The sequence below is a fragment of the Neovison vison genome, chromosome 1, assembly GCF_020171115.1.
Source record: "Neovison vison isolate M4711 chromosome 1, ASM_NN_V1, whole genome shotgun sequence".
Classification (NCBI taxonomy): Eukaryota; Metazoa; Chordata; class Mammalia; order Carnivora; family Mustelidae; genus Neogale; species Neogale vison.
This window is the reverse complement of record NC_058091.1, coordinates 193,781,982-193,926,160: the sequence shown is the minus strand read 5'-3', so window position 1 is coordinate 193,926,160 and position 144,179 is coordinate 193,781,982.

Below are 144,179 nucleotides of genomic sequence, written 5' to 3'. Positions count from 1 at the left end.
TACTTAGGAAATGTGTGCTTTCCACCTCTGTAACTCTGGGCTCCTCCATTACAGTGGTCCACGGTCTTATAGGAAAAATACTTCCACCAGGTAATTAGAGCAGTATTACCATTAAACCTCCACAGTAACCTCCCAATCACAGGGTATTTCTCATGATTAGAGACCAGCAGGCTAGCACAACTGTCAGTCCTGACAAATTGGCCCTGATCAGGAGGAGGCTAGGCTTTCCCTGCTTAATGGGGAGGGTAGAGAAGAGTAAGTTGGAATACCAGGATATTCACTTTATTGTCCTTTAGCATTCCCTGGACTAATTTTGACTGTGACTAGAAAAACACAATAATCCCACCCAAGAAGGATAAAATTCCCTGCTAGTTAAATATATAGAGAATCTAGAAAGTATGGGAGAGGAGATGGTGATGATACATAGTTATACCAGCAAGAGGAGCTACAGAGTCAGGGATTAGTCTTGACCAAACTAGCCTTCCTCTTACAACTTTATCCTAAGAAATGGGGTCCAACAGAATCTGAAGAAGCAATCTTCATAACATTATGTTAAATTGAGTACCTCTGAATGCCCTAAGAGATGGGCTATAGTAGATTTCATGGTGAGCAACCCAGATAACCACTTCAGCACAGAAGCACTTGTGACCTTGGTTGCTGGGAATTTTGGTGGTTTATGGCTCTTAGCTAAAGCCTTTCCTGGTACTTACCTTATCTGTAAAAAGCTGCTTCACCAATGTTTATTCCTTCTTGAGGGGAACTTGTATCTCTTATTTAGTCAGTGTTGGGTATAAAAAGTCTACCTCCCTGCCTAAATGAGGAATAATTTTGAATGGTCCATCTTAACTCTAAAGCTCTTGCTGGAAGAGGTAATTTGAGTGATTAAAGTTCAGTCTTGATGCAGTTTCTCTTCTAAGCCCATTTTCTCATCAATTTCCTCCCTCTACAAAGTTACATATAACATTTCTACTCTGATAGCTCAGGACTCTATATCCAGACTAAAAGTATCTCTTGTATTTTTATTTCTATATTTATCTATTTTTTATCACCACCTAGAGATCAAGTAGATATCTCAAACATAATAGGTCTATAAATGAATTCTTGATTTCTTCCCATAAATCAGCCCCCTTTCCAGCATTTCCTATCTCATGATAGCTCTATTCTACCTGTTGTATAGAGTTCCTATAGATTTCTCTATTGTATCATAGTCTAAACGTAATCCATTAGTATGCCTTATCATCTGTATCTTGGAAAGATCCAACATCTCAACTTCTCACTACTTGTGCTACTTTTACCCAAGTCCAAGACACCATCACATCTATCTGAATGACTACAGTCACACACACTTGTTTTCTTCCTTCCACTCTTTTCTCTCTTCAGTCTTTTCCTTACAGAGTAGCCAGTGTGACCTTTTTAAAATAATGGATGCATTCTGTTTTTTCTCTTTTCAAACTTACAGTAGCATTCTGCTACCAATATGATAATATTTAAATTTTTCTACAGACTTTACCTACAAGATCAAGACATCTAGTCCCTCTTCTCTGACCTCATCTATATCTTCTTTCAATATATAAAAATAATCTGCCTAACTTAACATCTGAAGGTTTATAAACTAGGTGATTCCTAAGGATATTTCTAGTCCTTATATTTTAATCAAAAAAAAAAAGAAAGAAAGAAAGGAAAAAAAGGAAAAGGAAAGAAAAAGAGGGAGAGAGATAACTGGGAGTAATTTAAGAAGTATAGCCAAGGCTCAAAATACTCACTACTACTCATAAAGGCAATTCCCATGCCTGAAAAAAACAGGTAGTCAATTGTGGGCAGTCACAGAGGAAATGGACAACCTGGAGGCAAGTGTTCTATCAGTCCCTTCCTACTGATAAGCAGTGCCTGTAACAATAGTTAACCCAATTGAAAAGAAAAATATTTTGACAAATGTACTTCTCTAAATATCATGTGGTAAGTTTGAGACATGTTTAAAATGTTACCTATATAGGTAATCGTAGTACTGATAGTATTTGTTAATACTGCTTTTCTTACTCTTCTGACTTTTTTAATCTTAAGAAATTATTAATTAACTTTCACTCCTCTTATAATTACAACAACATGGAGAACTGGGTGTTATATACAAATAGTGAATCATGGAACACTACATCAAAAACTAATGATGTACTACTGTATGGTGACTAGCATGACACAGTAAAAAATTTTAAAAAGATGCCCTGATGGTACATTAACAATAAAAATCACAAATTACTGTAACAGAAATGAAATTAAATTATAAAGGAGATAATATCCATAATGTAGATAAATGACTAACATTTTATGTGTATCAGTTATTTTTATATTTTATATTGGACTATCAGACATGTGCATATTTGAAATGTATCATATTGCATCCTAAAAAGTGTTTTGTGTCTTGTCTTTGGCAATAAGGTAATAGCTTACAGTTGGAAAAAAATTCACTTGTCTTTTACTTTACATAATTTGTGAAAATGGATAAGGCCAAGCTCTTTTATTTTCCTCTATCAAGTCTTATGGGAGACTTTTCTTTCCAGTTTTAATATTAATGTAATTACTATAAATTGCTATTTTCTCTTAAACATTGATAAGAATTCCTTCTTCTACTTTCCTCTCTAGGTGGGTATGAGCCTTTTGTTAAATTGCAGCATCTGCCTAGAATGCTGCTACTCTTAGCCACTTCACTCCTGGTGCTAGAAGAGCACAGCTTTCCATTTTTCTAGTCCATAATTTGATGGTAAAATTGACTAATCAGATGTGTGCTGCAATATACATACATGTTATCTTCGAGGACAGCACCAGAATCTGCAGTTTCAAAACCATTCTCAAATACAAAATTTTGGATTTAAATATATTTATTTAAGAGCTTTAAAAACTTCCAAAGGCATCTGTGGATTCAACAAAATTTCTGTCACACTTCCAATGGTATTCATCACAAAAAGAGAAAAAACCTCCTGGAATCTGTATGGAACTACAAAAGACCCAAATAACCTAAGAAATCCTGAAGAAGAAAAACAAAGCCAGAGGCATCACACTTCCTGATTTCAAACTATATTACAAGTCTATAGTAATAAAAAGAATATCATACTAACATAATAATAGATCCACAGGGCAATGGAAGAGAATATAGAGCCCAGAATTAAAACTCTCACTTATATAATCAACTAATATTTGACAAGTTACAGGAATTAACTTGAAATAGATTAAGGAATTAAACATAAGACTAGATGCCATAAAACTCCTAGAAGAAAATGTAGAGAAACTTCTTGACATTACTTTTGGAAATAAATTTTTGGTTAAGAGGCTAAAAGCACAAAGAAAAACAAAAATCAGCAAATGAGATTCCATCAAACTTAAAATATTCTGCACAGCAAAATAAATAACAAAGTAAAACTGCAGTATGAAAAAATGGGATGCTATTTTTATAAACTGTGTATCCAATAAAGGGCTAATATCCAAAATATATAAAGAACTCAAACAACTCAATAACAGAGGAATAAACAACCTGATAGCAGAAGAACTGAACACACTTTCTTTTTCCCCCAAAGAAAACATAAATGGACAATAGGTACATTAAAAGATGCTCAGTATCACTAATCATTAGGGAATTGCAAATCAAAACCACAAGGAGATATGACCTCATATCTGTTAGAATGACTATCATCAAGGAGATTTGAGGTAACAAGCTGGTGACGATGTGGGGGAAAAGAAACTTTATACACTATCGGTGAGACCGTGAATTGGTTCAGCCACTATGGAAAACAATAGGGAGAGTCCTCAAAGAATTAAAAATAGAACTGCCGTATGATTCAGCAGTTCCACATCTAGGTATATAGCCAAAGGAAATGAAAATAGGATATCAAAGAGGTATATCCACTGTCATGTTTATTGTAGCATTAATACGGAAACTCAAGTGTCCATCAGGGGATGAATGGATAAGATGATGTGGAATATTGTTCAGACATCAGAAAGAAAGACGTCTTGACATTTACCACAACATGGATGGACTTTCAGAACATTATATGGTAAACGAGATATGACAGATTAAGATGATTATCAAATGGTTTTTTTTCTATGTGGAATTTTAAAAAGACAAAAAAAAAAGAGAATAAAATAGTGGTTACAAGGAGAGGGAAGAGGTGGTGGATAGTCCTGATGTTGTTTAAGGGTACAGATTTTCTAAGAGTAGTAAATAAGCCTTAGAAATCTAATGCACAGAATAATCAACATAGATAATGCTGTATCAAAATCATCAAACTTGCTATGTGACTGGAACTTAATTAGACCATCCACTAAAAAGAGATGATAATTATATAAGGTGACAGAGGTGCTAATTATTGCTACAATAGCAATCATATTACAATAAATAACTATCAAATTAACATGTTGTACACCTTGAATTTATAGCGTTGTATGTCAAATATATTTCAATAAAAAAAATTTCCTCCTTCCTTTGTGAACTGACTTGGAGCCACACTTTTTTTATGGAATACTTTTGTTTTTCTGGTGGTGGTATTTGTTTTTTTGTTTGTTTGTTTTATAAAGTGAGAGGGAGAGAGAAGTATGGAGGGGAGGGGCTGCAGGAAAGGTAGACAGAGAACCCCAGGCAGACTCCACTTCCAGCGCCCCCCCACTCAAGTGCCAGCAATCAGACACCCAGGGGCTCCTGTGAAATACCTTTCTTAAGTTATGCCATAGAGGGGTGCCGGGGTGGCTCAGTGGGTTAGTGCCCTTGGCTCAGGTCATGATCTCAGGGTCCTGGGTTCAAGCCCTGCATCGGGCTCTCTGCTCACCAGGGATCCTGCTTCCCTGACCCTCTCTGCCTGCCTCTTGGTCTACTTGTGATATCTCTGTCAAATAAATAAATAAATAAAAAATCTTTAAGTTATGCCATAGCGCCTCTATCTATGACCACAGGTCTTGTCTCATTTTCTGTAATATTTGACACAGATGGGTTCATCTGACTGACAACTGCCAATAATTTTTTTTCTTTTCTTGATTCTATACTTTCAATTCTACTTATTTAGCAAGGACTGACTTCATTTTATTACTTTTTAATCTATGAATCTTCTACTTTTTTAATCCTTATCTATATATCTTTTATTCCTATTGATTAGGAAGTTTAAACTTTTCTTTGAACCAGAAGATACATTTTGCTGCTGAATATATTCCTTTTCTCTTTGTCTTTTCCTGGGATGTTATGCTAGAACTATTTATTTGATCCTTTTGTAGAATTATATTTTCTATATATAGTAGTTTTCATTGGTTGAATAAGATGAGACTTTTTTATAGGATGTGAGATATCTAGGAAAAAGAGGGTTAATCTTTATTATTTACATATGGTTTGTTTATATTGCTGTCAAAGACAGAAGCATGCATAAGTTCAGAACTATAGTTTGAGGTTTTCTTTTCCTTTTTAACTTTGTTTTTTGGTGTTTGGTACAAAGTGATTTTTTTATACTTTTTTCTTTGAAAGATGGTGGCTTTCATTGATTTTAGCTTGATTAAATCAAAATTAGTTAAGCTAAGCTTTATTTTATGAGAAAAAAATGGATTGTTACATTATATTAATTAAATAAGATTTCAATATCAAAAATAATAACATTTCAGTATCAGATCTATAATTAATTAGCAGACTTGCAATTGTAGACTAATTTAGACCGTACAGCCCAGACACTGAAAAGGCAAGTAATTTAACTGCTCCATATTTCAAGTTACTTTTCTGTAAAATAGAAATAATGTAAACTATTCACCCAGTTATTAAATTACTATAATTATTTTGTAGCTCTAGGAAAACCTCACACACATACCAAAAATTTGTTTGGGATGTTGAGACTCAACATACACACACCAAGAGAGTATGAAAAAGTTTATCACTCATATAATGATATTTCCTGTGGAAAACCAACCAGATCCCAAGCAAGTTTAAAACAGGCATGAGAGAATAAAGGAAAGAGTATGGCTTGGTGTTTTCATTTGGAATGGGTCTGGGTTGAAGGTTCCTACACATGGTTTAAACTTCCTGGCAGTGACAAAGGAAGGAGAACCCTGGCTTTCTTACCAACTTGTCCAAATGTGGGGTATTTTAGATAGAGATTGTATGAGCCTGGGGTTGTGGGGAGTGTGGGAAGAGCAGATTCGAAAGGAGAGAGAATCTCAAGTAGACTCCTTACTAAGCATGAGTCTGACATGGGGATCCAGCTCACAGCCCTGAGATCACAACTCGAGCCAAACCAAGAGTGGGTTTCTTAACCAACTGTGCCAACTACTCACCCCCCAATTTTCCTTTCTACCTACCATACTGGTTTGAATTAATGAGGAAGGTAAGTGAACTACATACATCATAGTTTTAATAATTATATAGGTGTTCCATTTTTCTATCCCTGTTTTCTAGAGACATGTAGCAATCTAGGGTTAGCAGTAATTCTAAAATTGATTATTGCTTGCCTTTCATATCTCAGAGATTCCATTGATATATTTTTCACTTCATTTTTCAGGGGAGAGCCAAGATGATTACTACAACATAACAGGTGTATTTTCAATAACTGGTTTTTAATCTCCCATCCTCACCCCAGACTAATCCAATCAGATGTATTCCCTTCTCTGCCCTGATAGTGCTCTGTTCTGACACTCTCACTTTCCATATTGCTAAATGTACAATGGTCCCTTGACCATCCTCATAGTACTCTACCAGTTAGCATTATGAAAAATACTGACAATCCCATTACTGGGTGGGAGTGGAGGGCACATATTTTTTTCTCCAGCCGAATTTTCTTTTACCATTCAGTATCCTTATGTCGTTATCTATCCCACCAATAAATGAAAACTGTATCATCTGTCCTAGACCTTCTTTGCCCCTCTACTTGTTCTCTGAAGCAATTTCATTCATTCCATTATTTAAATGTCATCTATCTGCCAAGGTCTTTCAAATATCAAAACTCGGGTCATCAATTTACAGTGATAAAAATACTTTTACATAAATATTCTCTTAGATTCATCATATTTATTTGTGAATATTTAGTTGTGAATGCTGAATTTTAAATGAGTAGGTTAGTATGATTATGACTATTGACAGATTAATTTTAATTATAAAGTAAGTTTTTTCTTAACCTACATACTATGAGAATAATTCATTTCCATAATTTTAGCATATCTTTGGTTTTGGAGAGGTGTCCAGTAACAAATTCTTTTACAGCTGTTTACAGCAATCCTAAATTTATTCATTTATTTATTTATTTAAAAATTTTATTTATTGTGGCTCCTGGGTGGCTCAGTGGGTTAAAGCCTCTGCCTTTGGCTCAAGTCGTGATCTCAGGGTTTTGGGATCAAGCCCCACATCGGGCTCTCTGCTCAGTTTGGAGCCTGCTTCCTCCTCCTGTCTCTCTCTCTATCTCTGTCTGCCTCTCTGCCTACTTGTGATCTGTCTAATAAAAAAAAAAATAAATAAATTTTAAAGATATTTTATTTATTTATTTGACAGGCACACAATGAGAGAGGGAACATAAGCAGGCAGTGTGAGAGAGGGAGAAGCAGGCTTCCTGATGAACAGGGAGACTGATGTAGGGGTTGATCCCAAGACCCTGGGATGATGACCCGAGCCAAAGGCAGACACTCAATGCCTGAGCCACCCGGGCACTTGAGCAATCCTGAATTTATTAAAAGGATAAATATTTCATGACATAATCAGCAGAAAATAGTATTTTCACCCATTAATAAAGGATTTAAATATTTTTTAAAAATCTCTTATCTTTTTTTTTTTTTTCTTTTTAGTGCTACTTCAAATTCTCAGGCAATCTGCAAAGGCTTTAGGAGTGCTTTGGCATCGTGAAATTTATGCCATATTAAAGTGTAGCTTGATTAGTACAATTGAATAAAATAGGATTATTAATTACAGATGGAATTTTGTCTTACAAATTTCATTAAAAAAAATCAAGCAGTATCTTCCAGTTATTATTACTGTGTTTGCTTATCACATGTCATTAGGTCTTTAGGTAGGAATTTTAATTTTGTTACTAATGATCTAATGAGATCTCTCATGCAAATTAGAATATGTGGTTTTCATTCCTTTATCTTTCACCAACATTCAGAAGAGTTTTTATAACATTTGACATTTCAATGAACTTTAGCAAGTTAAGAGATATTTAGAATTACTAAAACCAGTATTTTCTTTATCATAGGCAATCAGAAATACTTTTTATTTTTATTCTAGTTAAAATTAATATTTTTGGAGGAGGGGCATCATGGCAGAAAAGGAGACCCTATTAAGTGGTCCCCTGAATTGAACTAAATATCTACCAGAACACTCTGAACACCCATGAAATCAGCCTGAGATGTAAGATCATACACTGTTGGATCTTTACAGAGACAGAAGATGATCAGCGGAGAGGTCAGCAGAGTGAAAGTGCTCAAAGTAATATCGGAGGATAAACAGAAGGGGAAGGAAGCCACCAGAAGTGACCCACTGGAAACTCACACAGGAATACGAAAGTACCCTATGCTTGGGGACCATCATTAACTTGGAGTCTGGTTAAAGCACTCAAAAAGAGCAAAGGATCTTAAAGGGCAATTGGTGGAACTGGGGGAGCCACAGGCACAGACCTAAGCCCACAGTCCCAGGGTGGTCCCAGCTGGGGGCAGGATAATACAGCTCAAGACTGAAAAATAATGTGGCAGGCCCCTCTCCCAGAAGACAAGCCAAAAGAACAAGAGGATAATAAACACAGGGTCCCCATAAAACTATAAAACCCCAACATCAGGAGAAAATAATATATTAAGCTCCCAGTATTGTCCCAAAATCTGTATATGTCATAGAATCAACTTTCTTTTTTTTTTTTTTTAATTCATTCTCAGGATTCTTCTTTTATTTTTTTAACCTACTTACAATTACAACTAGATGTTTAATACAACATATTAATACAATATATTAAATAACTTTTTAACTTGAAATTTTTCATACATACGCCTGTGTTGCATATATATATATATAATTCAAGGTAATCCTTTTCCGTATTCAATACTACCCCTCTATATAAACCAGTTTTAATTACTCTGTATCTCTGGAAGGTTGAGTCCTTTAACAAAGATAACTAGATACAACCAGGAAGAAATAAAATAACCTTCTTCACCACAATGAAGGTTTAAACCACCTTCCCATCTTATTCTTCTATCAGTGATTCTGTGTATTTTTGTTTTTGTTCTATATAAATCTTATTCTTGGGGTTCATTTTGGCTATATTTTTCCCTTTTTTTTCTTTTACTTTTATCAGTCTTTTTGTTTGTTTTTGTTTACGTACCTTATAAATCTTACTTTGGGGGCTCATTTTTGCCTAGGTTTGTTTTTTATTTTTTTTTTTCTCTTTTTCTCTTTTTTCTTTTTCCTTTCTTTTTGATGGTGACTTCCAATTGCTCTGAAACCTTTCAAGGTGCACCTTGACTGGATCGTGCTTGATATATTCGGCTATACATCCCCTCAACCACCTCTCACCAGAATGACTAGGAAGAGGAACACCCAAAAGAGGAAAAATTCAGAGACTGTGACCTTTGCCACAGAACTATTGCATATGGATATAAATAATATATCAGAAATGGAATTCAGGGTAACAATTATTCCAGCAATGGCTCGGTTGGAGAAGACCATTAGTGGCAAAATAGAATCTCTAAGGACAGATGTGAGAACTGATCTGGCAGAACTTAAAAATGCTATCAATGAGATCCAGTCTAATCTAAATACTCTAACAGCTAGGGTAAACGGGGCAAAAGATTTAATTAGTGATCTAGAAGACAAACTGATAGAAAAGAATAATCAGGAAGAGGCCTGGAATAGCTTAGAAGCCATGAACACAGAATTAGGGAAATAACACCATGAAACATCCAATGTCAGAATTATTGGGATCCCTGGGGAGGTAGAGAGAGAGAGAGAGAAGACTAGAAAATATAGTTGAACAAATACTAGATGAAAATTTCCCTAATCTGGGGAATGGAACAAGAGTTCATGTTCTAGAGACAGAGAGGACACAAGATCAACGTGCCTAGAAGGACCTCCAGGCAAATAATGGTAAAATTAACAAATCATAAATTCAGAGAGAATGTCTTAAGGGCAGCTAGGGGGAAGAGATTCCTTACATACAGAGAAAGGATCATAACAAAACAGCAGATCTGTCCACAAAAACCTAAAAAGCCATCAAGGGCTGGCAAGACATATTCAGGGCACTAAATGAGAAGAACATGCAGCCAAAAATACTTTATCCAGCAAGGCTGACATTCAGAACAGATGGAAAGATAAAGAGTTTCCAAGACTGACAAGTTTTAAAAGATTATGTGGCCACCAAGCCGGCACCACAAGAAATATTAAGGGGGAGTTCTATAAAAGAAGAAAGAACCCAACAGTGACATAGAATAGAAATTAACAGTGACAATCTATAGAAACAAGGACTTCACAAGTAACACAATGTCAATAAAAACACATCTTTCAATAATCACTCTCAAAGTGAAAAACCTAAATGCTCCCATAAAACAGCACAGGGTTGAAGACTGGATAAAATGACATGACTCACCCATATGCTGTCTACAAGAGACCCATTTGGAACCTAAAGTTACATCCAGACTGAAAGTAAAGTAATAGCCATCTTTCATGCCAATGGGCCTCAAAAGAAAGCTGGGGTAGCGATTCTCATATCAGATAAATTAGATTTTAAGCTAAAGACGGTAGTCAGAGATAAAGAAGGACACTACATCATTATTAAAGAGCCTATCCATCAAGAATATCTAAAAATTGTAAATATTTATGCCCCAATATGGGAGAAGCCAAATATAGAAGCCAACTGTTAATCAAAATAAACAGTCATATTGATACAAATACATTAATAGTAAGAGATCTTAACACACTACTCTCAGTAATAGGCATCATCCAAGCAGAAATCAATGAAGAAACAAGAGCATCTAATGACACATTGGACCAGGTGAACCTCATAGATGTATAGTCATTCCACCCTAAAATAACAGAATACTCATTCTTCGCAAGCACACATGGAATATTCTCCAGAATAGGCAACATACTGGGTCACAAATCAGGGCTCAACCGATACCAAAAGACTGAGATTATTCCCTGCATATTCTCAGACCACAATACCTTGAAACTGCAACTCAACCAAAAGAAAAACTTATAAGGAATTCAAACACTTGGAAGCTAAAGACCACTCTACTTAAGAATGTTTGGATCAACCAGGAAATCAAAGAAGAATTTATACAATTCATGAAAACCAATGAAGATGAAGACACATCAGTCCAAAACCTATGGGATACAGCAAAAGAGGTCCTAAGGGGGAAATACATACCTATCCAAGACTCACTCAAAAAAGTAGAAAAACCCAGAATACACCAGCTCTCTTTACACCTTAAAGAAATAGAAAATCAACAACAAATTAAGCCAAATCCATGCACAAGAAGGGAAATAATCAAGATTAGGGCAGAGATCAATGACATAGAAACTAGAGATATAGTAGAACACATCAACGAAACCAGAAGCTGGTTTCTTGAAAGAATCAATAAGATTGATAAACCACTGGCCAAACTAATCCAAAAGAAAAAAGAGAGAACCCAAATTAATTAAATTATGAAAGAAAAGGGAGAGATTATGACTAACAGCAAGGATATAGAAAGAATCATCAGAAATTATTATCAATAGTTATATGCCAATAAGTTAAGCAACCTAGATGAAATGGATGCATTCCTGGAAAACTATAACCTTGCAAGACTGAATCAGGAAGAAATTAACAACCTGAATAGACCAATATCTAGTAATGAGATTGAAGCAGTGATCAAAACCTCCCAAAAAACAAGAGCCCAGGACCTGACAGATTCCCTAGAGAATGCTACCAAATGTTCAAAGAAGAAATGATACCAATTCTCCTGAAGCTGTTTCAAATACTAAAAGCAGAAGGAAAACTTCCAGACTCATTTTATGAAGCCAAAATTACCCTGATCCCCAAACCAGGCAAAGACCCCACCGAAAAGGAGAATTTCAGACCAATGTCCCTGATGAATCTGGATGCCAAGATTCTCAACAAGACCCTAGCTAATAGGATCCAATAGTACATTAAAAAGATTATTCACCATGACTAGATGGGATTTATTCCTGAGATACAAGGGTGGTTCAACATTTGCATATCAACCAATGTGACAGAACATATCAATAAGAGAAGAGAGAAGAACCACATGGTCCTCTCAATTGATGGAGAAAAAGCATTTGACAAAATACAGCATTCACTCCTCATTAAAACTCTTCAAAGTATAGGGGTGGGGAAACATTCCTCAACTTCATAAAATCTAGCAATGAAAAAACTAACAACAAATATCATCCTCAATGGGGAAAACCTGACAGCCTTCCCACTGAGATCAGAAACACGACAAGGATGTCCACTCATGCCACTCTTGTTCAACATGGTACTAAAAATCCTAGCAATAGCCATCAGACAACAGAAAGTAACAAAATGTATTCAAACTGGCAAAGAAGAAGTCAGACTCTCTCTTTGCAAATGACATGATACTTTATATGGAAAACCCATAAGATTCCACCCCCTGAAATACTAGAACCCATACAACAATTCAATAATGTAGCAGGATACAAAATCAATGCACAGAAATCAGATGCTTTCTTATACACTAACAATGAAAAGATTGGGAAATTAGAGAATCGTTTCCATTTACTATAGCACCAAGAACCATAAGATACCTGGGAATAAACCTAACCAAAGAGATAAAGGATCTCTATGCAAGGAAACTACAGAACACTCATGAAAGAAATTGAAGAGGACACACAAAGATGGAAAAGCATTCCATGCTCATGGATCAGAAGAATAAACATTGTTAAAATGTCTATGTTGCCCAGAGAGATCTAAACTTTCAATGCCATCCTGATCAAAATTCCACCATCATTTTTTAAGGAGTTGGAACAAACAATCCTAAACTTTGTAGGGAATTGAAAGAGATCTCTAATAGCTAAGGAAATGTTGAGAAAAAAACAATGTTGAGGGCATCATGTTGCCTGATTTCAAGCTTTAATACAAAGCTGTGATCAGCATGGTACTGGCACAAAACAGATACACAGACCAGTGGAACAGAGTAGGACCCTCAACTCTAGGGTCAACTAATCTTTGAAAAAGCAGGAAAAAATTTCCAGTGGAAAAAAGACAGTCTCTTCAACGCATGGTGTTGGGGAAATTGGACAGCTATGTATAGAAAAATGAAACTCAACCATTCTCTTACACCATACACAAAGATAAACTTAAAATGGATGAAAGACCTCAACCTGAGGCAGGAATCTATCAAAATCCTAGAGGAGAACATTGGCAGTAACGTCTTCAACATCGGCCATACCAACGTCTTTCAAGGCATATCTCCAAAGGCAAAGGAAACAAAAGCGAAAATGAACTTTTGGGACTTCATCAAGATCAAAAGCTTCTGCATAGCCAAGGAAATAGTCAACAAAACAAAGAGGCAACCCACGGAATGGGAGAAGATATTTGCAAATGACAGTACAGACAAAAGACTGATATCCAGGATATATAAAGAACTTCTCAAACTCAACACACATAAAACAGATAATCATGTCAAAAAATGGGCAGAAGACACGAACAGACACTTCTCCAATGAAGACATACAAATGGCTATTAGATATATGAAAAAATGTTCATCATCATTAGCCATCAATTGAGATACCATCTTACACCAGGTAGAATGTCCAAAATAAACAGGACAGGAAACAACATGTGTTGGAGAGGATGTGGAGAAAGGGGAACCCTCTTCCACTGTTGGTTGGAATGCAAGTTGGTGCAGCCACTTTGGAAAACAGCATGGAGATTCCTTAAAAAATCAAAAATAGAGCTACCTTATGACCCTGCAATTGCACTACTGGGTATTTACCCCAAGGATACTGATGTAGTAAAAAGAAGGGCCATCTGTACCCCAATGTTCATAGCAGCAACAGCCACAGTCACTAAGAGCCAAGATGCCCTTCAACAGATGAATGGATAAAGAAGATATGGTCCATAAATAGAATGGAATATGATACAGCCATTGGAAAGGATGAATACCCAACTTTTGTTATCAACATGGACAGGACTGGAGGAGATTATGCTGAGTGAAATAAGTAAAGAAAGTCAATTATCATATGGTTTCACTTACTTCTGGAGCATAAGAAATAACATGGAGGACATTTGGAGAAGGAAAGGAAAAGTGAATAGGCGGATATCAGAAGGGGAGAGGAATCATGAGAGACTGTAGACTCAGAGAAACAAACTGAGGGTTTTGGAGGGGAGAAGGGTGGGTAGATGGGTGAGCCTGGTGGTGGGTATTAAGTAGGGCAGCTGTTGCATGGAGCACTGGGTGTGGGGCATAATCAATGAATCTTGGAACACTGAAAAAATAAAATTAAATTAAAAAATATTTTCATCCTTGATACAATAAATAAAATGGAGAATTTCCAGGTGGTTTAAAGACTATATGAAACTGTAAAGTGGTCTATTTATTTTATTAGATTCTCATTTCCTAATTGCTTAGTTCCTTTTTCTATTTGCTACTTTTATTTCTCTTACCCTTGGTAAGGTTGTTTTTTTCACCCCCTCAATAACAGGGAAAAAATTATGCTTACCAATGAAATCCAAATTAAATAAATTACATGCCTACCAATGAAATCCAAATCAAAAGGAATCCCTTTATGTAAAACACTTCTGGAGAACACTGTGCATCAAAGATGCTTACTATAGGAATGAAAGGGAGGTAGGTGTTCTAAATGTTGATTTCAACAACCTACTCTAGGTTGGAGGTCTTTAGTGTCTGTTTTCTCTTACATGTTTGCTAAAATACCATTCATAATCAGAAGGGTTTATTTCTCCCCCAAACAATTAAGAAAAAAAGTAACTCTAACTAGAAGAAGTCAAGTTGCCCAATTTGGGAACATTTTACCACAGTCCTTTTTAAAAAGGTGTATACATCTTTAATATATATTATTACTATTTAGGACTAAATTCTTAAAGTATTGGCTGACTTTTATGTTGCTGCCTTTAACAGCTTCTTTCTGCCAGGTTCTCAGGCTGGTCAAGGTTGTTCTGTGGAATTGTTCACCTGTACTTTACATAATTGAAAGATGCTATTGTTTTCTCTTTGTCTTGCCTATGGGTTTAGACAGCTGTTTCTCCAACAGGCAGTAAATTGGTAAACAAAAAAAAAAAAAAAAACAGCACTTTCTGGACAACTGCATAATAGCACAAAAAAGAATTTATTAAGCTTTTACTGTCAATATGATAATTGCTTAGTCTATTTTTTGCATAAATTCTGTTCAGCAGCATTTCTGTGGATAATCATTTCATTTATTTGCTCCAATAAAATACTTGAATCTACATGATCATAATGATGAATATATAACACTTATCTTTCCTTTTTGGTCATACCTTCATTTATCTAATTTGATGATGCTGAAATAACTAGAGGAAGCAGGTGTAACTAAATAGGAATGTAGGCAATAATATTGGATTTTCACTCTATGCTGATCTGAGCTTTTCAAAAAGGTCTTTAAAAATGCCCATGTGCTCCTACCATTTGTTTTGCAAAACCTGGCACTGATAACAATTAGACATAATCACCAAATCAACAAAAATGAGTGGCAAATAACAGAATGTCATGTAAATTTTTACTTAAATAATAATAAGTAAGCCAGGCCTTTCTCTGATCGCTCCAAAGTAACACCTTGTTATCCCATAGAATTATCTGAGTCTAAAGAAGGCAGGTTAGAATGCTGTTTCTGCTTACACAATAGCTACAAGGATAATTTTTCAAATCGTATTCAACTTGGTTCAAATTCCAACTTCTATGTCTAGCTGTTCCACTTCAGCAACGTCACCTAAATACAGGCACACTTTGCCTCCCCGCCCTTCACTTTGTTACACTTTGCAGATATTGTGTCTTTACAAATGGAAGCATTTTGGCAATCCCTATTCAGCAAGGCTATTGGCACCATTTTTCCAATAGCATTTGTTCACTTCCTGTTAACCTCTCTGTTATATTTTAGCAACTCTAACAATATTTCACACTGTTTCATTATTATTATTGTATTTGTTATCAAGATCCATGATCTGTGATTTCAACTTGCTGAAAGCTCAGACAATAGCATTTAAAAAGAAAAATGAAGTATTTTTTTCTGTTAGTAAACATGTTTGTTTTTTTTTTTTAATTCCATACAGTCCTATATTAATGCCAGGTGTACAATATAGGCAATGAAGTATTTTTAATTAAAGTATGTACTTTTTTTTAGACAAAATGCTATTATACACTCTAGACTATAATATAGGGTAAATGGAACTTGTATACATCCTGGAAAATAAAAATAAAATCATCTGACTTGCTTTATTGTGATGGTCACTTTAATGCATTTGTCTGGAAATGAACCATAATATCTCTGAGGTTGGCCTGTATCTGAGTCTGGAGTTCTTTGTTTGTAAAAACTGAGATGAATACCAGGTACCGCAAAAGATATTTGTTTACACTAAATGAGATGCTACATATAATTAGCATAACATACAGAGAAGTTGAATCATTGTATCATATACCTGAAGCCAAAGTAACATTGGCTCAACTACACTCAAACTTTTAAAAAATATTTATGAGATGTTGATGCTGCATGTAATATCTTTTAACATACACTGGGCTTGTAATTTGTTCAATTAATGGTGTATATAAAAAGAAGTTCCCTGAAACACACTGAATCTGTGTCACCATTATTTTGGGGTGTACATGTTCTACATGTATGATTGCCACACTGACATGGGAATATGGCTTTTTTATTTTTAGTATATCTGCCTTTCTCCTTGTTTCCTGTAATAGAGATAACTTGTCCTTGTCAAATGGAACTCTACTTCTAATTATTTCTAAATTTTTTAGATTCATAATGTACCAAATCTTTGTTTTTCTAATAGATTTTTTGATCCTCTGGATCAGCATGAAGTTACTTAATTTCTTCTACATAATATCTATTTCTTTCCATATTAGCTTTTTTTCATTTTATCTCTTTTACTAAATAATAAGGAATTAAAGACAAATCATGTGTTTCTTCCATATAAGCACTGTTATCACAGGACTGTGTACTGTCTAAACATATTACAAGAATAAGTATACATTCATCAAGTTGCTGAGTCATTGAACTCTGAGAACTTATTTCAGATGCTCAAATAAAAAATGTTTTAATCTTTTCGGACAAAGAAGAGTTATACTTAAAATTACAAAATTGATGGCTTACTACTTTAATAATCAATGTGATTTTGATTTAGTAACATCTAAAAATGTACATATAGTATGCATAACAATTTGTAAGTAAAGTAAATTTATATTTATTTTTAAAAATACAGCTATAGAAGAACATAGATTCAAAAAGATTAGACAACATATTCTAAACAACAATTAACTGATATTCATTCCACAAAGTGTGGAATCCTCTACAAAACAACACACAATTTGCAGAAAATTACCACACAACAGGCAATAATCCAGGGACATTAATGTCTAATTTGGTATAAATCTGAGTCTAATGCCTTCTAGAGATTTCTGTGGCTGGAATTCATGTTTAGCCATGACATTATTTAAATACCTTAAGTGCTTTTAAAAGAAAAATGCTTGTCCATGGGACCACATTTTTCACCTGTCCTATTGTCATAAGCCAAGTGACTGTATACATTCTGGCTATGTGTCTAAATCTGGAAATTAGAAGGTAAGTGACTTCATAAATACAGTAGTCCCTTCTTATCTGTGAGGGGTAGGTTTCAAAATCTCCAGTGAATGCCTGAAACCATGGACAGTATATAACTACATTTTTTCCTATACATATAATATGTATTACAGAATTTAACCTCAGTAACTAATAAAGTAGGACAAATCTATTCTATTATAAAAGCTACGTGAATGTGGTCCTCCTTTCTCTCATAATATCTTATTGTACTGTATGCACCCTTCTAATGATTGTAGATGATAAGTAGCTCTGTGATGAGATTAAAGTGAGGTGAATGATACAGGTTGCGAGGTAGTATTAGCCTACTACTGACCTCCTGACACTGTCAGAAGGAACTATCTGCTTCTGGACCATAGTTAACTGTAGCTAACTGAAACCATAAAGAGCAAAGCTGCAGACTAGAGGTGTGGGGGTGGACTACCACAGAATATAATAGTTGGGTATATAAAATAATTCAAATTTCTGATACCTCAAATTACGTCACAAATAAATGAGATTAAGGAAAGATTAAGAGCTATAGATAATAATTTGTTATACCATTACCTGAAAGAACTATAAAACTTTAAAACAATTTTTAGAAAATACACAAATTAGATTATATCAGACAATTACTGATTTTTTAAATGCTTTCCTCTGCCAAGTAATTTATTGTGTTGCTTTCCTTACTTTTACAAAACCCAAAGAAAAAGATACGTAAAACTGATTAGTGGCAAAATCTATGAAAAGAAAAAACTATCAGAGTAGATAGACTTAACAAATAAATACAGAACAAATAAATACAGAATATTCCATCCAACCACAACAAAACAAGCATTCATCTCAAGTGTTCATGGAATGTTCTCCAGGGCAGGTCATACGCTAGACCACAAAATAAGTCTTAATAAATTAAAAAAAAAAACATACCAAGTATCTTTTTCAACCACAATAGTATTAAACTATAAATCACAGAAGAAAACTGTAACCTTGTAACCATTAATTCTCCTTAGTTAAGAGTCTATTTCTTGGTTTGGCTCTATTTTTTTCCCTTTGCTCATTTGTTTCGTTTCTTAAATTCCACATATGAGTGAAGTTATTATAGTATTTGTCTCTGACTGGCTTATTTTGCTAAACATAATACTGTTTAGCTCCATCCATGTCACTGCAATTGGCAAGAGTTCATTCTTTTTCATGGCTGAGCAATATTCCATTGTAGATGTATATATTTATATCACTCTTCATTCATCAGTCAATAGACACTTGGGACAATTTCATAATTTGACTATTCTAGATAATAATGCTGCTGTACACATGAGGGTGCATGTAGCCTTCTGATTTAGCATTTTTCTATCCTTTGGGTAAATACATAGTAATGCAATTACTAGATCATAAGGTATTTCCATTTTTAACTTTCTGAGGAAACCTCATACTGTTTTCCAGAGTAGGTGCACCAGTTTGCATTCCCACAAATAATGCAAGAGAGTTCCCCTTTCTCCACAGTCTCACCAACCCCTGTTGTTTCTTGTGGTGTTGATGTTAGCCATTCTAACAGGTGTGAAGTGATACCTCATTATAGTTTTGATTTGCATTTCCCTTATGGTAAGTGATACTAAGTATCTTTTCATTTGTTTGTTGGCCATCTGTATGTCTTATTTGGAAAAAAATGTCTATTCATGTCTTCTCATTTTTAAATTGGATTATTCATTTTTGTGGTATTGAGTTTTTAAGTTCTTCATAGATTTTGGAAACTAAAGCTTTATCAGATATGTAATTTGCAGATATCTTCTCCCATTCTGCAGGTTGCCTTTTAGTTTTGTTGATTGTTTCCTTCACTTTACAGAATCTTTTTATTTTGATGTAGTCCCAATAGTTTTTGTTTTCCTTGCCTCAGGAGACATACCTGATAAGAAGTTTTGCTACAGCTAATATCAGACATTAGTTACTGCTTGAGTTCTCCTCTAGGATTTTGCTGTTTTCCCATCTCATCATTTTGAATTTATTTTGGTGTATGGTGTAAGAAAATGATTGTTTCATTCTTTTGCATGTTGCTATTTTTCCCAACACCATTTGTCAGACTGTCTTTTTCCCATTGGATATTCTTTCCTGCTTGGTCAAGATAAATTGATCCTATAGTTGTGGATTCATTTCTTGGTTTTTCCATTCTGTTCCACCAAAACAGACACATGGATTAATGGAATAAATAGAAAACCCAAAAAGAGAAATATTTAAAATGCCTCCAGACAAATGAAAATGGAAATACAACATGCCAAAACTTACGGGAGGTCACAAAAGCAGTTCTAAGAGGGAATTTTTATAGCAATAAATGGCTATATCATAAAACATTAAAATTTCAAATAAGCAACCTAAACTTACATCTCAAGGATCTAGATTATGAAGAACAGATGGAGTCCAAAGTTAGTAGAAGGAAAAAATTAAAAAATCAGAAGAGAAATGATTGATATAGAGACTAAAAAATAGAGAGGATCAATGCTACAAAGAGCTGGTGCTTTGAAAAGATGAAATGGACAAATTTTATCAAGAAAAAAGAGAGGTGATCACAGCTTTGTAATAAAGCTTGAAATCAGGTAAGGTGATGCCGCCAACTTTATTTTTGTTTTTCAACATTTCCTTAGTGATTCGGGGTCTCTTCTGATTCCATACAAATTTTAGGATTATTTGCTCCAGCTCTTTGAAGAATGCCGGTGGAATTTTGATCGGAATGGCATTAAAAGCATGGAGGACAAGGGGCGTTAGAGAGGAGTAGGAATTTGGGTAAATTGGAAGGGGAGGTGAACCATGAGAGACTATGGACTCTGAAAAACAGTCTGAGGGGTTTGAAGTGGCGGGGGGGTGGGAGGTTGGGGTACCAGGTGGTGGGTATTATAGAGGGCACAGCTTGCATGGAGCACTGGGTGTGGTGAAAAAATAATGAATACTGTTTTTCTGAAAATAAATAAATTGGGGAAAAAAAAAAAAGAAAAAAGAGAGGGCTCAGATAAATAAAATCAAAAATGAAAGAGGAGACATTACAATGGATACCAGAAATATAAAGGATCATAAGCGACTACTAGGGGCGCCTCGATGGCTCAGTGAGTTAAGCCTCTGCCTTCAGCTCAGGTCATGATCCCAAGGTCCTGGGATCTGAGCTCTGCATCAGGCTCTCTGCTCAACAGGGAGTATTCTTCCTCCTCTCTTCTGCCTGCCTTTCTGCCTACTTGTGATCTCTGTCAAATAAATAAATAAAATCCTTTAAAAAATAAAAAAAAATAAGAGACTACTATGCAAAGCTATACACCAACAAATTAAATAATCTAAAAGGAATGGATACATTTTTAGAAACATACAACTTATCAAGAGTGAATCATGAAAAATAGAAAACCGGAACGGGGCAGCTGGCTGGCTCAGTCAGTTAAGTGACTGGCTCTTGATTTCAGTTTGGGTCATGATGTCAGGGTCATGAGATCTAGCCCTGAGTTGGGTTCTATGCTCAGCATAGTGTCTGCTTGTACCTCTCCCTTCCTCTATTCCCCTCCCCCCCCAACACTTGTATTCACACAGGTACACTCTTTCTCTCAAATAAATACATAATATCATTAAAAAGAAATCTGAACAGACTAATTACTAGTAAGGAAATTTAATCAGTAAAAAAAAACTTCCCACCAAATAAAAACCCAGGACCAGGACCAGAATTCACTGGTAAATTCTACTAAATACTTGAAAAAGAAAAATGAATACCTATCTTTCTCAAGATCTTCCAAAAAGTAACAAAGGTGAGAACACTTCCACACTAATTTTATGAGGTATTACTCTGAGACCAAAGACAGACAAGGATGCCTCAAGAAAAAAAAAAATTACAAGCCAATATCCCTGATGAACATAGCTGCAAAAGAGCTCAACAAAATATAAGCAAAGTTAATTCAATACATTAAAAGGGTTACACAACACAATCAATTGGGGTTTATTATGAGGATGAAAAATGGCTCAACATCAACAAATCTATCAATGCTATAGACACATTAACAAAAAAAGAATAAATATTTTGTTATCATCTCAATAGAAGAAAAGTTTTTGACAAAACTCAACACCCATTTATAATAAAAACTCTCAACATAGTGGACATGGAGGAAACATACCTCAACAAAATGAGAAGTCCACAGCTAATATCATACTCAATGGTAAAAACTGAAAGCTTTCTAAGATCAGGCAGAAGACAGGGATGCCTAATCTCTCTACTTTTATTCAACACAGTATTAGCAGTGCTCCACAGAGGAACTGGCAGGAAAGAAGAAACAAAAGGCACCCCAGTCAGGAAGGAAGAACTAAAATGGTCGTTATTTGTGGATGACACGGTATTGTAGGTAGAAAATCCTAATATCTCCATTGAAACACTATAGAACTAACAAATTCAGTAATGGCACAGGATATAAAATTGATTTTTAAACATAGTTTCATTTTTATACATTCATTACAAACTATCAGAAAGAGAAATTAAGGAAACAATCCCATTTGTAATTGCATTGAAGAGAATAAAATATCTAGAAATAAATTTATCCAAGAACATAGAAGACTTATACAATGAAGACAATAAAACACTGATGAAAGAAACTGAAGACACAAATAGAAAGATATTCCATGGTTATGGACTAGAAGAATTACTATTATGAAAATGTCCACACTACACAAAGCAATCTTTAGAGTCAATGCAATCCCTACCAATATTCTAATACCATTTTTCAAAGAAATAGAACAAAGAATCTGCATGGAACAACAGAAGATCCTAAATAACCAAAGCACTCTTATGATCAAAGGTAGAGGCATCATGTTTCCTGATTTCAAACTATATTGCAGAGCTGTAGCAATCAAAACAGTATGGTAATGTCATAAAAACACATACATAGACCAATGGCACAGAACGGTGAGCTCAGGAATAAACCCACACATATATGGTCAATTAATTTATGACACAGAAACCAAGAATATGTAATGGGAAAAGGACAGTCTCTTCATAAATAGTACTGGGAAAACTGGACAGTCAGATGTTAAAAAATGAAGCTGGACTACTCTCTAAAACCATACACAAAAACTAACTCAACATGGATTAAAGACTTGAATATAAGACCGAAAACCATTTTGGTTTTGTTTGTTTGTTTGGTTGGTTTTTGAAAAGAAATACAGTTGGCAAGCTCTTTGACCCTAGTCTTGTCAATGACTTTTTGGGTTTGACACCAAAAGCCAAAGCAAGAAAAGCAAAAATAACACGCTTGTTGTACAGCAAAAAATAATAATTCAACACAACAAAAAGGCACCTACTGAATGAGTCAAGATATTTGCAAATTATGTATCTGAGAAGAGATGAATATCCAGAATGTATAACGAACTCCTACAACTCAAAAGCAAAAAACAAGCAAAAAATCCAATTTAAAAATGCACAGGGAGGGCACCTGGGTGGCTCAGTGGGTTAAGCCGCTGCCTTCGGCTCAGGTCATGATCTCAGGGTCCTGGGATCGAGTCCCGCATTGGGCTCTCTGCTCAGCAGGGAGCCTGCTTCCCTCTCTCTCTCTGTCTGCCTCTCCATCCACTTGTGATTTCTCTCTGTCAAATAAATAAATAAAATCTTTAAAAAAAAAAAAGAAATTCCAAGCTAAGAGGTAAAGAAAGCTCTAAAAAAAAATGCACAGGGAAATAATAGACATATTAAAAATTTTTTTTAATTTTTTTCATAAACATATAATGTATTATTAACCCCAGGGGTACAGGTCTGTGAATCGCCAGGTTTAGACACTTCACAGCACTCACCATAGCACATACCCTCTCCAATGTCCATAATTCCACCACCTGCTCCCTACCCTCCTCCCTCCAGTTTGTTTTGTGAGATTAAGAGTCTCTTATGATTGTCTCCCTCCCAATCCCATCTTATTTCATTTTTCTCTTCCTATCCACCAAACACCCCACGTTGCATCTCCACTTCCTCATATCAGGGAGATCATATGATAGTTGTCTTTCTCTGACTGACTTATTTCACTAAGCATAATACCCTCTAGCTCCATCCACGTCATTGTAAATGGCAAGATTTTATTTCTTTTGATGGCTACATAGTATTCCATTGTATGTATGTATATGTGTGTGTGTGTGTGTGTATATATATATATCTATATATATATGTGTATGCATATATCTATATATATATATAGATATCCATATATCTATGGATATATGTGTGTGTGTGTGTGTGTATATATATCCATATATATATGGATATAGATATATCCATATATATATGGATATATATATATATATATATATATATATATATCACCTCTTCTTTATCCATTCATCTGTTGATGGATATCTAGGTTCTTTCCATAGTCTGGCTATTGTGGACATTGCTGCTATAAACATTCAGGTGCACATGCCCGCTCGGATCACTACATTTATATCTTTAGGGTAAATACTCAGTAGTGCAATTGCTGGGTCATAGGGTAGTTCTATTTTCAACATTTTGAGGAACCTCCATGCTGTTTTCCAGAGTGGTTGCACCAGCTTGCATTCCCACCATCAGTGTAGGAGGGTTCCCCTTTCTCTGCATCCTCGCCAACATCTGTCATTTCCTGACTTGTGAATTTTAGTCATTCTGACTGCTATGAGGTGGTATCTCATTGTGGTTTTGATATGTATTTCCCTGATGCCAAGTGATGTGGAGTACTTTTTCATGTGTCTGTTGGCCATCTGGATGTCTTCTTTGCAGAAATGTCTGTTCATGTCCTCTGCCTATTTCTTGATTGGATTATTTGTTCTTTGGGTGTTGAGTTTGACAAGCTCTTTATAGATTTTGGATACTAGCCCTTTATCTGATAAGACACATTTTTTCTGAATAACAGAATGCATATGGATAGCCAGGTTAAAAGGTGATCAACATCACTGATCATTAGGGACAGGCAAATCAAACCCCTAATGAAGTATCACCTCATAACCTGTTAGAATAGCTAATTATCAAAAAGACTAGAGAAAAGAAGTGCTGGCAAAGATGTAGAAAGAAAAAGAACCCTTATACACTGTTGGGATTATAAAGGAGGGTAGCCACTATGGAAAACAGTATGGGTATTCCTCAAAAAATTAAAAATAGAATTACCAGGTGTACCTGGGTGGCTCAGTTGGTTAAGCAGCTGCCTTGAGCTCAGGTCATGATCTCACAGTCCTGGGTCCTTGCTCAGTGGGAGCTTGCTTCTCCCTCCACCCCACTCATGTTCTCACTTGTTATCTCTGTCGCTATCTCTGTCATTCTGTCTCTCTCTCTCTCTCAAATAAATAAATAAAACCTTAAAAAAAATAGAACTACCATTTTAGCCAGCAATTACACTTTGGAAATTTATCTGAAGAATACTAAGACACTAGCTCAAAGAGATATACACACTCCCATATTCATTAGAACATTGTTCATAGTAGTCGGGACATGAAATTATATCTAATTTTATATATAAAATATAAGTACTTATATATTTAATAATTGTAATTTTATATAATTTATACACATTAAACATATTAAATATATGAATATATGTGTATAAAATATATATTTACATATTAAATATAAATATTATCATATAATATAAATATTATTCAGCCATAAAAAAGAACAAAATCCTACCATTTCTAACAACATGGTTGGACACTTGAGGGCATTATGCTAAGTGAAACAGGTCAGGCAGAAAAAGAAAAGCACCATATGACCTCACATATATGTGCAATCTTAAAAAAACAATACAAAGCAAAATAAAAAAGAGCAATAGATATGAAGAATATACTGGTATTTGCCAGAGTCAAGGGTTAGGTGCTGGTAAAGTGGCTTAAGGGGGGGGTCAAAAGTTACAAACATCCATGAATAAAATAAATAAGTCATGGGAATATAATGTACAGCAAGGTGACTATGTTAATAATATTGTATTGCATATTTGAAAATTGCTAAGAAAGTAGACCTTAAATTTTTTTTTTTAAGATTTTATTTATTTATTTGAAAGAGAGAGAGAAAGAGAGAGCATGAGAGGGGAGAATGTCAGAGGGAGAAACAGACTCCCTGCAGAGCTGGAAGCTCAACATAGGACTCAATCACAGGACTTTGGGATCACAGTCTGAGCCAAACGCAGTGGCCCAACCAACTGAGCCATCCAGGCACCCCAATCTTAAAAAATTTTACCCTAAAAAGAAAACTTTTTTTTTTAAAGATTTTATTTATTTATTTTACAGAGAGAGAGAGATCACAAGTAGGTAGAGCAGCAGGCAGAGACAGAGGGGAAGCAGGCTCCCTGCTGAGCAGAGAGCCCGATGCGGGGTTCAATCCCAGGACCCTGAGATCATGACCTGAGCCGAAGGCAGAGGCCTTAACCCACTGAGCCACCCACGCACCCCAGAAAAAACTTTTTATAATTATGCGTATGTTGATGAATGTTTATAAGGCTTATTATGATGACCTTTTATTTTGCAATCTATAAAGTTACAAATTATTACACTATACCTGAAACTAATGTAATAAGTCAATCATATGTCTACTAAAAAGAAAAGGAGATGCAAAATTAATTTTCTAAGCAACATAGTCCAAAGACTGTACTGCCAGAAAAAATACCAATTTAAAGGTAACCAATGGATTAGAAGTTTAATTGCATATTCTGTGGTGGATGAAGACTGTTCACTTTATTGCATTATATTGTATATAGTATGTAATGTATATATCTAAATATAAGTACACCTATATGCATTTTATGTGAAATATTAATTTTATTTTATGTTGCTTATGTATACATTTTATAGTTAATAATTTCATAATAACAATGAAAACCATAAAAAATGAGGTTGGTGTGGATTAATAATGGCAGTTGATTTATTTTCTCCACACTAGTAACAGTAATGACAAGAGACCTCAGTTTGTGCTCTATAACTTCCTTGGGGCAATGGGGAAGTTATTATTTGGTTCATTACATATTAATTTTCAAAATTAAGTTTCTCCTAAAAATTATTTTTCCAAACAAATCAACTACAAAAGATAGAAAAACATATTTTTATGTGCAGACATTTAGCTTCTCTTTAAAAAATAACACAAAACAGTTATTTTACTTAGATTCATTTCCAAAGTCACTGCTCTCATTAGGGGGGAGAAAAAAGGAAAAAGGGGCTGCTTTTAAAAGCATGTGAAACTACATTAATTTTCTTCTAGAACATTTAGCCTCAGGTGTAAATTTGCCTTGTATTAACTGTCACACAAGAAGATAAAAGCACTTTGAAAAAAATGTAAAGCCAAGTTATATTTAGGTTATGAATGCTTAGGTATAAGGAGGAGAAACCCAGAGAACTACAGTTTTTCTTTCAATAGCAGATTTCTCCTCTAATGCTAATGTTTTACTTTTTCTAGAATCCATTATTATAAATCAGGAAATTGTAATGTGCTTCCTTAAGCCAATTCATTTCTAACACTTGCCTATAGTAAGGAAACTTTAATTCTCAATCTGAGTCTCCAAGTCTGAATTTTTTGATTCTGCAACACTGATACATAGTTATCTTCAAACACAATGTAAATGTACTATTTCCATTGCATTTCTATGTGATCATTTTTTAAAATAGTTTATGTATGGGGCACCTGGGTGGCTTAGTGGGTTAAAGCCTCTGCCTTCGGCTCAGGTCATGATCCCAGGGTCCTGGGATCGAGCCCCACATTGGGCTCTCTGCTCGGCAGGGAGCCTGCTTCCTCCTCTCTCTCTGCCTGCCTCTCTGCCTACCTCTCTGCCTACTTGTGATCTCTGTCCATCAAGTAAATGAATAAAATCTTTAAAAAAAATAGTTTATGTATATGTGCTACAAAGAAATCTTGATAAAATAATTCAAATATTACATTATTTTAATGTGTAATTTTAACAAACCTAAAAAGAATTTTTGTTACTTCTATGTTATTACTATGTTTCTATGTATGTTATGATGTTATTAATAAGGATTATATTAAGTTTAAACTATTATTTTCTTTAATTTAGATATCATATATATGTTTGATATTTATATAAAATGTATATTTTTTAAGATTTATTTATTTGACAGAGATCACAAGCAGGCAGAGAGGCAAGCAGAGAGATGGGTGGGTGGGGAAGCAGGCTCCCTGCTAAACAGAGAGCCCAATGTGGGGCTTGATCCCAGGACCCTGAGATCATGACCTGAGCTGAAGGCAGAGGCTTAACCCACTGAGCCACCCAGGCTCCCCTGTATTTTTTTTTCCAAAGAAGTGAAGCATGTCACTTGCTTGGTCCAATTTGAGTTCCTCAACTGCTTCTTATACTCAGTGTTAAAACAAACTGTTTCTTAGTAAGTGCACAGATATAATGTATGATAGTATATTAATGTCATATCTTTTAAGATATACCCTTCATTTGTATGTATGAAAAATTTTCTTACAATATTCTATTAGAAATTAAATAATATTAAGAGTATTATATAGTTTGTTTTATAAAATATCATTTTATTCCCTGTCTAGAGTAAAAACTAATCTAATATTCACAAATGCTATTCAATAAATTTAAGTTTTTAGATATTTGCCATTTCATATTTTAATATTTCCTCCTACATTCACTTTTTTCTTCTTCCTTATATAGACTGTTTTTGCCTTTAAGCTCTAATATGTAGTTATTAAAGTAATTTTTTAAAAGGCTTAAAATATTCCCATTTGACAACAATTTGTGATATTTTATTAAATAATCAGAAAAGGCTGGGAAAATATGGTGGCAAAGTAGAAGACCCTGTTTCAACCGGTCCCCTAAAGTGAGCTAACTATCTAGCAGAATACTCTGAACATCCATGAAATCAGCCTCAGATGTAAGATTATACACCTCTGGATCTCTGTGAGGGTAGATGTCAGTGGAGAGGTAAAGCGGAGTGGGAATGTAGGGACTGATATTGGAGGATAAACAGAAGGGGGAAGGAGCCACCAGAAGAGATCCACTGGAAAGTAATATGCTGGCCCTGTTCTTGGACCAGCATTAGCTTGGAGTCTGGTTAAGAGCACTCAAAAAGAGCAAAAGGTCTTAAGGGACAAACTGGTGGAATTGGGCAGTCATGGGCATGGGCCTAAGCCCACGGACCAAGGACAGCCACCATTGGTGACCATGCCGGAGAGAGTGCCACGCAGGAACCTCCAGTTCCTGGTCCTGGAGCCCCAGGTTGCGTGGCTTGCACCACCGATCAGTTGGGCATCCTCCCGACCCCGCACAAGGGAGTCTGGTATGGGCGCCCACCTGTGCTCTCTAGAGCCTTTTCCACTCTGTGAGTGTTGCACAATAGGGGTCTGACCCATTCTCCTCCCTCACCTGAGAGAGCTCCATGTGGGCGCTAGGCAGAGGTCTCTAAGACTGGCTGAGGGTCTGGATGCCCCATGCTGAACTCAATGCTATCGTTTGTCAGGACCCCTCGGCAGCGACCTTTGCAACTGTGAGGTCTGGACCCCAGACAGCAGTCCCAGCAAAGGCAACCACTGGAAGTAGGCTCCCTGGACCAAAATTGTTTGTAGTTTTAGAGGCATGGGGGTGCAGACACAAGCGGGTGCTTTGGGTGACCCCTGAGACAGTGGCTGAGGATGTGTACTGCCTGTGGAGGGTTGCACAGTTCAGTGGAGTTTGCAGATGGGGAGTCTGAGCGCTCTGGACCACCCAGAGGGGAGCAGACTGAGGCTTCTCTCTGAGACAGAGGACTGGGTGTAATTTGCTTTCTACTAAACCTCCAAAAAGCCACAAAAGCCACTAAAGAACAAAAAACTCCAGAGAACAAACTAGATTCTAGAGAGCCCAGCACCTTCATAGGGAATAGAAAGACTCAACCCAAGCCAAGACTGACTGAAAAACAATGTGACAGGCCCCTCCCCCAGAAAGCCAACTGAAAGAATGAGAGGACAACCACCACAGGGTCCCCATAAAACTAAAACTCCAACATCAGGAGAAAACAATATAGTAAACTCCCAGTATTGCCCTAAAACCTGTATATTTCATAGATAAAACTTTTATTTTTAATTCACTCTCACTATTCTTCTATTTTTTTAACCTACTTGCCATTACAACTAGAGGTTTAATGAACATATTCCATAATAACCTTTTAACTTTAACTTTTTTCATACATATACCTGTGTTTTCCTTTATCTTTTCTATTTTTTTAATATACATATTGATATAAGTGTCAAGGTAATCGTTTTCCCTAATCAATACTACCCCCTATATATAAACCAGTTTTAATATCCCTTTATCTCTAGAAAGTTGAGTCCTTTAACATAAATATCAAGATACAACCAGGAATAATCAAAATAATATTCCTCGCCCACATCGAGGATTTATAACCACCCCCCCCATCTCTTTCTTCTGTCAATGTCTCTGTGTTTTTGTTTTTGTACTGGTATTATATAAATATTATCCTTGGGGTTCATTTTGGCTGGGTTCTTTTTTTTCCCTTGTCATTTACTTTTGTTGGTCTTTTAGTTTGTCCATTCTTGTTTATATACCATATATATCCTACTTTGGGGGCTCATTTTGGCTGGGTTTTCTCTCTCTCTCTCTCTCTCTCTTTTATTCTTTCCTTTTGGTGGTGAACTTCAATTGCTCCAAAATGTTCCAGGGTGCACCTTGCCTGGATTGTGGTTGATATATTCAGTTACACATCCCCTCACCCACCTCTCATCAAAATGACTAGAAGGAGGAACACCCAACAGAGAAAAAATTCAAAGACCATTACCTCTCCATCAGAACTATTAGATACGGACATAAACAGTATGTTTGAAAGGAAATTCAGGGTAAAAACTATCCAGGCAATGGCTAGGTTAGAGAAGACTATTAGTGACAATATAGAGGGCAGAAGTGAAAGCCACCCAGGGAGAAGTTTAAAATGCTATCAATGAGATCCAATCTAAACTAAAAACTCTAACAGCAAGGGTAACCAAAGCAAAAGATAGAATTAGTGATCTAGAGGACATACTGACAGAAAAAAAGGAGGAGGAGGCATGGAAGAAACAACTTAGAAGCCATGAGAAACAGAATTAGGGAAATAAATGACACCGTGAAACATTCCAATGTCAGAATTATTGGGATCCATGAGGGGGTGGAGAAAGAGAGAAGAATAGAAGATATAGCTGACCAAATTCTAGATTAAAATTTTCCAAATCTGGGGAAAAGAACCAGCCTTTGTGTCCTAGAGGCAGAAAGAACACCCCCTCCAAGATCAACAAATGTAGGAAGACCTCAAGGTACTTGATTGTGAGACTGATGAAACATAATTTTAGACAAGAGCTTCTGAGGGCAACTAGGGGGAAGAGATTCCTTATGTACAGAGGAAGGTCCAAATAATGTCAGACCTATCCACAGAAACCTGAAAGCACTGGCAAGACCTAATTAGGGCACTAAATGAGAAGAACATGCAGTCAAGAATATTTTATCTAGCAAGGTTGACATTCAAAATGGATGGAGAAATAAAGAACTTACAAGACCAGCAAGGTTTAAAAGATTATGTGACCACCAAGTGGTCACTACAAGAAATATTAAGTGGGATTCTATGAAAGAAGAAAGAACCCAAGAGTGTCATAGAACAGAAATTTACAGAGACAATCTATAGAAACAAGGACTTCACAGGCAACATGATGTCAATAAAAACATGTCTTTCTATAATTACTCTCAACGTAAATGGCCTAAATGCTCCCATAAAACAGCACAGGGTTGCGGATTGGATAATACAACAGGACTTGCCATATGCTTTCAACAAGAGACCGATTTGAAACCTAAAGATACATCCAGACTGAAAGTGAAGGGATGAAGAAGCATCTTTCATGCCAGTGGGTCTCAAAAGAAAGCTGGGGTAAGGATTCTCATATCAGATAAATTAGATTTTAAACTAAAGACTGTAGTCAGAGATAAAGAAGGACACTACATTATTATTAAGGGTCTATCCAACCAAGCAGATCTAACAATTGTAAATATTTATTCCCTCAATACAGGAGCATCCAACTTCATAAGACAAATGTTAATCAAGATAAAGAGTAATATTGATATGAATGGATATATTAATAATAGGGGATCTTATCATGCCACTCTCAGTAATAAATCATCCAAGCAGAAATTAATAAAGAAACAAGAGCATTGAATGACACATTGGACCAAATGGACCTCATAGATACATACAGAACATTCCACCCTAAAACAACAGAATACTCATTCTTCTCAAGTGCACATGGAACATTCTCCAGAATAGGCAACATACTGGGTCACAAATTAGGGATCAACTGATACCAAAAGACTGAGATTATTTCCTGCATATTCTCAGACCACAATGCCTTGAAACTGGAACTCAACCACAAGAAAAACTTATAAGGAATTCAAACACTTGGAAGCTAGAGACCACCCTACTTAAGAATGTTTGGATCAACCAAGAAATCAAAGAACTTATACAATTCATGAAAACCAATGAGGATGAAGAAACATCAGTCCAAAACCTATGGGATACAGCAAAGGAGGGCCTAAGGGGGAAATACCTACCCATCTAAGACTCACTCAAAAAGAATGGAAAAACCCAGAATACACCAGCTCTCTTTACACCTTAAAGAAAACTGGAAAATCAACAACAAATTTAGCCCACTCCACGCACAAGAAGGGAAATAATCAAGATTAGAGCAGAGATCAAATGACATAGAAACTAGAGATATAGTAGAACACATCAATGAAACCAGAAGCTGGTTTCTTGAAAGAATCAATAAGATTGATAAACCACTAGCCAAACTAATCCAAAAGAGAGAGAACCCAAATTAATTAAATTACGAAAGAAAAGGGAGAGATTATGACTAACAGCAAGGAAATAGAAATAATCATCAGATATTATTATCAACAGTTATATGCCAATAAGTTAAGCAACCTAGATGAAATGGATGCATTCCTGGAGACCTATAAACCTGCAAGACTGAATCAGGAAGAAATTGACAACCTGAATAGACCAATTTCTAGTAATGAGATTGAAGCAGTGATCAAAAAACCTCCCAAAAAACTAGAGCCCAGGACCTGATGGATTCCCTAGAGAATTCTACCAAATGTTCAAAGAAGAAATGATACCAATTCTCCTGAAGCTGTTTCAAATACTAAAAGCAGAAGGAAAACTTTCAGACTCATTCTATGAAGCCAAAATTACCCTGATCGCCAAACCAGGCAAAGACCCCACCGAAAAGGAGAATTTCAGACCAATATCCCTGATGAATACGGATGTCAAGATTCTCAACAAGATCCTAGCAAATAGGATCCAAAGAGTACATTAGAAGATTATCCAGGGTGCCTGGGTGGCTTGGTGGGTTAAGCCTCTGCCTTCAGCTCAGGTCATGATCTCAGGGTCCTGGGATCAAGCCCTGCATAGGGTTCTCTGCTCAGTGGGGAGCCTGCTTCCCCCCTCTCTCTGCCTGCCTCTCTGTCTCCTTGTGATCTCTCTCTCTCTCTCTGTCAAAAAAAAAAAAAAAAAAAAAAAAAAAAAAAAAAAAAAAAAACCAAAAACAAAGAAAACAAAAAATAAAATAAAAAGATTATCCACCATGACCAGGTGGGATTTATCTATGGGATCAAGGGTGGTTCAACATTTGTTTATCAATGTGATAGAAAAAATCAATAAGAGAAGAGAGAAGAACCATGGTCTTCTCAATTGATATAGAAAAACATTTGACAACATACAGCATCCGCTCCTGATAAAAATGCTTCAAAGTATAGGCATAGAGGGAACATTCCTCAACTTCATAAAATCTAGCTATAAGAAACCCACAGCGACTATCATTCTCAATGGGGAGAAACTGACAGCCTTCCCATTGAGATCAGAAACACTACAGGGATGTTAACACTCGCCACTGTTCAGCATAGTACTAGAAGTCCTAGCAACAGCCATCAGACGACAAAAAGAAACAAAAGGTATTCAAACTGGCAAAAAAGAAGTCAGACTCTCTCTCTTCTCAAATGACATGATACTTTATATGGAAAACCCAAAAGATTTCGCCCTTCAAACTACTAGAACTCATACAACAATTTAATAATGTGGCAGGATACAAAATCAGTGCACAGAAACCAGATGCTTTCTTATACACTAACAAAGAAAAGATTGGGAAATCAGAGAATTGTTTCCATTTACTATAGCACCAAGAACCATAAGATACCTAGGAATAAACCTAACCAAAAAGGTAAAGGATCTCTACTCGAGGAAACTACAGAACACTCATGAAAGAAATTGAAGAGGACACACAAAGATGGAAAAGCATTCCATGCTCATGGATCAGAAGAATAAACATTGTTAAAATGTCTATGCTGCCCAGAGAAATCTAAGCTTTCAATGCCATCCTGATCAAAATTCCACCGCCATTTTTTAAAGAGTTGGAACAAACAATCCTAAACTTTGTAGGGAACTGGAAGAGACCTCTAATCACTAAGGAAATGTTGAGAAAAAAACAATGTTGGGAGAAGGGGGGTAGGGTTATGGACATTGGGGAGGGTATGTGCTTTTGGGTAAATTGGAAGGGGAGGTGAACCATGAGAGACTATGGACTCTGAAAAACAATCTGAGGGGTTTGAAGTGGCGGGGGGGTTGGAGGTTGGGGTACCAGGTGGTGGGTATTATAGAGGGCACAGCTTGCATGGAGCACTGGGTGTGGTGAAAAAATAATGAATACTGTTTTTTCTGAAAATAAGTAAATTGGAAAAAAAATAATACAAAAGCCAAAAAAACAAAAACAAAAACAAAAACAAAAAAAAACAATGTTGAGGGCATCGTGTTGCCTGATTTCAAACTTTACTACAAAGCTGTGATCAGCCTGGTACTGGCACAAAAACAGATACATAGGCAAGTGGAACAGAGTAGAGAGCCCAGATATGGACCCTCAACTCTAGGGTCAACTAATCTTTGACAAGGCAGGAAAAAATATCCAGTGGAAAAAAGACAGTCTCTTCAATACATGGTGCTGGGGAATTGGACAGCTATGTATAGAAGAATGAAACTCGACCATTCTCTTACACCATTCACAAAGATAAACTCGAAATGGATGAAAGACCTCAACCTGAGGCAGGAATCTATCAAAATCCTAGAGGAGAACATTCGCAGTAATGTCTTCGATATCAGCCATAGCAACGTCTTTCAAGGCATGTCTCCAAAGCAAAGGAAACAAAAGCAAGAATGATCTTTTGGGACTTCATCAAGATCAAAAGCTTCTGCAGCCAAGGAAATAGTCAACAAAGCAAAGAGGCAACCCACGGAATGGGAGAAGATGTCTGTAAATGACACTACAGAGAAAGGGCTGATATCCAAGATTTATAAAGAACTCAAACTAAGTACCCAAAAAAGCCCAGATAATTATGTCGAAAAATGGGCATTAGACATAAACAGACTCTTCTCCAAAGAATACATACAAATGGCTAACAGACACATGAAAAAATGTTCATCATCATTAGCCATCAGGGAAATTCAAATCAAAACCACAGTGAGATACCATCTTATACCAGTTAGAATGGCCACCATTAACAGGACAGGAAACAACATGTGTTGGAGAGGATGTGGAGAAAGGGGAACCCTCTTACACTGTTGGTGGGAACACAAGTTGGTGCAGCCGTTTTGGAAAACAGTATGGAGATTCCTTTAAAAATTAAAAATAGAGATGTCCCATGACCCTGCAATTGCACTACTGGATATTTATCCCAAAGATATAGATAGTGAAAAGCAGGGCCATCTGTACCCCAGTGTTCACAGCAGCAACAGCCATAGTCACCAAACTGTGGAAAGAGACAAGATGCCCTTCAACAGATGAGTGGATAAAGATGATATGGACCATATGTACAGTGGAGCATCATGTTTCCATCAGAAAGGATGAATACCCAACTTTTGTATCAGCATGGATGGGACTGGAAGAAATTATGCTGAGTGAAATAAGTCAAGGAGAGTCAATTATCATATGGTTTCACTTACTTGTGGAGCATAAGGAATAACACAGAGGGCATTGGGAGATGGAGAGAAGTGAGTTGGAGGAAATTGGAGGAGGAGACAAACCATCAAAGACTGTGGACTCTGAGAAACAAACTGAGGGTTTTGGAGGAGGTGTGATGGGTGGGGTGAGCCTGGTGCTGGGTATTATGGAGGGCACGTATTGCATGGAGCACTGGGTGTGGTGCATAAACAGTGAATTTGGAACACAGAAAAAAATTAAATTAAATCAAGTAAATAAATAAATAAATAATCAGGAAATGTGATTTAAAAAGTAAATCTGTTGAAACAATATATGTATTTATTATTTGTAATTTTATTTTTCTTAGAGTAGAAAAGATATGAGTAAATGTAGCCAAAAACCCCAAATCAAATAAATAATAATGAAAATGACACCTGTGATCTTACAAAAATTATAATCATGTCAAAGAAATTCTAAAGATGAACTATAAAACAAATACAAAGTCTAAAGACTAACTTGGTTAAAAAAAGATTGCAGATATTGCTAACTCCCTAAAACTGTCCTCAGGTCCATGTGTAAATCTAGTCCTTCTTTAGGAACATGGACAATGTTGATGAAAAGACAAATCTCATACTAAAACAAAAATGTGAGAAAAGATAAAAAATTGTATTATGTTTAACTTTATTAGTAAATCCCAATTTTAAACATATGACATTTTGAATTATTGCATTTTTAAAAATTATGAACATTGATAAACCCATGTTTGGTAATATAGGAAAAAAATACGTGTTTTGAAGCCCCCAAATTTGTAAAATTTATAAAAATGTAAATTGTTCCAAAGCTCCTGAAGGGCAATTTAACACTGTGTATCACATAAAACTTGGATGTAATTTGTCCTAGCTATCTTTCAAATAGAAATTTATACTTGGGTGAGGGGACAGTGTGATGAGCAAAATGTGTGAAAAGGAATGGGAAAGAGAGGCTTCCAGGTATGGAATAAATAGATCAATGGAATAAAAGACTCAGCAGAGGGAGTATAGTCAACGATATTCTAACAGCTTTTAATGGTAGATACACTTCTAGTGAGAAAAGCATAACATATGGAGAAGCTTAATCACTGTGGTGTACACCTATATGTAATGTAACACTGTGAGTCAGCCACACTCGAGAGCATTGTTTTAACAAAGAAAGAAATGAATACTAGGTAGATAATTGTACATGCCCACTAGCTTCTGTCCCTATGTATATCTATATACTATCATTTATATAGGTAATGGTGAAAAAATGAAATTTGCTTAAAAAACATAATTAGGGTAGCAGAATGGTAACTTAGAGTACGCTTATATAATAGAATCCTAGCCAGCCACTAAAATGACAATGTATATTTAAATTTATATTTAAATTACTGCCATGGAAAGCAATACATAATGTATTAGTCATTGAATACATCAGGGTCCATAACTAAGACCTGGTTAAATTAAAAGTTTGTACTACAGTTGCAAAGTGCTATGTGTTTGGCTTAATATTTGAAATATTTACCCAAACATTAGCAATTATTATTTTTTTTTAGTAGGGGGATTTCAATGAATGTAATTTCTATTTCTTTTGTTTATGTTTTTTAGAAAAATTAAATTGAGAATAGTACTGATCACAAAGGTAATGAACCTTGGCTTCTAAGTCACACTCTATATTCTGCTCTGTGATGCTGGGGTTGAGATTGTCAGAACCACATTTCTCATTGGTTCCAGTTCTAGTGTTTCCCCATAGTCACAGAACCAATCTCCTCTTGTTCTCCTCAGTGACAGCTGGCTGGTATCCCTTCCTCAGAAATCCAGATACCTGCTCCTTGAGGATCTCCTAAGCTTCTGGGTTCTGGTAACTGCAATCTCTTCGGTTGTTCCCTTCCTCATAGAGCTGGTTGCTTCTTCACACATCATTATCACAGTCACCTGGTTTCACCTTTTTACCTGTTTGGTCCCCCAATCCCATTCTACTTCATTTTTTATATTAAATTTTGCTCATTAAAATAAATGTTGTTGGTCTTCTCTATTTTTCATCTGGACCCAGAGAGATAAAAGTATTAATGATGATTACCAGCAGCGTAAAAAAACTATTTTATCTTGAAAAACTACCTATCAATGTCATTCCAAAAAAGCATCCTAAGAGAAATCTTGGAATCTTCCTAACAAGGTCGTATTAAGCAAACTACAGGAGCTATTCATGCATATCTCCATCGTTGCGCTTGTGAAAGTGTATAAACTTAACCTGTTCACCTAAGTGACTAATGCTCCCTCCCTTCCATTACTCCTCACACTACCCTTGACACCTACTGAAAAACACATACGCTCTAGTACATATGATGGTTTCAAAGATAATTTCTGAGATACTATAAGGTCAATTTCAAAGAGGTTATAAGGAATAGGAATAGTAGTTGGGAAAAAAGTAAGAATCAAGAGGTAGAATATAAGATTTTGATGAACAGTAAGATGATGGTAAAAAGTTATTTTCAAGTTGAAAGATTTATAATATTATCTAATGAAAGGAAGTTGAGAATCTGATGAGTTAACTTTGGAAAATATTAAGTTGTAGGTGTTTTCTGCAATTTTTTAAACATAATCTTTGTTTCTTTTAGGTAGAAAATTTACATTATATATACACCAAGTAAAGTAAAACATACCCACAAACATCACACACAATAGTGATATTAGTAATTTCTATGTACCTCATCCATACCTGTGTATAGACTTCAAAATGCAATAAATTTTAACAAATTGTCATGATTTATTTTTTAAAATGCATTTTATATCTCTGAACATGATTTTTTACCACTAGCAATTTTTTTCAATATTTATTTATTAGTGCATTATTGTTGAGTGTCTGCTATATGGCAAACCTTAAGCACTGAGGATAAAAAAATGGACAGAAACTGAGATTTCTACCTCATAAAACTCATGATTTAATAAAAGAGACAGATATCATGCTGGGTTTATATTATATTAATTTAGTCCAGCTGGACTAGGTTTTCCAGGATACTTCCCTGAACAGTTCTAAGTTAGAGTGGACCACAGAAACATTTTTCCTAAATTTTCCCATCTAAGGGTAATGGAAATTTCCTTAACCTGATAAAGAATTAGTCTGATATCCTATAAAATTTTGAAATATTGAAATTTGGATCTAGAGTGAAATAAGCATGCCCATTATCAGAACTTTTCCATGACATATTATAAGTCCTGGCCTGTGCATTAAGAGGGAAAAAAGCATAATGCTTGGGAGGAATTAATGCTATTATTATTTGCCATTAAAATAAAATGTACCAAGAAAATCCAAAATAATAAATAAATATTAAATTTACTAAGTGGATTTGGCAGAGTGATTATAAGGGAAAGATAAAATATATCTATTCGATTTGAATATACCAGCCACATAAATGGGAAATAAAATTTAAAATATCATTACAATAGCATCAAGTTTAAATATGCAATAGTAAATCTAATGAAGTATAGCAAGATAGTCACAGTAAAACTAAAAAAAAAAGGAAAGAGAAGGGACGCCTGGGTGGCTCAGTTGGTTAAGCAGCTGCCTTCAGCTCAAGTCATGATCCCAGCGTCCTGGGATAGAGTCCCATATCGGGCTCCTTGCTCTGCAGGGAGCCTGCTTCTCCCTCTGCCTCTGCCTGCCACTCTGTCTGCCTGTGCTCGCTCTCTCTCTCCCTCTCTCTCTGACAAATAAATAAATAAAATCTTAAAAAAATAAAAAGAAAGAAAAAGAAATAAGTAACCATCTAAATAAATGGAGAAATAGATTACATTTACAGACAGGAAGGACGTGTTTAAAGATACCAACTTCCTAGGGGCGCCTGGGTGGCTCAGTGGGCTAAGGCCTCTGCCTTCGGCTCAGGCCATGATCCTGGGGTCCTGAGATTGAGCCCTGCATCCAGCTCTCTGCTCAGCTGGGAGCCTGCTTCCTCCTTCCTCTCTGCCTACTTGTGATCTCTGTCTGTCAAATAAATACATAAAATCTTTAAAAAAAAAAAGAAGTTACTAACTTCCCCTATGATAATTTTTAAATTTATGGAAAAATAAATGAACGTGCTGGCAAGATCTGTAGCTTAAATTGACAATCTCGATCTAAATTTATAGGGAATATATAACACTAAAAAACTGAGAAGAATGATAAAATTCTTTGAGAAGGAGGGGGAAGAGGAAACAGTTTTCCATGATTTTCATTATTCAACCTAACACTTATTATGAAGCCAGAAGACATGAGACTGCATAACACTGGCATAAAGGTAGAGACTGATGAATGGGAAATCAAAAGCCCAGTAAGAGAAATACACAGACACGCATTAGGACTCACAACACAAGGACCATGTGAGGTAGAGGGAGCTTCAATGTCCTTCAATGTCAATGTAAGTGAGAATAAAGGCCTACAAATGAGGGGCTGTGAGGATTGAGACCAACACTGTAAGGTTCCAACAACCCAGATTTCAGGGTTGGACAGCCCCAGAGGCACTGGCTTTCAATTTACCACATCCAAAATTATTCTTCTTGTCATAGAATTACTGCTTATCGTCTCATTTGAAACCACCGCTCCTAAATAATTTCATTTATACCTGAAATGTAACAATATTTCCTGTTTCATGGCTCATAGCTATTCTCTCCAATTCAAATCTATTTTCCGTGTCTTCAGGCCTGACAACTCACCTGGCTCCCTGCAGTACGTTCTTATTTAAACAGCATCTTTGTGTATTTAAAATTGCTTTATGGGGGCACCCGGGTGACTCAGGGGGTTAATCTTCTGCTTTTGGCTCAGGTCACGATCCCAGGGGCCTGGGATAAAACCCCATGTCAGGCTCCCTGCTCAGTGCAGAGACTGCTTCTCCCTCTCCCTCTGCTGTTACCCTTGCTTGTGCTGCCTCGGGGTGTGTGTGTGTCTGTGAAATAAATAAATAAACAAAATCTTTTTTAAAAATTTACAAAAGTAAAGTTGCTTTATGACAACTTTATGACAAATTTATAGACAAATTTGTATTCTTTGGCTGAACTAGTAGATCCTCCTTCATTTTAGTTATCACAGACTAACCATTTTGATAGAACATTCTGGATACTTAGATTGTATAAATTTTCTGTTTATGGTTATGGGAATTGCTAAATAAATACATTGCTTAGAATCCTGTTTATCCTACCCCAGACCCAAATTTTGAATGGTATACCAAAGGGAGTAATCAGCTCTCAGTTAATGGAATACTATTCTTAAATGCACTGAAGAAAGTAAATGTGTTTTCAGTAAAAGACTGACTGTGCTTGCCATTTCTTTCTTTCTTCTGAACCTAAATAGCTTTCCCATTGTGTATAAGGCAGACACTAAAATGTCATGTGTAATGACCCAAGACAATTTTGTCTACCTTTCTAGACTTCTTTGGAATAGATTGTTTTTCTCTGCTTTAAAGCATTTAATAGCATCTAATACATAAAATAGCCATATAAGATAGTTTTTGATTGAATGTAAGAATGGTGATTCTACTGGCTGGTCTGAGCACTTTAAACCATACAAATCTACAGAGGTGCTACATAAAGCCCATTTCCTATAAACACCAGAACGATCATCAGAACTGATAACTGGACCAAAAATCAGTTCACGAGCAAAACGCATTATTTTCATCCACTGATTTCCATGACAACTGAGGTGGGATACATAATGATTTATCTGTTTCTCTTACCTAGATGTCTATAAAAATCAAATAGTCTCTAAATTGGATTTAGATTTATCCTGAGATTAGTATACTGCACCTAAATAAATAGCATTCACCCTTTCAATGCATGGATGTAGGTGAAGTTTTAAATGACCAAGTACAAGAGGAGTGAACCTCAAGATCAGATAGCATTGTGGAAAGCACATTATTTCAAGCAAGTCTTTCAATTCACAGCATACAGGATAGTTAATGCATTCAATTGATTTCTATTTTCTTCCAACAAAATTACTATTTTGTTTTACTACCCACTGAGACTGAAAACAAGTTGAACAGAACATATTTAAAGCAACTCTCTCTTCTACTATAAATATTAAAATGCACTGCTGAAAATTAACCTTTGTATTAAAATTTCCTCTTCATTTAATTTTATGTTGGTATGCCAATAAGAAGACCCTTCTCTTCCCCAGGAATAAGGTTTTGTGAGGACACAGATGCAGTGTTTTATTTTGTACAAATTTTGCAAATTATGTTCTCTAAAAATAATCAGAGGACAGTATTAATTTATTCTTTGTTTTATAAAAATAAATACTAAGATATGATAAATAAGACTTTACTTCAGTTGCTATAAAAATGTAATCATAAAATTTACTTCTTAAATACATGGACTAAATAATATTTTCAAAGATAGTCAAGTAATGTTTTCAATCTGTGCTATTTGTTTAAGAAAGAACACACTTGCCCACTTTGAACACAAGTATGCAGCAAACGTTACAATGTTAGCATAAAAAATAAATAGGTTGAAATGGGTTTATAACAACCTCTTCCTCTCTGGAAGTTAACTTTCCTTGGCTACTTAGAATACATTTTTATGCATAAATACAAAAGAACTCTCCTATTTTAATACCAGTATTATAATATTTTGAGAAGTAATGTAACTTGAATTTTATAGACAATAATGTAGAATTTTCACAAACATTTTACACTTAAAGTTATTTTAAGGGACGCCTGGGTGGCTCAGTTGGTTGAGCGGCTGCCTTCGGCTCAGGTCATGATCCCAGCGTCCTGTGATTGAGTCCCACATCCTTGCTCGGCAGGGAGCCTGCTTCTCCCTCTGCCTCTAGCCTGCCGCTCTGTCTGCCTGTGCTTGCGCTCTGTGTATCTCTCTCTCTCTAACAAATAAATTAAAAAATCTTAAAAAAATAAAATAAAGTTATTTTAAGTTCTCAGAATGTCAACCATACACAAAATCCATAAATACCAAAGATACTGCTATCTAATCATTCTTCTATAGGTATTGGTGAGGTCTTCAAGTTGATGGCTATTTTACTTGATTGCACTACAGAATTTTTTTTCCTGATTCCTGGACTTTTATTATGGGGTTCTCCTCATCTTTTTCTGGTACTCTCCATCACTGTATAATAATATGGTCGCTTGCGTGACTTTGAGCAATTTATTAAAAAAAAATACCACATTTGCTTCTCTGCCTAGATTTTTCAAAGTGTGGCATTAAATAATAGAATCCTCACCATTTAATTTGAACTGTCATTTAATTTATAATGTATCTGTAAATTCAGACTCAGGAATTACCATTATCTGTGTCTGTATACCTCTCGATTCTTCTGTCGCATGATCTACTATCTGTTTTGAGCACAGTAATATTATGAACTTGCCTGTTCCTTTTTTCAAGAATTACTGTCACTTCAAAAGGTTTTCCTTAAACACACACACATAGATCCTGTATTTTCTGTGTACACTCTTAAATAGGTCTTCTTAATACAACAAAATGGGATTTTATAGTTATTTCCTGCCCTTAATCTTGTGGGCTACTGGAGTATACCATGATTCAAATTCAAAATGCATAGCTTAATCCCCTTGTTTTCACTTGGGATGGCAACAAGCCATTCTAAATAAGAGAGCAGTATCTTCTAACCTTTACTGTAATGCATAGCTACAGACACTGCTCGTTAGACAGTCTCTTCCTGGAGGGAGCAAATAATGCTTGCCTCTTCCATGTTTATATTCAGGGCTATAAGCCCAGATTGTACTCCGAATGTTAAAATTTCTCAGTTTGATTTTATGGATTTGGGCCACCTTGGCATTTTACTTGTATTACGAGGACTAAGGTAGAAATGTTTATATGCAGAATATACATCAGAATTCTGAACAAATAACTGTATGAAATGTAGTACTTGTGTAACAGAGATTTCACTGATGTCTTGAGCTGCGTCTTTGTAAACTCAGTTAGATCGTGCTACCACAGGCTCAGACGAGAGCATCGGACAGAGACAGAACTATTACCTGCTGTTGTGATACCAGCCATTCTATAGTGGGAGATGCACTAAGTTACTGGTGAACAAGAGCCACCCTGTAACCTATTAGCTGGCCTATACATTGGGGATTGAGCATTCTTTGATACCGTAACGAAATACGAACAGAATACTGAATCTGATGTAGTGCAGACATTGGCGCGAAGATGTCCTTCTCCAGCCTCCTCTGGATTAGTTCTTGGGTCAGTATTAGAGATTTAAGAGCAAAGTATTTCACTATTAGACAGCCTCCAGTGCACTCCCATATCCTCAATGCAAACCCAAAAGGGCAAGGTGTGCCACCAGGTGATTCCCCAGGGGAATATGATGTTGTTAAGTGAAGGATCCTTTTCTTGTAATTTCAGATTGCAGTGCAGAATGGAACAGAATGAGAAGAACAATCCCTGGTAAGAGCCGATGAGAGTAAAGCATTTAACAGAGATGAGTGGTTTTTCCAAAAAGAGGTGGCCGTCCTACATAGTGCTGCTCCTAGCTACTCTGGCTACAGCTGATAAAATAAACCACACATTTAACCTCCCCATTTAAAACAGCGGAGAGACTCAAACAGGAGGAGAATGTCAACATTTGAGCTGTGGAAGTATTTTTCTTTATGGCTACTTCTGTGACCTTTCTATTTATTTCCTAAGGTTGTGAGAATAGAGGAAATATAATAGAGCCAGCTTACTTGGCATCAAGAACCAGATTTTTTTAAAAGGTTAAAATTTTCAGAAAATCCTTGAGATTCAATTTGCTCACAAGTAACAAACTTTGATAACAAACTTGTAAAAGCTAACGAAAAGGAGAAAGTGAATGAACTTAAACTCCTTACTCTCCTAATGGTGCTTGAAAACCGAGTGTTCAAAAAAGAAGTGGCATAAAAGGAAAGGGTAACCAATAAGCTAGCATCTCCTTGACAATACCAGACTGGCTCCAATTCATGCTTTTATTGAAAAAAATGAATACATGCTCCATATATAAGAATGGGAGTGACTGAGATCACCTCTTGTTAAGTCTGAAAACCCTGAATTTTGGAGAAGTTATGTGGCTTCCTCAAGGGGAGTATGCAGTAAAACTCGTAAATGGAAAAGCTGAAATTTGGACCCAATCTATTTTCTAAATAACAACACATCATTTTAGTGGTTCTTTTTATCATGGTTACAATCATCACTATACAATTTTATATATTCTTTACCAAACCCTATGCAACTTATTTAGATACATTTTAGATATGATGAAACTATTATTAACTTCTTGCACAGCTGTTATAGAGCTAACAAGTAGTGGAGTAATTCAGATAGCAAGGCCAGTAGCGTCCCTTTATTCTATCATTCACTCCCTCAATTTTCTTTTCCTTAGCTAAGAGAAAAATCGGAGGCAAACACACAAACACGTACATACACACACACACACACACACACACACACGCACCCCCACACCAAACATTACTGTTTGGCATATTTTATACATCATAATTAGTATGCTAAGCTTTTTAGTGTTTTTGAGAACATTTAATAGTTTTTAGTGCTAGATTAAAATGCAGTTTCTTATATACACATCTTTATTGGACTTTCTCTTTCTCCCTAATCATTTGGACAGCATTATAAATATGTTAAGATTCTTGCAATTAAATGACAGACAAGTATGATGGATGAAGAGTGTGACTTTGGAGCCAAATTCCCCGTAAGACGCTTCCCCCAGATCTTCCTGTAACTGGCTTTTTTTGCCTTCCAAGCTGCAAATTCCTCATGATCTGTGTTCCTCCCACGATCATGATCTTACCATGAACTCCAGATACAGGTTTTGATTCCCATATTAAACATTGCATTACATACATTAAACACTGATGGTTGGTGGATCTCAGTCTGGAAGTTTGCACACAGCACAGAGCTATTCCTTCTCTGACACTCTTCCCAGGATGCCCCCATAGGGATACATATCAGCCCACCAGTTTTTTTGTTTAAGATTTATTTATTTATGGGGAGGGGCAGAGAGAGAGAGGGAGAGAATCTCAAGCGGACTCCCTGCTGAGCGTGCAGAGCCCATGGGGGGCTCTATCTCAAGACGCTGAGATCATGACCCATGCCAAAACCAAGATAGACACTCAATGGACTGAGTGCTCCTTGGCCCAACTGTTCCAAAGAGATCCCTACTTTCTTTCTTCACTGCATTGCCCTGTTTTATTTTATTCATTGTACCTGTTACCTTCTGAAATGTTTCTGTTCAATTACTTGTTTGTCTTTTATTGCCTAATAGAATGTCAGGCCACTGAAAATTAGAAATGTCACTCTTATGTCTGCAGTATCTGGAATAATGCCAGAAATATAGCGGTTCTTAATAAATATTTGTGACATCCCAGAATCTTAATTGGCTCTCATACCCCACATCCCTTTAATCTCTACTCCTCCCTTCTGCCTCCTGGTTTCCTCTCTGGAGCTTGCACTTCGTTTTTTCTATAATGAAGATGAGCTTCTCTCCAAGACTGTTGGGTCTCATTTTCTACTTGAAGCAATAACAAAGTCATTCTTCTAAATAAGCATAGTATTCACACTAAAAGGACTTAAAATCCATACACATCATTTCACAATGGTGTATTTGCAGACAATCCAGATGCAAATATTTTTGTGTGCATGTAAACCTGTATTACCTACTTTTTCAAACAGAAGGAATCTATCAGCACAAGCTTAAACGCGATCAAGGGACATTTGAAAGAGGTTATGATTTTACAGTGAATTACCTATTTCTGCCACAACTTTTTTTTTTTTTTAAAGAAATAGGGAGAACATTATTTGATTAAGGACAAAGAATTCAACACTAGGCAGGTTTGGCAAAGACGGACTCATGAATTAGTCCAAAAGACGCTGGTTAACACGAGATCCACAAAAGACACTCAACTAAGGAACGTTTTCTAGAAGAATGCCAGGAAGCATCCTATGTTTGCATTATCGAGATATTTTCCCAATGGTACGAACTTTGTAGAGCAATACCTAAAGAACTTCAGGAATGCTGCGGTATCTCTGAATTATTAGAGATAAAGTAATTCAAAAGGATAAGTCATCTGGTAAGGATATTTCTGAGAAGATCAAAAGTCAAAGAGTTACAAAGAGGTAAACAATGAAATACAAAAACATAAACTTCACCCAAGATCAGTAATCATTCTGTAAGAAGATAAATCTGGGCTTTTCTGTTAAAACAGTGGCATTCTATCATGGAAAAATAAAAATGGTTTACTTGCGCTAGAAGGTGAAAAAAATAAGTCACAAAACACAAAGAAAACACAATTTTAAGCTGAGAGTATTATGGGAGTAGTCTTAGGTAGAGCAAAATAAACTGCTTTCTCTGGATATGTTAATTAGAATTTTTGGGAAAATCCAACAACTCAGATGGACTACTATTAATTAAGCTGTAAAAGATTGCTGTGGCCAAAGAAATCTCCAATTTGAAACTGAAATGTTGGACTGCAATAGGCCATGTTTGCAATACTTGCATCACTGGAAGAATGTGGAAGAGAAACAGAAAGATTTATAGTGAATGTGATCAGAATAGATATAGATAACAAGTATGATTTTTTCTCAACAATTATTTCTTTTTCTTTTTTTTAAATTTTTTATTTCTTTTCAGCGTAACAGTATTCATTGTTTTTTGCACCACACCCAGCGCTCCATGCCATACGTGCCCTCTCTAATACCCACCACCTGGCTCTCCCAACCTCCCACCCCCCACCCCTTCAAAACTCTCAGATTGTTTTTCAGAGTCCATAGTCTCTCATGGTTCACCTCCCCTTCCAATTTCCCTCAACTCCCTTCTCCTCTCCATCTCCCCATGTCCTCCATGCTATTTGTTATGCTCCACAAATAAGTGAAACCATATGATAATTGATTCTCTCTGCTTGACTGATTTCACTCAGCATAATCTCTTCCAGTCCCGTCCATGTTGATACAAAAGTTGGGTGTTCATCCTTTCTGATGGAGGCATAATACTCCAAGTGTATATGGACCACATCTTCCTTATCCATTCGTCCGTTGAAGGGCATCTTAGTTCTTTCCACAGTTTGGCGACCGTGGCCATTGCTGCTATAAACATTGGGGTACAGATGGCCCTTCTTTTCACTACATCTGTATCTTTGGGGTAAATACCCAGTAGTGCAATTTCAGGGTCATAGGGAAGCTCTATTTTTAATTTCTTGATTCCTAATAAAGATAACACAGTTATGTGATGGAAAAGTCTGAGAACTTTGAAGGAAACAAGGTATGTTAAAAAAAATAATGCAACAATGAAGATGAATTTTAATTTACATTTTGGCCCTAAGAGAACAGTGGCTGCATCATTTGAGTGTTGACAATTTTCTATCTTAGAAGCCTGAGGAGACAATGAGAGGAACTATGTACTCCTGCAAGGTGTAGGAATTGATCGGTTGATAATGAGAAATAATGAGAAAGTGTCTGAAAAGTATAAATGCACTTGTAATTTCAAAAGGGGATCATTCCTATATTTAGATATAAGCCTTAATCTTAGAAGAGATATTCCAATAATTCTGCAATGTAAAGATGTTGAAAGAAGTTAGTTTTTTTACTTAAAAGAGAGGGGTCGTTATCCTTTAATAGAGTTATACAGCAAATACAGCAAGGCACATGAAGTGAAACATTTTAAGTGTGCATTTTGGTGAATGCTTCCCCACCACCTACAGCAAGATGCAGAACTTTCCATTAGATCAGATTTCCTGAGTGTCTGCATGTGATCCATTTAAGTCAATGCCTCTTTCCCAAATAGGAGAAGTGTATGACTTCAATCCTCACCAAAGATGCCTGTTATAGGGGTGCCTAGGTGCCTCAGTTGGTTATAAATCTGTATTCAGCTCGGGGCATGATCTCAGGGTCCTGGGATCAAGCCCTGCATTTAGTTCTCTGCTAAGGGGGGTGTCAGTTTGTCCCTCTGCCTCTAGCCCTACTTGTGCTCTTTCTCTCTCACTCACTTTCTCTCTTAAGTAAATAAATAAAATCTTAAAAAAGAAAAGGATGCCTGTGTTTCAACTCCATATAAATGGAGTCACACAGTACATCCCTTAAGGCCAGATTCTTTTGCTCACAATGAGATTTATCTATTTTTAAGTGTATTAATGTTCTTGAGCAACTGTATGAACACTGTTTTAGCATACCACAACTTATTCATCCATTATATTGCTAATAGATATTAAGTGTTTTGAGCTTTGATTTTTCCAAAAAACTGCTATGAATATTCTTGTAAATAGATTTGATGAGCACGAAGAGCATTTACAAAGTACGGAGGGAGATGCCAAGGGTATATTTGGAGCCAGTCACTGAGCTGTGACTCCTAGTTCTTCTATTTTCTGTGTTACCCTAGGCAAATTATCCAAATTTGCTCTGCCTCAGTTCTTCCATCTGGAAAGTAGAATTTAAATAGTACTTAATTTATAGAATTGTGAAGAAAATGAGTTGATATATAACCATGTAGAGAAATGCTGGGAACACAAGTATTTTAGAGAAATTCAGGACAGTAATCTTAGGAAAGCAAACAGCAAAATGAACTGATGTTAGCAGAAAATTCATGTTTGCAGTAATAAATGCAATAAACATAGGTTGAGATATTTACAGTGGATATCTACCCTCGTAAGAACATGTCATGAAAATCTAAGGGGCCTTCACACATTACCTGTGACCCCCAAAGGACTTGTGTCACAGCGATTTGGAGGACTCTTTTTTACCTTATTCTGAGAGATATTTTTATGTAGCTACTGGAAATTCTCACAAAGCTTTCAGGAAAGGTATCCTTAAAACACAAAACATGACAGAGGGCTGAGGATGTAAAAAATTTATAAGAACATGTTTTAAACTGGTGTCTTACTTTTAAAAATGTCTGTGGAGTGGGGCGCCTGGGTGGCTCAGTGGGTTAAACCTCTACCTTCGGCTCAGGTCATGATCTCAGGGTCCTGGGATCAAGCCCTGCATTGGGATCTCTGCTCGGTGGGGAGCCTGCTTCCTCCTCTCTCTCTGCCTGCCTCTCTGCCTACTTGTGATCTCTGTCTGTCAAATAAATAAATAAAATCTTAAAAAAAAAATGTTTGTAGGGAACATAGAATTAGGTCCGAGGCTTTACTTCAGTATGAGCCAGGCAGTACACCTTAGGACTGTATTCACTTCTACAAACCAACTGACCAACCAGCCACCAACTTAGCAAACACCCACGTGCCTCACTAGGCAAAATGACATTATTCTTTTCCAGTTATTTGTGCTATTAGTCTTCTTCTTGGCTATATACCTGTAAAGGATTTAGCAATGGGTACAGAATATTATTTTAATACATACTTTTAAGTAAGTGAATCACAAGAGGAATTAAATTAAGATCCTTGAAGGAAGCAAGGATAAACTCATTAAAATTCTGGTAATTATGGATTTAGCAATAAGTGAGTTAAGACTATTCCTAAATAGTCTATGAGAATTGCTTTAAAAAGATGCCAAAACCAAGGAAAATCAAGTCTATCTACTCTGGGAACTTTGTCCCTATATCCAGAATCTTGTACTCCATTCATTTATTTATTTAATTTTTTTGGTAAGCACACTTTAGATCTACCCTTGTACCAATTTTTTTTTAAATATTTCATTTAGGGGTGCCTGGGTGGCTCAGTCTGTTAAGCCTCTGCCTTCGGTCCAGGTCATGATCTCAGGGTCCTGGGATGGAGCCCCATATCGGACTCTCTGCTCAGCAGGGATCAGGCTTTCCCCCTCTTTCTCTCTGCCTGCTGCTCTGCCTATTTGTGATCTCTCTCCCTCCATCAAATAAATAAATAAAATCTTTTTAAAAATTTAATTTATTTATTTGAGAGCAAGAAAGAGAGAGCACTCACAAGTTGCGGATGGGAGGCAGAGGTAGAGGTGAAAGCAGGCTCCCTGCTGAACTGATACTCCCCACATCGCCCCCCCCCAAACATGGGGCTTGATCTCAGGACCCTGGGATCATGAACTGAGCCCAAGGCATATGCTTAACCAACTGAGCCACCCAGGTGATCCTACCCTTGCACTAATTTTTACGGTATAATGCCTTATTGTTCACCATAGGTACAATGTGGTACAACAGATCTCCAGGACTTACTCATTTATTTAACTGAAACCTTATGGTCATTAATTAGTAATTTCCTATTTCCCCACTCCATAGCCCCTACCAACAATCATTCCAATATTTTATTCTATAAATCTTACTATTTTATATACTTAAGTGGGATTGGTCACTATTTGCCTTTCTGTGACTGGCTTATTTCATATAGCATATGTCCTCAAGTTTTATCCTTATTGGCTATTGCAGATTTTCCCTTCCTTTTCAAGATTGAAAAGTATTACACACACACACACACGACATTTTATTTATCTACTAAGATACATTTAGGTTATTTCCACATCTTGGCTACGATAAACAGTGCTGCAATAAACATGGTCTTGTTTCTTAGTTTACAAATCGTATGTTATTTAGATGAAATCTATACTGCTGAATTAGAACTATTTTCCTTTGGGCATCTGCTATTCCTTTTCATTCAACTGAGAAATCTAAAGAATAATAAACTATTTCTGTTAAAACATGACTGTATGCTAGGAAAACTTAAAATCATATCAATCTTGATTTGATTCTATGTCAAATCATAGTATCTCACCTCTCCCTTAGTAATTATGTATAAGTAAAAAATTTAAAGTCCAAACCCTCAATTAATTTAAACATTTCTTTGACAAAGAAACATATATGCATCTGCACACGAACACACACACACACATAATGCATGAGATATCTACATCGCATACCTGAGATAGAGTGAGGGGGCATTCTACCTCTTTAATAAGGAATTCAGAAGTAAGATCTAAGCCACATCTGCTGTCTACACTAAAAAAATGTGGAGATTGTCACAAAATAATAAAATTCCGGTTAGAAAATACCTTACAGGTGATCTACTTTAATTACCTTACTTTCTGGCTGACAAATCTGAGTTTCATGGAGATGGTGGAGTTTCAAGTGAAAACAAAAATTAATAATCCGGATTTGCTGGAGACAATATATAGGAGAAAGGGGGTTAGTTAAGGGAAATTTTTTAGAAAGATTATTGAGTCGAAAAAGAAAGAAAAAAAAATGCACTTCCCCTAAATGCATCATCTTCAATTCCGATACTAAAAAACATAATTTCTAGAATATTATAGCTAAAGGTAAAATGGAGTAAAACTCCAAACTAAGAAAACAAATGAAGATATGCAAAATATATGAATATGCTTTTTAGGATGAAAAGAAGTAGACAGCAAGTAAGCATAGATTGAAAAAAATCCCGCCATTAATCATCATTAGGAAAATGGAAATTAAACTAAAATGAGATACCATTAGAAGGAGATACCTATTAGAATGACTAAAATCGAAAACATTGATAACACCAGACGCTTGCAAGCAAGAGGAACACTCATTGATCGCCGGTGGAAATGCATGACAGTATGATCTCTCTGGATACAGTATAAAAGTTTCTTACAAACTTTTTAAAAAAGATTTTACATCTTTTTTGACAGAGAGAGGTCACAAGTAGGCAGAGAGGCAGGCAGAGAGAGAAGGAAGCAGGCTCCCCGCTGAGCAGAGAGCCTGATATGGGGCTCGATTCCACGACCCTGAAATAATGACCAGAGCTGAAGGCAGAGGCTTAACCCATCAAGCCACCTAGGTGCCCCTCTTATAAACTTAAACCTATACATACTATTTAAACTAAAAATTCCTAAAATTCCTAATTCCTAAAATTTCCACTATTCCTAAATTCCTAAAAATTCCACTAACTGGTGTTTATCCAGTTAAACACCATTTTTGGATAAACTGGTGCTTATCCAAATGCGTGTTTACACAAAAACTTATTTGTGCATGTTTATAGCTTACAGGAGTTTTATTCTTTAAACTCAAAATTATAAACAACTAAGTATCTTTCAGCAGGTAAAAGAGTAAACTAGTTTTCAACCACATAATGGAATACTGAGCAATGAAACAGAGCAAACTACTGGTCCATGCAACAATATGGATGAATCTTAAGCAAACTCTGCTAAGCAAAAGAAGCTGAATTCAAGAGAAAAAGGCAACTATAGACACAAAATAAATCAATAGGCTGCTAATATTTGGGGTAGAGGAGGCAGCAGTGAATACAAATAGTAGAAAACACTCCAGGGTGATGTAACAAGTGTTCTGTGTGTTGCCGGAGGGAAGGACACAGGACGGTATGCCTATCAAAAACCTCATACAAATAGCATGGAGGACAAGGGGCGTTAGAGAGGAGTAGGGAATTTGGGTAAATTGGAAGGGGAGGTGAACCATGAGAGACTATGGACTCTGAGAAACAGTCTGAGGGGTTTGAAGTGGCGGGGGGGGGTGGGAGGTTGGGGTACCAGGTGGTGGGTATTATAGAGGGCACGGCTTGCATGGAGCACTGGGTGTGGTGAAAAAATAATGAATACTGTTTTTCTGAAAATAAATAAATTGGAAAAAAAAAAACCTCATAAGTTGTACATTGCAGAATGGACCTTAATATATACAAAAAGCCCCAAATTCAAGTAGATGTGGGGGTCCAAGGATGGAATATAGAGTGGGGAAAATGGATAGAACTATACTGCAAATGTATGACACAGCCTCACTAAAGGCAGTGGGGAAATAAAGGGCTGACATAAGCAACTTTGTAAGATGGTGTTTTGAGAAGCAACTGTAAGACTAAAGATAAAAGAAACTGCCCATCAATATTACTCTATTTGGTAACTTCTCCTATGGTTATCAATTCCAAAATGGTGTGATAAATATTAAGGGCTGAGGAAATCATTAAATTGTGCTAATGGGAGATAGGTTTCTGATAATGAACTCCCTCATGCTTCCCTAGAATCTGAGATATTCATATAAAGTCATATTTATTTTTGTTTTTTTTAAGATTTTATTTGTTTTTTTTGAGAGAGAAAGAGTGCGAGCACAAGCAGAGGAAAAAACAGGCTGAGGGAGAGGGAGAAGCAGGCTCCCCATAGAGCAGGGAGCCTGATGGAGGACTTGATCCCAGGACCCTGAGATCATGACCTGAGCTGAAAGCTGATATTTAACTGACTAAACCACCCAGGGGTCCCTCATATTTCTTTTTGTATACACAGATAGAGATAATTATTACTACAGATAGATGAGTATAAATGAATTATTATGTACACCCAAATTTTTAGCCCTGCCTGTTGAGAGGACTTAGAAGGAGGTATATTCCAATGGCATCAACCACACACAGAGCTCAGGTTGGGACTGTTTAATACTATCCTATCTTTCAGTAAAAGGAATGAAAGCTTTTTAGAATATGGATGATCCTTGCACTTGAGCAAGAGAAATCTAACATGAACCTACATCTTACAGTGCCAAAGAAAGGTGGGGAACATACCAAAGGGAAACAAGAGCCAACCTAGAAGGGTACTCAATGGCCAGTGCTGGAAAATCCCAAACAAAAAGTAATGAAATAGTCTCTCATGGTTCACCTCCCCTTCCAATTTACCCAAATTCCCTAGTGGCGGGGGGGGGGGGGGTGGGAGGTTGGGGTACCAGGTGGTGGGTATTATAGAGGGCACGGCTTGCATGGAGCACTGGGTGTGGTGAAAAAATAATGAATAATGTTTTTCTGAAAATTAATAAATTGGAAAAAACAAAACAAAACAAAACAAAACAAAAACAAAAACAAAAAAGTAATGAAATAGAATACAACCTGAAATATGAAATAAAAGTATAGAAGTTTATTCTTATATAAATAAATTACTGAATAAATAAAAGAGGCAGAAATGACAAATTACAATCTTTAAAGAAAATTGCTTTCCATGAATGGAACTTAAATTTTCTCCTCCTTAGCGTTGTCTGGACTTGGTGACTGGCTTCCGCAGAATATAGCATGTAAAAGTAAAAACAGTAACTTTTACAGTAGAGAAGCTTGGAAGATGTTTTTTTTTAATATTTTCTTTATTTATTTGACACTGAGAAACAGAGAGAGCATGCACAAGCAAGGGAGTGGCAGACAGAGGGAGAAGCAGGCTCCCAGTGGGGGAGTGAGGCTCGATTCCTGGACCCCAGGATCATGGGGTTTATGAGATCATGGGATTATGAGAAAGAAGCTTAATCAACTGAGCCACCTAGGTACCCAGCTTGGAAGATCTTAACCAAGTGACCAAGTTGAAGGTCAAAGTGATGTCATGTTGACATCATGCACCTTCTGATACGATGAAATGAGATAATTTAACTCAATGGGATTATTTCCAAAACTGCATACCTGCAATCTAATTATGAGGAAAACACCAAACAAACCCAACTGAGTACCTGACCAGTACTCTTCAAAACTCTTAATGTGATGAAAAAACAAGCATAGCAAATTGTCACAAGTCAGAGAAGACTAGGTCAATACAGTGAGTATGGGCCATGCGATATCCTAGTCTGGATTCAAGAACAGAAAAACTGCATTAGTGGAAACTGATAAAATATGAGTAAGGTTGTCATTTAGATAATACTTACATACCAACATTAATGCCTTAATTTTGAAAAGTGTACAATGGCTTTGTTAATATTAAGAGAAACTGGGTGAAAGGTATATGGGAGTTTTCTGTACTACATTTACAGTAGGTCTTTAAATCTAAAATTACTCCAAACAAAAACTTTGTTAAAAGTAATGTACATTGATGATGTGGAACCACTATGTGGTAGACTTGAAACTAATATTTCAATTGAAAAAATGTTATTTAAAACAAAAGAACAGTTTGGATTTGATGGTTGGGGTGGGATGTGGTTTGTTTTCAGTAAGTCAGAAGGCAAGAATTAAAAAGCAGTAAGAGATACCATTTCATTGACTACTCACTGCATCTTTTTCTTGAGTCAGTACTGCCTTTGCTGATCTCACAATCCTGCCATAACACAGATGCCCAGATTGTGGACTACAAGTTAAAACACATTTTTCTTAGTTCTTTCTGAATTGTTGCTATTTTTACACAGGAAATTTTATATGCTTTAGAATTAATCTATTTAAGACTGTGTTTATTTAACTGATTAAAGTTTAATACACCTCGCAATTCTGGTGAATAGCCTGATTTGCACTTTTATCTTGTTAAGCAAGCCACTTTGATAAATTCACTTGGCCAACAATATCATGATGACATCAATGGTGGGGCTAGACCAATAAATCACAACTCCATTTCTGGGATTCTCTGACTTTGTAAATTTATTTTGTTTTCTCTTCTGGCTCTGCATCATCTCGCTCTGGCTGAAAACATGGTAGATTTTATTTGTTGCTTGGTTTCCCTAGAAAACAATTTAATGTTGCTTCACAGATGTTTCCTTTACATTGGCCTGAGGAGATACAGATGTCTAACTCTGCCTATTTCCAACAGAGCAGAAATATTCTGAGTATTCTTTGCCTGCTGTTTTTCTACAAAATTCTTAGTTAACATTTCTTGAAACCCCTGTATATATCATTGAACATGAGTATAGCTATCATACTATTTGAAAGGAAATCCCAAATTTAAGGTTTACTTTTAGTGAACTCATTAATTCAGTGTTAAGCTGTCCTGTTGAAAAATTAAGAATATTAGGAGAAGAATCCATGAAACAAGATGGGATAGGGAGGGAGACAAACCATAAGTGACTCTTAATCTCACGAAACAAACTGTGGGTTGCTGGGGGGAGGGGGGTTGGGAGAAGGGGGGTGGGGTTATGGACAGTGGGGAGGGTATGTGCTTTTGGGTAAATTGGAAGGGGAGGCGAACCATGAGAGACTATGGACTCTGAAAAACAATCTGAGGGGTTTGAAGTGGCGGGGGGGGTGGGAGGTTGGGGTACCAGGTGGTGGGTATTATAGAGAGCACGGCTTGCATGGAGCACTGGGTGTGGTGAAAAATAATGAATACTGTTTTTCTGAAAATAAATAAATTGGAAAAAAAAAAGAAAAATTAAGAATATTAAGTATACTGGGTTCTGCCAATTGAGCCATAAGTAGAATCCACCTCTGTAAGTACACAGACTAATTTAGAAAGAGCCACGTGAATAATTAAATTTTTGACAAATATAGTACATTTGAATATGGCCAGGTAGCTATTGTGCCAAAGAAATTAAAATAAGTACTTGAATAATAGAATAAGCAGCATCAACATCCTTGAGACTATATATAAGCTGCATCTTCATGGGTCTGTAGGCATTTGTCAAATATATCTTACCTTACTTTTTTAAGATTTTATTTATTTACTTGAGACAGACATCACAAGTAGGCAGAGAGGCAGGCAGAGAGAGAGGGGGAAGCAGGCTCCCTGCCAAGCAGAGAGCCCGATGCAGGGCTCTATCGACCCTGGGATCATGACCCGAGCTGAAGGCAGAGGTTTCAACCCGCTGAGCCACCCAGACGCCCCTACATCTTACCTTATTAAAATTTCAAGATTATTTTACAATCTTGGAATGATACTTTCAAGGTTCCAATACTACTGCTATTGCTTAATATCTGTTTTTGAGACTACATAACAAAGTATCTCAGAGGTGGGTGTTTATGCTCATCAAATACAAGCAAATGATCAAGCCCATACCCAAATTATATAAAACCGTGTGCTATATATACATATGTACATGCATACACAGATATCGGTATATGTATTTAAGTACCTATACCTATGTTCAGACATATAAACATAGATCCTGACATTCTATCACCTCAAAATATAAGCACTATTAAGAATTTAATATGTAAATCTCTATGCATACCATGATTTGGAAATCATAGATAAAAATTATAATAGGTACAATATGCCAGAACTGAGACCCTCAAATACAACTAAGTTAACAGAGGATCTGGTCCAGTTTTGTAGTCATGAATGGTACAACCTTACGGGGCTCACATTCATAGGGCATCACATTCAGTTTAATTTTCTGCCATTGTTGGGTCCCCCCCAAAATTGGGTAACCCAATAATGGGTCCAAGATTAAAGGAGCGAGATGATACAAAGTGAAGGTCAAGCAAAGCTTTATTTCGCGCCAAGCATCAGGAATCAGACCGACCGTCAAACATACCGGTCAGGGACGCCCCTTACAGAGGACGATCCCTCCCTGCTTTCCAGACTAACTTTTATAGAGCAAAGGCCATGTGGTTGGGCCTGACCACACACAGGTGGCCAATGAGATTGTAACATGCACAGGAAACTCCACAGTGATGCTAGGTGACCAGTTGAATTACAATTTACCCTAGCAGACATTTGAACCAGCCTATCACCTAGTTCAGAATTGGTGCCCAAAAGGTGCCCAAAGGGTGGGGCCCATACTCCTTGGTAGCTAGGAGACAGTATGTGCCCCCACTGATTGAATACCTCCACCTGGCCTGACCCACCCTTCTATTTGGACTTTGTTACCTGGGACTGGCTTCCCGGACTTGCTTTTAAATAAGTTCCCCCAGGGGGTGGGGGGCAGTCAATTTAAGTTTTACAACAAAATGGCAGCTCAGCCAGGGTGGGACCACTCTGGTTGAATAGGCCCTAACACCATCAACTCATGAAATTATTGACAATTTTATCTTTAAACATGCATTTTGAAAATGAAGTCAGGTAGAAAATGGCACAAGTGGGTAAGCAGTGGAGAGGTGTGTGATATGTCTGTCTGCCATTCCTTGCCATCCATTCACATATCGCATTCCCAATGCCCTACAAGAATGAGCACATAAATGTGGTGCACCTGTGATGTGTGGGGTACAGCCAGACCCAAAACAAGAATAAAGGAAGTACGTTATGTCTACAGCTAAGCAAGTGGAGATACTAAGGGCACCAAGAGGCCATGCTTTCCATCCTAACCAGAACTTACTTTGAACAGCAAAAGAAGGTAAAGGATTTCTAAGAAACATGAAGAGCCAAGAAACATGATGGTATTCTTTCTTATTTGGGTTACTTGTTTGTATTAGCTAAATAACCACTTCAAATGAAAATGATGACACAGGATGACAAGTAAAGAAAGAGGGCAGCTCAAAGTTACTTTTTCTTTCAGTCCTTCCTTACTCATCAGTAAGCCCAAAGTAGAGTACTAGTTAAAATATATCAACTTGTATCAAAAGGGAAGTAAAAAGTCACCTTATTTTTGCAGTTCCAGCATTCTAGTAACAATAAAATATTATGTATGATGAGTTGCAAAAAAAAAAAAAAATCAATCGAGTAATCTTGGTGATTCTGCATATGAATTAAATTCTCTCATATTTGTATTAAAAATCACTGAATGATAAAAAGAGGGACAACAAAAGGTAATGATGATAACTTAAAATTTTATTTTTTCTTTACTTAGAATGGCATTAAATACCAAATAAAAGACAACATGACAATTAAAGAGCTCACAGAGGAAAATGCTTTACATTTTAGTACATTTAGCAGCACTTATTTAACTGCTTTCTATTATTTCTGCATGCTATGTGCTACTATATGAATAAGGGGACCCAAGATTTTTTTGCCCATGATAACTACAACTCCGCCTTTTCATTTGAAAGAGACTTGCATATAAGAGATTGCAGAACATAGTGGCTAAAGAAAGGAGTAGGAAGACAAACCTGTATGATTTTTTTTAAACATGTATGATTTTAAATCATGGTTCTGCTACTTACTAGTTGACATTATGCAATATGGAAACTGTGTGACCCTCAGCTATACATCTATCTGCTTTCTTAAGCAGAAAATGGGGACAATTAGATCACTTCCCTTACAGGGTCCTATTTACTTAAATTATATACTTAAAGTTGTATGCTTATAACAATGTACCCAGACCATGGTGAATGTGACATAAATTATTTGCTGCTACCATTATCATTATTTTATGTGTTACAGAAATATTCCCACACATGATTCAAAAATAGAGGAAAAATGACGGATGAAAATTAATTAGAAATGATTTGGTGAGTGAGGACTTGCAGAAGACAGGAGGAAATTAAATCATAATGTTGTAACATAGTGTGCCAAGTAAAAATTTATGGGAAATGAATTGATATGAAAATTATCTAGCCAGCCCTAAGTAACAAAACTGATTATACATTGACCACAGAACAGTCATTCAAATCATGGTTAAAGCAGAAGGCAGTCTTGTCAAAACATTCAGAATGTGGATTCACTGGGTGGGTTATAATAAATTTGGAAACATGTGCTGGGTTGTCCCAGAATGAAGTAAGCTCCCCTTCATAGGAGGTATATAAGCATGGGCTGAAGAAACAACTGAAAAAGTTATCATATACAAGATTCAACATCTTTTCGGAACTATACAATTTATAAGGTTCCTTTTTATAAATATAAATTTGGGATGGCCACAAAAGATAGATAAAATTGAACTTTTCATGAAATGAATAATTACTATCAAGAAAGAAGTTATTTGTTGATATTTACAGTTAGGTTTTACCTTATAGAGATGGTAGCTAAAAGAACAGAAATGATTTTAAGAAAGAAAGGAAGGGGAAAAAATCGAAACCAGAAAAATAGATTCTCCCTATAGATGGTTCTGAGGAGAGAAGGTGATTTTTAATGAGAAACAAAAATTTAAATGGAAGGCAGAGAATTACCAGTGAGAAAACAGGATGCGTAAAGGATTTCTACAACACCACACCTCAAAGCCCACCCAGACGTGGACACATTTTGTATGTGTGACAGGAGGGGATTTCCTTTGAAGCTAATTAAGCTTAGGCTCCAGAGACTTTATTTCATGCCTCTACCGAACACCACCTAAAGTTTTAAAGGGCTTGTGAAAGTGTGTATTCTTAAAACTTCACAAAACGCAAGCCATTTACTAAGTGCATCTAAGGTCAACTGTTCAAAGTCATATTCACATATGTTAAAACTCAACGTTTATAACTGTCACAAGGCATGTTCATATGTCACCCTCTCTTTTCTGGGCCATGCCTCCACACCACAGGGCACCTTCGAAGGTACCTTTCCTTACATCCAGCCTTCCATTTGTGTAGCTCATAAGGCTCACATTTTAGGTGCATTCTCAGAGTATTAGGGGAAACAATTTGAACCATAGGCTAGCCTGCATCCCAGGTCTTGATTATTGGCAATAAAGCTGGTATTTTGATAATTACTGTTATTTTGTATCTAGTGCCTAACAGCCAAATACTTGAAGGAAGGCACAGATATGATTTAATTTCACCACAAGAGCAGTCATTTCGACTTCAAGGTGCTAGACATGATTACCCTGACTCAGCTAAAGTACCTTGCTTGTCCTCTTCAGTCTTACTTTATTTTTAAAGCCAGTTGCGTGATCCCTTGATCTCAGAATCGACTTTATTATTTCTTTCTTATATCTTTCGAAGGCCTTCTCCCTTCACTATCTCACCATTTTTCTACACACTTCACTTTTTCTTTCTAGTCCATCTTTAATACATCAGTTTTTATTAACACATCTTTTGTAACACATCAATCAAATATGATAGTATCTGAGAAGTCTGTTTCTCCTTTGTTTCTTAATGGAAACACCCCAGGTTTACATTATTTTTCTACCTTTTTGAGACTTCTGCACACAGTAGACATTCAGTAAGTATGTACTGAGTAGTTTTTATTTTTGTTTTTGGTAAATTATAGGTTGCGGCCTTCTTATGTTAGGAATTTAATTGCTAAATCTATTAACAGCTCTTAAAATAACTTCTCTGAGTATAGTTAAATTCACTGGTACTCATTTTGAAAAATAAAAACATAAATTTGATATCTGTTTCCTTACCTATACATCTGTTGCCATAGTAGAAATCAGTTTTCATTTCATTTTGTAATCTCTATTCAAAGATAAAAACATACACATGTTTTAAAAGGAGCTTGACCACAATAACTTAAGAATATTTTTTCTTTCAATTCTTTAAAATGTTTATTAACCATTTAATTTTTTTTTATTTCAAAATGTATTGGAATGCAAGCCAGAAAAGAAAATGAATGTCATTTTCTAATACAAGAATGCTTGGTCAGGCAAAGTTTTCAGCCGTATTTTTCAAACTCAGGAGATTTACAAAACTCAAAGGAGTTTAAAAATCCGGTCTGTGAACCATACTGACTAATGTTAAAATGCGAGTTATTTTTCTCCCTTGCAAGACCTTAAAAGAGCCACTATGCCATGCCTATCAATCCTCAATTTTTCATTTGCTTTTATGTTGGTAGGTAGAACTTAAAAAGAATTCACACAACCAGTAGCCTGAAAGTTCCACTGGAGCTTATTAAAGAAAATTATGCACAGGTGTATACGTGACCAAGTCTAAAGATATAAATCTGGGACAATTTAGTGTACAGCACCATGAACTTGGTAATGCAACTTCTGATGCTGAATGGAGTAACAGCAACCCTATATACCTTCTCACATTAAACAACACAAAAATGAAGAAAATATGTGGAACAAAATTTTTCAGTTATTAGATGGCCCTACAATTAGCCCCGGGACAAAATACTGTGAAAACTATCAACCAGATATCAAATTTAAGATACAAAATGTATATGCATCTGAATTTTTATTTCATGTTTTTAAATGTTGAGCTAGACCCTGCTTAGTAGTTACAGCTTTTCTAGCCTAACTGTGCAAATACAGAGAAACCACAGACCAACAGTTTTATGGGAACTTAGGAGACCTTATTGATTTTGTGAACTTAAATAAGGGTATTTTCAGAAAAGCTCATGTGAGCTACATGCATTTCCACACTGAATCATTAATCCAAATACCTCAAATTGTCTAAATCATTTAATCACCTAAGGAGTGTTAAGAATCATCAGAAGAGATTAACAAACCAGTTTGTAATGGTTTTTCTTTCTTTCTTTTTTTAAAAAGACTTTTTATTTATTTGACAGACAGAGATCACATGTAGGCAGGGAGACAGGCAGAGGGAAGAGAGGAGGAAGCAGGCTCCCTGCTGAGCAGAGAGCCCAAGTGGGCCTCAATCCTAGGACTCTGGGATCACGACCTGAGCCCACAGCAGAGGCTTTAACACACTGAGCCATCCAGGTGCCCTTGGTTTTTCTTTCTAAATACAATGGTTTTATTCTGTCATCTTCTACTCAGTGATCTTTATTTTTTTTATTTTTATTTTTTTTCTTTTTCTTTTCCTTTGTTGTGTGTATGTGTACACACTTAGGGCTGAGTTAGGCAGCCTTACACAATCAGCACCAGGACATATCCCAGGATTTAAAAATTCCTTCATTTGGGTCCCTGGGTGGCTCAGTAGATTAAGCATCTGATTTTGGTTCAGTTCATGATCCCAGGGTCCTGAGATGGAACCCTGTGGCACGTTCTGTGTTCAGCATGGGCTTTGCTTGTTCCACTCCCAGTGCACCTTTCTCTCTCTCTCTCATATACATACATACATGCATAAATAAAACTCTTCTTTACAAAATCCCTCATTTTGTTCAGAGCCATGAATGTCTTCCTTAATGTTCACTCCAATACATCAGAATGAACAAGACGATTACATACACTCCAGAAAATGAACATTATCTGAGGAAGGACAAGAATTCCAATTCTAACTGAATTCCAATCATAAAAGAAAGTGGGTATGTTTTGACATAAACAAGCTGATGCCAAGAGGTGCTACAATCCCCCTAACAGAGAACATGTATGTGCATTAAACAAATCCAGTAGACACCAACATTTGAAATGTCCACTTAAATGTTTTTCCAAATGACTAAGTAGTACAGTTCCCGATTTTCCTAAGTTACTAAGCTTTCCTAAGTTACTAAGCTGCACAAAAAAATTAAATGTTACCTAGCTAAAGGATATTGAGACAGTGCTAAGAGCTACTGTTTTCACACTGTGGGAATTTTTACATTATGACTTCTTCCTTCTATTAAATTCTGCCACACCCATTTAAAAGTCATTTTCCTATGATCTGTGAATTTTCAAACCAATTTCAGATTAACAGGGCTATATAGAGCCAACTATAACATAGATTCTATTAAGATACTTGGAAAACTGGGTAAGATGGCTGAATTTCTAAAGAAAATAAGGTTCTTTGAGAGTTTTATAATTGTTCACTGAGGAGCTTTCAACTGACTGGCTGCTGTGATCTCTCCTGTCTTCTACAACCTCTCAACTCTCAGCAAACATCCTTGTTCAAATATCCATCTAGGTAATTCTTCTATTCTCACCTTCAAGCCCTCTGCAAAACCAGATAATGTGCTTAGAAACACATTTTCTCCTTCTACCGTGCCATTACTTTTTCATCAGACATATCCTAACATTTCTTATCATTCTGGACATATCCTACTTTAATCTGAAGAGACACACCAGCTACCTCTAAGCCAGTCTTGCCCAAAGAAAGATTTTTTTTTTTTTTTTTTTTTTTTTTTTTTTACACAGCAGTTCCCTCTGTCACTTCATTCCAAGTAAGTGCTTTTTTAGGTCCTTCCCTCTAAAACGTACTTTGACATAAAGCTGATTTTACTGTCTCTGATTGGTATGACATTTCTTTTCTTCTTTTTCAATGTATTTTATTTGTTTGCACATTCTCTTCCTTAGACTTACAGGGTTACAGGAAGCCAGAAAACTTGTCTATCACTCAAGAAAGTTCCCTTTCTCTCTGCTCCTCCAGAAGGTGCTCTTGAAATGCCTTTTGATGTAGAAGAAAATATATCAACCTACTTCATCAGTAGAGATTATTTCTGAGCCTGGTCCAGGAAAACAAGACATTCTCCAGTAAAAATGTTTTCAGGAGATTTTTCAATGCATTTTAAAATTAAAACAAAATAAGCCAATTGTCAAAATTAAGCAAATTTCTTTTACCCCTAAAATATATACTTTCAGAGGCTTAGAAGACATTTTCTGATGGATTGATTTAAGTGTAACAGTTGCTATTACTTATTATTGGTTAAAATGTTGAATTTAAAGATTTTATCCATAATTCTATGTGGAAGAGCTATCTTTTTAAATTGAAACTTTAGGCATTTCACTTGTTTTCTGTTTGTTTTCCCCTTTGGTAGAGAATGAGAACTGGTTGCTACAGCAACAGATTTATTCTTCAAGTACATTGGTACTTTCATCAGATGTTCACTCTGACAGTGAGTTCTGCTGTCTGAATGTCTGACTTTTACAACCACAGCTAATTACAAAACCTGTAACAATTCCATTCTGTTGCCCTAAAGGTTAATGCAAAACTTGTAGTATTGAAGAAAATGTGGATTGCCAAAACAATTCTTAGGAAGAACAGGAGGAAAAAAAAAGACAAAACAAGTAATTACATTTTTAAATCTATAGGCAGAAATATTAAACTTTAAATTATCTGCAGCTGGTAGGTTTATAAAATACCTTTGGGGAATAAGAAAAAAAAATGTCAGTTTTCTCTTTCTTCATTTTCCTCCATCACTCTTCATCCATGGCTCTTGAATTAGAACCAGAATATTATATTGAATTTCAATCACTCGGCTTTTCAACTAGAGAATTTAACTCCCGAACCAGAGGAGAAAGTTAAACTCACCATGTTTGGATCTTCTACCATATGAACTACATGTTAATTGCTTACTAACTGTTAACTTCCTAAAAACATGGTGTGTATTAAAGCTACAGAATGAACTTACTATATTGGAAAATAAAACTGAATATTCGAAGCTCTTGTTCTGTCAACTTTTACAAAAAGCAAAAAAGTGAAATATGTTAAACCTAACAAAAGGTTTTGGAAAATCAATCCATGGAAGAGAAAGGCAAAAAAAAATTTTAAAAATAGAAAAGAGGAAATTTCTTAGGGAAGTACAAACAGAAAGACCTACAGGATTAGAATCAAAAGAGTAAATACAGAGTAAGTCCAGGGGATCCAGGATTCAGCTACTACTCCCAGCACTGTAATGACTCCATCTGTAAGAGCAACTTCGAACTGGCAATCCCACCAGGGGCATCACTCCACTTTGCCTAACTGCCACTCTGTTCCAAACTCCACATACTTATTCCAGATTTTTAGGCAATGCTAGGCTCCGCCTCCACTAGCCCACAATGAAACAACAACAAAATAATACATCTTTTAAAAAGATAAACAATTTCCTCTAACAAAATACAAGGGCCTTGCTTTCCAAAATGACATTTTAAAGGAAATTTATTTTTCTATAATTTCACTTCAGGCACAAGTAATTTCTAACATCTCAACCTATTTGCCTAGGAGTTTCCCATTGCTTGGACTGGTCTGCATATTTTCTTCCACTACAGGTAAAAACTTGGAGCCTAAATATTTTATATGTAAAGATGCACTCTGCAGGACTGCTTTAGAGCAGAATCTTGGAAAAGATCCAAAAATAAGTCAATGACATATTGGTAAAATAAGTTGTATATACCCATACCAAAGATGATTGAAAAAGGAAAAAAAAAAATGACATCCATCTATGTTGCTATGAAATACACTTAGCCTAAATGGAAAGAATTTCCATCATATACGGTTGCAAAACAGCATTTTATATCTAGTTTACATAAATTTATGTTATAGGAAAAGACCTAGAAGGATGTTCACTAAAATTTAATTTTATTGGCCCCTTTTTATTTTCATAGATCTCTCTGTCTTTAAAATTTGTTATCTTTTTAAACACCTCCCCAAAACTTGAAAAATAAGCAGTTAATTACTGTTAAACATACCAATCTTTTATTTATACTTCTGGCCCTTAAACTTTCTGAAGAGTATAAAATTACATATGTTTGTAAATGGTATTGTCATTGTTTGATCATCTTCTGATATTGCAATGAAACCTGTTAGACATGAAATGTTATACATATTCTCTAGTGATGTGGAATACTAGTTGTACAGGTGATATTCGGTACAAAAATGGAATATGTTCATTCTTTGTGGTTGCAGTAACAAATTGCTGCATACTCAGTGGCTTAAAGCACCAGAAATTTATTCTCTCACAGTTCTAGAAGACAATGTCAACATCAAAGTGTTGACCAACTCTACGGGAGACTCTGCTCCTTGCCTCTTCTAATTCCTATGGCTGACACCTTCTCCTCTTCTGGTGTCTCTCTCAAAACTCCTTCTGCCTCTCTTAAAAGGATATATATGATCCATTCAGAACTCACTTGATAACCCTAATAAATTCCTCCTTTCAATATCCTTAATTCAGTCATCTTTTTTTTTTACATATGTATATAATTTCATCATATATTTTGCCATGTGAGATATAGTCACACTTTTCAGGAACTTGATGTAGATATCATTTGGGGGAACCATTTTTTTTTCTTAAGCCTACCACAGAGAAAAAACAGTGAAACTGGCCTTCCTATCTTCTAGTTTGAAGACCTCTAGAAATGCATCCCTTTGATGGACTATTTTCTATTCAGAAGTGGCCTCATGCTTCATTTTCCAACTGCTAGGATATAGGGAGCTGAAGCAGGGAACTATGTAGGATTTGTTAAAAAAAAAAAAAAAAAGTCTTCGATCCCCTCCTCTGGCTCTCCCTCTTCTGGGACTACCTTGATTCTTGGGCAGTCAAATGTGGTTCTCTTTGGTTTCTCTAGAAGAGTCAAATACTCTCTTTTTGTTTTCTCTATCCAGAAAATTGGCAGGTTTTCCATCAGGTTTTTAGTGGCCTGTGGAATCACACTACAATTATTTGCCAACATAAGCGAAACAATGAGGAATTCAACCCCTATGCTGATAGCTTCTCTGAGTTTCCAACTGCTTCCACTATTTTTGTGTTTATATTTAATCTTCAAAATCCTCAGTAGTTATTTTGCTTTATAGACGTTATTGATTACAATTATCTATTAGGATTAGTTTTGTAGAAGGCTCACATTACTACTACACATGAGACTTTAAACTTCTCTTGGGTACACATTCAAATATCCCACCTGCCTCTGGGTTCACTCTGAACAGTCCATTCAGGAAAATAAGAGGCTCATGTACTCTCCATATGGAGTCTTAATTATGTGACAGTATACTAATGAATGTAATGATGAATAAAATTATTTTTATACCTATCAGTTAATTACACCAATGTAACCACCTAATGATTATTCGTGGGAGGAAATCAATACTGATATTTTTGGCAAAACAAGGCTATTTTCCTTTACCTAGATTTCAGGTAACCATGAAAGGAGTAAAAAACAAATCTTGTGTTATATAAGAACCAATAACACAATCGTTAGAATATTCCTTTGGCAAAGCCCTTGACTTCTTAAAGTTGTAGGAGAAAGAACTTATAGTCGAATTTGTAGTCAAATTTATGTGGTAAAATTTTTATTTTTTTATTTTTTTTAAAAGATGTAGGTGTTCTTTTTAAGATTTTATTTATTTATCAGAGAGAGAGAGGGAGCACGAGAGAGCACAGGCAGACAGAGTGGCAGGCAGAGGCAGAGGGAGAAGCAGGCTCCCTGCCGAGCAAGGAGCCCGATGTGGGACTTGATCCCAGGATGCCGGGACCATGACCCGAGCTGAAGGCAGCTGCTTAACCAACTAAGCCACCCAGGCGTCCTAATGTGGTAAAATTTTTAAATGCAAGCTATTTATAATAATGTTGGAGACAATATCTTAAAGCAATTTTTCCCCATATTTCAATAAAACTATTCATTTTTGCTTATTAGTTTGCTTATAACTTCCTCTTATAATGCACAAAATGAATTGAATAAAATATCATTAATCTTATTTAATTTTAATTTTAAAAATTTTAAAATAACATACGTACTTGAACACAAAATTAAGAAAAAAGAAATTATATATATTTATAAAATGTCTAACAATTAGAATTTTTTTTCTTATTCTTAGACTCATTGAATCTAAGGATATATCCAGTAAGGATAAGAACACTACTCAATTTTGAACAATTAAACTGTAATAGGATTTATAATAGCTTACTTTCATGAAAAGCATAGTAAAGTTTAACACTATAACCAAAATTTCATTATTGATTGAAAAAAGATTCTGAAGATTAAATAAAAATTTTAGTTCTCTAAATAACTCTCTATAGGCTTTCATCACATTCTACACCATATTACCCAGAGCTTTTATAAGAAACATAATCAGAAATATATTTACTTCTTTTCCTCCTTATCAGTATCACTTGTCACTTTAAATACTTTAAAAGTTGTCTTCTCTACACATGTTGTCTATAGTTACTATGTGTTGCTTATGGGTGGTTGGAGGACTTCAACTATGTCTCTCCTATCAGAATATACTTGTTTTCCGAAAGCATATTAGATTGTATCACAAGTAGGTTCAGAATGCTTTGCAACTATATTCTTGTTTGACAACAACTGACCTGTGAAACAGGAACTTAGAGTCACTACATACTATTAAAACAAACCTATGGTTTGCAAAGTGCATACTTTGTTAGAAAAGTAAAGAGCAGGGGCACCTGGGCAGCACAGTTGGTTGGCAGCAGCCTTTGGCTCAGGTAATTTTCCTGGAGTCCCAGGACTGAGACCCAGGTGGGCTCAGAGGGGAATCTCCTTCTACCTCTGCCCCTCCCTTACCTCGTGCTTGCTCTCTCTCTCAAATAAATAAAATCTTAAAAAAAAATTTAAAGTAAAGGACAAAATCAATCAGGAGGAATAATTCTCCTCTACTTTATTTGTAACTGTTATTTTAAATCTTCTTTATCAAAGATATACCCCTAGATTGTTTTTTGTGAGTTTCCTGAAGAGAGTCTTGCCTTATCTCACATAAAATGAATCAGTCAGTGCAACTATGTAACAATTCATGGTGTCTTCCTTTCTGAAGAGAGGATCTATGTGCAGTTACTACACTTTCTCAGAGAACTACCATATATGTGCTCACAAATTAATATACATCAAGTGGTTTTAAACAATTAGTCCATTTGGACTGCTGAAACAAAAATACCGAAGAATGGGTGGCTTGAAGACAACCAATATTTAATCCTCATAGTTTTGGACACTGGAAAGTCCAAGATGATACCTGGGCAGATTCTACGTAGGGTGAGACTCTATTTTCTCAGTAACTGGGTCTTTTCGTTATAAGCTCATGTGGCAGAAAAGTTGTAAGGGATCTCTAAAGGGCATCCTTTTTAAGGGCACTAATCCCATTTAAGATGACTATACTTTGTCTTCAGGACCCAAACAGTTCCCAAAGGCCCTATTTCCAAACACCATCACACAGAGAAGTGGATTTCAACCTATGAAATAAACTTGGGGGAACACATAATTTTAGTCCATCGCAAGCAACCGTTACTAATTCAGGATCAATAGAGGGCCACATAAAATGTTGCTCATATGTTGATCTTGCAGTTAAACCACTATTCATCAAAATACACCTTTTAAAATATAAAGGCAAAAGTAGATTCATTTATTTTACAGTTATTTTCAAATTTTACTTTAAAGGAATATTCAAATATATTAACATAATTTCAAAATTCATAAATTCATATTTAATAAATTTAATGGACTGATCAATAAGGTTAAAATCCATTATTTTTAAGGAAATAAATTTTTATTGACACATGCTCTATGGAACAACATGTATAATATTTTTAACAAGTTCATCATCAATCTTTATATTTTATATTAGCTTTCCTCCTTTATGTTTCAACACTGTAGAAAAAAATTTTTTTCTTTCTACCAGGACTAGTCACAGAGTAGCAATTAAGTTATAAGAAAACTGACAATTATCTGGATCAAGAGAAAGGAAAATTTACAAAAACTGTAACCACACTAATGACGTAGAAGAGAGGTCAATAGTCATCAGCATTATATGTGTAAAATAATCCATTTCTAAGAGTCAAAGTTTACTATGTTCTTAGTAAATATATCCCTTACTCTATGAAGAGGATGAAATTTAAAGTGAACTTTGGTGTGCGACGGGCTTCTATAATACTTTATCCTTTGCTATAAATACTACCTGTCATTTGCTTCTATCCAGGATAGGAGAGTGAGTCCTTCATTAAATTCTATTACCTAGGGGCACCTGAGTGGCTCAGTGGGTTAAGCCTCTGCCTTCAGCTCAGGTCATGATCTAAGGGTTCTGGGATTGAGCCCTGAATAGGGCTCTCTGCTCAGCAGGGAGCCTGCTTCCTCCTCTCTCTCTGCCTGCCCCTCTGCCTACTTGTGATCTCTATCTGTCAAATAAATAAATAAAATCTTTTTTAAAAAAATTCTATTACCTAAAACTCCATCGTAGCAGACTGAGTGAGAGATTCTCCTGCTGGGCTTCCAGAGGTGAGCTCCACATTGTTAAAGTTTCCAGAGGGAGAGGGCCATGTGGCAAGAAATGATGAATCGCACTTAGAACAACTTCCAGCTGATAGCAACCAAAAGTAAGAAATCTAGATTTACAAAGGCAAGGGATTGCATTCCAGCAACAGTTCTGAGTCTAGAAGAGGATCCTGGTCTCCAGAAAGGAATGCAGCCTACCTGATACCTTCACTGTTGCCTCCTGAGACCCTAACCAGAAGACCCAGCAAAGCTGCCCATGACAACTGTGAGACAATAAATGTGTGTTATTTTAAGCTGCTGTGTTTATGATCATGTCGTACACAGCAACAGAAAACTAACCCACCTTGTTTAATTTTGCTGACATCTTATTACCAGTTAGGGTGATTTTAAACTAGGAAGTAATTGCATGTGAGTGAGACTGTGTCTTTGAATGTCTATATAACATTGCCTATCAAATCTAGCATATGCTTCGAAAACTGTTAATTAAAATGCCTCAAACCACTTATGCAATTTTGCCAGTTTTTGTATTTTTTACTTATAATGAAAAATTTGGTGCTAACCGAAATTAAATGAACTCCTAAAGCCTAAGAAATCAAAACTAATGTGGTCATCACTGATATATATTTTGTATGTTTGCTTACGTATTTACATTTTAATTTGCAATAGCCATTCCTTTAAAAATGGGTTACTGTGTAAGCAAGTGCTGGATAAATGATTACTACTAGTTCTACACAAAGAATGCAGAGGAATGATTCTGCTAATGAGGGATATGTTAAAATAACTAGACCATTCAAGAGGTGTCTATGACCCCACTGGGTGATGCTAATACTTGCAAAGGTAACAGGTACTTGATGTGCCCTAACAATGGACAAATACAATGTTCAAAAAGGCAAAATTGTAATTTTATCCAGAGATTTGCTTTCACCAAAAAAAATTATAATTATTTTACTAATATGAATTACCATTACCTTTTTACTATATGAAAATGAAAAATTCTTTGGCTCATTTTGACAAGAGATACTTAAAATGTTTGTCACAAAAATTTTATTGTTACTCTTTTGTGAAATTTTTAAAAAAATGTTGTTTTCTGACTTTTAACTAGAAACAAAAATATAGAAATGGAGAATAGGTACAAAATAATTTATAATATTATATTTATCATTTTGAGTATTTAAGGGCAACTTAATACCCTCAGTTACCTTGTCTTTGTTATAGTCCTGCTTCTTCATGAAAAGTAATTTAAAGTATTAATTCAGAAATTTGATGATTTAACTTTTATCAGTGATGAATATTGTTTTGTCTAGTAAAATATCACTTTGATCACTGGACATAACACAAATAGTTCCATAATAGTGCAAATGCACTCTTTTTTTTATCAACCTGGCAAGACTATTATGCTTTTGCAGAATATGATAAAAGGCTACATCATGTTTTAACTATTTCAATTTTAATACAAGTTTTATTCATTTACTTGATTTCCCCAGGCAGAAGGTGAATTTTTTGACATTTAAAGAATTCCCTGAGCAACATGTTTTCCAATGCATTGTACTCTGCCAATGATGATGATTCCAGTTCATTAGATGCTATCTGGAAACAAAAGGAATGAGGCAGAAATACTCCCTACTGATACATTATTTTTGGAGGATTGGTATTACACAATTAGCAAACGTTATTAAATGTCTTTAAGTATCATTAGTGAAGAAGAATGGAAAACTGTTTAATGGTTACCCCTCTCTGTGCTTTAAATGGATTGATAGTGCAGGAAGCCATTTAAAGATATAAAATATCAGAAGATAGGCAGGACCATCTGTTTTACATATTCATTATCCTATACATTTTATTTTGCATAATTATTTCATCAAAATGAACTCACTGAACTGATACAGTGTTCATAAAAGAAGGTGAAATGCCTATATATACCTTTGACTGAAAACTTATCTTTGATAACATTTTGGTAAATTTATATCAGAATTAAAATATATAGCTTTAATTCATGTTACTATACCCAAAATGCTGTTATTAGAAAACCTGACATAATAGAAATTTTTACAATGCAAAGTGGATAGTGTGCTACAGTTAAATTTCTCTTTGTCATTGAAAAGTCATGCTCTCAAAAATTTATCATTTTACCTGAAAAAAATATGCTAATACCTGAACATTGTCCCAATTTCCAGTATTAATAAAAACATCTCAAGAATGAAACAAGCTGAAGATGATTACTTTTCTTTAGAAAGTAATGTTTACTTGGCCATAGATCAGACTACTGTATTTTTTTCACATTTTTATACCAAGATGGAAAAGTACGAGAGTGGAGTTTGAGCAATAAACATCAAAGAGGAAATCTCCATTTACTAAAAAGTAATAGAGTTAGTTTATCGAGGTGGCTAGCCAAGGGTCTGCAATAAATTAGACATATATAATACATAATTCGGCTGCCCACATAGTTACCCCATATATACCTTATGAATTATAAATTAGTCGCATTCCCCCCAAATGAAATAGAATCATTTTAGGAGTATTAAAAAATACTTTGTAAAGAACTTACAACAGAAGTAACCACTCTTATAAGCATCTCTTTATCTCTGTTGAGTACTGTTTCAATTTGTAAAAAGTCTTACTACCTACCAACAAAGTAGACAGCATCTTTTTTATAAATATTTTTTTTAAATAAAAGCAAACACACACACACAAAGAATTTATACAACACTCTTGTCAGCACCTATGTAACCCTGTGGAGTGCTGTTGTACTGCAATATAAGGTTCCAAATAAAACAACAGAAACCACTACAAACATCAAGAAAGAAGCCTCTAGGATATAGCACTTGAAGCACAATCAATGAAATAAAATAAATCAAAAAGTGGGACTACATCAAACTAAAGAGCTCTGCACAGAAAAAGCAACAATCAACAAAATGAAAATATAATCTATAAAATGGGAAAATATTTGCAAACTATTTATAAGGGATGAATATCCAAAATATTTGAAGAATGCATACAAATCATTAACAGCAACAAGAAGTAATCCAAATACAAAATGAGCAAAAGATATGAACAGATATTTTCCAAAGAAGATATATGAGGACAACAGGTACATGAAAAGGTATTTAAAATAACTAATCATGGGGCACCTGGGTGGCTCAGTGGGCTAAAGCCTCTGCTTTCGGCTCAGGTCGTGATCCTGGGGTCCTGGGATGGAGTCCCACACTGGGTTCTCTGTTCAGCAAGGAGACTGCTCCCCTTCCTCTCCCTCTCTCTGCCTGCCTCTCTGCCTACTCGTGATCTCTGTCTGTGAAACAAATAAATAACATCTTTTAAAAAATAAAATAAAATAATCACTAGAAAAATGTAAATCAAAACCATAATAAGGTGTCACTTCATACTTGTTAGAATCACTAGGTAAGAGATAAACCCTGGCGAGATGTAGAGAAAAGGGAGCCCTTGTGCACTGTTGGTAGGACAGTAAATTGCTACAGATGCTGTGCAAAACAGTACAGAATCTCTTAAAAAAAAAAAAGAACAGCAGGATCCAGCAACTTCACTTCTGTTACATACTCCAAGGAAACAAACACACTCCGTTGAAAAGATACTTGTACCCCATGTTCTTAGGAGGATGATTTACAGTAGCCAATACCTGGAAACAAACGTCCATCAGTGGATGAATGGGTAAAGAGGGTACGCGGTATATATACACACAGAGTTGCATATTACACAGCCATGAAAAAGAAAGAAATGTTGCCATTTGCAACATCATAGATGGACCCTTAGCTTATGCTAAGCTAAATAAGACAGAGATACAAATAATATATGATTTCAAAGAAAAGTTATAGAAAATAAGATCAGATCTGTGGTTGCCAGAAGAGGAGGTGAGGTGAAGAATCAGATGAAGGGATCAACTGGTACAAACTTCCAATTGTAAGATACAGAAATACTAGGGCTGTCATGTACAATGAGGTCAGTGAATTTTCTTTTTGCCGATCATTTCTTCAACATGATGATACATTTCACTATATATTATCAAAAAATCAAATTTTCAGGGTGGCTAGGTGGCTCAGTTGGTTAAGCAACTGCCTTCCACTGAGGTCATGATCCTGGAGTCCCGGGATCGAGTCCCGCATTGGGCTCCCTGCTCAGTGGGAAGTTTGCTTCTCCCTCTGACCCTCCTCTGTCTCATGCTCTTTCTCTCTCATTCTCTCCCTTTCAAATAAATAAATAAAATCTTTAAAAAATATATCAAATTCTCTAATATCACCAACTATCTCATTCAAAAAGTCTTTGAATACTAGGAAGAGTCAAACTCTGTGGTGAATAAAATATTTCCTAAATTCTGCTTGAAAGCTTTATTACTGGCAACAAACACTGTCAGTAGGTTTTCTTGAAGTCAGAGTTTCCTTCGTTTATTTATGAAAACATAACTGCTCAATACTCAACTTTAAATAATATCGTTTGCCAGTTTTTTTAAGTAAACATGGTGTTCCATGAAAAAGCAGCAATTCAGCTCACATGTTTACCACCTGTGTGCTTTTTCTTGAAAAAATCATCACACTCCAGTACACAGTAGAGATGCTCTGATAGTATTTCTCAACTTATCACACAGAAAATTTAAATGATGTAGCTGCAAAGCCTAATAGTCAATGAAATTCATAATCAGTACTACTACTTGTGAGGAGCTTTTTTCTTTAAAGATTTTATTTATTTACTTGACAGACAGAGATCACAAGTAGGCAGAGAGGCAGGAAGAGAGAGAGAGGAGGAAGCAGGCTCCCTGCTGAGCAGAGAGCCTGATGCGGGGCTCGATCCAAGAACCCTGAGATTATGACCTGAGCCGAAGGCAGAGGCCCGACCCACTGAGCTACCCAGGCGCCCCGTGAGGAGCATTTTTAATGTAGAACTTTTAGCTGTGTTTTACTCTTTAGTAATAATTCTTCTTTTCCTTTTTTTTTTTTTTTTAAACTTCCATGTGTGCGGGTGAAGAGAACAATAACCACAAATACAGTAGGAGGCCACTGTCTTGCTTACCGCTGAGGCACCAACAGTTTTACCCACCATTATTTTTATACCAGTTGTGCAATGTCAATATAATATACAGGACAAATTGTAACTTAGGATCATTATGAAAATCATTTTGACCTTGCAATTCCCTGAAATGTTCTTAGTAACACTGGGGGCTCCATGGACCAACAGTTTAAGAATGACTCCTTAAAAGTCAATGGATTACTTATTGAAGTAATTAGAAAATTCATATTATTTATAAAACTGCTTATTACCCTCTGGGAATATTCCATACTTATCTCCATTTTCAGACCTTAGAGAAAGTATAAATATATAAGTGACTATGCATATTTAAAAGTTTTATGACTTCTATACTATGCTAAGCTTAACCAGTATAAAAGTTATTACTTATAATTAAGAATTTGGTAATAGCCTGAATCCTTTATGATACTTCATCATGACTTCCATATCTTAGAACATATTTAGCAATTACTGTAAGGTGCCCCTGTGCTTTAAAACATAGAGAAAAGTTGCCAAAGCTAGACATTCTGGGTATGAATTCTGGCCCTGAAACATTCTGCTTATATGACCTTGTCACGTTCCTTACGGTGACCTGTTTGTCACTTCCCTCTTCTGCAAAATTGAATATAATTTAATAACTACTTCGCAGGATTGAATATTAATGAATACATGGAAAGCACATTTCAGACTACATGGCATAGTGTAAAAACTAAATGTTAGGCATATATATAATAAAATAAATTTAGACCAAAGGGGAATCTTAATTTAAGATGTGGATTTCTGGAAAACACAGTTAGTGCATTTTTTCAAATTAAGATTTCATGGTATCTACCTTTTAATACATTTAAATAATTAGCACACTTTTAAGATTGAAGATGGATGGAAACACAGTACATCAGCAGAACAGAGATCAGAATGAAGCATAGACAAGGGATGTAGTGATGAAAACTAACCAAAAAGAAATCTACAGTGTTTGGCGAAATAGAATTAAAACCCAAATCTCTCAACCTAAAAAACCTCTCTACAAAGGCAGTTGTAAAAGAAATAGTTACGAAGTACTAAACCAGAGCATGAGGTGCAGCAGGGAACTGCAAAGACAAAAAATATTTCACCTTTTTATATAGCCAAGCACCTATCACCTATTCTGTGCAAGGTCTCAAAGTAAACAAGTCCCTAGATAAGAAGACTTGATGGCACTTGTCATACATGTTTCATCCTCCATTCACTTAGGAGCTGAGGTGACAATCTCTGTTAGCCAAGAGCCTTTACCCAAAATAAAAATAAATGACCCCTCTCTTTATGGTGAGAGGTAGTTTTGCAATTTGGAGTAAGGCAACCAAACCAGTTAGGCTACTAACCTCCAACAGAAACTGGTCGTTAGGGACTCCAACATCCTTAATGATTATATTTTAAAGATACAGCTCCCAGGTTCTTGAGAAAGACATTCCAGAATCATAATTCAAATAAGAGGCTCAGTTAGCTCTAAAAAGACGTTCATGCATTTCAATGAGACAGAGAAAGAACTAATGTTTTCTAATGTAATACACTAGGACAAGGGAGCATTTGCCCTTACAAGAATTCAGAGGATTTTGAATTGTTTGACATCAAGTTCATGTGAGTTATATAGTCCACGACAGTCTCACTAAGAAGGGAAGTGTCTTAAAGCAACTGTGGGGTTGGCGGTGATGCTGTACACTTGAGAATTACTGGTTGGAGGCTTCACGGTATCCAGATGCTAGAGGAGCCCGTGCAATGTGACCCAGAGTGGTCCGCAAGGATTTGTGGTGGAAGGTTGCCAAGTCAACCTTCCACTACACACCTCATTTCTTTTTTTATCCTTCTCATGTTTCTCTAAATCAGGCGGAGTTTATTCTCATCTGTGCTTATTCTGAAGGCATTTAAATCCATCAACAAAAGAAGTTAGAATTTCATACCCATCTCAAATAATACTAGTTTATCTTAATTGTTCCTTATTTGAAATAGATCTCTACCTAAAATTAAAGGCTTCTGGGGTGCCTGAGTGGCTCAGTGGGTCAAAGCTTCTGCCTTTAGCTCAGGTCATGATCCCAGGGTCCTGGGATCGAGCCCCGCATCGGGCTCTCTGCTCAGCAGGGAGCCTGCTTCTCTGCCTACTTGTGATCTCTGACTGTCAAGTAAATAAATAAAATCTTTAAAAAAAATTTAAAGCCTTCTGTTTTTGCTCATATAAGTAGGGATGTGAATGATATTGTATTGTAATAGGGTGAAAATTCAATACAAAATATACACTGACCTTTTAAAAGTTTTAAAATTTCTGTTTTTAAAGATTTTATTTATTTATTTGACAGAGAGAGAGACAGCAAGAGAGGGAACACAAGCAAGGGAGTGGGAGAGGGAGAAGTAGGCTTCCCACCAAGCAGGGAGACTGACACATGGGGCTTGATCCCAGGACCCTGGGATCATGACCTAAGCCAAAGGCAGACACTTAACAACTGAGCCACCCAGGTGCCCCAAAAGTTTTAAAATTTCTTTGTGAGTTACCAAGGGCCCACTATCAGACTAAAGTCATGAATTAAAAAACAACAATTAGAGAAGGATAAGTAAAAGTGTTGGTTTTACTAAAGATAGTATTTTAGATTGTTAATTTAATAATACCAAGCAAAGCAGTGTGCTGTCAGTGCACAGGTAACACTGAAGGCTGTCAGAAGTTTTTTTTCAAAATACAATGTGCATGTGTAGTAGTAAAATGCATTAACTTTTAGTTACTGACAGGCTAGCAGAATTTTATTCTTAATTGAAATAATTAAATACATTTATTTTTAAAGTTTGTTTATATAACCTGATGGTATCCTGCCCAACACTATTTTAATAAAATTGTTTTATGAACATTTTATAGCTCTCACATGACAACAATTGAGTCCAAATATGTAGCTAACATCTAAAGAACATAATTAAGCATTGTCTCGAAACTCAGAACTGTTCAAAAAGACAGGGTAATGTCACGTTTGCCAGGAAGACATAATATCTCCCACGCACTTTTGGGTTTCTGGAATAACTAGGGATTCTGTTCAAGTCCTTAAAAAGAAAGCTACATGATGGATATTTAAATGTAAGCTTTGTCCTTTTTAAAGCTAAACAAATTCTAAAATTTTTCATAGAAAGGAAATAAATTTTACTCACCCTTTAGAGTCTCCCTGGCTCTATAGCAGACTATATTTGAGGTTTGGGGCTGGCTTCTAACTAGTCACCTATGGTTCACTTACCAGTGCTTCATGACTCACTTTTTTCCTATCAAACTGACAGATTATTTCATCATCTATGCTGATGTTTTACACTAGAAAGGCAATGAAGACTTTTATGATGGAAAATTTTAAATGTATGTATCATGCAGACTTAATGGCATAAGGAAACCTCATCACTCAGATATAGTAATTATTAATTCAAAGGTCAATCCTGACCAATTTGTTCCATATATGTATCCATAATCTCAAATGTTAGATATCATTACCAATTAATATTTAAATATTTAAAATATCACCAAAAGATAAGGATTTTTCTTTAACATGACAAGACAATGGTTTCAATACACACACACACACACAAACATACAAAGTACATAGTATCATCAATTATTAATATGCTTAAGTGTCCAATTCCAAAGGAAGTTCTGGGTTATTTTTTCAATTTGCTTGAATCAGGATCTAATAATGTCATGCATTATGATTGACTAACATGTTTACTGTGATCTGTATTTTTCTACTGTCTTTTTTTTTTTTTTAAACTTGTGGTTAATCTAATAAAGAAATCAGGTCATTTGTACTGCAGAGTCCCTCCATGAAGATTTCTACTTACTACTTCTTTGTGGCATACATTAGCATAGTACCCCTACTTCTGTATGTCAGACTCAAATCTAATTCATTGTTTATGCTGAGTTTTTCCATAATATGTAGGGAAACACCGTTTTACCTCTAAAATACTTACTAAGCTGTATGTATTATTGCAAAACAAAATATGGCTTGAGTCAAACTGCCCAATAGATGAATGCTCTTTGCTAGAAATAATAGAAATGAAGGTGTTCAGTAAACTTCTAGATCCTCTCCTTTTCAAATAAAGCATTAGCAAGAGAGAGTAACTACAAGAATCATGGCAAGAAAGAAAGCCCACCTTTTGTTCATACAGTCTCCAGCTGGTGTTTTATCAAATCTTATTCACGATTTTCTTGCCTGATGAATCAATCCATGCTTCCCCAAAGCCTCAGGATAAGCCACAAAACAGCTGAGCATAATTCCTCTAGGCTTAATAATCACAGTGTTTGTTCACAAGTAATGACTATATTTTAGCAGAGAACCTTCCCTTAGAGGAACTTGTAGTTTAGATGATCCCTCATAGCTGATTCCAAAAGAAAATAAAATAGAATCCCATTTTTTTCAGGAATCCATAGTCTGCACTTAAGTTAAACTCAACAAGTACTAATATTCTTTTGTTTTATGTAGTTTTCTTGCTTTGGTTGGTTGGTTTGCTGTTGTCTCCAACCAGTTTTGAGTCCATGGCTCAAGGCTGGTCAGTTCCCCTTCCTAGGCGGCTGAATCCACACCCCAGATATGTCCCTTATAGGATGTTATCATGAAGGAGCCATTATTTATGAGCCCTAAGTGCTCAGGGCCAGGTATCAGATCAGGAAAAAAAGGCCCTATTCCCAGAAGCCTGCAGAATTATTCCCATTAGCCATTTAACAGAAAGCCCAGGAAACTTTGTTAAGCCAATCCCTTGCTTATAGAAGCTGCCTTCTAAGACTCCAGCTGGCTGTTAAAATCTGTCCCTGGGTCCAGTCGTCTGTGTAGTCCTGCCTGGAAACCTTCTTTGGCTGGAAGCTTTAAGAAACAAGGAGTTCTGCTCTTCATTTACATAAGAGCTTCTATGTTTTGTCCCACCATCTCCTTAAATCTTATAAAACAGAGTTAATTCCCATTTCTCTAATCTGATGCTTTCAGTTCTTAAAAAAAATAGTTTATTATATCATAAACTCTCATGTTTGATGAAAATTGAGAAAAAGACAGGTGGAAATAATTATAGCATTCAAGAAATATAAACTAATTAACGGGTAAGAAATATCTTAACAATGCTTTGTCAGGCCACTATTTTAAAGAAACTAATTGTATTACAGGAGCAAAACACCTTTTAAGCTTACTATGACTATTTTCTTAAGATACTATTTATATAACTTGGAGACATGCAGAAATATACATTTTTAATTTTTAATTTAAATGATGAATGTATCTATTCCTTACATATGGAAGTAGTGGAAATTAAATAAAAAATTAATTCACACATGTGAATACACTTAGAAAGATTTTCACTAATATTAATAGGTAAAATATTTAAGTTGTAAGTTATTCCTAGTTAGAGTCTATGAGTTTTTAAAATTTCAGTCAAAAGAAATGTGTAGTTGCTAACTACAACAAATTCCCCTCCAAAATACTTTACCAATTACATGTCTACTAATTGGATAGGAGAACACACATTTATCTCACAGTTGTTGTTGTTGTTGTTGTTGTTGCTGTTTTAAGATTTTATTTATTGAACACAGAGTCACAAGTAGGCAGAGAGGCAGGCAGAGAGACAGGGGAAGCAGGCTCCCCACTGAGCAGAGACCAATGCGGGGCTCCATCCCAGGACCCTGAGATTATGACCTGAGAGAGGCTTCACCCACTGAGCCACCCCAGACACCCTATCTCACAGTTTTAATAACAAATCATATTGCTTGTTACTTTCTTAAGATAAAACTTTATATCTTATGGAGTTTTGCACTGAGAGCTCCTGATAACTAGTAAGTTTGAACATGTTTTCATCTATTTAATGTACTTAATCATACCCAGCTCCTTCCCCAGAACTTGCACAGCTCTGCTTTCTCCAGCCCCAATATTTAGAACCAATTCCAGCTCATATCACTTCTCTTCTCATTCATCAGACTGCAACTTGCTAGCAACTTTCTAGCAGTTCCTAGATTGTAGCAAGCAATCTTTCTACCGGAAAGCAATTGTAGTCCTGTTCCCTAGGACCGATTCTCAATTCCCACTGCCACGGCCCTAATTCTTTGCAAGCTATGCCTTTTGATCTCCCTCTAGCATATTATCTACTACAGCACCCTGTTCACTTCCTTCACAGTAGAGTGTGGCACACTACTATTGTTCAGCTTACTGCCTATGGATGTGGCTAGTCTCTGTTTAACACAATACTTTCTGGATTCTGCCCTTTGCACAGGCAGCCATCTGGTTTATTTCCCTTCCTCTGCTGAAGAGAGATCCATACTACAGAACTCTTCCTGAATCTCCTCTCCATTGCTGCTTGAGACGTGGTTACACATGAACTTCTCTTTAACGCTGCCGAACTTCCTCGAACTTTTCTAAAATTTCATGTGTTCATGCATTCAAGTATTTTTGTTTTGCTTGGGAAGTCCTCACCACAGCCCTGCTAATCCTTCATCAATTAGGCTCAGTTACTGTTTAATCTGTCTTTGTCCTCTGCTTGCCGAACAGCCAGTAGGTAACACATTCTGATAGATTCTAAGCAGTAACCCCCTTAAAAGCAGGGACTTTATAATTATTATACCACAAACTAATAGTGTGTATTGCATAGTAAGTGATCAGTAATGGAGTACCTAATCAATCACAAGCATTATGAAATCTTGATAGCACTAATTTTACTTATGATTACAGTAACTTCTTGACAAATGTCACAAGCCTAAATAAGCCATTAATATTAGGAATTCTAGGAACTTGATCAAGAGTCACCAGATGCTGTGGTAGACTGGAGGAATATTCTTGATCAGAGCAATTATGTATACTGAAAAAGATAATAATTACCCTGGTGTGTGATTAAAAACAACATCATATACATCAAAGCAGGAAAGTAAGTCCAAATCCAAGCAGACATAGACAAGGCAATTTTCTTAGATACACATTTAACCAGGAAATTTAATCATTTGTTTAGTGAGGATTCAAAATTAATATAAAAACCCCAAAGAAAACTAGTAGTTTTCTTTATATTTTATATAAAGATATACAGATATATCTTTAAATATTTCTTTATATATTTCTTATATATATTTTTTTCTTCTCTAAATTTAAATGATTGGTAAGAATATATGATGTTACTGGTAATCTATATTTACCATATATATATATATATATATATATATATATATGAAGTGTTTATCATAAAGAAGATTTTAAGGCTGAAAAGTCTCATAAATTAGCTTCAGTTTACAGGTCATAAATAATTTCTTTATACCTTGATATATGTAGGTTATTAAAAAGTCAAGTATAGAAGATAGTATAAAACTGTGGAATAAACATGAGTAATTGCCTCGTGATAAATTAGGCTTATGACAGGACACGTAACAGAAAAAGCATACTGTCTAAATCCTTTCATTAAAACATACTACTTCTTGAAACCACCTGGAAAGATATTCTAACAAAGTGAACTTAATGAGATGGCAGACTTTCATTTCCTTAGCTGAAAAGACTCTTGCTAGAAAAGCCGCACATTAAACAGATACAACTTTGTTGAACTACACAAACCTCGTGGTGTAGGTGGCCAGACTGAGCTGCTGTTCAGCCCACAATGAGAGTTATACTCCCATGGATAGTAAATTCTTCCTTTGCATTTTTGTCCTAACTACCTATTGGAAAGGCACTGTCACAGTCACTGCCACCGATAAGAACAATGAGGTACAGAGGATGAAGCTTGTCAGTGACAGGTTCAGATTTCAAATTCAGGTAGTCTGGACCTGGAGTCCAAAATGTAATCACACAATACCTTATGATATGATAAGAAAAACAAAGGAAATTCACAGTGACAAGGTCAGGGTATGTGCCAGTCAAGTCATAATATTGAATGTCATACTGGGAGTCCATTTATCTCATAGATGTAGATAGAATATAGGCATAAATAAGGATATAGATACAAATGTAGATACAGATATACAGATTTCTAATAACAAGAAACTTGGATTTGAGTTATTCCTAAATTTAGTCTTCGTTTTTTTTTTCTAATAATAAAGCAGGATGAAGACTAATGATCTGATTCAGAAGTGTTTTTCCCAGCAAAAGAGAAGATCCCACAAAAAGGAAAAACAATAACATTATTTTATACCAACAATGAATATGTACATTCCATCAAACTTCACAAGTACCAAATACATCATACCAAAATGTCTGGAGGGTGTCAAACTACATGACAAATATAAATTTCTAGAACTCGATACACTTACTTTTAAATATTCAGTGAAATTAAAGCAAGAGATTTTTCTTTCATGCTTTTCCAACTTCCTCAGAAGCAATGAAACATAATTATTCTTAACCTGTCTATCAGTTAATTCTAACCTAGACTATACCTTTACAATGTTGTTGAAACACTTTCTGCTTCTTTACAGAATTTTAAGAATGTGGGCCTGACTTTCCATAGTTCACACCCTTATGTGACATTGAAAAAAAAAAAAAAAGGACCCAATGAATTAAACATCCATATAATGAAGATAAAGACAATTAATATATTCATTTGCCATGGTAAACATTTATACTACTAAATTAGATGGAGGCAAGAAGTTGATGATGTATAATAGAGTTGCCAGCTTTTAGTTTGCCAGATTACAGTATTCTTTTCCCTATGAATGTAAGGAAACTCAGTTTAGATGTTAATGGTAATGCTGTGAAAATAGGACACTATTGAAATACAAAGCAAACCCAAGACCATTTAACTGTCTTGCCTTTTCATTTTTAAAACTTGGGTAAAAGGGTGCCTTATTAAAAGCTTTAGTTTGGGGCACCTGGATGGCTCAGTCATTAAGTGTCTGCCTTTAGATTAGGTAATGATCCCAGGGTCCTAGGACTGAGCCCCACAATGGGTTCCCCATCCAGGAGGAAGCCTGCTTCTCCCTCTTGCACTCAGTCTGCTGTATTCCCTCTCTTACTGTGTCTCTTTCTGTCAAATAAATAAATAAAATCTTAAAAAAAAAAAAAAAAAAAACAAGCTGTGGCTCAGTCAGATGAGCATCAAACTCTTAATTTCAGTCCAGATCATGATCTGGGGGTTGTGAGATAGATCCCTGCACCTGGTTCCACGCTGGGCCAGCAGATTCTCTCCCCCCCCCCCCCGCTCTCCTCCTGCCCCTCCCCCCAACTTTCTCTCTCTCCCTCTCTATACAGACATGCATACATAAAAATTAGGCAAATATGCTCACATAAACAAAGATGTGTATGAGAATTTGAAAATTTTAGGAGATAATTTCAGGAGCCTTTTTGTTAATGGGAAAGTTAATTATAGAAAAAGCCAAGATCTCATTAATTAAACTAGCAATTTCATTCCCTAAATGAAAGCATAGTTTCTTCTCTCAGAAGTATTTTGTAACCCAACATTTTTTTCAAACATTTAAATGTATTCATCTGTTTGTAGGATAAAATATGTAAGGTTACACAGGCTAAAAACTCAACAAGTAACAGAAAATCGCCTTTATTTTCGCAATTTCAGAAACAGTTCAAAAGCTGTACATTATGTGATCAACACTAAGTAAATGACTCTAGTCATAGCTCTGTTCTATTTTTGCTCTAAAATGTTTCTTTTTAAATGATCTAAGGAAACTTAAATAAGGTAGAATTTGAAGTTTATCATTTTTTTTGTGCTTTACTTTCTGATGGTTGTAACTTTGGATGTAAAAAAATAAAATTAAAGGTGTATTATTTCACAGATAGTTTTAAAAACAGGGGAAGACAAGAAAAAATATTTCAATTTTGAAGTTTGTGAACATAAACATTGTATCAGATGATATAATAACTGTTACATGTTTTGTTCACCCATTTTAGCTGAACTTGTCTTCTAGCATAATATAAATGTAAAATAACAATAGAGTCTTCACGGTTTTTGGCCATCTGCCATGTAATTATCCTCTACAACAAAAATTTAGAGAAATATCCTGAAGTCAAAAATCACATGCAAATAGGAAAGAAATTGAGCAAGTCTAGCTGGTGTCTGCCCAGGCAACATGTATTAAATCCAACTTCGCTAGATTTTCCTTTGTAACAAGACACAGAAAAGAGGAGACAAAGCTGGGGGCCAGACAGATTGAGAAATGGAAACCAAGACAATGTGCACAGAGTTGGGTCTCCCCGCCCCCCGGCAAATTGATTCTGGCAACATATAAACTAGAAGAAGACCCTGGGGGGAGGAAGGTGAGGAAACTATGCCTGTTTGGGCCATCATACTTGCAGGATGATAGTACCAGAGACAGTCCTCAAAATCTATCATCAGAAGCCAGCCTTCAAATGGGCACAAGCCTAGAATTTCTAAGATCTGTGTGTTGTTAAATTTCTCCCTTCCCTACTGCCAGCCAGAGGATTTAGTTTAAACTGATCTTCCTCAGGTAAGTATTTAATATGGAAACAAATGCAAATTATCCATCTAGGAATGGCTTTCAATCCAGGCCTCATTCTAAACCTAGGAAATGCAAAAACACAAATCTCTCTCTGTCCCTTCCCTTCCCCTTATCTCATACAAACTGATATAAATCCATGGAAACAAGCCACTATGAGCCAGAATCAATAGGAAAAAAAATTCATAACCAGAAGCAACAACCCAACAGATACGAGGGTTAGCAATTATGGGAAATAAAGAGCACTTAGACTCCCAAAGAAACAAAAAAAGGGAAAATAATTAGAAGCTCAATGAATGTGTTAAACAATGACTAGATATAGAAGAATAGAAAATTAACCAACTCAAACATTGTTTTGTTGGATGTCAGAGAAACAAGAAGAGATAAAATTTGAGAGAGGTTAGGAGACATTAAAAAATACGATGAGATGTCTTAGGCACGTTTGACTTCTGAAAAGAGACAATATTTATACAGAGAAGAGCCGACAGCATATCTCAATCATGCTATAAAACACAATAAATCCATACCTAGACACATCACTGCGAAATTTTGGAATATTGGAGATTAAGGGAAGCTTTAAATAATAGCTTGGCAGAAATGACAGCTACAAAAATACCTCTCAAGAAAGAAGACAACTTCACAAAAGCAGATGCCTCGGCTTTGAAATTAGAAGTCTCCTATTAGAGCAACACTTCAGGTATGTTTAAAAAAATAATTAAAGGAAAATCACAAGGATCTAAGATGTAAGAACAATACACACAAAAAAAGTAAACACGAACACTGAGTGTGTGCTATGCACATATGTGCACACATACACACGGAAACCCCAGAAAAATAGTGTTTTAGAGTTAAAAAAAGGAACCATGATTCTTAAAGGCTTTCAAGAATAAACAAAAATACTGTGAGGCTTAATTCATTGCCTAAAATTGTTCTGCTTTTATATTCAGCATCAATCAGTAAGTCAGAAAGACAAGATTTCTAAATAGGTTTGCTGCCTCCCTGTGCCAATCAGTTCAAACAAAGTTCACAGTATATCTTATTTTAGAAATAACCAAAATTCTCATAATTCCTTTTTTGTATGGAATAGACAGTAGTATTGCAGTTAGTTTCCAAACTATGTAAAAGTTTGAATAGAGGATTAAATGATCTGGAAGAGTTTTTGCATTTCAAATACTTGAATTTAGAAATTTACATTTACTTATCCAAAATCCCTGCTTAGTATAATGTAGGAATAATCATGTTAGGGCCCAAATAAGGTTTACTGAGCTAACTGCAACACAGATGAAACTTTAAAAATCTGAAAGTTGATCTATGATTTTATATTAACAACCACATTTTCTAACTAAGGTACCATAAGGTAAAACTCATTACATTTTAAAATAATTACAAGCAACATTAAATGTTATAAAATTCTGACATATTAAACATTGATAAGCACTAATTTAAATACTGATTATAAATTTCTTTAAATAAGATTTTGGCATAAAATTTTAGCTCTTTTAAAAATAATCTTCTAGAATTATTTTAAGAGCCCATAATCATTTCATTCTGATGAAGCACAAAGAATAATTAATGCATGTTCAGCTGCACAAAAACTCAGAAAAAAATTGTTTTATATTCACAAAAACTACCAGCATCCCAAAATAATGTTATTTTAAAGAATTAAAAGCTCTTTTATAGTCTTGTCCTTTTCTCTAAAAATAAGTCTTACAAAGCAATTTGTAGGAATACCAGGAGTGGTGACTTCCACAGTATAGTGTACTTACAAAGTGCCTTAAAGGCTTTGAAAGAATGAAAAGATTCTTCTACTTATCAAGAGGTGTATGATCTATTGTGACCAGCAGAATATCAACCCTAAATTGCCGTACAGAATGGTTGTTCTGTAAGACTTTATTAAGGAGAGCAGGTGTGGTGAGGAGCACTGGGTGTCGTACACAACTAATGAATCCTTGAACGCTACATAAAAACTAACGAGGTACTATATGTTGGCTAACTGAACATGACACAAAAAATTTAAAAATAAAAATAAAAAAGTTAAAAAATACTTTATTGAGGTGTAATCAATATGTAAAAAAGTGTACATGCTAAATATATACATCGTGATAGGTCTGAACATATGCATACAACCACGATGTCATCACCACAGTTAAGGTGCTAAACATTTCCTTCAACACAAAACTTAATGGGAAAAAAAGAAGGAAGGTATCTTAAAAGACTTACCGAAGAAAGCATTCAATTCAAAATGGGTAAAGACATGTTTGACTTAAGTCTCCTTATTCACTATTCTGTGTTTTAGAGTTTCACGTTCAAAAAAGAGGACTGAATCTTAAAGCCGTTGTATTATAAGCCCAGGAGAATTAGTGTTGGGGGGGCAGTTTACTGGGAGATGTTTTGGTTATTCTTTTTGGTGAAAAAGACCCTAAAAAGAGTTTAAATTTCTGGATTTACTTTTTTTGTGACTGCGTAACACAAAACTCATAATATATTTAGAACCATGGATCAGGAGGCAGAAGTCAAAAGTGTCTCCACCCAATTTAACATTGTATGGTTCTTGTTACCCTAAGTTTTTTAGCATGCCATTGTCTCCTCTGTCTTATAGCTTAAACTCTATTTCTTTTCCATAAAATTGTGTTTCTATATAGATAAAACCTTCGGGGAGATTAGTTAGCAATACTTCCTTTTTCTCAGACACTTGCCAAGATCATCTAGGGCTTACCCTCTTTCTGCCACCAACAGTCATCCAAGGGACAGCTACTCACACAATATTCCTTTATGTCCCCAAAAAAGGATACACCCCCAAACTGCTGCGTTTGTTTCCATACATTTTCCAAGTCTTTTTGTCTCTCCCATAGCTATTGTTGCAGTCCTCCAGAAGTTCAGACCTGTTACCAATAATTCCTAATTCAGACTGGACTTTCCCCTTCCAAGGTATGCCCTCGTTAATACAATCTATGAGTTTTTTTCTATGAGGACCTTGATGGAGTCTCTATTATTCTGTACTAAACTAATTCTTTGAAAAGAATTTAAGGTTTAAGTCAGTCTAGAAATTTACTTTCCCGTAATCTAGAAGTTAGATCTGGGTTTTTTTAAATAATAAATCATACATGAGTTTGTATGCTTTATTTTCATCATGACAGAGGTAAATAATAGAAGGTACCCATTAATAAGAGAGCTAACTGCATTCACATGGTTAAGCTGTAATGATTTTTTTCTTTTGCAATTAGCAACTAATAGGAGAAAAAAAGTTTAGTCGGCAATATAAAATGTAACTCTGAGTATCTAAAAAGTTTATGCAAATATATGAAAAAATAAATCTCTCAAATGCTATCACCATTAACTCTTGGATAAACAAAGAAAAGTAAATGTCCAGTTGTAGCAAAATCTAACAATTTTTCTATTAAATATAGTCACTAAAAATGCTGATAAAACACTTAAAATATTAGTTGAAAAATCACTTAGATCACCTCCCCTATATTTCTTATAAGTAGAAAGGTACTGATTAGTGTCCCAGTATAATTTTTTTCCTGAGAACTCATCATATTATTTTTTTGTTATTGCAATGATAAAAAAAATATGCTGAATATTTGGGAAGACAAACTAGAAAATTAGTATTCCACAAAACAGGAAGTACTGTATTAGAGAAAATGTAATTGATAATCTTATGAAAAAGGAACTATTAATGCTTACTCATGATGACAAGGGTATAACAAGACCCAAGTAACTGAATAAGACAACTGGCAAACAAGAAATTATATTTGATTATATTTGATAAAAATAGCTATAAGAATTTAAATAATTTTAAAAATTGAAAATCTAATAGCCAAAGATCAGAAAACAACAACAACAAAATGAGTTTTTAACATTTTTGACTATTTAAAATAGTTAGATCCTGGGAAATGGACAAAGGGAATAAAACTGATCATAAAGTATACACTTAGAGGAGTGTTTGCCCTCTCTCTTTCTCTCTTTGTTCATGGTTGCCACTGGGAGTCATAGATAAGTAAATGAATTGGAACTGAAGGAAAGAAGATTTCTGCTGGGAGAGGAAGCATAAGGAAGGTCACAGTTACCTTCTTGAAGCTATCAGTTATGAATAATTAAATTTGCATGATGGCACAAGTCTAACTCACATGATCTCAAAGGAGCCTTTCAAGGTCTCTGATTCAATTACACATGGGCCATTCCACAATGGAAGAATATAGGATTTAGAGAAAGGAACTGGAATTTGTGTCCCTACTGTACCTCTGACAGCTAAAATATTATGAACAAACCACTAGTCTCCCTGCTTTGTCATTCCTCAAAGATACAGTGGACATACTCTTACCAATACCCCAGATTTCAATGAGTGTATTTTATGTATATATATAGTATTTATTATATTATTTATTTATGAATATTTATTTGTAAATATATCATTCATATTATTATATAAATTATATGTAAATATAGTTTAAAATTATGATAGGAACTATATTTATTTGAGTATAATTATAAATAGATATGTGATTGAAATTACTATATTACTAGTTATAATTCAGTGTATAATGCATCTATACAATACAACTTCATATGTGCCACATCTTCCCTTTATTTAAAATGTTTCCTGGATAGTTTTTATAGACTATAATGTGTTGAAATGCATCTGTAGCAGCTCTGTACTTACAGTACTTATTTGAAACCTGTATTTTACCTATATGAACTATTTAGAATTTTCTTCACACTCAATTGAGTGAACAACTGAGAAATTTCCTTTGGTAACAGACTTAATTAATCAGAGAAGTCATGTTTTAATATGCCATCCACAATTGATTTTGAGAGTTTATTCTGTTACATGGCAATTCTGATGATGAATGTATTATGTCGAAATGACATTACTTTTCTCCTCTAATTAAATTGCTACTTGATTCTTCAATTGTAATGCAGAAGAAATATAACATCAAGTTTGGCAAAAAGGAAGAAAATAAATGTGCAAAGAGAAGAAAGTAAATATTTTTATGAAGAGTGTCTCACTCTAGTTTCAAAGGTAGCTTGTTAATGTTACTCAGTAATTCTTCATGTTCTATTTCTCCATTCATGTTATACAGGTTTAATATTTGTAATTAATGTTTAATTCTGCTATATGTACGTGATAATTCATGTGATCATGAATGAGCATTAGAATTATCCGAGAACAAAGTAACAATAATAATGACCATAGTAATCAATAGTTTCCAAGAGCTATAATAAAAATTCTTCTTTTAAACTCCAATTTTGGCTCTCTAAAATATATTGAACATAAATAATTAAAAATTAAACCACCATCACATGGTTTCCAGTTGGGTATCTGATACACCATTTCATTATAAGCCTCATTGTCTAATGGGAAAATGAATTTGTGTGATGATAATAAAAGAACATTATCTCATAGTAAGGTAATAATGAAAAACCCTTCTGTGTTACTCACACACCTAGGAAATGTACTTTCCAAACTAGGAAAACAAAAATACATTGAAGTTTCAGTGAGAGCTATCAAGCAAGTGGCCAGCATTGTACCAAATACGGAGGATGGGGGACGATCTTTGATACGTAATTAACAAAAAGCTAATCAATGAACTCTTAAGAAAGTGCAAAAAAAAAAAAAATCCTAGCTAGAAACAAGGAACTAAAAAGAGGGGACTGATTCAGAACGGATTCATAAGTTTGAGCCAAGAATGAAAGGTAGCATTGGAAAGAGGATCACCAGAGTGTGTCAGAAAATAAGTTTGGTTTATATTAGAAGAGAGGCCCTTCTCTTGCATTGATGAGTTATCAAGGAGAAAAGAAAGTTTCATACGCTTTAGAGTTTGTGGTGTACGATATGCTCCAAAGAAGTGAACAATGTGGTAAAATACATCTAGTTCTGTTTATAACATTTAAGTACATTATATCTAACCTTAGAGGACACATCTAAATTATGTCAGTATTTCAGTATCTAAAATGGTTCTTCCAAATTTTTATTCTATAACAGATATGTCATGCAGCAGAAACAGAACTCAATTCAGAAATATTCACATTGAAAACTGACATTTTTCATCCTTTGGGTGGATGTTCTGCTAAATGCTTTTATTATTTATTTCATTTGATTCTTACAAATACCCAACATCACAGCTTATTAAAATATTCCTTTTACCAGGGCACCTGGGTGGCTCAGTGGGTTAAAGCCTCTGCCTTCAGCTCAGGTCATGATCTCAGGGTCCTGGGATCAAGCCCTGCATCAGGCTCTCTGCTCAGCAGGGAGCCTGCTTTCTCCTCTCCCTCTGCCTACTTGTGACCTCTCTCCCTCCATCAAATAAATAAATAAAAATCTTCAAAAAATATTCCTTTCACCAATGAAATAATTTACATTTGGAGAAACAAAATGAATTGTCCCCAGTTCTCAATTTCAAAACTATTTGACTAATACTTAATTGGTGCCATGTGTGGCTCCAATCCAGAGCAAGAATTGTTCCATAATGCTGCTGTATGACCTTGGTCTTTGATTTCCAGGATCCCTAATAAAGTACAGATAAGAAGACGTAATGATATGGGCATGGGCATCCCACAGAAGTGAGCTCCTCATCTTAGGAACCATACACAGACTGCTACCATAGAGGTACAAAAGGGCCTTCCTCAGGTTTCTATAATCAAGAGGTGCATGGCTAAGTGGCTGTCACTCTCCATGCAAGACTTCAGACAGCCTGTGGAATCTTCTCCATGCAGCCCATTTTAATCCACCAGTGCATAGACTTAACATCTATCTTCCCTGGCCTATCTTCCTTCTATCTATTGCTCTACTTTTGTTTTGCAGGAAATTACTCCCCTGTAGCAGAAGTGACATTCCTGAGATGGAGTTCCAAAAGGTTCACTGTCTGATCTCACCTCAAAATTATTTTTTTGAACTGAAAAACTATGTTTATTCATTTTTCTAGACCCTTCTTCACTTCCAAAGTAGCTATTGCCTCTGATAAGCTTTTTAGTAGGGAAAACAAACAAACAAACAAACAGAAAAAGTATTATTCTTCCAAGATATAATATATATTTATGAAGACTAACTTATGCTTGGAAGTGCTCCATGACATAACAAAAATACCAGAGAGGTTTACACCATGAGAATCATTTCCTTTACTTTTTGCAATGATGTTGTACCAGACTATAGCGGATCCACTATTTTAAAACCATTCACTCTTATTTCATTTGAGAGTTATTATTTGTAGAAAACAACAGGTTTGGGCGCCTGTGTGGCTCAGTGGGTTAAGCTGCTGCCTTGGGCTCAGGTCAGGATCTCAGGGTCCTGGGATCAAGTCCTGCATCGGGCTCTCTGCTCAGCAGGGAGCCTGCTTCCCTCCTCTCCCTCTGCCTGCCTCTCTGCTTACTTGTGATCTCTCTGTCAAATAAATAAATAAAATCTTTAAAAAAAAAAAAGAAAACAGGTTCTAATAAAGCATTTTTTTTTAAAGACTTACTTATTTTAGGGAGAGAGAGCAGGAGAGACAGAGGGAGAGAAAGAATCTCAAATAGACTCCCCACTCACTACAGAGCCCAACATGGGGCTTGATCTCACTGCCTTAAGATCATGACTGAGCCAAAACCAAGAGAGGGACGCTTAACTGACTGTGCCACCCAGGCACCCCTAAAGCGTACATGTTTTTAATCGTTTTGTGAAAAACAATCAGATGATATAAGAGTGGGTCACTTGACTATAATTAATTCCTTTCCAAATCATTTTTTTCTGAATTTTCTAGATGTAGTAGCTTTCTAATACATCATGTACTGGTTTTCTAATTATTAAGTGCCTGTGGGATTAAATACCATTTGGGATTAACACTCCTGTCATGGCATTAAGCAATTTACTTTCCTTCCTATCAGCAAGCCCAGTTTATAAGTTAAGTCATCAACCTCACTGTTGGTGGCAACAAGTTGAAATAATACCAAAAAGAGGCAAAGTCCCTGCACTGCAGGGGCAGCCAACATACCAATATTTGTTGTGAATGTGTTTGATTATAGTAGGTCCGGTCTGCATGAACTGGGATTCTCAGAGTCAAAAACCAATTCGGTTCGCTTGAAAAACTTTTCCAAAGATGGTTCCTACTCCTAATAAATGCACTGACTTTTAAAATTATTTTTCTATTTGCTGTTTGAAGGGCAATTTGCCATCTGCTTTGTCTAGATATGGACTAATTGCTAAATGAATGTGGCGGGCATCCACAGGACAGCTGACGGACGATGCCTTGAAGTCTGAGTCTTTGTGAAAGCTTCTTTTCCCTATCTGTGACCGATTCCTGAGTCAGCGGTCACGTGTCGCTTTACCTGATAGCTGAGAAATGCACAGAATTTTGCTTTGTCATTTGTGAAATAATTACAAAGATAAACATTCTTGGAAGAACAATGCTTCTGAAGAAAGTTCAAAGCCTCAACTAAATGAGGGAGAAAATGTTAAATCTGTCCCAGAATTACTCACCTGCATGCCACATGAGACTGTTAAAATCTTAAGAAGGCTCAGCTCTCTCAAGGTGGAACTCACTCATTATCCACAATTGTCCTCTTCCTTGTCTCCACCAGCAACTGGGATGCTAACAGTGTTAAATTACGTTCCTTGTTGGTGTTTGTTAAATAAAATTAATTCTAACTCAAGAATGCAAAGGTGAAAGATTTCTCTCTGATATGAGGGCAGCAGTGATGTTCTGAAAAGTATCACTCTCTCCTTGACCGCAGGAGAAAACTCTTCTTTATATATGGGAGACTGCATACATTAAGTTCGCTTGGATATCAATCTGATTCCAAAATGTAAGTTTACTCAAATATCAGGTATTTTCCTAAAATGCAACTGCATTACTGCATCCCATTTTCAGTGTACCCTTTATTTCTGTTTCTAAATCCAAGAAGAGAGAACATCGTCTATACACAGCATGGATGATAGATTATTAGTTATGTAATATCCACTGGTAGAGAAAGGGAGAAAAATAAAATGCACTAAATTGACAAGATTGTGGATATCATCACGTTTGATTTTTTGAAGCCCAATGACCTATTTTTCATATGACATTACAAATGACTTAATCCTACCAGTTATTTACTTCCACAAATAATGTAATCTTCTTGAAGCTTTCCATGATACCTATTTATTTTCTGTGATCACTGGTACTTTATGCCTCTTTTAGATAATTATTAAATTCTGATTTGTTTTATGTTTGCATGTTTTATTTCCGTTATAATAAGTTATAAGCTTTTCTTAATCTATTGATAGATCAAAAACTAGTTAATGATGTATTGTTTACCTTTTTTATTAAAATGAAATAAGCTAGAGTACCAAAACTGGGATCTTTCTCTTAAATTATCCTGGGTTTATACACTCATTTTACTGATTCCAGTGGTTCTTTTAGACTGTCCTGATTAACCTTTTTTAGTTTTCAATTAGAAAATTAGATACATTTATTAAAACAACTTATTGACAAAAGAACCAGAAGAAACTGCTTGGTCAGACAGTGTTGCGAAAAAATTTCTTTCTGATTTAAAACAACTTCTTTGTTGTGATTACTATATCCAAACCCTGAAGTTATAGGACAAACTTAACTGCATTTGCCACCATTTGCAGATTATCTCGCCCAAAGGAATAATAACATCAATATGATCATACATTTTCCAAAAAACACCAAGACCAACATTTTCAGAGCTCAAAAGATTCAGGTTCATTTGTGTTTCTATTTCCAAAAAATAAAAAAATAAGCCTTGGTACTAAATGACTAAAGTTTGTATTAATGAAAACTTTCTTCAGCTAAAACTTTACCTTCAGAATATAATTCAATTAAACTGTAAAAATACTAAGAGAATATGGTGAGTCATTATTTAGAGGTTAATCTTTTACCAGAGGTTACAGGTGGAACTCCATTTAACACATACTCTCCACTACCAATATAGTTCCCTTAAAATAATATTATTTCATCAGAAATTACTCTCTTCTTGGCTTCCTAGTATGTAAAGAAAAGAATCTAAAGAAAAAAGAAGGGGAAAAGCTACCTAGATATTATACAAGTAAATTAGAAAAATGAAATTTTCAAAGATTTGCAGTATCAAGTATGTATTATACAACTTAAATATGATTTTTTGACTTACATAATTATTTAAAATTAAATAATTTTTTAAAAGATTTTATTTATTTATTTGAAAGGCAGAGATCACAAGTAGGCAGAGAGGCAGGCAGAGAGAGAGGAAGAAGCAAGCTCCCTGCTGAGCAGAGAGCCCAATGCAGGGCTTGATTCCAGGACCCTGGGGTCATGACCTGAGCCGAAGGCAGAGGTTTTAACCCACTGAGCCACTCAGGCGCCCCTATATAATTTTTAATAAGAGCTCAGGTCTTTGAGTTCAGTGATACTATGTTTTTCTGAAAATAACGCTCAACTATTAGTTTAAGGAAAATGAGCCATATCTCAGGATCTCAAATACATACTTTTGCCAACAATATCATTTTTTTTAAAGATTCTATCTGTCTGACAGGGAGACCACAAGTAGGCAGAGAGGCAGGCAGAGAGAGGGGGGAAGCAGGCCCCCTACTGAGCAGAGAGCCTGACATGGGGCTTGATCCCAGGACCCCGAGATCACAACCTGAGCCGAAGGCAGAGGCCTTAACCCACTGAGTCACCCAGATGCCCCAAGTATCATTATTACTTTATGAAATCACAATTGCTTTCCTTTTACCTATTTATGTTTTTTCCTATAGTAACATTATTTTCAGATTATAGTAAGAGTGATATGGGAAATTTCCAACTTTTGACATTGTGGGCCCTGCTCCTGGGCTCCCGTGAAAGCTACACTTTAGCATGTATCAAGGTCAAAATGACTCCACAAAATCTCAAAACGTGGGCTCTATTTCTGCCCTGAGCACATACTATACAACTACTTTTTAAAAATAAATAAATAAATAACCAAAAAGGAGCATTCCAAAATATGCAACTAATGAATTTTTGAGCACATCAATAATTAGTGATGTACTATATGCTGGCTAATTGAACAGAATAAAAAAATAATAATAATGACAGAAAAAAGAAAAAAAGAAAAAAGAAAAGAAAAACAGAAAACACTTTCTGTAAGATTAAAATCAGGTAGTCTTGCAAATATTAAAAAGGTGATAAAGTCTGTAACTTTCTGGAATGCCCTTCATCATGATGATGTTGTAACTCTTTATATAAAAAAAATTATATAACCCTGCAACAATGTTCCTTCCCCAGAGCACTCTTCTGTGAAGACTGTATATCCTGGGCAGGTGTCCTAACTTGGGCTCAAATAAAATTCTTTTCCTTCCTCTTTAAAATTTAAAAAAAGTTATGTTCATTTTGCAAGCGTCACTTGGAGGATATTTTTAAAATACACAATCTTGGCCTAATCCCATGCATACTGAATCAGAATTTTCACAGGTAAGGCCAAATAAGTTTACTTTTAAACCTTGGCATTTGGCTTAGAAACCAATATATCAATTGACAAATCAAGACAAAGTGGTCTTGAGCCAAGAGTGTTGAACAGTATTGTATGTGAATGGGAACATCATTTGTAGGTGGGGTTTAAGGGTTGAAAACTTCTGAATGATAACTGAGATATCACGGGAATGTACTATAGGTCTTTTGGCTAAATAGCATGCACAGATAATGACTTCCTAATCAAAACTTTAAAAATGGAACAAGGAAATGGAAAAGAGAATTTATTTGTTGAACCCTCTTCTATAACCTAAGTTCTGTTGCCCATTTTATATGCCTTATATCATTAATCTTGAAATTTATAAAATAAAAACATTTGCATTTAAATTATTCCAATATCATGATAGATTTTGAGCTACTAACTACATTTCTCAAATGTATGTACCTAACAATTAAATATATCTTATTCAAAAGCTTATAAATTCTATTTTGTCATATATTCTGTGATGGGCTTCCAAAAGAAAACACTTGGAATAGGAGATCTGATCTACTTTAGTTAAAACTGTACCTCCCCCATATGATTCAAGGAGTCACTCACAGTGGGAAATGCTGTTTTCAGCTTAACTGATCATTTATGAATAATCACTTCAAAAGTGATTATGAGAATAAGATCTTAGGGACAAAAATGGAATCTGAAGTTTGGAGTCTGTAATTGCATAAAAAAATGGAGTCACATTTAGCTATGTATGATTTCTATATTTAAGGAAAACACAAAACAAAAATAACAACAACAACAAAAATGAAGATAAAGCTTTAAAGATCTATAGTTCTGGTCATCTGAATGGTATTTTCAGCCAACAAAATGTTCTCCAAGTAAGAAATTGCCTGAGGATAAAGATTAAACCCAGGGAATTTCTAGTAGAATGTGGCCTCAAGGCAAACCTTAGATCAAATATGTGTGCCAAAATTCTTTGATAAGATATTGGAAAGATCATAAACATTTAAGTTGACACTTCTATCTCATGAAGCTTTCACATACGAGGTACAGAGAGGTCTAAAATGTTAAGTTCTGATTAAATCTAATGAATCAACAATTACTAAAAGAGAAAAGTTATCTAAAAAATCTGACTGGGTATGAAGGAAATCCCTGGAACTCTTACTTTAAGCAACATAGAATATTTTTAGTAGTAAGTATGTGGAGGAGATGGAGAGTTTTTTGTTTTTAAACTTCCACAAATCCACTGACTTTTAAAAAGGCAGAGTGAAAAAGAGACTTATGGATAACATTTTCAACTAAATTAGGCAATAAGAACCCCATGACTGGGGGGGCTATTTGATAATCTGTCCACTAAAGAGTCGGTATCTACCTCCACACTCACTCCAAATAGACTGGTGAAGCAGAAGCAGACAACAGGCAAGCAGAGTAGTGATGGTTCCTTAGAACTTTTTGAATCTGCCTAAGCACTTCTTACTTATCAAGTTCCTTGATAAGGATTACTTCTGCTCTTGGAAATTGATTTCCTTTTATTTTAACTCCGACCAGCCATCTTTTTGATAAAAAATGGTTTACATTTACTGCTGAGTAACTTTCTTAATCTGCCTCTTGACCCTTGACATTTCAGAACTCTGGAGACTGTCGTTTTGAACTGTCTGTGCCTATTTTAGATCAAGCCAATGGTGCTTTTGCTGACCCAATTCTCTTAAAATCTTTGTAATGGTTCTATGAATCTTTTTTTTTTTTCCAAGGTTTTTTTTTTTTTTTTTTGAGAGAGAGAGAGAGTGTGTGGGGGCCCAAGTTGAGGGGGGAGGCAGAGGAAGAGGGAGAATCTCAAGCAGAAACCATGATGAATGCAGAGCCCATCAAGGGATTCAATCTCACAATCCTGAGATCATGACCTGAGCAGACACCAAGAGCCAGATGCCTAACTGACTGTGCCACTTAGATGCCCTGGTTCTATGCACCTTATTAGTGTTTTTACCATTCAGCCAAACTTATATACATAAATTACTTCAAGACAGATTATTCTCAGAGATGTGAGTCTGTCTCAATGAGATCTGGAAGCTGAGTGTGATATTGTTCCTGCACAATAGCCTAATGATTCTTAGAAGCCATTTGGCTTAGTAGATAAATTCTAGAAAGCATGCTCGTAAGATCTTCAAGAGTCATTTCTGTCTATCTAAGAGACGTAACCTTAAATCTTTCCAATATCTTAAAAGAATTTCAGAGCAACATCCTTAATCTAGACTTCTAGGGGGACACATATTGCAAGTGCCCTGACCTTAATCTGTACCCTGAAACCATTTCTTATTTTGAGAACAATTTGGCTAGAAGAATGTACAGGCTACCCTGTATTTCCTATAAATACTACTCAAAATTGAAGGCTTCCTTCTTTTTAAAAAGGTGTTTGTTTGTTTGTTTGTTTAGATCTTATTTATTCATTTGACAGAGAGAGAAAGAGCACAAGCAGGGGGAGTGGCAGACAGAGAGAGAAGCAGGCTCCCCACTGATTTAGAAACGTGATACAGGACTCCATCCCAGGACCCTGGGATCATGACCTGAGCAGAAGATAGACACTAAACTAACTGAGCCACCCCAGGCTCCCTGCTTCCTTCTTTAATTCACTTTCTATATATGTTTTCTTTTTTTTAAACACAGCTAAAAAAACACCAGTTGGCATTTTTAATATTCTTCCTAGAAGTATCTTCAGCAAAATTCACCAGTTCATTAAATACATTCTATAAATGTTTTCTGTTCTCCAGTTTTAAGTGGTGGCAGCTTTACTATATTCTCAAACACTCCTTAATACAGGCTGTTTACACCCAGACACCAGTAATAATCTCCCCAGTATTTTTCTAGCTTCCTTCACGAGTTTCCTCAAAGTCTTCCTGGCCACTTCCTGCCACCCAGTTCCAAAACCAATACCACATAATGTAGATTTCTGTTTGGCAACACCCCATTGTTCCTGACAAGTGTCACTGTGCTATCCATGACATTGTTATAAACCACTAAAAAACTTCTTGACTTAGAAAAATGTAAGAGTAGGCTAGGCTTATCTGTCCTTCAATGGAAAACTTTCCATGATCAAGAAAACACAATTCTGTGTTATCTAGTTTTGGCTTTGGTTGCCTTTGAGCTTCTCTACAACTCTGTTAAGTTGTAGTAACTGATAGCAAGGCAAAATAATTCCTGTTTACAAAGACACTTAGGGTGCCTGGGTGGCTCAGTGGGTTAAGCCTCTGCCTTCAGCTCAGGTCATGATCTCAGGGTCATGGGATCGAGCTCCACATCTGGCTCTCTGTTTGCGGGGAGCCTGCTTCCTCCTCTCTCTCTCTCTGCCTGCTTCTCTGTCTACTTATAGTCTCTGTCAAATAAATAAATAAAATCTTAAAAAAAAAAAAAAAGACACTTAGACCTGACATCCTGACGTGATATCATTTCTGTTACTACTCTATTGAACAAAGCAGTGTCAGGGCCTGTCCATATTCCAAGGGATGAAGAAATAAATTCTTCTTGATGGAATGTTTCAGGTCACATTTCAAAAGTGCATAGAGAATGGAAGGTAACATGTAGTCATCTTTAAAAAATACGATCCGTACAATGTATTTGAACAATCCATTGGCTTAGACACTATTTGTTATTATTTCATTAGTTCTGTGGTATAAAATTTATTTTTTAAGGTAGTCATATAAATTTTCATTTTCTGATGGTGACTTTCATGGAGTACTTAAAGCCCAGAATAGGGGCACCTGGGTGGCTCAGTTGGTTAAACGTCTGCCTTTGGTTCAGGTCAAGAGCCCTGGGACCTGAGATCAAGCCCCACATAGGACTTCCTGCTCAGCAGAGTGTCTGATTCTGTTTCCCTCTGCCCTTTCCTCCTGCTTGTGCTCTTGTTCTCTCTCTCTCAATAAAATCTTTTTAAAAATTAAAAAAAAAAAAGCCAAGAATATTTTTATGTTATTTAAATTGTGCATTGTAGTCAGAAGCAGGTATCCTGCTATTTTAGTATGCTTGGACTGCTATAATAAAATACCATAGACAGGGTGGTTTATAAACAATTATTTCCCACAATTATTATTATTTGATATATTTTTATATATTATATTTATATATATTTATATATTATAATAGATATATAATTATTTCTCACAATTCTGTTGGCTGGAAAGTACAAGATCATGATGCCATCAGATTCAGTGTTGAGTTAGCACCCACTTCCTACATGACTGTCTTCTCCCTGTAACTTCACATAGTGGAAGGATTGAGGGGCCTCTTATCAAGGCACTAATCCCATTCAAAGGTCTCCACTATCAAGATCTAATTTTCTCCCTAAGGACTCACCTCCTGAAACCATCACCTCACATGTTAGGATTTCAATGTATGAATTCTGAGGAAACAAACACATTCAATCTATATTTCTCATTCCAATAATAGCCTATTATGGCAGGCAAATGCCCCCACAAATTCAACTTGAGAAAAATCTTGTACTAACAGGTTAAGAATTGCTAGTTTAATTTGATTTATGATGATGTGAGGGTAAGTCATCATGAATTTCAAACATAATCACGCCAGATAACTAGCCCTCATTTATTTAAGGAACTTTGGTATAAAACATTTTATTAATCAGGGAGAAGTGCAAAGAATAAACTACTCTAGAAAGTTAACTAAGAATAATAAATATGTTTAAAAAAAATAAGTACGAGCAAAATAAATGCAAGTGTTCAAAAAATAAATTCTCAATTGAAATTATTCATCTGGGTCCAAAATAATGAAGAACTGAAACCGTGTGGAAGCAACTGCTAGTGAGACCAGACTTAAAATGAGGTCAAATCCAATGACCCGATGGTACCAGTATTGTTATTATTTCTGCCACTGCTACCAGCCCTACAATCAAACTTGAATTTGTTTCAGGGATTAGGAAATCAAGCCGTGGTGCTGTTACCATCATAAATGGGAAATCTCATATGAGTGCCCCACAGCCTCAGTAGCATTGGAGTTCCTAAAGTAACATTTCTAGTTTTTCAACCTCTCAAATAAGAGCTATATGTAATTTATCTAGAATGATTCATATTCAATATCCAATATCAATATGTATATCTTCTTCATCTTCATGCTCATATATTAACACTGAGATATACTATAAAAAATAAAAGTTTAAAGATGGTAAATTAAAAAATTAAACTGCCAATAATGACAAATGTGATTAATTGTAGATGTGGAAATAGGTGGAAAATCCAAAAATAAACAAAACTATTAAAATTAGTTATTATTTTCACAGATGGATACTAGATAAAAGCTTAATATAAAATACAATTTGTATATCCATATACTATTAAAATTCAAAGGGTTAAATATATAATAAAAGAAACAAATCTAACAGAGACCTCTATAATTAACTTTTTAAAATAATAGCTAATAGACATTTAGAAAATATTTTTAAAATGAAGGTAAATTCTTATCCTTTGTTTTTTGGGACAAACATTGGAAAAACTCCTCTTCTCTTAAATTGATTAAAATATTCAATGTAGTCTCATTCAAAATCCCAGGACATTGTAAAAACTGACAGACTGATTTAAAACACTAACATAAGGGAAGCCTGGGTGGCTCACTCAGTTGAGCCACTGCCTTCAACTAAGGTCATGATCCCAGGGCCTTGAGATCAAGTCCTGCATCCGGCTCCTTAGCGGGGAGCCTGCTTCTCTCTCTGCCTCTGCCTGCCACTCTGCCTCTTCCCCTGCTTGTGCTCTCTCTCTCTCTCTCTCTGATAAATAAACAAATAAATAAATAAATAAAATCTTTTAAAAAATTTTAAAAAAACACTAACATGAAATCTGAAGGAATTAAAATAATCTTAAAATAGAAAAAAAAACATGCTGGAAGACTTACAGTATCAAATACAAGGTTTTTTTTTTTTTTTGCAAAGTTCTGGTAATAAAGACAATAGGGTACTAGTGAAATGCTATACAAATAAAACCTTGGTACCAAATACAGAATCAATGAACTCACCATTACATAAATGTTCACCTGATATAAAACAAATATGCCATCGAAATTTAGTGGAGGAAAATAGTTTATTATTTATAAATCTTTTAAATTTATAAATTCATTTCTCCACTGATACTCTGGAATATCAAAGCACTTCTGACATTTTTATCTGTTAACAGTTATTCTATATAATCCCATGGAATATTAGAAACAACATTTTACATACGATTTAATTGTGAATCAATTTCTATGATAAACATTTTTAGTTCACATTTCACTTAGTTCAAGTAGCTCATCTTAAAAATTTCATTCCATAAAATAATACTCCTAAATCTGAAGGCAAATTTAGCAATTGCTGTGTGAGCGATGGCCAGAATCACTAATTATCTCTCAAAGGAACTGGTTTTTTTCCTGCTATTTTTGTTTTATATAAAAGTGGATATTCTTTTGCAAATTCTTTTGATAAATGTGAAACATATTAAGATTACCACGATTATTTTTTACTATGTGCACAAAGTTAAGAATTTTCATGGCAGCATTCCCTTTATATACATACTTGAGGAGTCTGGGACTTCTACCAAATATTTTACTTTGTTTGAATCCTAACCTTTCTATAGAATTTTAACTCAGAAAGGTGTACTAAGACATTTCTTACTGAAAAAAAAAAATGATGGGATGAGGAAAAGTAGATTTTAACTACATTTGGATGAATTCCAGAGTAGGAAAAGTTTGAAAATCCTTTCACACTCCTGTTTGTTCATGTTGTCTATGCAGACTTGTATTAAAAAGGAAATATAGAGAGAAGACTAAAAGCTGAAGAACTATGTGGGATCGGGCCAATTATCAAGGCAATGAGATCACCATTATCAATTTCAAAACATTTGGAAACAGCACTGTAAATGGGGAAATCCAGTAAAATTTTAAGGCCAGAACACACAGAAACATTCATGAGTTGCTAGATATTTGTGTTAATTTATATCTTTTCTACTCTTGCTCTATATTGTATGCTTAGCAAACAATGGAGAAAGTACGGGATAAATGAAGAAAAGAATAGCAAAGAAGACTATGGTGGTCTCCTGCATAATGTAGAGTTACTTGTGATGACTGACCCCTCCAATGAAGACAAGGGAGGAAAACTAGATCATATGCCAATAACCTATACATGAAAGCACTGGCATGCCTCTGTGAAAGCTAGGGCCTCAGGATTTCACCTGTGGGTTAAGATCCCGAGAAAAGAAAGTCTAAGAGAAGGGAGCCATGGTTTTTCTGAAGGCATTAGTTTATTATAGGAGCAGTGGTTGAGACTCAGAATCCAAGTAAGGAGTCCTGACTAGGAAGCAGAGAGTCCAAGACCATGGATGTTTTGGCCAGCTTTGGATTGCTCTAAATGCCACGAGAAATTCAGAGCTGCCAAAGCCCTGTAGAGAGGGGCCCATATTCCAGGGGTAGGAGGGGGAAAAAAAAAAAAAAAAGACCACAGAAATAAGACAGACTCTAGTTTCCCACCTAATGATTAACTCATTTCTTAAAACGGTGCCTGTCGAGTGCATAATCAAATTATCATAAAGTCACTGAAAAGCAAAACACCAGTTTTGGCAATCTTCCAGTGCTAAGTAGACAAAAAAAGGGAGTCTAGTGACCACCCTCAAAAGAAGGGACCCAAGTATAGCTCAAATGACTTAACTGAAATCCATAGTCTCCAAGAGAGAACTCAAGGATATCAAATATTGTACAGGTCTTACAGTCAAGTGGATAGGAAACTCACTGGACTGGGTGCCTAACGGATGCCCCTATATCAGCATCACTTGTCTAATAACAAGGAATTTGCATGAAATTTTTATTTAAAAATTTTTTTATTTAAAAAAATGAATGTGAGGGTGTCAGTATCTTTTAAGAGTAGAGAATTTACTAGATTTACAAGTTATTTGGGTTGCAAAATACATTTTCAAATGTTTAATTATTAAAACCTAGTTTCAGCTCTTCATCAGAGGTAGAACTGAAAAATATGTCTTAGTCTATTGTATTTTCTTTCAGTCAAATGAGGTGATCCTTTTGAAGTTAGTGGTAGAATCAGAATAAAGACCATATTTAGAAAACCCTAAGTTGTACAGAAATTCAATTTGATTTTTACCTAGAATTAGGTACACTTCCAGTATAGGTAGTTAAAAATGTCCTGTTGTTACTAATTTATCTTTTTAGTTTATTCCTTTTATGACTATGTTCTTTACTTAGTACTACTATTACTATTACTGTTATTTCTGTTATCCCAAGAAAATAAAACTTTAAAAACCAAGCCCAAGAAAGCTCATCAATTTACCTAAGGAACACAAGGAAAAAAATGGAAAAACATGAATCCTAATCTCAGTTACTCCAAGACAAGTGCTTTGAAAAACTCCAACATTGAAATACTAAATGCTTAAGGGCTGACTAATATCTAAAAATAAGAGAACTGCCACATTTGATGAAACACAGTTGTTATAGCATCTGAAATCTCTGAGCGGGTAGATCATAAAAAATTATTAAGTCAGATTCTAGAAAGCCAGTGCAGAGTGAGAACACTGAGGCAGGGAAAATCACTGTTCACGTATTGGTTCAGGTTCAGAAATAAACAGTATGAAATCCATGTCACCAGGTCTCCAATATAAACAATCATTTATGTTAGGAATTGCAGAGGCAGTTATGTGTACATATACAAGGTATTTTTACCTTCTGGAAGAGAAGATGTGTCATCACAACCAAAACAGTGAGGCATTCATTGGTCAAGATATACCAACAGAATCTCCTCTGTTTCTACTAAGAAATATTCTACACGTTCTAAGGGATAACTCTAAATAAGACCAACCTCAGTAATGGTGTCAAATTTTTCCATATCCTAGGGAGTCAAGAAGGGCACACCAGAAATGAAGGCATATGCCCCCCTTACTGAGAATTCTGAACTTAATATAAAGTATGGTTCTTGTTTGCAGGGACCAAGACAGACCTGACCTTAAGGCCAATCACAAGGAATATGGTAAGTCTGTTATTTGGAAGAAGCAGAAATAAACTGGCCTAGACGGTCTAAGAAAGGAGTGATGTTAAAAGAACGTGCAACTCATTTTCTTTATTCCTCAGACTGTCTTTGGTTTGCCCTAGGCTGTAGGAAAAAGTTTTCAACTGAAATTAATTTAACATGTTAAATATATAAGCTGTGGTGTGTTGGGAGAACATTAGTGTTTTTCCCAGCACTTCTCTGATCACAAGACCCTTAACTCAACTCCTTGAGCAAAGTTAATAACTCTTATTTGATTTAGAGTTTCAGAATTATTCTGCATTTGTCTGAGGTTATCAGTTTTATTCTGAAGCTAATCTTGCAAAGCAGACACACACACACACACACACATACATACATACAAATACACACACACACACACCCCCACTAAGAAGTACAGTACCTGGATCCACAAAATGAGTTTAATTTTCACTTATAGTTAATCATTATATCTCTGGTCCTTACCTTTTTTATGAGGTTGAAATCCAACCAGGATCTTACACAAGATTAAAAATTTATATTTTTAAGGTTAATTTATTTATTTGAGAGAGAGAATATAAATGAGGATGAGGGGAGGGGCAGAGGGAGAGAATCTCAAAGCAGACTCCCCACTGAGCACAAAGCCTGATATGGGGCTCAGTCTCGCTACCCCGAGATCATGAGCTGAGCCAAAATCAAAAGTCATAAGCTCAACTGACTAAAGCACTCAGGCAGCCTATTAGATCAAAGATTTCAAAATCAATTTAGATTCCATCTTGTGTAGGAATTTATTATTTTCTCTTCTTCTAAATCTATTAAGGAATAATTTTTTCCTAAGTAAGTAAATAACACTATAAGCCCAGTTGTTCAAGCCAGAAAACTACCAGTATTATCACCTATGTTTAAATAACCTCTTATTAAATATCTCTTTTTGGTTTTAATTTTTAAAATACTTTTTGATATGTCCCCTTTCTTCCTTGTCAGCCATCATCCCATTAGATCAGCTATTATCAGCTCCCATCTGGACTATTACAACAGCTTCCTAAATGGTTCCACACCGCTCACCATCCATATGTTTCTGTATGATATAAACATATACAACTCCATATGTTCATATCAAATACCAATAAAATGATACTTTAAAAAATGTTAATCTCATTAGTTAACATTTCACCTAGAACATGTCAACATCTTTCTATTACTCTTAAAACTAAAACACAATCCTAACTGTGCTTTACAAGTCCCTGAACGATTTTATCCCACTATGATTCCTTTTCTCATCCTGCATCCAGCATGACTCCTTACACCATCAAATCTGAATTAGGATGATGGGAATATAATTAGAGAAAGGTACATGGGGCACCTGGGTGGCTCATTGGTTAAGTGTCTACCTTTGGCTCCGGTCATGATCCCAGGACCTTGGGATCCACCTCTCTGCTCAGTGGGGAGTTTGCTTCTGCCTACCACTAGGCCTATTCTTTCTCTCTATCAAATAAATAAATATTAAAAAGAAAAGGCACAGGGGTGCCTGGGTGACTCAATGGGTTAAAGCCTCTGCCTTGGGCTCAGGTCATGATCCCAGGGTCCCCATATAGGGCTCTGTCCTCAGCAGGGAGACTGTTACCTCCTCTCTCTCCCTGCCTGCCTCTCTGACTACTTGTAATATCTGTCTATCAAATAAATAAATAAAATCTTAAAAAAAAGAAAAGGCACAGAATCAGTGAGAGTATATGAGTAAGATATCAGGATTCAGCAGATGAATGATACTGTATATGCAGTGAATATTGCAATAGCATAAATACCACTACATATTGATACTCCAGTGAGCTCAACTAAATTAGTGAATATGGTCAATGATAATGATGACTATGATGTTAACAAGAACAGATTTGATAAATGTTCAATATGATAGTTTACTAAGATCTATTTCTAAAAGATTGACTTCTAAGAGACAGAATGGATTGAGAACATCTATAAGATAATAATCTCCTTGAGGGCAAGAACCATGTCTTAAGAATCCTTATATGCACTAAAATTTAGCCCTGACTATAACTCATAAAACATAGAAGTCCATGTAATTTTTTAAGTATGAGTTTCAACTAGCCTTAAAATATTATCTAAAAATGCTATTATAAAAAAGCACAAAGTTGGGCTGCCTGGGTGGCTCAGTGGGTTGAGCCTCTACCTTTGGCTCGGGTCATGATCTCAGGGTCCTGGGATTGAGCCCCACATCGGGCTTTCAGATCGGCAAGGAGCCTGCTTCCCTCTCTCTCTGCCTACTTGTGATCTCTGTCTGTCAAATAAATAAATAAAATCTGAAAAGAAAAAAAAAAAAGCACAAAGTTGTTCATTTCTTTTTTTTTTTTTTTTAAAGATCTATTTATTTATCTGACTGAGAGAAAGATCACAAGTAGGCAAAGAGGCAGGCAGCAGGTGGCCAGGGGGGGAAGCAGGCTCCCCACTGAGCAGTGAGCCCAATGCAGGGCTTGATTCCAGGACCCTGAGATCATGACCTGAGCCGAAGGCAGAGGCTTAACCCCCTGAGCCAGCCAGGCGCCCTGAGCTGCTCATTTCTTAATGAAAAAAGGGAAGTTAAGTGACAGGGACAACTGCTGAGAAGGTGTTCATCAGCCACAAGAAAAAATGGACTAAATGAGATTTTTAAAACACAGAGTAGCTGATTAAATTTTGAAAAATGAATTCAGCTATGGCCTGTCTACAAGTCATATAATTTAATTCCAAGAACATAGAAATGTTGAAGACAAAAACATTGTAAAACATTTTTAAAGCAAATAATTGTCTATCTATATTAATGGCTATATGATGATAAACTTGGGTTCACCTGAAAGATAAATATCATAAACACTAAAAATTACAATCACAATGAACAAAATTGGGAAAAACAAGAGGAAATCCCACATCTGTCAAAATAGTAGTGGAGGATTTTCACATGTGTCTCTGGATTATGGAGGAAAAGCAGCAGAAAGAAACAGATGCAAGAAAGGGAGAGCAGGGGAAGGACAAGAAAAAAGAAAACCAAAATGAAGATTTGGACAGAGTTCACGAGCTTTAATATAAATTGATTGTATAATTTTTAATTAGCAAATGTGAAATTCAAATGAATAGCATTTGAGTAGCATATCCTCCAAGGACAATCAAATTAAATTAGGAGTTTATGACAAAATTTAACATGAAATATATATTTAGAAATAAAAATACCTTACTTATGAATTAAAGATTTATAATAGAATTAAAATTATCTATTAATTACTTATAAAAGCATTATATAAAAATTTGTGTAATAATGAAAGAGATTATATGAATTATAGCCCTTCATGTTTACACTATGAAAGCCTAATTGGTGATAAACACATTGTGTTTCCAACTTATAAAGTTAAGAAAATAATAGAATAAATTTTTTTTAAAAAGAAAATGAAAAAATAAAAGAAAGGTCAGGAACCAAAAGAAAAGAAAGATTAATGAAACCAAAGTTATTTATGAACAGGAGAGATATACCTCTAATAACACTGACAAAGACAAATAAGACCCAGACAGTTTAATGACTCAAAAGTCAGCACTATAAAATTGGAGAATAAAAAGAAAGTGTTATGGGTAACTAAAAACCAGAAACATATGGAGAATTTTGTGGAATACAGGTGAATAGTTTCAAAATATCAAGTTCCAGAAGACTATTTCCAGTATGATAGATTCTTTATAAATTCAAAACAAATGAAGCTATTACATGTTTTAGTTCTATATAAAACATTTATATGCATCTATCTATGGCATATATATCACAAATGTTTATTAAAATATATATAATATAGCCACATGATGAAGTATATTTATACCAATCGATACATCCATAACATGCTATATCATCACACTGATTTTGATTATATATTTATATACATGTGATATATAAATCATATACCTTAGTATATATAATACATGATAAACATACACTTATATACCATATATGGTATACACATTTACATGTATATCTTGTATTATATATATGTAATTTATTCAAAGTAGGGAAAGATAAATAGAGAATTCACAATACTGCTCTCAGAGGAGTCACTTAATAAAAGTTGAGGAGAAGCCAATAGACCGTAGTTTTGGGTACAGTTTTTAATTCTCAGCTTGGATGACAGGTAAAATAAATGGACATTTACCTTATATTATTCAGTATTTTTAAATAATTCAGTATAATAAAAAAAACTACATATGCATTAATTATACTAGAAAGTTGTTTACTGAAGATTATGACCAATCTACTTCTGAGCTCTTGAAGTCAATAGAAATAACACTATTAATGCATTCCATTTGGCAAAAGTCTTTCAAAAATGTTATTTGTGCCCCTATGAGCTATTGTTCAGAAATGGCCTGTAAATATGCTTAAGATCTTAAAAGCAAATGTGAATTACTGGGTGAATTTGTGACTGGCAAAGCTCATTAGTTTGTCTATAATTTATGAGAAGTTTGAGAGTGCATTAAGCAATTCTTAATTTTTCAAATAGCTATAACACAGGAGTCCTTACGTACTGTAGTTTTACTGGTAAAACCCCTTGAGTGCCTTGTGGGTCCTTAGTAAAGTGGTTAGTGTCTACTGAAGTCTATTTTAAGAAATGTAACCTTACTCTGTAGAGATACATTTTACCTAAGTTTTAGACAAAATAAGCCAACTTATTTTTGTTGTTATTGTTGTTGTTAAAATAAAAGTTAATCCTATAGCTAGGTTATCTGAAAGAAAAATGCATATAATTTTCCTATAGGGATCTGGATGGATTTAGTACCAGAGTCCTACATGGAGAAGAATTTTAAAAATAAACATATGTTATGTATAAATTTAACTTTAGACACACAAGACATTTTGAAAGCTTGGGTCAATAACTACCTGTTTGTACATGTTTACTTTCTGTTTTATTAAATAATATACTGTGGATGTCATTAATTTAATAAACTGTTTACTGAGTTAAGATTATATCAACTCTCACAAAAAGTTAATTCATTTTGACTGAAATAGCTATTTTTCTTTGTAAAGAAGCAGTTCCTCATGTTTTATATAAGAGTCTAAGTTCAAGAAACTCAGTTTTTCTGCCCACATCTATTGCACAATTTTTTCCCCCTATTCTTCTTTATGTACAGTGGTCATCATTCTTGTCTTCTACTAAAGGACTATTGGAGGGAAATCTCCACTACTGCTAAGAATCAGACACTTTGGTGACAAGCTATATAAATTGCTTGTGTTGGGTGCACCTGGGTCACTCAATTAATTAAGCTTAGACTCTTGATTCCAGATCAGGTCATGGTCGCAGTGTACTGAGATCCAACCCCTCCCTGGGCTCTGTGCTCAGAGGGGAGTCTACTTAGGACTCTCTCTCTCTCCCCCTCTGCCTTCCTGCTCTTTCTCTCTCTCAAATGTTTTTTTTTTTTTAATTATTATGTTACAGCAAGTTTTCAAATTCAATATTATAAAAACTATATTACAGAAATGAACCCTAGGGATAAAGTAACGATTCAAGCACTTAAAAGATTCAATAATTTACTGAACACTGAAGCTGCCAGCTCAGGTTATTTTCCTATGACAGGCAGTCATGTAAATATCACATGCTCATTATAGGGTTGAGGTTCCTCCAACATCTCTTCTAGCAAAAATCAAAATGGAAGCAAGATGCATTCTCAGTCTTCAAAATCTGAGTATTATTTTATTTTGTAAGCCCCAGGTCAGAATGCCAAACAAACAAACCTGAGTGTCCACAAGCGAAACAGTGAGCAAGTCTTCCCATGATGGGAACTGCCACTATAAGACCTCTCTATACCAGAATGGGGAACTCTGAGGCTGCTGATGTATACTGTCAAAATCTTGTAAGGGGACCCTTAGAGTTCAGATTCCTGTGTTAATGTTATCCAAGAAAGTGTGTTTGTCTCTTGCAAAAATCCTTTTGCCTAAATACTGAACAGGATCCATTTAGTCTCTAAAGTCAAATATGAGCCTTTTCAACTCCACATGCATTTCTCTCTATATTCATTCAATTTATTCGGGTTTGCAAAAGGGAAGAGGGATCCATCTGCCACTGTGTTCTCCTGTCACACTGCCTGGTTCTTGCTAGCAAATGTTGAAAGTGTTGATTTGTTAAAAGCAAACTGTCAATATATTTACCCATTTACTTACATTACCCTATGCCATTTTGCTATTTACAGGGAAATGTGCTGCTTTTCATGTTTAATGATTATTGCTGCCTTTTTTTTTTTTCCTGTCTATGTCTAGGGGCAAGTTTAGAAATGACAAAATGAATTGTCTGACAAGTTCTGAGTCAAAAGTGTAATGTTAATTGAGGCTAAGTCATCTTTGACAGCATTAGAGTTCAGAAAAGATTGATATGAGCAGTGTTATTTTTTAAGCAAAGTCAATTTTTTCATGTACAGAGTCATGTAAAATGTTTATTCAAATACATTTGGATGCCTTTTGACTTTTTAAGTTATTTGGAAGAGAAACATAGTAAATAAAGAATATGAGAAAAATTTTTGGGCACCTGGGTGGCTCAGTGGGGTAAGCCGCTGCCTTCAGCTCAGGTCATGATCTCAGGGTCCTGGGATGGAGTCCCGCATTGGGCTTTCTGCTCAGTGGGGAGGCTGCTTCCTCCTCTCTCTCTCTCTCTCTGCCTGCCTCTCTGCCTACTTGTGATCTCTCTCTCTCTGTCAAATAAATAAATAAAATCTTAAAAAAAAAAAAGAATATGAGAAAATTTTTAAAAATCTAATTGCCGTTGGGCAGCTGGGTGGCCCAGTGGGTTAAAGCCTCTGCCTTCAGCTTCAGTCATGATCCCATGTGGGATCGAGCCCCACATCGGGCTCTCTGCTCAGCAGGGAGCCTGCTTCCTCCTCTTTCTCTGCCTGCTTCTCTGCCTTCTTGTGATCTCTGTCAAATAAATAAATAAAATCTTAAAAAAAATAAAAACTAATTGCAATGGAAGCTCTGTAATTTGTTAAACATGTATTTCTCTCAGTATCTTATAAATTTAATTGCAAGGGAAAAAAAGGGTAATTTATTTTTACTCTACATAGTATGATAGACACTACCATTTACAAATGACTAAACCTGGTTTTTACTGAAATGCTTGGAATTGATATTTAAGTGTATATATTCATTCAATACATACTTTTTGTTTATCAGGCATGAAGTGTATCCCAGAAGATAGATGACATATAGACTGCAAAAGATTTGAAAGATACTTACACGTACGTGTGTGAAATGGTAGGATAAATTTAAATGTTTGCACTTAAACCTAAGTATGTATTGAGATCCTGGTATTCACAGCAGATAGACCAATTATCTGCTATGTAATATGACAAATTCAATCAAAAGGTAGCTCAAAACAGACTGCAAAATCATTTTTTAAGTTTGCACTGTGAGATAGGGTAGGAGTCTTTTCTGGAATTCTGGCCTCAAGAAAAAATACTGCTATTTTGTCAAAAATACTTTAAAAAAAAAAACAGAAAAACTTGCTCATGACTTATTTTGATCAAAAAGAATAAAACAAAAATCAACATTCTACTGTGTGCTTTGCTTTATGGTGTCTGCCCAGGACAATAGCTTATTTATTAGAACAAATGTATTCATGTTTAAACTTTAAGGAAACTTTGGCACCTATAGAATGAACTATACAAAAATCCTTGGCCTTTATGTTCAGTCTCAAAAAGAAACACAAATATGTCTTTCTCTAAATAGGATAAAGGAAGTATGAATGGAGCCAGTTATCAAACTAATTATTTTGAATTACTGGAGAGGGATGATTATGCTAAGGTTAAGCAAAACATTTTATGAGAACAAAGTGGAAGACGAGAAAGCAGACTAAGTAATTGAGAAGAATGGAAAGGATATGAATTGGCTTTTGTGGATAAAGGCACATGGAGTCAAGCAGGATAAAGTTAAAAATGTTTAGCTTATTCCTATTCTTTTCCTCAAAAACCACCCCCATGCCCCACCCCACCTTTTGATTCTGAGAGCTACGATAGAAATTTGGTTCCCACTGTTACTATCTCAGAGAAGTTTGTGTGGCATGTAAATAAATGTTCCTCGCACATGGGGCCATAGATCGAAAGAAGATTCATGCTTTAGAGAGCACCTGAGCTCGAATAGCTTTCAGAAAGTAGATTTAAAAGCATATTAAAAGACAAACTGCATACCAAACAAAGTGGTCATTGCACAAGGCAAAGTAAGTGACGAAATTCTGGGCATGTTTCCACTAATCAGAACTTGCAAAGGCAGCATCTAATCTCATTGTTTTAGGATTTCAACATACAGTTCTAAATTGGGTAGTTCACGAACACTAACATTATACAGTAATTTATGCCCTCTTCCTTCCATTAGCAGGCTGTACATCTGGCCAATATACTAGAAGCCAAGAGAGACTCCCATGTAACCAGATTACCGAGAGCCTTGTCCTGCTTACAGTTAAGAAAAATGTAACATGAGTTGATCATGTAAAGGTAAATTTTAATGTATCCTGTTTTTCCTTTTAACCACATGTAATTTAGAAAACATATATAATCATTCTGCTGACTTAAGCAATCCATTTTAAAATAAATATTATTTAATCCTGAGGGTTTTTCCTCCACTTTTATTATGATTCTGTTAAGATTTTATGAATTCTAATGAGAGTTTTTAAAAAATATCTGCCTAACTTAACACATTTAAGCAATATTTTGCTTATAAACTAGTCTGTTCTCCAGATGGAACTCAAATTCACACCACACAGTGATCAAATAAATGACTTATTATACACAAAAACTTATTTGTATTAAACATGGGAGAACACAGTCAAGTACAGGTCTAAGAAGGGTCCTAGAAAAGGTTGATGTTTACACACACTCCACAGAAGTTTATAATTGTCAAATTGAGCCCCTATAAGAGCTAAATATATAGGAAGCTATGAATTTTAGGTTAAGGAATGGTTTACAGTTATATGTACAGACTGAAATCCCTTGAAAATGTTCCTGGAGCAACAAGAACTCTAAGTAGTAGCACTTTATATTTAAAATCTAATAGTCTTCAGGAGACTACCAAAGAAAAAACGTTTACCTTTTCACTATGAGTAAACATTTCAGATAAATATGGGGACTTTTGAAAGAGTACCTAAGGAAGAAATTTCTGTATGCAAAGGGGAAAACTGGGTTCTTATAGTAAGTTGCTTTACATTTGGGAAAACATTAAAAAATAATTAAGTTAAAAAATCTTCCTGAAACTATAAATGTCTCCTTACAAAGCTTCGAGGGCATTATTTTCCAAAAATAAAAAAAATTTAAAAAAAGTATTTCTTATTCATTTACAAAGCCTCCTTATTTAATAGACACAATTCCATTATCCTGTTTTGGTTAAAATAATTCTAACCACCCTAAGAATAGAGAGTTCTATCAAATATAAAGAAGGAGAAAGAAGGATAGAAAAGATAGAAGAAAAAGAAAAGACAAGAAATACACAAGTAAACTTGGCAATAAGGTATAAAACCTAGTCAGAAAAACTACACAATACTTCTAAAAAGCAAAGATAGAGTAGATTAAATGGAAATAAATCCAATACTCATGGATGGGAAAAGTCAACAAATTAAAGATGTCAATTCTTACTAAGACAGCAATCTCAATGAAAAGGCCACTGATTGTGTGTTTGCCCTTTCTCTGTAGTTGGTCAAAATGATAAAGTATTATATTTGAAAAAGAAAACACACACATAAAACACAGGAAAAAAAGAAGCTAAGAAAAACCGAAAGAAAGAAGTTGGAGAGAGCTTTCCCATTCCTAAAAGTCTGGTATTGCCTAGATAGATAAATTATTGTAAAAGGATATCAAAACTGAAATTAGAAAAATATGGATATTTAATACATGAAAAATATATCTCAAGTAAGTTGAAAAATTTGTTGACATTTCAATAAAAGTTTTGGAAGGACTAGTGATGGAAAAATCAAGAAAATCATCCTATGAGAACACTGGCAAACAATTAAGAATCCAAATGTATGGGGCATGTGGGTGGCTCAGTGGGTTAAGCCTCTGCCTTCGGCTCAGGTCATGATCCCAGGGTGCTGGTATCGAGCCCCGCATCGGGCTCTCTGCTCAGCGGGGATCCTGCTTCCTTCTCTCTCTCTGCCTCCTTGTGATCTCTCTGTCCAATAAATAAATAAAAACTTAAAAAAAAAAAGAATCCAAATGTATGAGAAGTTTAAATGTTAAAAAAAAAAGTACATATGTAAGTACTAGTAGAACATATGCATAAATAACTCTATAACTAGAACTGACAAAAACTTCAAGAATTTGGAAACAACAAAGGAAAAATTGACAAATTTAATTACTTAAAAACATGGAAAAAACAACAAGATACTTTAAATAAAAACCACAATTTAAAGAATGACTAATGGGAAAAAGAATATTTATAATTTGTATCCCCATCTAATACTAAATATCTTCTAAAAATAGAAAATAAACGGGCCAATAACTCCATTAGAAAATTAGCTAGAAAATTTAAAAGAATGGCTAAGAGGAAAAAGAAATGCAAAGAGCTCTTAATCACATAAAAACATTATCAATTTTCAAAGAAAATAAGATGAAAAATTAGCAATGTTAAAATATCGATCTTTCCTATCAAAATGGCAGAAACCCAAATTTTTGATAACATACTCTGTTGCCAATGTTATGGAATGTAAGACAATACAAACCTCTAGAAAAAAATTTGCCAATATTTAGCAAAAGTGCTTAGCATTTACCACTTCCAACCAGTAATAATATGCCCAGTAATTTTTACAAAATTGAAAAATACAAACAAGTTATATGCATAAGACTATTCACTAAACATTTTTTAATGACACTATATCAGAAACATTAAATGTCTCTTGAGGCGACTGTTTAAATTAAGGTATTGTTTATCCATGTAATGGAAGTTACTCAGTCTATTCAGCCGTAAAAAATACTAAGGACTACTTCTGTATATTTCTATGGAGTGGATCACAAGGATATTCATTAAATCAGGAAGCAAGATGGCAAAAAAGGTGTATACTATGGTATTTTTCATATTATAGTATATATTATAAAATATATTTTAGGGGGCACCTGGGTGGCTCAGTCATTAAACGTCTGCCTTCGGCTCAGGTTATGATCCCAGGGTCCTGGGATCCAGCCCAGCACTGGGCTCCCTGCTCAGCAGGAAGTCTGAGTCTCCCTCCCCCAGTCCCCCTGCTTGTGTTCCCTTTCTCACTGTCTCTTTCTGTCAAATAAATTAAAATCTTTAAATATATATATATTAATTTTGTATTAATATGTAAATAATAAAGTTGACAGGGGATACTGTATAGATTTATACACACTGAATTTCATTATATTAACAGTGGAAAAAAAAGCACAATTTAAAAAATTATTATAAGTCTTAGTAGGAATTAGAAGTGACATATTAAAAAAAGCTAAAATTTTATGTTACCTTGCTTTGAGGAGGACTTTGGTTTCATGTAAATATTTTATGTAATTATAAAACAAATTAAATTTAAAAAGCAATCTCTAAAAATCAACAGTTAAATAAAGCAAACCAACCTAACTATTTCAGTGGCTTTACCACATAGAAAATAACTATTCCAAGTGGCTATAAAGAAGTTTGTCTATATCCCTATTGACAGGTACAAAACAAGCAGTAACAATAAAAAGAGCTACTTGAAACTGCTTTCAGTCACCTTACTATTGATGGCCTGCTTTCTTTCCTTGTAAATGAAAATTGGGCTTGTCAAAGACTTCTGCTTCTGGCTCATTCTGTCAAGTGGCACACTTACATTTCTATGCCAAAACAAAGTTGTGCAAAAAGATCCAGAAAGTTCATCTCACAGCTGACAAAAAGCAAACAGAGCAGGATGCTTAAATGCAAAGAAAAATGGCATAGTTGTCAGGAGTTCTAAGTTACTTGCCTTGTTCAGCCATTTGCTGATAAATAATAAGACCTTAAGCTTCATACCTAAGTGTTCCTGAAGCCTCTTTTTACTCATTTTAACGTGGTGAAAGCTAAGACTCGTCTACCTACGTAAGTTGTTGTGAAAAATAGTATAAGAAAATGTTATAAAACATGTTCTTTGAAAGAGTTCTTGCTTTTAGCAAATTTGTTACCTTTACCAATGATATGGATAACAAAACTTGAAATTGATTTAAAAAAGAAAAAGCTTATGCATTCATATATATGCATATGAATTACTTTGGGGCAATTATTATTTTATTTTCAGATGAGGAAGCAGATGTGGCATTTTTTTCCAGAATTTTTTTTAATTGAATCGCAACATTTAGGCTCCCATATAAATTAGAATATGAAACAGTATTGTAGAATACTGTTAATGCAATAGTAAATTTGCAGTGCCTTAAGATTCTTGCTGATAAACCAGGGGTTCTACAGTACACAAAAAGTTTTGGTAGTGACAGCCATTTTAAGAGCAGGCCTCTGAACTAGGGCCTTAGTGCCTCTTGGTGAGCTCTCTATAGTTCGCATCTCTAGTAAAGTGCCTTCTTTTGGCATGTGCTTTGCATATGAAATAGTTAACATAAAAAACTGGCTTGTTTCAATGCATCTATAACACTTACATGTGTCTATCTTGTCATATTACAGGTGATTACCACATTTGAGTTGTCTCTTTCTGAAGAGGTTGTTTTTCGTTTTTGTTTTTTTCTTTTGCAAGGTTTTCAACAGCTACTAAGCTTTGAGGCTTTTTGTTGTGATCTTAAACAAGGCATATGTATTTCTCTACCAATCACTTCTCCATTGATTTCCATTTAAGTATCACAGCTCCTATATTGGCTTACTCTAAGCACAGTGAAATATTCCTTTAAATGGTTTTCCTTTACAATGTATTCTTATTCTAAGTGATTCTAACAAGGCAGCCAAGGATTTAAATCCTGTAATGAGAGGGCTGATTTTGAACACTATGAAAGCATACAATTTTTCCTAACTCTGAAGAATTATCTTTTATATATATGGGCTATGAGCATCATTTACCAATGAGGTTAAATCGTTTGCTTTCCTTAAGAGGTCAGACTATATTTCTGACAGTTTTAATTCCTTTTCAGAAATGTATCAATATCTCATTTCAGTTTTTGTGGGTTTTTTTTTAAGATTTATTTATTTTAGAGAGACTGTGAGAGAGAGAAAGAGAGAGCACATGAGCTGGGGGAAGGGCAGAGAGAGAGAGAGAGAGAGAGAGAGAATCCTCAAGCAGACTCCCTACTGAGTGTGGGAGTCCTACGCACAGGACCCTGAGATCATGACTTGAGCTGAATTCAAGAGTCAGATCCTCAGCCGGCTGAGCCACCCAGTTGCCCCCTCCTCACTATAGTTTTTAAATTGCATTTTAAAAAGCTGTATTTCCTTAAATATTTGTCACTTGGTATCCAAAAGCAACTTCTCTGTGTCTGACCATGTTATTATAAAACTAAATGTGCCCAAAGTATCACTTTTCTGTTCAAATTTGCATCAGATGTTTTGACAGATCAAATATTCTCAGTGTTGGGAGACTCATATAAAGTGAAAATGGTATTTCGATAAAGAATGTTTACAACCGGGGCACCTGGGTGGCTCAGTGGGTTGAGCCGCTGCCTTCGGCTCGGGTCATGATCTCAAGAGTCCTGGGATCGAGCCCCGCATCGGGCTCTCTGCTCAGCGGGGAGCCTGTTTCCTCCTCTCTCTCTGCCTGCCTCTCTGCCTGCTTGAGATCTCTCTCTGTCAAATAAATAAATAAAATCTTTAAAAAAAAAAAAAAAGAATGTTTACAACCAAGGGAATTATCTTAGATGTATGCATATAACGGACCTTCTCTATAGCATCTGTACTTGATGACCTTCCCAGAGAAACAGATAATTTTGCCATCTGCATCAACACTATCACTAAAAATCACGTCCATATTCAATAAATCATAAATGCATAGCTATTTTCTTACAGTTTATCTAAATTTACTTCACTGTGTCCTTAATTATTCTCAATAGAAGACATTTAATTGTGAAAGATTTAGCATTGTTGTTCTTACATACAGAATGAAACTCTTTATGTCTAGCTGAAAATAAATGGAAAATTATTTGTGTAAGTTAATGAGTTTATTTGCCCACTTACATCAAACATATATAAATTAGGTTGAAGATTATTTTTTTAAGTTGAAATTATTTTGGATTTATAAATGAGTTATAAATGTAATTATGTTCCTCTAATGTTATCATCTTATAGAAGCATGGTAGATTTTTCAGTGCTAATAAATTAACATTGGTCTCATACTGTTAACTAAATTACAGACTCTATATGGATTTTCTCAGTGTTTCCACTCCTTTTCTTCTGTTCCAGTGTTTAATACAAGATACCACATTCAGCCAGTGTAAATCTGACATGAATTGCAAGGAAAAGGAACAAGACTCTCTGTATCGATTTATTTGTATAGATGCTTTTTAAATTTTAACTTGTTTTCATTGTTTAATTTTCACTTTTGGATATTTATTCTATATGGCAAATGGAAGCTAAATGATTTGTGCACTTTGATCCATCTCACTGAGATTAATAATTTTTCAGTCATATTACAGGAAAAATTTTCAGCATTGAAATTTTATGTAAACAGGTATTACAATTCATTTTCAGTTATTATATCTCATTAGAATAATCTCTTTTTATTTAATGCATCACATCTTTTGCTCAAGCAGGCTAACTGGGAGAGATAAATTCTGTCAGCATAATTTCCCAAAGTATATGACAATATAACTTCTTGAAACCGACAGGAAATTCAAAACACTTTTTTCATATAGAATAATAAATTATTTTCTGTTGTATCACATCTTATATTTTCATATATAAATGAAATCTAAAAATATTGAAAGATCAGTAATAACTATCCCTATCCAATGAGAATATAAAATTTTATTATATTAGCCCACAATGTGGTAATACATTGCAATTATTATTAGCATTTAAGCCATTCTGTTGGTATCAACTCTGGTATCACACAGAGAAATGCACTTAGAGCCAGAAGACAAGGGCTACAAGGTATTCTTCCATTTAGTAGTTCACTATAGATATGAGACTCAAGTCTATATGCTAGAACATCATAATAGATGAAAAAGGGGCCACAGAAAAATTATGAAATTAACTATTCTATACAAACCTTATATAAAATAGAAGTAGGGAGGAAACTGGTTGATACACTTATGTATATACATACCTGACTCATCACTGAGCCTCAGCAATATGCTTCTCATATTAAGGAATTTGTTTCATAACATACAAGTAAGGCAAAGGACTCATTCAAATTGGCTTTACTGGTATTAATATCACCCAAAGTAGATGGTCTGATAGAATGATGGAACGATCTGCTGAAGATTTAATAACTGCACCATTGGGGAAACAATGTTTTGCAAAGGTGGGTGCTCTCCTATGTAATATTTTATATACTTTGAACCAGTGGCTGATTTATAATTATCTTTCATTTATAGCATGAATATAAGTCCAGATGATACCTGAGTGACAGAAAAAAAAAATCTAAAGTCCTAAGTGCAATACTTTGATTTCTATAATCCTCACCTATGTGCTCTTATTCAGAAAAATATTGCAATGGTTAGATTTAAGTGACAATCCACACTACCACTTTACTACCCCAGTGGAATAAGATACCAGAAATCCAGAGGTACACATTAGAGGAAAAATACCAAAAGCTGAGACCCCAAAATACCTTATTTCACAGGTGGAATTAAGCTTACTAATCAGCTGACTTTTAGATGGAGAGAGGATCCTAGATTATCCAAGTGGGCTCGCAAGGGTTCTTGAAATTGGAAAGAGGAGTCTGAAGAGATTTAAAAATGCTATGCTGTTACCTTTGAAGATGGAGGAAGTGGTCCTGAGTCAAAGAATGCAGAGGGCCTTTGAATGCTGGGAAAGGCAAGAAAATGGATTCCTCTCTAGGGCTTCTAGAAGGAATACAGCCCTGCTGACATTTTGCTTTTAGTCAGTGAGATCCATTTCAGATTTCTGACCTCAAAAACCATAATATAATAAATTTATATTGTTTTAAACCATTCAAATTTGTGATATTTTGTTTATAGCAATAATGAAAAACTAATGCACACATAAAATTGTTGCTTTCAGGATGCCTCGGTGGCTTAGTTAAATATCCAACTCTTGATTTGGGCTCAGGTCATTATCTCATAGGTCATGGGATTGGGCCCCACATTGGACTGTGTGCTCGGTGTGAAATCAGCTTGAAGATTCTTTCCCTCTACCTTTCTCCCCACTCTCACTCTGTCTCAGTAAAATAAGTAAATCTCTAAAAAAATTTTTTTCAGCCAAAAATCATTGATGAAAGCAATCTCATGTGGTTCAAACTATATATGACAACTGATTTTTTTTCAAGATTTTAAGTCATCTCTATATCCAACATGGGGGTCTAACTCACAACCCCAAGATCAACAGTTGCATTCGCTACTGCCTGAGCCAGCCAGGCATCCCAAAAACTGACTTTTTAATCCATTAACAGATCCCCCTCATTGTTACTTGTGCATCTGTTACCATTTTGCCTTTGTGTATTTAATTTACCTTATTTGTAATGTAAACTAGACTCTAATTTCTGGGCAACTGTATGATTTCTTGATGCTTAATATTTGAAAAGGAGTCTGGATCAAAAATGTAGAGTTAATTAACAAACATTTCTAAGGTAACAAACATTTCTAAGGTACATGATACAGGGGCAGACTAATTTTCTCAAATATATTTATCCCAATTATTTTAAATGATAAGGGGTTTATGGTAATGGGTAGAGGATTAAAATGTAATTGCAATATGAATGAAATCTTGCCTTTTTTCTTCCTGAAAGCCCTGTTTATTATGTCCACTAGGGAATTAGGATAGAGAATATACATAGCCTTAATACTCATTAGACATCATGATATCAAAGGAATTTTATAAATGCCTGAAGACTCTTCTAAATATTCTAAATGCCAAGAGAATCTTCTAAACCTCCCAGCCAGATGTTTTCTGATTTCTTTCAAGGTATCCCCATAATCTCCAAGGGCCACAGAATCTGAAATGTATGTTCAGAAGCATAGAGCTAAATTTTAATAACTCTTTTGATGTGTTTACATGCAGTTAGTAACTTAGGTTATTTGAACCAAGGCCCTACTCAATCATAAAAAGTCATAAGGACTCAGGAAGAACAATTGTGATATTTCTGTATTAATACTTTGATTAACCAATTTACACTATGACAAAAGGAGATCTCCAAATGTTTTTTAAAGCTACATGGGCATTTAGATTTTGCGTTTTTCTACATTTCCAGAGAGATTCATGTAATGATAAACAGACTTCTAAGACATACATATGGAAAGAAAAACAGCAGAAGGGAAGAATATTTCAAGTATTTTTAGCATAATTCTGGCCACTCTGCTAGGAAATTTTAATTTTTTAAGTATGTAAAAACAATTTTTCTGTCAGCTCTTGAAGATGGCATGGCACATATGGGAACGACACCACACCAAAAAAAATTTTAGATAAACTCATCACAACACATACTTCAAGATGTATTTACTTGCATGCTGTCCCCAAGAAAAAAGGCTCCATTTGAGTTAAAATAACTTGTTTGTAAGTATATTACCGTTTAATATTTTAAAATTTTAAGGCCATAAAAATTTGTCTTTATGAATGAGAAAATCGACTAACTCATTTTCTGAAAGAATTAAGTTCCATTAAAAGAGAAGCTACGTAATGTTGATTCTTGATTAGAAATTACTCCTTGATGTATTTGACTCTAGGTGATAAACATTGCAGAAAAGATTGAATTTCCATCTGTTTTCCACAACATTGGTAAAAAAAAAAGTATACTGCAGCTAAATGAAATATATTTATCATTTATATGCTTTATTACCCTGGGATATCCTAGCACTTTCCAGCTTTCACAAGTACATAAAAATTCTATGTATTTCCTGGTAAACAAAAGCACAGAATAATCAGTAAGATATCTCTTTTGATTAAATAATGTCCTAAAACAGTGTCCTATTTTCCTTGTTTCTCTATTTCTTCTTATTCTGTGAACTATCTCTTTCCAAATTGGAAGATTAAGTTAGTAATTGCTAATATTTAAAATCAATTTCATGGGGTACCTGGGTGGCTCAGTAGATTAAGCCTCTGCCTTTGGCTCAGGTCATGATCTCAGAGTCCTGGGATCGAGCCCCGCATCAGCATTGAGCCCCTCTCTCTATTTGTGATCTCTGTCAAATAAATAAATAAAATCTTTAAAAAAAAAATAAAACCAATTTTACAATAAAATATTTTCTCTTAACTCAGTAACATTTGTGATCCTGAGGTTTTATGTGTAAATGAACAATTTATATTTAAGTTAAGAAAATTACATAAAACCAAATTGCAATTTGCAATTAAAATATGACAGGGTGTATAATAAAATGCTTGCCTGAACTTTTTCTTAGGTTTATAGTAACATGTAAAAATCACCACTACATCCTTTTAACAGTCTCTCATCAGTATCAAACACAAAAATTTATTCTTTAAATGGTTTGTTTTGAACAGGTTGCCAAGGATTAAGGGGCTCAGGGAAAATTTTATTACAGTAAAGCAAATTTTTTGGAGTTACATGACTATTTTTTTATCTCGATACAGCATTTGTCCAAATTTATAAAATTATACATAAAAAAACAATTTTATTGTGTGCAAATTTTAAAATAAAATGTTTTCAAAGTAGATGACACCTGTAATATTTTATTAAAAACCAAGATCTCTGGATAACAATGGGATATTGCACATGTAATGTTTGAAGCTATGTTCTTAGAAAAATTATAACCTACAACAGGTTATAAATGTGTAGGGGGCATATGTATAAAATATGAATAACAACACATTTTCTCTTAATACGCTTATGCTCTTCTTAATCTAGAGAAAAATAATACAGTTAAGACGTTTGTTGATGAATACATTATTATCAGATATTGGAATTGTTGAGGAGATTTATAACATTTAGAAGACTAAACTATGAAAGCAATTATGAATAACTAGATATTTTATATATTCAGTATCTTTCATACATTTTATATGACACTTTTTTCTCCTATCTGTTCTTGTATCAATACACAGATCTTAAAATCTGAAAGGAAAAATTTTTAAAAAGCAGAAAAGATTTTTAGACAAAATTATGCGATATTTAAAAACAATCAACAAAACTAAAATGTAACTTACTGAATGGGAGAAGATACTTGCAAATGACATATCTGATGAAGTGTTAGTATCAAAATACATAATTTGCATGACTCAACTCCATGAAACAAATAATCCTTTTTAAAAAATGAGAAGATATGAAGAAACACAGAGATGGCCAACAGATATGTAAAAATGCTCAGAATCACTCATCATCAGTAAATGCAAGGCAAAACCACAGTGAGGTATCACTTCATATCTATCAGAATGGTTACAATCAAAACCACAAGAAACAGCAGGTGTTGGTGAGGCTATGAAGAGAGAGGAAGGAACACTCATGCTCTTGGTGGGAACGCAAACTGGTGTAGCCACTCTGGAAAACAGTATGGAGCGTCCTCACAAATGTAGAAATAGAACTACCGTAGGCTCTAGCATTGGCGCTACTGGGTATTTTTTCCAAAAATACAAAAACACTAATTCAAAGGGATACATGCAACCCTATGTTTACAGCAGCATTATTTACAATAGCCAAATTGTGGAAGCAGCCCTAGAGTCCAGTGATTGATGAATGGATAAAGATGAGTGGGGTGTCTGTGTGTGTGTGTGTGTGTGTGTGTGTATTACTCAGCTATAAAAATGAAAGAAATCTTGCCATTTGCAATGACATCGATGGAGCTAGAAAGCTATGGAGAGTAAGTCACTTAGAAGATAAATGCCAGGGACGCCTGGGTGGCTCAGTTGGGTAAGCTGCTGCCTTCGACTCAGGTCATGATCCCCACGTCCTGGGATCGAGTCCCACATCAGGCTCCTTGCTCAGCAGGGAGCCTGCTTCTCTCTCTGTCTCTGCCTGCCACTCTGCCTGCCTGTGCTCGCTCTCTCTCTCTGACAAATAAATAAATAAAATCTTAAAAAAAAAAAAAAAAGGATAAATGCTGTATGATTTATTCATGTGTGGAATTTAAGAAATAAACAAGCAAAGGGAAAAAAGCATGAGACAAATCAAGAAACAGACTCTGAACTATTGAGAGCAAACTGACGGTTACCAGATGGGAGAATGGTGCAGGGATGGGTGAAATAGGGAGTGGGGATCAAGGAGTGAACTTCTGGTAACAAGCCCTGGGTGATGTATGGAATTGTTTTATCACTCTATTGTACACCTGAAACCAATATAATACGGTATGTTAACTATACTGGAATTAAAATTAAATTTTAAAAAATAGATGATATTAACAAGTATGAATTACAAACAAAAATAAAGGAGATGGCCACATTTCTTATATTAACAATGATTATCCTAATAGAAGACTTAGTGAAAGGGATATTGAATTAATCTCTTCTTAAAACTTAGCATTTAGACGTTCTGAGTTATCTTTTATCTTTTTTTACGTCTCTATTTTTTTCCCCAGAGATAAATTTAATAGACTATTTTTGGTGTCTATCCTAAAATGAAGACTGAGTTAGGTGTGATTTAAGTCACAACGAGCTTGAAAACTCCAAGCAAGAAAAGAGATGGAAACCATTAGAAGGGCTCATTGTTGGGGGATAAAATTCATAGGGAAGTATCTAATAAATTTCTCTTTCTTTGGTTATTTGACTCCTTCTAGATAGATACCTCACAATAATAATTTTTTAGAGCACCAAAATGAGTTCTTTGGAAAGAAAAAACAAAAAACAACAACAAAAAAAAAAAAAACAGAAGGGAAGGATATGGGATGTTGACTCAAAAGCTGTGACTGTCAGTTCTGGATGTGCTATTAATTATCCATCTGATACTGAGAGCAAATATTGAAAACTTCAGTCTCTTTATTTAAAATGGAAAGAAATTGAAGTGAACCCTCTAAAGAGTTTATTTCACTTTGGAATTTCAAATTAGACTACAATGATTTTTTTGTAATTGTGAAATAAGTTAAATATGATTTTTCAAGCAGTACAAGATTTTTATTTCATGCTTCATTTTCTAGAATTTCCTGTTCTAAATTTTTTAGTCTCGTGGACTTAATATAGTTTTCTCTAAGTAAAAAAATGTAGAACTTGATCATTTTTTAGTATATTAAAAGAAAATATATATAATAGTCTTATATTTCAGCAGAACAAAAGTATCACTCTCCCAGACACACTCATAAATATTAACTTTTATCTCTAAGTTTTATTTCCCCTTTTTTCTTGAGTGTACTTGGTTTGATAGTTGGTTGCTATATTATGGTAATACCTTTGTTATTTTCGAGCATTTCAAAAACTGTTTAAAGTCACAAATACAGTTGTTCTTTCTTTGTTAGAATAATCTTCAGCTTTAAAAGTTTCTTTTCCATGGAGCCCCAAACCTTATCAAAGCAGAAAATCACCCTTTTTATAATAATTTTGGGTTCAACATCTGTGGCAAGTTCCATATAAGCAAATACAAGTGAAATGCTCAAAATGTAATTTTCATTATGATTGCTATTTTAGGAGGTGTTCTTCAATATAAAATATGTTTAAAAGATGATCTAACCTTAGATTAGCCTTAGTCCTTCAACCCACAAACTCTTAAGTACCTAGTCCATCACAGGAGTGATGATGTTATCCTCTGTAATCGTTAATACTAGGTGTCAACTTGACAATGCTAAAAGATACTCAAACTATACAGAAGTCAGTTATCTAGCAAATTCAGTATACATTTATACTGTAAGTCATTCTGAATGAAGATGACGCCATGAACCCATGTTTCTTGTATGTCCAATCAGTTTTTGCCCTGAAGTATTTGAGTTGGCAGTTTTACTTATTTTTGTTAAGCAAATGTAAGTTGACCAAAAATCTCTTTCTTTTCATATTGTTGCTTAATATTTCACATACTCTTGGCTTAGAGGAAAAACTCAAGGTGTTTTCTTCAAACTCAGTGTAGGATAAAGAATGGATTAAGCTTCAAGTGCTATTAATTTTCTTACTGGCCACTGGATATCTCCCCACTTCAAAAGTTATCCAGTCCCAAATGACAATATTGTACAAAGTGAGAAAACTTTACTACCTAAATGCAACATTTTATTCAGAAGTTATCCTGCATTCTATTTTTGTTGTTGTTGTTACTTTTGTTTCCCATCTAGAATTTTTCCATTTTTTAACTTAAATGATTTATATGTACTTTCAATTTTATACTAATTCATGTATTTAAGAAAATCATTATTCTGTTTAATGATAAATGTTAAAAACTTAAGCAATTTGAAGATTTTGTATACCCCACATGATCACTAAGTATCAAATCAATATTATAGCCCATACTGTTGCCCCTGCCCAAATCCCCATCCACACTCACATTTTACAATGAAGAATGCCTCTAAGGAACATACAACTTTCTATCTGAGGGACATTTTGCACTTTGCTTTTCTTGCTAGAGGAGCAAAGTTATTTTCAGTCAGGACAAGCCAAAAGTGTCAGACTTATTGACTCAAATAAGACCCAACTAATGACTAATGGGAGAGAGTAGATGAACTTACTAGTTTCCTATGCTTTAACTGATACCATTCTAAGATGCTTTTACTATATTCCAGAGTTCCCCACCTGGATGAACTTCAATTTCCACTCACTGTTGGCTTCTTTCTTGCTATTCTTACCCCTTACCTTATTGATATTTTCTAGAATCACTTCTCAAAAAAAGAAAGAAAGAAAAGAAAAAAAGGGACGCCTGGGTGGCGCAGTTGGTTGGACGACTGCCTTCGGCTCAGGGCGTGATCCTGGAGTCCCGGGATCGAGTCCCACATCGGGCTCCCAGCTCCATGGGGAGTCTGCTTCGCTCTCTGACCTTCTCCTCGCTCATGCGCTCTCTCACTGTCTCTCTCTCTCAAATAAATAAATAAAATCTTTAAAAAAATAAAATAAGAAAAGAAAAAAAGTCTTTACTCAAACTCTACCTCAAGTCCTGCATCTGGGTAGCCTGAACTAAGATATTATTCATTAAAAAAAAAAATAAAGAGGACTAAATGAATAACAACTGAAATTGAGCATTGTACTACAGAGAGATACTGAAAACATCAAGGTAGGTCTTGGGAGTAGGCTTTGGGAGCTCCAGTGGGATAGGAAATAACTGTCTATGAGAATGTGGAAAGAGGAACATGAAACAATAGTGAAAACCTTCATGAGAGCTATTTCCTCACCATCTCTTTCACAGATCTGAAAAAGATTATTCTGATGCAGTCCTGGGCTGGATTAAAAATAGAACCTGATTACCTTACTATGCTATAGGCATTGTTATAAGATATTCAAAATGTGGTAAATGGTTGAATAATCATTGTATGGATCAAAAAGCCCTATGTAATTCTAAACTCAGTATGAAGTGACCTGGACATTCACTTGGGTGGCTCAGTGGGTGCCTTTTATTGGAGTTAAAGATCTATAACCTATCTCCACCCACATCTACATACCATCACAAAATACATTTACTTCACAATCTCATATTTAGTAAGAAACCTTTTGAAATACCCAAGGGACCTTGGCTTCATGTTTTCAGGAGGAAAAAGTTTTTGAAGTTTGAAAAGAGGTTCATATTGTACATTCTACTCTTTTTAAAAAGAATCAATTTGAATCAGCCTATTAACCTGGATTATCTGTTTACATATAACCTGGTTTTCAACAAAATATTTGAATACACACCTTTTCCCCCCATCTTTATTAGGCATCTTTTGCTTTGTCTGACCAGCATTCTTCCATTTTTTGGAGAAATGTCCTTTCCTGATCCCATATTATTCTGGTGTTAATGGTAATAGCAGGCAGGGTATGACCAAGCCCTACTGAAAATGGAAATCCCTCTCTCTCTCCTCATTGCCTGTTTACCCAGGCAGCGCTAAACAAAGTCACTTCATCAGTCTTGACATGTGAACTCTGGGAGAGAGTAGGTCTTTCCTTCTCTTCTTTAGCGTATGAACTCTAAGGACAAGGCAAGTCTGGAACTGTTAGGGGCCATCTTGCCACCACATGGGGAGAATGTGTTTGAAAATGAAGTCAGACAGAGGCCAGTAAACTGAGAAATAAGGGAGGGAAGGGGAGCCCTTATATAGAAATAGTTTGCACCAGTTCTTGGACTTCCTAGTTGGTGAACCAGTATATTTGAACTGCTCTCTGGGTAAGTGTAACCAGAAGAATCCTGACTAAATACACTTCTACTAGATTGTAAAGATCCATCTTACCAAAAAAAAAAAAAAAAAAAGATCCATGTCTTACTAACCTTACTAATCAATGGGCCTCTGCCTTCAGCTCAGGTCATGATCTCAGGGTCCTGGGATTGAGCCCCACATCGGGCTCTCTGCTCATCGGGGAGCCTGCTTCCCTTCCTCTCTCTCTGCCTGCCTCTCTGCCTACTTACGATCTCTGTCAAAAAAATAAATAAAATCTTAAAAAAAATCCCTTCTAAGAAATTTATTTTGCATTTGATGACAAAGTATGACTATAACTCAAATTATTGCTCTTAAGGTATGAAAGCATCTATATTATAGGAGATAAATAAATGGTTTTCTGGTATGTAATAAAAGCATCTCTGCTTAGTATCTAATATGGGTATATACTTCTAAGTGTTAACATAATGCCATCACTTAACTATACCTTGAACACATTTTGTCTTTAATATCAAGATAGAAATATTTTAAAACAAATCCCTGTATTAAGATACAAAGCAAAATGAATTACATGTTTAAAAGTCCTACTGCTTGTATTTAAAATTGGCACCAAAAAATAAAAAATAAAAAAAAAATAAAAGTCCTACTGCAATGAGGTCTGAATTTGCTGATAGGCATTTCAAGGCACTAAAAATGATTCATGGAAGAGACATGAACCTGGAAACAGACAGATTTGATTGAAGGGTAAATACCAGGGAAATACGAGGGAAAGTGTGCAAGACAAATGCTTTATAATAGAAAATCTTGAACAGATTGAATCAGTTGAGACTAGAGAAGAAGAGGAACGAACCTTGCTTCTTTCCTCACTACTGGTAGAATGAGCTGGGGTTTTCACGGTATGCACAAACCATTCAGGGAAGTCTGGGAGGAGGGAGAACTAGTCAATTCTAACTGAGAACTATGACATTCTAAGTATCACCTGGGATCCTATGATACACTAACTCACTTACCTAATCTTTTGAAATAAATTTCATATTCTGCATTTTGAATCTAAGGTAACTAAGGTTCCTATAAGTAAGCCCATTTGTTCTAGGTAACTCCACGAGCCCATATTAGAATTAGGAGTCTAATTTAGAATTATACAATGACACAAGCTTTCATGAACATTCATGAACTGCCCTTTAATAAAAAAGCGTCCGATAATAAAGACAAAGGAATTAATGCCAATAACTAGGAAGTAAACATTTCTTTTTTTTTTAATATTTTATTTATTCATTTGACAGAGAAAGAAAGAGATCACAAGTAGGCAGAGAGGCAGGCAGAGAGAGAGGAGTAAGCAGGCTCCCTGCTGAGCAGAGAGCCCGATGTGGGGCTCGATCCAAGGACCCTGGGATCACAACCTGAGCCGAAGGCAAAGGCTTTAACCCACTGAGCCACCCAGATGTCCCGCAAGTGAATATTTCTATGGAGAGGTGCAAGGAAAGAGCAAAGACACTGTCCATGGCAGTCTTATATTTAACAATAATTTGATCCATAATCCAGACTTTCGGAATCTTCAAAACTAGTCCGTTTACTCTTAAGAATTTTCTTTTTTCATACAGAATAACTATCAATCCAGAAATGATCCCTCCTTGCCCTAGAGTCTATGTGATTCTTTTGTTTGTCTTTAGATTTTATTTATTTATCTGAGAGAGAGAAAGAGAGAGATAGAGAGAATACACAAGCAGGGAGACTGGCAGGCAGAGCGGGAAGCAGGATCCTCACTAGAGGGGAGCCGGAGGTGGACTCAATCCCAGGACCCTGGGATCATAATCTCAAACAACTGAGCCACCCAGGTGCAGCTATGTCTTAAGACATAGAATTCTTAAGAATTCTAAGAATTCTAATAATTAAGAATTCTTAAGAATTCTTTTTTTGCACTTTTATTTACTGGATTTTGAATCTGCATGAATGGATTTTAAAAAGTTGGGGGGTAAATCACAAAAAAGTTATAATAAAGAACATGTGATGAAAGGAAATCCCATCACATATAAAAATATTAAAATGGAAAGCTGGTGAAAAATGGTATTTGCCATGCGAAGCCTAATCATATTACTCAAATATTTTAACAGGTGTTGGAAATACCATATGTAAGATCTGGCAGTCTTTGCTGCATCTTGCTCTGTTTAATGATGGTCTACCTCAGTAAAATTGATTCACCACCTTAACTGCAGTGCATACAGACTATGCAAGTGGTGAAGAAAAAGGAATGGTGGTTATAAATTACCTATGTAAATGTCTTTAAGAAACTAGCACATAGCAACACTTTTTATTTAAAAATTAATAAGATAAATTATTATCGTAAAGCAGTTGATAATAATTAAAACCACAAAATACTCTTACAGCCAAAAAGCTAAAGAATCGTAAAAAATGAATTAAAGTGAAAAAACAATTTACTACTACTGAGCCTACAAGAAACATATATTAAAATAAAGCATTTAGACTCCTATAACCCTCATAATTATATACTGGATATACTTTCATGATTCACAAATTACATATGATCAAAGTTACTAACTTTTCATTGATTTTGTAAAACAAAGTGTTTTCACTTTTTATTTCAAATTTGAATGCATAAAAGCAAATTCAAAGTGCCAAGTAAAATTTTCACTTGGATGTGGTACAAAATTTTTTCTCAGTTACTATTAAGATAGATCCAAACATACATCTGATATTATTTAGTAACAGCATTTAGAGATTTTATATATTAACTCAAGCACATTAGCAGTAGAGTTACATAAATTTCTTCCCGATATTTTCATGTGATCTTCATTAAATTTCCAAAGATGCTACAAATCTACTTTTATATTTTCCTTTATCTTCCTGGAAATTTAATTAGAAGGAGTAGGAGACAAATATGTAACAAATATTGCTGTTTTCCTACTCACGAATGGATTAACCCCATCTTCTTTATTGGTCATAAAGTACTTGTGCTAACATTACATTTTTAAAACAGTACTTAGTGCTTCTATTGTTTTCATTATTCTGAATAAAACACATCCTTTAAAGTAATTATTCAATTAAAAAGAAGAAACTGGCATATTACAAAGGTTAATACACTCCAGCAGCTCATTAAATCAAAAGGTAAATATCTTTACCTTGGGCTAATATGAAAACACTATAGAAAGGGTGTGCCACTCTAAGTTATTTACAGTGGGTACTAATTAAGCACTATGCCTGATTTATTGGTACAGATCACTCTTCCTGAATTTCTACTAGCTCTATAGAAACTTCCGAAGAGAGCAAGAGGATGGATGTTAGATACTCTGTTTAATCTCCAAGAAAGTAAGGCTCATTCATCTTAAGTACCCATTTTGCTGTCTCTTCCTTGAACAGGATTTTTTTCCTTTACATACACATAGTGACACAATTACTATAGTCTTCTGATTTCAGCCAGGAAATGTGCAAAGAGGAAAAGAGGATTTTTCCCACTGGGAAAATGTCAAGTTAAGACTTTCCTTTAAAGAATCAATCTGAGACCACAGGGCAACTGAGTAACTTGAAATCTGGAGTGAGACAAGACACTGCACAGAGTGACCAAATCCAAATGCAAAGCATTGGATTACTAGAGGCAAATGATGCCAGAATAGCATGTAAGGTACTGATGTACAGAGACCAGATATACCCTCCTTCCAGAAATAAACAAAAAGTAGACAGATACATGATACAACATTAAGCAAGATGCTGTACATCAGGCAACAAAAGGGTCCATAAGATTTGGGAACAGATCCAAGTGAACACTACAATCTTGACTCAGTATACGGAGTTTCCAGGTACAGTGCAGAGAGCAGGAGCCCAGCTGGTACCTTGTGGGCTGGAAGGACAGAGCTGAAAATCTGGGGAAACTAAAGAAGCTGGAGCTCTCGGACAGAGTGTTGGAGAAAATGCGCCATGCGGGGAATGAACCACAGGCATATGCAGAGTCTCATTCGAGAATTTGCAGTGATTGCTGCATTCCTATGAGAAAACCACTACAAGCCAAGGAAAGAACCATCCAAAAGGACAAGAATAACAGTACTCAATGTTCATGCAGGGCTAGAAAGAGTGCCTGTCTCACCAGACAGACTGAAAAATTCAGAATACACAGGGCACTTGAGTAAAATATCTACATCACGCTTCCCTTAATAATGGGGAATAATTAGTCATAGATGGCTCTCACTTGGGATCTCAAAAGCAAGACCGGAAAGATTTAACCATTTTCAAGTAAAAGGCTTCCCAGAACACAGCCTCAGTTTATATGTAGGAATATCAACACATTCAGTAGTCAGCAAGATAAAAATCAGGAAGCAGAACAATTTGATCTCTCTGGGAGGAATCCCCCCTATCTGTTATTTTGTCACATAAAATATAACTCCTTGGATTTCCCAAACCTCAAGTTATTTCCTAATTACATTTGCACTGTATCCTAGAAGCAAGCTGGGGCAATTATAGGAATCAGCTCATTTATCTCTCCCCTGCCCTTAGATGTGACTGTCCTGGTCTGTTTCCAATGTCTGGAAACTGCTCGCTTATATATTGTGTCCAATTCTCTTTGGTTAGCAAACGAAGATAAATCTGACCCCTGTTATTTCATTTTCAAAATAATTTTGACGTTTAAACTAATACCTGAAAACTAGAGAATGCAAAAAAAAATTGTAAATTTGAAAACAATCAGAAAACAATGAAATTTTATTTTAAAAAATTAACATAAGCACATCGAAAGGAGTAAAGAAACTGATCCAACTAACGTTTGATGAAAATTTTATATGCAAATCCTTAGAAGAAATCTATAAGCAGATATTGAGCTCTATTTTAAAAGGTTTATTTGTGGGGCGCCTGGGTGGCTCAGTGGGTTAAAGCCTCTGCCTTCGGCTCAGGTCATGATCCCAGGGTCCTGGGATCAAGCCTCACATCTGCAGAGAGAGCCTACTTCCTGCTCTCTCTCTCTGCCTGCCTCTCTGCCTACTTGTGATCTCTGTCAAATAAATAAATAAAATCTTAAAAAAAATAAAAATAAATAAAAGGTTTATTTGCAGTGATTTTTGTTAGTTTTAATGTATTCTGAATGTAAGGAGTCAGGTTTCTCACAGTCAGAGAAGAAAGATACATATATGGAAAAGTGGAAAGACAGAATGAACCTTGTGATGTTGAACTGGATTTGGATGTTGCTTTATGAATTCACAATATATTAGATAGGTAGGTAGATGGATATGGACATAGAGATATACATACATATACAGATATACAACTACATTTATATGCATATATGTCTATGCAGATACGTATGTTTTCCCCTTAGCTCTGTCTGCTGAGAATTTTTAGGAGCAACGAAACCTCAGCATCCCTGAATACACTTAAGGCTTTGTTTATACTTTGTTTCTACTCAGTAAACATAGAAAGGAAACTGGGCTCCTTTAGGAAGACTATTTTCCAGGAATGGGACAGAGAAAATGAAGAGGAGGCTACCCAAGCTTCTGCTAAAGAATAAAGTAAGAGGGCGCCTGGGTGACTCAGTGGGTAAAGCAACTGTCTTCGGCTCAGGTCATGATCCAGGAGTCCCAGGATCAAGTCCCACATTGGGCTCCCGGCTCCAAGGGGAGTCTGCTTCTCCCTCTGACTTCCCTTGTCATGCTCTCTCTCACTGTCTTTCTCTCAAATAAATAAATAAAATCTTAAAAAACAAAAAGAACAAAGTAAGAGTAGTATATTCAACAAAAAAGGAAATGCTCAATGCAGTGGGTATGTCAGAAGGACACACAAGAGGGTTGGAGGAGCTTTCATGCACCAAATCCAATAGGATTTTAGTATTGAAATAAATAACTTACAATCTATTGAATATAACAGGAATCCTTGATTTTATAGTGACATTAATCAATTAGTGAGAGAAAGGAAAAGCTCTTCTTTGCAATAGAATGCTAAGTATAGAAGATAGGACATGTTTTGCAATCACTGTATTGCAAACTCACTAGTAATACTTCGTTCAGGCAGGTATCATCAATAGATACTAAAACTAATGGGTTAAAGATCGACGACAGTTTCTCTATGCAGTCTCAAAATATCTCCCCTCTAATACAAAGGGAAACAATTTTGAACTACATTTCAAACGACCTGGCCCTGCAGACTTGAGCAGAATTAACCTCACCATATTGACAATATTCAGATCTGTGTGTCGCTAGATCTAAATTTGGCAAGAGAAACACAGAAATGCTTTTGGGATATCCTTGTGAAAGGATCACAAGAATCAGATAATGAGGAAGCATCAGAGAAACCCTAGTTAAGGAACATTCTTCTAAATAACTGCCCTTGTCTCCAGACAAGGGATTGTTGTGTACAATTGACCACTGTTGTGTTTATGCATAAAACGTCCTTTTTATAGGAAGCATGCACTATAGCATTTGAGGGTAAAAGGCATTACATTTGCCACTTACTCCCAAATGGGTCATAATGTTATATACACATGCACAAACACACATTCTCACACACACACACACACACAGTATTCAATAATATGTTAACATGCAAGCAAGCTGGGTAAAGAGTAAACAGATTTTTTTCAGTACTATTCTTGTAACCCTTCTATAATTTTGAGATTATTCTTAAAAAAGTAAAGATCCAAAGATATCATATAATTAAAGGTAAAAATAAGAAATAAAGCCTTTTTTTTTACATTTCTGGTTTTTTTTTTAAAGATTTTATTTATTTATTTGACAGAGATCACAAGTAGGCAGAGAGGCAGGCAGAGAGAGAGAGGAGGAAGCAGACTCCCTGCTGAGCAGAGATCCCGACGCAGGACTCGATCCCAGGACCCTGAGATCATGACCTGAGCCAAAGGCAGCGGCTTAACCCACTGAGCCACCCAGGCGCCCAAGAAATAAAGCCTTTATGGAGTTTTCAAATATTTATTTCATTTAATCATGCTATCATGGAGTAAATTTTGTCCTTTTTACAAAAAAAAAAAATCTTACAAATATGTTTGTGATGTACAGAAATTGAAAAACCCCTTAATCTGTTCTAAAATCACATCGAAGATAGTTTGTTAAAGAATGACCAAAGTATCTTCATCTAAGTCAGTAACCTTATAAGGGTTACAAGAAGAATAAAAGGAAATTGGGTATTTTTTTTTTAATGTGGAAAGAGATGAAAAATCTCATCTAGACTTCTTGATATTTTTCCAGTGGTATACTTTGAATTCAGGATTTATGTATAATTTTTATAATGAAATATAGCCTAACATTCCAAGTTAGATTTTTCCAGAAACTTTCTGCAAATGTTTAGAACTTTACACTTAAATGGAGATAAAGGTGGTGGAAGAATTTTATATTTATATATTTCATGGTGGAAGAATTTTATATTTATGCAGTTGTACAATTTTATTTTTTTCGCAAGAAAAAGTGTAATGTATGAAATAAACCAAAGTCACTTGTTTGAAAATAAATCTTTATTTTGGACTTTATAAAAAGCAATGTAGTACCCCCTAGACTGGTGTTAAATGTTGTCTGCAAAATCCATGTTCTAACATGTACAATAATTGCCAGGAGTACAGTGCTCTTCTTGATCTTGTATGCGGTCAGGTTCAAACAACGGACAATAAAAGAATGAACACACTCAAAAAAAAAAAAAAAACTAGCAAGAACTATTTGTTAGCTTAAGCACATCTGTCATGCACTAATGGTCCACTTGTAATCAAATCATGCATCATTCTTCTCAAGCCATCTTTAGCATTAACAGCCCGCTGAGTGGTTTTGATTTTTGCCAAGTTTATTAGAGTTCTCCATCCCTGAATTTGTGCTCACCTTTTCTGGGAATCTTTCCTTCCAAACGTTTACAAGCCTTTCTTCTGTCTTCATGTTTCATCAGCTCTCTGCCCAACTGCCATGTTTTTAGTCAAGTAGTCACTGACTACACTCTGTAAAATACTGTCCTTTTGGCATCCATCTCCATAAATCAGCCTTATTGCCCTTTGTCTCACATGAAGCTCATTATATATTTACCATTATCCTTTCAAAGACATATAGACTGCAGCAGAGTTAGAAACAAATGAACCAAATGTTCAAAATTAGCCCCAAATCCAATAGCATTGCTCTGGACTTCACAGGGATCCCTTTTAAAAATCGTTCCTATGAACATTGTACCAACAATTATTCAGGCATTGGTTTTTTGTTTTATTATTTCCCATGATAACCAATAATGAAATACAACAAACTTAATAATACTTTTTCTGGCTCTATGTCAATGTTTTTGTTTTGTTTTGTTTTAAAGATTTTATTTATTTACTTGACAGAGAGAGAGAGAGAAATCACAGGCAGACAAAGGCAGGCAGAGGAGGAGGGGGAAGCAGGCTCCCCGCTGAGCAGAGAGCTGATGTGGGGCTGAATCCCAGGACTCTGAGATCATGACCTGAGCCGAAGGCAGAGGCCTAACCCACTGAGTCACCCAGGCACCCCATCAATGTTTGTTTTTTATAAAGATGTTCTTTGGACCATAAGACAATGGCTAATCTTCAAACTTCTGTCAACAAAGCAAGAAAGTGGGTGATAAAGAAATCAATGTATAGCCCACTGAATAGGATGAGTGCTCTGGGCCAAAGTTAGCTTGAAAATTCATTCTGTTGTGCTGAGTATTTCAGGTGATAGGGGTTGCCTTCAATATGCGGATTGCTTTTCATAGTCTGTAGTACCCAAACCACTTTAACAGTCTTTGTTCCTCTAATCCTTGAGCATGGAATGTCTTTCCATTTCTTTGTGTCATCTTCTATTTCTTTCATTAATGTTTTCTGGTTTTCAGATCACAGGTCTTTCATCTCTTTGGTTAGATTTATTCACAGGTATCTTATTATTTTGGGTGCAATTGTAAATGGGATTGATTATGCAATTTCCCTTTCTGCTGCTTCACTGTTAGTGTGTAAAAATGCAACCAATTTCTACACATTAATTCTGTATCCTATGACTTTACTGAATTCACTTACAAGTTCTAGAATTTTTTTTTTACTGGAGTCTTTACCTTTTTCTACAAAAGACCCTGAACTGCCAAAGCAATTTTGGAAAAGAAAAGCAAAGCTGGAGATATCCTAATTTCAGACTTTAAGTTCTATTACAAAGCTGCAGGAATCAAAACAGTATAGTAGTGACACAAAAGTAGATACACAGATCACTGGAATAGAACACAAAACCCAGAAATAAACCCATAATTATATGGTCAATTAATCTTCAACAAAACCAAAAAGCATATTCAATGGGGAATGGCTCTCCAACAAATAGTGTCAACATGCAAAAGAATGAAACTAGACCAGTTTCTTACACCAGACACAGAAATAAATTCAAAAGGGATTAAAACCATAAATATCCTAGAAGAGAGGACAGGCAGTAATGTCTTTGTCATCAGCTATAGCAACATTTCTCTAGATAGATCACCTGAGACAAGGGAAATAAAATAAACTATTAGAACTATATTAAAATAAAAAGTTTCTGCAATGCAAAGTAAGCAATCAACAAAACTAAAAGTCAACCTCCTGAATAGGAGAAAATATTTGCAAATGACATATTTGGTAAAATGTTAATATCCAAAATATACAAAGAACTTATAAAACCCAATACTCCAAAACAAGTATTCTTTTAAAACACATGGGCAGGGGGCTCCTGGGTGGCTCAGTGGGTTAAAGCCTCTGCCTTTGGCTTGGGTCATGATCCCAGAGAACTGGGATGGAGCCCCATATTGGGCTCTCCGTTCAGCAGGGAGCCTGCTTTTCCCCCTTCTCTCTGCCTGCCTGCCTCTCTGCCTACTTGTGATCTCTGTCTGTCAAATAAACAAATAAAATCTTAAAAAAAAAAAAAAAAAACATGGGCAGAATATGTACACAAACATTTCTCTTAAGACATCCAGGGGCACCTGGATGGCTCTGGTGGTAGGCATCCATCTGTCTTTGGCTCAGGTCATGATCCCGGGGTCCTGGAATCCAGTCCCGTGTTGGCCTCCCTGCTCAGCAGGCAGTCAGCGTCTCCCTCTGCCCCTCTCCCTCCCCCTACTCATGCTCTGAAATGAAATCTTTAGAAAAAAATAAAAAGAAGAAGAAGAAGAAGACCTCCAGGTAGCCAACAGACACACATAAAGATGCTCAGTATCCTTCATCATTATGAAAATGCAAATCAAAACCACAACAAGGTATCATCTCATACTTGACACATGCCTAAAACCAAAAATGCAAGAAAAAAGTATTGCCAAGTTTGTGGAGAAAAAGCACCCTCTTGCACTGGTGATGGGAACATAAACTAATGCAACCACTCTAGAAAACAGTATGGAGTTTCCTCAAAAAATTAAAAATGGAACTACACTAATGGAGCTACTAGGTATTTGCCCCAAAATACAAAAACACTAATTCAAAAGGTACATGCATGCACCCTTATGTTTATAGCAGCATTATTTACGAATTATGGAAATAGCTTGTGTCTATTGACAGATGAATGGCTCAAGATGAGTGGTGTATTTACACGATGGAGTATTATTCAGCCATAAACAAGAATAGAATCTTGCCATATGCAATGATATGGAGTTGGAAAGTATAATGAGTTGAAATTTTTTTTTTAAATTAAAAATATATCTAACTTTTAAAAAAATATTAAAATATATCTAACTTTTTTTTTTTTTTTAAGGATTCTATTTCTTTATTAGGGAGAGAGAGAGAGAACACAAATGTTCATGAGTTGAGGGAAGGGGCAAAGGGAGAGGGAGAAACAGATTCCTCACTGATCAGGGAGACCAGCACAGGGCTTAATCCTAAGACCCCAAGATCATGACCTGAGATAAAGGCAGTCACGTAACCCACTGAGCCACCCTATCTAACCTTTCTTTTATTTAAATGGAAGAAATTTAAATGGAAGAAAAAAATAGGATTGTAATTGTGTAATTGTGTTAAAATACCAACTTTTAAAGATGTATATACATGCTAAGGTTAACTTTGGTGGGGGAGAGACAACCTTAAAATTTTATTATGCCCACAGAGAGAAACCCTGATAAAGTCATAAAAACCACAAACACATACACACAAACACACACTGATTTTCAAAGGAGCTTAGTCTTTTAACAAAAATATCCTATAATTATTTGTGAGGTAAAACAGAATTTGGAAAATGAAGTATTTGTGACACATTGTTATACAGAACTGTTATACAATAGATGAGGAGTTAGAATTTTAACACTCTAAATGGTTTTATCAAATTAAGTTGTTCCTGGCTGGTTTTAATTTGAACTTCTGCCTTGCATGCTTTTGCCGAATTTCAGATTGATCTTAGAACGTCTAATTTATTTGTCTTGGATACTTTGAAATTTATTTTAGTCAAATAGGAAATTAAGATAAAATTCAAAATGATTTGGCCCTCTTGCTTTCTATCATCCTCTCTCAAAGATTCCATTTGCTTGTGTAAAATCCACCCAGCCCAGCTTTACCTGATTTGCTGATGGAATTGGAATCTGTTTTGTTCTGTGTTTATTGAACTAAAAGAGGAAGAAATAATAGACTCTATTCACCAGCTCTGGGTTTTGCCTAAAATAGGACCACCTAGTTGGGAGCTCTGCCATCCCTGGCTTCTTTGTCTCACTTCTGCGTGACTACGATTTGGCTCTGCACTGTAATTCTGCTTACCCAGCTTGTTTTGCTTTGTTGTTCAATGAATAAGCATCTGACTCTGTCTTTATTTTATTGAAAAATCCTGCACCGCTTTTGGTTTTGCCAGCCAGAGGAGTAAAAGGACATATTCTAAGCAAAATCTGGGGCACATTTGATAGCTTTAGTGAATAACTAGTGAGATTTTATTTTAAACGATTCATGCAAGCTTTGAAAAAACACTCATAAGTATCTAATTGGGAAAAGTAAATGTGTATTTTGTCAGACCATATGGTTATGAGCTGTCCTACATTTAAATGTGTGGGAAATGGACACACTGGTCTAATCAAAATCATTACTTTTAAGATAAGAATCTGAGTTACAGTAGTATAAACCTATTGAATATTTTGCCAAATTTTAAGGGTGGTCTACTGTAACTTCTTAAAATTTTTGAAGGACATGATGGCCACTGATCACAGGATGATGGTGGGAAGATATTTCTTTTAAAACCTCCAGTAGGGGGCGCCTGGGTGGCACAGTGGGTTAAGCCTCGGCCTTCTGCTCAGGTCATGATCTCAGGGTCCTGGGATTGAGCCCTTAATCGGGCTCTTTGCTCAGCGGGGAGCTTGCTTCCCCCTCTCTGCCTGCCTCTCTGCCTACTTGTGATCTGTCAAACAAATAAATAAAAATCTTTAAAAAAATAAAATGAAACCTCCAGTAGTAGTGGCACAACTTCCTTTTATGACAACTGAGGCTAGAACATGGAGCTGTCTTGTTTCTAACTTTTTCATGTGTGAGATGTTCAACCAATAATTGAGGACCTACATAAGACAAACAGAAATTTTTCTCAAGTTTTTTTTTTGTTCTCTTCAGCTATACTCTTCGAGGTCCTTTTATGTACTTTCTAAGTACCTCTAGGCCCTTCTCTTTTCTAATTCTGTACTCAATACATGAAGGCACTGGGTCCCCTTTTAAATCTTTTCCAGGGCCCTTATGTCTCCAGGGTAAGAAAAGGATATTCTCAGCTTAAAGGCACAGAAGTTATTTTAATATAAGGAAACTATTACCCGAAAGTTTATGAAAATATTTTGGTATCAGTGCCAGGATTCCCCTTTTTACAGTAAGTGGATTTCTGACAAGCTAAGGAATCTTAAAGAAAAGCAACTATCAGCTGTGTTTGTACCAACTTAGGACGTTTTAACCATGTATGGCCGCCAAGTGGTCACATATAGGAGATGGAAAAATGTTCCACCAAAAGCTATGTCCAAAAGTAGATACTGCTGTCCCTGGTTTGTATCTCTTTCAAGGAAAACTTTACTTCTATGCAAATCTTAAAAATCTCATTTCATTTCTGGCTTCTTCCTAAACAATAATGGAAGTAGCCAGTCAGGAGAGACTGGATAAATCAATTTTAAAATAAACCAATCTTATTTGGGGAAATCCCTTCCTAATCTTCCTGTGGACATTTGACACTTGAAGATGTGCCATCCCTCATCCCGGGCAGAATCAACCTTCTCAAAATGTCATGGAAATTTGTCATGCTGACATCCAGAGGCATGTAGTCTCTGTGCACCAAGTGAAAATGGTGAAAAGCCCATGATAATAGGACAATACAAATTCTTATGCAGTGAGCCTTTTCAAAGACATATAAAAGGGAAGTATCTGTAATATTACCTT